Below are 144,179 nucleotides of genomic sequence, written 5' to 3' on the forward strand. Positions count from 1 at the left end.
CTACAACAATTTTGGCATTATTATGGTGGTCATGGATAAACTGGTGGAACTACAACAATTTTGGCATTATTATGGTGGTCAATGAAAACTGTATGTGAACTACAAAATTTGGCATATTATGGTGTCAATGGATAAACGGTATGGAACTAAACAATTTTGGCATATATGGTGGTCAATGGATAAACTGGTATGTGACTACAACAATTTTGGCATTATTATGGTGGTCAATGGATAAACCTGGTATGTGAACTATTTTGGCATTATTATGGTGGTCAATGGAATTTTGGCATTATTATGGTGGTCAATGGATAAACCTGGTATGTGAACTACAACAATTTTGGCATTATTATGGTGGTCAATGGATAACCTGGTATGTGAATACAACATTTTGGCTTATTATGGTGGGCATGATAACCTGGTATGTGACTACAACAATTTGGCATTTTATGGTGGTCATGGATAAACTGGTATGTGAACACAACTTTGACTATGCCAATTTACTTACAAATGTTGTGATAAATTAGAGGAAAAAAACCAATAAGAAAAATGTATTCAGGTCTGGTTCCACATTTTTCATCGGAGGAAGATACATAATTTGAGGACGAAGACCTTATCGAGGAAGTGCTGAGTAATGCTAGGTACGGAAGGGACACCCTCACTTTTCAGGGGTGTCAGAGGGTCACTTCCCCATAGATAGGTATGAAATGGTGGCATCAGGACACAACTTTATTATATAACTTTATATCAATGTAAAATCACCTTCCGTGTTGGATATTAGGTAATTTTTGACTCCTTGCGTGATAATTTTCAATTTTATTTTCATTTACAGCTAGTTACAAACTTTAAGTAAGGGAGGAGATAACTATGAATAGGTTACAACACACTAAATAGCTGTTCTTCTTTATTCTATATAAAACTGACAAATTTTCAATGACTGCAGCACACATCAGGATCAGCAAACCATTGGAAAGAAAATAAAGAAAATAGCTCTACGGAGCAAAAAAAACCCCTGAGGACTATTTGAATCCGCCAATAAGCTACTACCATTTCTTTTCGCGTCCTATTTGGTGTCTCTGTTTGCCTATGAAATAACTCTAATTGTAACTTCCATTTAATTCACTTTCACAGAAAGATTTTAAAGATTTCAACAGCACAATGAAAAAGTATTCATTCGAAGCGGTGTATCAACCGACTTATAAAATGACACCTAATTTATATAAAAACGCATGCCCATAGTTTCTGTTTTAATGAACTGTCTACAATTCAACACTAAATGTTTTTAGACTTAAGGTATTAGACCCGTAATAGAGTACTTCCTTTTGAAGAGTATTTAATTCCTACCATAAACCTACTTTGACTGAATTTTTCATGGGGGGGGGGGGGGGGGGGGCGTAGGTTCAAGCCCCACTGGGATCAAATTTTTCTCCCCTTATTTTCCCCTTTTCTAGACTAAGTAAGTTTTTACTTTGTTCAAGACTTATTATTGATCTATTGTACAAAAGTGGATTTTTTTCATTTGATAGGCGATTTCTTGCTGTTCAAAGTGGATTTACCTCTGAAATAGAAGTGGGCAGAGTTAGACATCTTTAAAAATACTGAGTTACATGCGGTAAAAGGTCTCTGTTACGCCTTTACACTTTAGATTACATATTGTGGAAGAAATGTAGGTAGGTTTTACTTCTGCCCCACGATTATTTTTGGATGAAGTGAGCAAAACAAGGCTCGACCGTAATTTTTCAATGTTGGAGTTAGAATTCTGTACCATTAAATCCGTTTACTTGAGGCACCCTAGAAAAAATGATATTGACAGGTTTTATTTTGTGTTTTATATGTGTTTACCAATAGTGTGATGTTTCATTTCTGAAAATTAATGGTATAATGAATTCTCTACATACGTTTTGAACAGTGGTCATCACTTTGAATTTTTTCACTACTTGAGCTTGAAGAAATGCCGTAAATCATACAAAATTTATAAAAAAAAACAAAACGGCACGGTAAAAGTTGTTTAAAAATTGCAACGGTCAACTTTAAGAATATTATACCAAGCAAATGCCATTTTTTAAATATTACTATTAGGGGTCCAATACCTTAAGTCAAAACTTGAAGAAAGAGACTTTTGATGTCATGTTATAAAACAGTTATTGAATGGCTTGCCTATCATTGTCCGTCGTTGACAGTTACCCTTCGGACCTCGAACAGTTACCCTTCGGACCTCGAACAAAAGTTAAGATGATTGACCGACAGGCCATTCTATATGTGCATAAAATTTGATCTCCAAGTTAAATGGATTCATTGAGAAATACAAATCGCTTTCATGATTCTGGGTGAATTTTCTAAGTATCCTTAAAAATGCCCATCACAAAATCATAATAAACTTTATGACATTTGAACTTTCGCTTGCCAATGAGGTCTAACAAGTGTGCAAAAAAGTTTCGAACAATTACCAGTGAATAAATTCCTACCTTTAATTCTGGAGTTTACTTTTCTCTCAAAACACAATGAAAATAACTTAATTTAAATGTTGACGTAATGACCTTTTATTTAGATTATCGTTATATTTGTTTCAGGGGCAAACATTCATGTAGAAGGAACACAGCAATGTACTTCCTTGGAAAAGTTAAAGTCAAAACCACTGCAAAAGTGAACTGGTGCTAAACCACACTCTAAAACCCTCACTATGTTCTTGCAGTGTATGTATGGATGTGAAAGCATGCACACAAAAATACATGAACAAAGTAAAACAAACAGAAAACAACAACACAAACATATAAATGAACACAGTGGTATACAGCCTTGAAACAGACAGTAACAATAACGCCAATGGGAAGATAAATCCTATTAAAACTACCAACATTAACAACTTGCTTCAGATTTAATAACTATTTTCAACGGAAATAATCAGTAGATAAAACTTAAGCATTAAGAAAATGGGTTGTGTGTATATATACTTTTTGTAAGCTATGTATATGAGAATTAAAGAATGGTATATGGTCAATTAAAACATGATCTCTTTTTCTACTGAAACTTCAATTATGGACAATGAATGATTTTCAAGTCTTTACAACATCAAAAAAAAGAGAGAATGAGAGTTTATTTTTGTTTTTATTCCAGGGGAGCAGAATCTATTCAATCAAAGATTGTTTTGCAAACTAATTCATAGTGTCGTATCAAGGAAACCAGTGTGACAAACAATGATAAGTTGTAATTATTTAAATATATCTTTGCAAATTCCTATGCTGCTGACAAAGGGTATGATGGTTTTAGCATCTTTTCACTGCGTTACACGGTTTATTTACTTAGTTTGCAATAGTACAATTTTACTATAAAGGTAGGTCAGAATGACAAGACAAAATGGACTTAGAGTTAAGTGACTGATCTGATAATGTCAATTAACATAATTTTAATAAGTTATACATTTCCACTAGGTCAGTTGGTCAGTTTAGATAAAGTATTTTAGTAAACCAGGTTAGGTTAATGATTTTTTTCTGTAACAGTTCTGAAACTCCAGTTCTGCACCATAAAAAACAGTAGCAACATTATTTTTAATTTTGTTATCATTGTTTTATAACTACTTATATTAAGCTAGAAATACACTGCCCCGAATGGGCTTGCAGATGAGTTCCGGATAGCATCCGTAACCCATCCGTAGAACTCCTAACTCATTCGTAAGTCATCCGGTGTATCCGTTGGTTCAAAGTTTTGAACACGCTCAAAATGTTGCCACGGATAATATATCCGTAAGGAATCCGTAATAAATCCGTAGCAGTTCTGTCCGAAGCAATCCGGAGATGGGAATCCGGAACTCATCAACAAGCCCATCCGGGGCAGTGTGATTCTAGTTTTATAAACAAGAGCTGCCACTAAATAGGATCATTACGCTTACTAATGCTTGTTTGAAAAGGTTATAAAACTCACCGTATCTTTTTGAATACTAATCAATGCAACTTCAATGTAAAACAATTTTATCTATATTCATGAAAGAGTTTGAGTGTCTTAAATCACAAATGTGAAAATTTAAGTACAAAATGTTGTTTAAAACAACAGAATCAAACAGAGTCATTCTTTAAGTTCATTGTCATTATTCACTATATAAAGTCACCCTTTATTGGAGTCAAAATAATACCTTAAAATTATTGAAGAGAAGTACACAATGGCTTATAACTGTGTCACTATTCAGAATAGATTTCTGGTAATTGTGTCTGCCAACTCCTCTTGATGACATGCATCACCGGAATTAATGCCATTCTCTTAAGTCTGAAATCTGAAAATAATAATAATTATTATTCTATTACAATGGGAAACAACGCTGTTTAAAATCAGATAATATTCCTATGTAGCTTGTTATGCTGTGTCAACCTCCTTCCAGGAAAGTAAGTCATTCTTGAAATTTAAAAAAGTGCAAGAAAGGAGAAGACTTATTGTGCATTTATGTTCCTCATCAATATTTATAGGGTATTAGCTTTGTAGGACCACATTTGTAACAGATCGCATTTGTAACAAATTTCGTACGTATGTGATCGCATTCGAAACAGGTAAAATGTGTTACGAATATGTTTGTCCAACATGGGGGTTGACATGAGAAGCACATATGTATCATGTTGAGTTTTATACTGCAAATGTTCAATGAGTTGGTTGTCATCGCAACATCATTACTACTGTTTGCAGATCAAATTGCCCCTCCAACTTTTATCAAATCGATAGAGTTGCACGTTTACGTCACAAAAAATGTGAAGCTGAAGCTATTTTTGGAGTAATCCTGACAGGTTAACCCCGCCTATTCATTCACCATGTCGTGAAAGTTTGTTTTTTTCTTTAATGATCTTGACGTCACACAAAGCGCGTGCTCTGACTCTGTCTTTGAAGTATTGCCGTACTTGCATACATTGTAAAGTGCAATGAGGTGATAATGGATATGTTTTAAAAGTAGAATATAGAATGTTTCAATTACGTTCAAATGAAAACAGCGTTTTTTGTTTGTTATAACAATTATTATCGACGAAATTTCCAACTACGCAAGGTATACAAGGTTTTACAGAAAGGTGTCATTGAACCTTCAAGCTACGCAACACTTGTAGATCTAATTGTCATATCCATAAAAACTGATTTATTTGATATTCAAATTTTTGCAGAGTCTTCCGTAGCTTAACTATCGCAAATCTAACTCCATTTTAGATCCAGTTCTTTTTTATTTTATCTTTTAAGTGGGTTTACATACAGTGTGAATTTATCTACTATTTATTTGAAGTCGTTTAAACACTATTTCAGTTATTCACATACAGGCAGTTGATAAGCCTTGTCTTCGTCCTTGGAAAGAACCATTTATAGGCTCACATAAGTCAAAATAATTCGACGTTTAGTTTGTTTAATATATTTGTGACGGTCACTCTAAAAGGACCAAAATACTAGTAACTGGGGTTAAATAACAGCACACCGTCATGTAAAGCTATTGGTTTTATCGCTTGCACTTTATGTGTAACCGTTCGTTAATCGTGTCAAGGGGAATTATGATAACTTTTACATAAATTAATGAGAAATTGAATCCCACGTTTGATTAGTCTAAATAATGAGACCTCGGGTAGACCGGCGTTTGCAATATGACTTCTTCTCGGGGCTATATGACCATTTTGTGTCGATTCGCTGTAAAACCCAACTCACTCACTCACTCACTCACTCGGGTAGACCGATTTTAGATTTTTGCATTTTGAAATTTTGCATTGTCTACCTAAAGGGGATATCGACCAGTCAAAAAATACTAGTATAACGATATTCAACTCTTGAGTACAACTATTTGGACTACCTTTTGATACATGTAAGTTTTATTTGAATTTATCTGTTTCCTAGGATCGCGCTAAATTAGTTAGACTAAGACTCACATATTCTATAAGAAATTGCCGACTTTTTTCAACTAAAGAGGCATGGTCGGTTCCGGGAATCAAACTTATGCCCTTCAATCAATGATGAGCGAATCCAACAACTCGAGTCAGTCACGTTTTATAATTATTGTGAAAACTAAACACGACATACATTATTTTAGAAAAGACTGCAGCAAAAGGTACTGAAATTTAGGCAGAAAATGGCCTGTAATGTAGTGTCTTTTTTCACATCCACGCTATATACCTAAATGTAAAGTGTGCATTGTGGCAAGATTCATTTAAATTTTAAATGAAGATTAGATCTAGTACATCTGTTACATTCCGGTTAAACACCCGTTCGAACAGTATTTAAATCATCATTTCTCGGTTATACAGCCAAAGTAAACAAGTTCATTCAGTATTTTTTTACTCGTATCGGAAAGGCGGAGTTACTTGTATAGACGAGATCCAAAAATAACTTCAGCATCGCTGCTTTTGTGACGTAAAGGTACAAGTCTATCGATTTAGGAAAAGGCGAAAGGGCAATTTGATCTGCAAACAGTAGTAAATGACTGCCATAAGCACTATATCACAAGTTAGCGTCGTCGTCGTCGAGGTCAATGACACCATAAAATTTTTTGAGCCGCATCATGAGAAAATGGGCCTTCGGGAATCTTCGAGGCTTTGCAACCAGTGTGGGCCCAGATCAGCCTGCGCATCCGCGCAGTCTGATCATAACCCACACCGTTCGCTGTTATTTCAAAGAAGGCTTATTCTACCTAAATATGAAATTTTCTGACCCTGATTCAGATGCATAAATGCACAGGTCAGCCTAAATATAGACTTTTCGGAAATTCACGAAAATGTCCGAATGCCAATTTTTCAGTGTCGTGGCTCATTTTTTTATAATCATTTCTGCATCCACAGCCACTACCACTTTAATATGATTACAACTTCAGCTACTTCTACTGTTACCTCGACTTGCTGAAATATAGACCCACATGCCCAGGTCACTGGTTCGAACCCGGTGGCGACATACATTTGTAGCTATCTTTCGTTATCCAGAGCTGTTTCAAGTTGGTTGACAAACAGGAAGCTGCTATGTCACGGGACAAATTATATACAGCTTGTCATGGACGGAGTCGTTAGCCTTAAGTCTAGGAGGGCCCTAGACCTTATTTTCTAATTACCCTCACCCCACCGAGTCCGTCTGTGAGGTACATGTAATATGCCTTCTTTTATTATAATCCCGCCGGGAAATAGAGGAGGCTGTGCGTTCGTGCAGTTATATATATACGTTCATGTCCTTGGTATAACTTGCCCATTCAAAGTCAGATTTTCAAATTATTTGGTACAAATGACCAGCATGGATAGGTGTGTTGAGATCATGATCCTTGTTGCTACATGTATATATCCAAGATCAAGTTTACAGCTTTGAACTTAGATTTGTTTTGTTATTTTGTTGTAATATATATGTTTGTGCCCGGATCATAACCCGCTTTAGTCAGATTTCCAAATACTTTGGTACAAATAACCACCATTTATTGACAATCTGTAGTGATCATATTACACCTATTACTGCAAACGTCTCAAATTTTGGGACCCTGTAGAATGTTTTTGATGAATATTATCTTTGTTTATTGGATTCAGAGCGCCTGTTTTCAACAGTATTTAGGTAATACAGTTTCGGGCAGTTAATCTTACCATTGATCCTAGAACGGACCAGTCCAAGATGATGATGATGATGATGATTATGATGATGCTGATAATGCTAATAAAAATGTCAGTAATATTAAAATCAGCACAACAGTATCTTTATATTAATAATCGACAACGTCCCAGCTTGAAACAGCACTGAGTGGCGAAAATAGCAATAGATATACGAGAAGTTTTCACCCGGTCTCGAACGTGTGTCCCTCGACACTCTAGTCGATGGTAAGTTCAATTGAAATTATATCCTGGCTCATATACGAGTTTACACTCGTATGTTCGTTTACAGGTCTGGTACCTATACACGTAAGGTATTAACTGGGTGGATGAGAGACACAATATCTCTGGAAATTCCGGCCCTGACTAGGAATTCAACCCGCTCCGCCGGTTTCGTAATTTGCAAAACTATCCACTGCACCAGCTACTCGTGCCGTTCCTATAGAGATACAAAATAAGAGTGTTTCCATAGGAATGCAGACACCAGGCCTGGCAAGAAATCTCACATAGTAAATATAATCTAATAAAGTTCACGTCAGGGTTTTAAGTTGGACATATTTCATTTGTCGTCAGTTTAAGTTTTTTTATGTTTAAAGTAATGCGAATTGACAAAGATAAACAAAATGAAAACGAAAAACCTATCTTGCAGCGAACCCGCGGACACCGACGACATCAGGATCAGAACAATAGCCATTGGCAGTCCTCGAATAGTCAAGCTAGTCACTATTTATAAGTATACGTAGATGTATATATACCCAGTGTTCAGCTTTAACAAGACTTTCTATGCTAGTTGAGACTGCCTTGATCTTGATTATTTGTTGCTGAAGCGATACAAGATATTAACCTAACCGTAAAATCCCTCTATCAACAAGAGGGTCGTCATGGCCCACTATCGCTCTCATGAGTAATACTACACTATACATGTTATTAAATCTGCGATTTTGCCATTTTAGGGGTCATAATTCTTAAGACAAATAGCGTGATATGGCTACTCTTCGAGGAAAAAAAGATATATAATTCCTACGATATATAATTTCTAGGCAAGCTTGGTCATAATCAAATCATAAATGTGATCTCTGTCATGTTCACAATGCTAAAATCAGCAAATTTTGTCATTTAAGGGACCATAACTCCAGCAAAAATGTTGCTATATAGCAGGTTTTCGTATGGAACCGAGATGTTATAGATATATTACTTCTCCGGTACTTCTCCAAAATATTGACGTTTCCGGTACTAGTGTAACTTAACGGGGAATAGAAACGAATATGTAATAAAACACATTATTACATACTCGTTTCTATTCCCCGTTTAATTATACTGGTACCGGAAACGTCAATATTTTTCCATACACTGACGTCTGAATTTCATATCGGGTGCATGACGTAATTCAGTGTGTGCTGTTGCACTATTTTTTTCTATTTTCTTCAGTATTGCCAATCCTACTCAGGCTATTGAACATGTTTATGATATTTACATTATATTTATACGTATAGATGCGTATGTAATAAAAAGGTTATTATCTTTGCATCGGAAAATATGCACTCGTTCTTCAGCGGAATAATATTGCGCTCCTAAAGTCGCGCAATATTTCCGCTGAAGAACTCGTGCATATTTCCCGATACAAAGCTAATAACCTATAACTATTATCATGATTATCTGACGTTCCCCACGCCGTGTGATTTATAAAATCAATAACGCTGAGTAGTGATTATTTTTTGAGCTATTTTTCATTTCGGCATCCCATTAAGATATTCTAGTGCATGCACACGTGTGAATGCATAAACGTATTATAAAAAAGAATTCGACTGTTATATATTGGACGTTTATTTGAAATGATGCAAAATATGACTTCAACGGCCCAGTTCAAAGTGTTTACAATAAACTTTGATCATTTGTACCTCACTTAATCAGTCTAGGTTGTATTTCTAATAATCTCTGACAAATTTTAGCGGTTTTTTGAAGTCAGTATTCGTCGGAATGTTTTTAATATAAGTCAGTGGGGAAAATTTTTGATGGCCTCTAACATATTTATATAAAAGAACTATAGTAATGACCTTTGTGACAAAATACATTGTATCTCAGCTAGTCTGTATAGTCGTATACAATGGTTGATAGTTAGGTGTGCAGTAATTTTTGAAAAGGCTATAGCCTATTACATATGGGCAACAACGTCAATTTTTGCCTAGTATTATGTTGAAGCAGAATGGCTTATTTTCTGGTCCTTTGGGATCATGGAGTCCATTCAATACATGTGTGATAGAGTTCCTCTTAGGGGCATTAGGGGTGTTGCACTTTCCATTACCTTTCGAAAACAGTCTCAATGAAACCGAGTATGCTATTATTTACTCGGTTGCATTTTATGCTTCTAAAGGATCTTCTTACAGATTTTATAAATATTGTTCTTAAATGCAACGATAGATACTTACTTTAGAAATCAGTCGTTCTTATTAGCATCAGAATGAATGATATGTCAATATTGATATTTATATAAGCAATATCTAATGAAACTTTGTTGTGACTGATATTGTTTCTGAACTAAATAAGCTTTATATATTTTGTATCAAAAGTTGTAATATAAGTTTGTGTTGTATTCATTAGAAATGTGGTTTAAAGAAAAGTCGTATTAGTCATTATTGTGTGCCTCGAGTAACCAATATCAAATAGACGTTGCTTGTGACTCTGAAATTAGAAAACAGGTAAGGTAATTGGACGTGGACTAAACGTCTTGCAGGCATATCTGGTTAATTACCTAAGTCACAGATGTATGGTTGATTGAATGAATGTGGAATGGTAGACAATTCGTCACTGTGGCTACATACTGTCTAGCTCCTAGCTACATATATCGTTGTTTTATGAATTAGATTTTCCTTTCCGTGTTAGCTTGACCCAAAGACTTACATATGTTCTATTTCGTGTACACGTTACTTTTTACATACTCGAAAGAAATATTGCATAAACGCACATATATTTTCTGTATTATGGAGACATGCATAGAATAAATGGCAAGGCAATATTGTTCTAATGATAATACTATCAGCTGTTCGCATTCATAACTCATGAAAATGAAAGAGTTTTCAAAAACGGCCTAGAGTTGAGACAGTGATTAATATTTCATCATTAGATGCAAATAACAGCCATTTTGTTCACGTACAACGTATAAGCAACATATGAAATTAATCTTCATAAAAGGCCACTATAATATCTGCATTTTTAGTTAATCATTTTATAATAATAGAATCTAAACGTAGTTAACCTGTAACGTTTTATTTAAACACAGAACAATATTTGTATTCACTTTTTGCGTGTTTGCTTCGGCCATGACAAGAAGAAAATGATGTTAATCAAATTACAGTCTTTATGAAGTATTTTAACTGAAAAGGGTCTGACCATTATCTGCTGACGTTAACAAGTTCTCGATACAATCATAAAGACAAGTATTTTGATCTTGCTGCAAAGGATGGGTTTTGGCTCTGTAATGATTCAGGGGGCATGTATGAAACACTATGAAAACATAATTGTTAGATTCCACGAATTTATATCCCAATTAATCTGCCGTTTTGCGCAAAACCACGAAATTTTGTGACTGATTTCACAGTAGATATGTTTCAGTAAGAAAAATAATTGATTTAAATGGTTTGTTACAATACAATGAATGAAATATAAACTTACAGGTACAATTGTACATGACACTGAATTTTGTTACAGCAGAGTACATACAAAATAATTACTGAGCTAATAAATTTATGAAGCTGTAAGGAATATGTGTACATGTACCGTTTATTTTATGTGCATTTATTTTAAAAATGCAAACAATTTTTTTCATGCCCGGGTATAAGATCAACTGTCCTAAAATATGCTTCCTGTACATAACTGGTGTCAGTTCAAGAAATAATGCCAATTCGGGAATTTGAAGGTATCGAAATACATTTACAAGGAGTTTGTCTTAAAAGTGAAATGGTGCCAGCACGGATGGTTACCTGGGGTATTTCTCCGTCAGAAAAAAAATCCTTGAAGTTTGTGCAAAGTTAAGTGACTTACAGCCCCACAAATACTGTAACGGTGAGTAAGGATATATGTCACCTTTCAGGTGTGACTGGTCACCTTTCAGGTGTGACTGTAACGGTGAGTAAGGATATATGTCACCTTTCAGGTGTGACTGTAACGGTGAGTAAGGATATATGTCACCTTTCAGGTGTGACTGTAACGGTGAGTAAGGATATATGTCACCTTTCAGGTGTGACTGTAACGTGAGTAAGGCTATAATGTCCTTTCAGGTGTGTACTGTAACGGTGAGTTAAGGTATATGTCCCCTTTCAGGGTTGTACTGTAAGTGTGAGTAAGGATATGTCACCTTCAGGTGTGATGTCACCCTCGAGGTACTGAACGTGTGAGTAAGTGATATATGTCACCTTTCAGGTGTGACTGTAACGGTGAGTAAGGATATATGTCACCTTTCAGGTGTGACTGTAACGGTGAGTAAGGATATATGTCACCTTTCAGGTGTGACTGTAACGGTGAGTAAGGCTATATGTCACCTTTCAGGTGTGACTGTAACGGTGAGTAAGGATATATGTCCCCTTTCAGGTGTGACTGTAACGATGAGTAAGGATATATGTCCCCTTTCAGGTGTGACTGTAACGGTGAGTAAGGTTTCTATCTTTATGAGTATTTGTCCGGATGTGGAGAAATCTATTTGATGTTATAACAACTGCCGTTCGCCATCAACCGCTATCTTGTGTTTGTTATTAAAGTTGTTTTCGCTGCACAAATTCAGAGCTCAAATGTGACGTAGAGTTATGGTTACGAAAATCTTTAGATTGTTTGTACCCTAAATAGATTAGTTTTATATCTATTTCCATCTATGTAATATATCGTTCTGTGAAACCGAATGAGTTAAACAATGTATGCGTGACGTGTAAAAAAAATATCCTTTATTTATAATGCATTTTATGTTGTTATTTTGTTTGTAGCATCATGTAGGAATATAGTTGTTGTTTGAAAGGTAAACCTTATTTCATGTTTAATATTTTATTACGTGCAGTTAGGCAAACATTAACCCAGTATTTACATAATGTAACTAAATATGATTATTCATGACATTTTAGGCCAAATACAGTTACATATCGTTATACGCATATTTATACCGTATTATACATGTATGTATTATTCCTTCCAATCACTATGAAAATTATTCAATTTTCATAAATATGTGTTTTTAGATAATCTTTTTGACACATTCCGTTTGAATACAACCATTAAAACCAGTTTCTATTAATGTTAACACTTTAGATATTTAACTATAGTTAAGTTATTCCAATTTGCGTAAGATAACGTATTGAGGAAAAAGGACTTGGGCGGAAGATTAAGTGCACGACAACGACCATGTATTCCTAACTACATCACATCAAGTACCTTGTTATACATTTATCATTCTTATTGGCAACTTCAGTTTTCCCTTTTTACAGGATGTAAATTACAATATTTGGGGTGTTCGTGTTAACAAGAAGTAAACAGGACAAGGACACACTTATTTTCGGACCAGACACCGAAACTAAAACATCGTGAGAAAGTCAAATCCTGGAATTAGAGGTAAGTTGTTTTTTTTTTGTCTATTATTATACAAAACATGCACGTTTTACTGCTCAGCCCAAATCATAAAAGTTAAGTATGTACACACCTATAAAATTGAGATACGTTATAAATGACTTCATCGCTGAGAACATATGACTCGACTGGGCGCAGAGCATATGACTCGGCCGGGTTCGGAACATATGACGGTCGGGTTCGGGATTCGGAACATATGACTCGGCCAGGTTCGGAACATATGACTAAGCGGGATTCGGAACATATGGCTTGGTCGCATTAACAACGTACGCCCTCATTAAATTATTTTTTATTATTGTGTGTTAACTAAGTGGATCAAAAGTTTTCTCAAAAGTACAGATATGATATACAATAATATACACTATTCAGTTAAAACTCAGTAAAACTTTTCATATGCAAAGGAGAGAGAGAGAGAGAGAGAGAGGGGGGGGGGGGGGGGGGGGAGAGACCAAGTGGTTAACGTCGCTGACTTAGAATCACTTGCTGCTTACGCTGTGGGTTCGAAAGGTACTTTCTCATTCCTGAAATTATGTCTGGAAGGGAAACTAGGGTCTTCTTCCACCATCAAAAGATAAAAAATTTGAATAGAGATCGGGTATCCAAAGAGTATGGAAGTATGTATAAAACAATCTGAGAGTATTTAAAAGAATAATGTGCTGAAGTTGAAACAACAACAAATATGATAAAATTATCATAATAGTAGATTGATCTTGGATGTTGTATTCGACCCAAGTGGATTTTGCTAGGTCGGATCAGACGAGGCGCTTGATCCGATCTGGCAAATCCACGAGAGCCGAATACAATATCCAAGATCAAGCAATGACCCTTTTACTTTTTTGTTGTTTTGTTAACGGACGAAATCTTCAATGTTTATCGATGTTAAAATAGAACTGAGTGTAGTTTTTGTGTTCTATTAACTGTGTCAGGATATCCCTATTTAATGAAAATAGTTCGGCAACATACAATACAAAAGGTACAATACGGTTTTTTTCTGCATTTTCGTATTTACTTGTGAATGTAAGTCGTATGTATTTTTGACAGAATTTATATACTAGGTATTCAATAAATTGTGATATTTCAACTGACATGTTAATGACAAATAAGTCAAAGACATCAAAAATGTGGACATAATATGCAGCAGTTACAAATCGTAAATGGTCACATGTTGGAATGTTACTTACAAAGTATAGAAAAGATTATTTATGCTGTGTTACACCTCAAAATGGTAGCAACGCATTTTGGTAGTCACTACCGAAATTCGGCCGAGTTTTGGTAGCGACAAAATGCATTGCAAGGATACATGTGATGTGTTAAGAATCATGGAATGGAACGTATTTTGGTAGTTTTTTTTTCTGCATCAGGGGTTGTGCTCATTTTTACATAACGCATAAAGGAGGGAATGTCTCCTATAAAAATGGTGGGGGAAAGGGTTCGGAGTTCCTCTCCCGGGATATAGTTTTCGTATAAAAACAACCAAAATCTAGATTCCTGAGCATGTGGTTCAATGGGCCTCAAACGACGCTTCCTATGCAACAACACTGTATTGTTTTGTTGTTTCAGTATGTTAGTGTTGTCGGAGGGATAGTCCACCGAGATTTTTTAAAGCACGAAAATGTTGAATTCTGTAGAACGAAGTATAAATGTGGGGATGGCACGTGGGTGCTCCACCTAGATAGTTTTTAAAACATCCAACATAAACATAAATGGCAAAAAAGATTTTTTCTCTTTAAAGGTGAGGGGTTTCGAGAGTCCACCACAGATATTTTTGAAACACAACGCAAAAGAATGGTAAAATGTGGGCGTAGGCTTACTCGAATAATTTTCGAAAAACTAAATTCTTCGTCGTTAGATATAGATTTTATTTTGGTGTATTCATGCGAGTGGTTGTTTAGGGTCCTCCCCGGACAACGCATGAAAATGGTGGTTCTGTGTGTGCATTGACCTCTCTCACGTGTGTTCCAATGGTCCTGCTAGACTGAATCTTGGACCGTTATATTTTCAAGGTCAAAAGGTCAAGGTCGGATGAGCGACTAAATGCCATCATGACTCTCTTTGAAATAATAGTGTCCATTCATCACAATCATGAGATTATTATTAATACCGTTTTGCGTTGGATATTTACATCTCCAACTCATTTTGGTACTACATTTTTGTAAACCACCAAATTGCGTTGAGTGTAACGCATTTTGGTAGTGGCTACCAAAATTCGGCCGCATTTTGGTGGTGACTACCGAAATGCGTTGCTACCATTTTGAGGTGCAACAATGCTGAAATTCCATTATTGTTAAATCTATGGAAAAAGTCATTTCCATTATTAAACTAAACATAATCACATGATCAGTGGTAAAAAGTTGTTTTGACTAGAAATTGGAGTATATAACACGTATTGACATCTAGCAGTGACGTCATAACATTCTTAAGTCATATTAAGGTGACATTACACAACTGAAGACCAATATTTGACAAATCACAAACCGCTGCAAATGTCTTTACTTTTCTCATATCAATTACTAGTAGTTTAACTTAACAGTAAAGTGATAAATGCCTTTTAAGTTCGGTCAAAATTGCTTTTTCCATGTCTATAAATCCTTACATCGACCTCTCTAAAAAGCAGTTATGATACAATATACTCACATTTTGTATATCTAATATGTTTTTGGTACTTTGCTGACAACTGGAAAAATTGTGAATTATCTATAGTGTCAGTTTTCACAATGATTAAACGATCTTAAAATACATATTGATCGAAACAGCTGACCAGCCTGTTTAATATTTGCATTACTAAGTATCTGAACCGAAAGTAAGACACATTACGTTGTGTTACTCTCTCCTGCCCCCACCTGGCCCGCATACATAACCATCGAAGCTAGGCTAAACAATTAATGGGTGTAATTTCATCATCAAGCTCCCGCCTATCCCAGGATCATCAATATTTTGTCAAGTATTACATTTTTCTGTTGGCATGGCGGAGGGACATTTTTCTTTATTTCCGGGTTTCTTTCTTGGTAGAAACACCTTAAGAACGTTCAAACTATGGCTCTAAGGTAGCCGTTTGTAAATTATGCTTTGTCCATAAAACACAAACCCAATGTGTATGCATTAAAACCCGCTAATTTGTGTTATTTAATTGGCGTTGACCGAGTTAGTAACATTATCAATAATTTGTTAAAAGAATAAATAAAGACTGGGTTATCAGACGTACATACAGTTATGCGACTAACAGTTTAAAACTATTAATCATTTGTAAAGCTAAGTAATGCAAATTGTTTGTCACTTTTGATGTCATTATGACCTAATATTTGTGCATTTACTTTTGTCATCAACAGAGGAACGCACGTAACACCTTCCGCCATCTTGTCGAGTCAGGTCGATAAGTAGACGGGTTCTCAACGAAATCCGCATCAAACTTCAAAAGAACACATTATCTTCTATTTACACAATGGTAAACCGTTCTGCAAGCGCTCAGGTTACCATGAACGGTGTTCTCCCAAAATATAACCACATTCCCGACACCTCAGAGAAGAAGGTGGATCCAGGTGTGGTAGCCAAGTTAAATGGATGTGTATCAAAGTCAGATAAGCCATCTGGGTTAACAGAAATTGCAAAACCATCGGCACAAAGGGAGAGGCGTGTGACGATTAATGACACCAATACGAGAACTAACCATCCTCCTGAGAGTTCGCCAAACAAAATAAAGAACTGGAAAAAATGGTAAGGTAACAAAGGCTAAAAGATGTCGTAGTATAAATAACGAATTCGTAACAAAGTAAGAAATTAATATGTGTTGTAGCATTATACCTACATAAGTTCAAGGTAAAAAATAGTTCAGACAAATAAGAAAGATGACAGAGAAGGAACTGTACAGATAAGAAATTGCTAGAAAACGTGACATGATCAACAATAAGGTCGTGTTCGCCGTCGTATTGGTAAAATTACGCCCCTTGAAAACGCCTGGCTAGGCGATATCGATTTTTATCTGGTTGATATTTTCCAATAGAAACAAAGAAGGAATTTTTTTTAAAAACATATATTGTTTTTATTAGAATTACGCACACTATTTATTATCCTACTGAAGTGTTTGTCATTCTTTTCTCTTTACAAAGATATAACAGTTATTTATTTAAAATGAAGAAGTAATGCTTAGTTATAAGAGTTATTTATTTAAAATGAAGAATTAATGCTTCCATTGGCGATTCAAAAACACCACTATCAGTCTCCTTTTACGGCATACAGTTACTGAACGAAATAAGTAAAAACCTATGATACATATCTTATTCTTTCGTCTGTAGTCATTATATTCATCTTTTGGGAATATTTATTATCCTATTGAAGTATTCTACAGACGATAATTTTTTTATTTGGAATTATTTCAATGTCTTCTTGCTTCCCTAGGCGTTTGAAAGTTGAATTTTTGTAAAAAAATTCTTCATCTGCTCGTGAGACCATGATTAAAACGAAATCGAGATAAGAATTATTTTTAAGGTAATGTACCAGTAAAGACAATTGGCTATTTCCGTGCGATAACTTATCCTTCGTAAGCGATTTCGTCCGCCCGCTTAGGTCAGTATCGAGTATGACGTACCGTTTGGGTCAAAAGTCTGAAATCGCTCGAGCGATACCATAATACACGGTTATCGTGTAAATTTACACGCTTACCGTGTAAATTTACACGATTACCGTGTATTTCAATCGAGGATCGCGAGTTCGATCCTCGGGCGGAGCGTTTGTTCTCCGTGACGATTTGATAAAATACATTGTGTCTGAAATCATTCGTTCTTCCCCTCTGATAATTCATGTGGGGAAGTTGGCATTTACTTGCGGAGAACAGTTTTGTACCGGTACAGAATCAAGGAACACTGGTTAGGTTAACTGCCCGCCGTTACATGACTGAAATAGTGTTGAAAAATGGCGTTAAACCCAAAACAAACAAACAAATCGTAAGCGATTTCGACAATTTTCGGACATAACAGAAACTCAGAAAATGCCGAAATCGCTTACGGAGAATACGAGAACGAACAAAAATTGCCGAATGTCATCATGGGTTCTCTACCTCGATCGAATTGGTAGAGCAACGCTAGTGCCAGAATCTTGATAATCCTTTTTACAGAATAAGACAACTTGTCAAACATCGATATATACTTAAAATTGTATAAGGTAACACGAATTTAAGCACTTTCAGCAGAAAAAAATGATCATTGGTTTTCCTCTAACGGTTGCTTAACATCATGTTGTAATACACCACTATTTCCCTTAGACATTTTCTTTGTATATAAAGTAAAGTACATCATGCAATTGATTGCTTGACAAATATCATTATTTATCTTATCCCTTGCTAAGTAAATAGATCGAATTTAAAATAAGGCAGGTGGTATTCAATGTCTAAGCATTGCCTGTGTTATGACGGAGCTCGCCTATAAAAGATTAGACAATACGATGACGCAGCGAATACAGATATTGCAGCGCAATCTTGGCATATCTTTCTCAGTTTCTCATGGCATTACAGGGAACACAAAATGGTGAAAGTCAAAGTTCTGATCATATTCAAGAATGACTAGTTCATTATGTACATGCATAAAATTACTTCAGAAGCACTAAATAAGCGTTTCCACGTTTGTAAACAATTCAAACAACACCAAAAACAGAAAGAAAAGGTTGTTTTACATAAAAATTGAACAGCCTATAAAACACGTATATACGGTGGCACAGAGGTGATATGGATGTTTTTTTATATTAATACGTGCGCATGTAATAACTAATACGTTATTACTTATTACTTGCGCACGTATAAATATAAAAACATCAGCGTACGTATTAGTTTAAAAACAACATCTCCGCACATATTGATATAAAAAAAAACATCTTCGTACGTATAAAGTAATACGTACGCACGTAATAGGTTTTACACGTAATAGGTTTTACGTGCGAAGATGTTTTATACTAGTTCGTGCGCACGTACTAGTATGTGCGCTGATGTGTTTTTTTTGTACTAGTACGTGCGCACGTATTAGTTATTACGTGCGCCCGTATTAATATAAAAAAAAAAACATCTGTGTCACCTCTGTGCCACTGTACGTATATTACTCGACAAAACGGTTGTAAATTTACTGTTATACGACTTGAACTGTGGAAAAGGGCTGCATAAAGGCGCAACATATTGGGACATTTCAACGCCTTTGAAACTTACCATTTTGAAAGAACTGTTTACGTATCTTCGTTTTGATGCATTTGCAATAATGTCCCAGTGCTGAAATTTCACATAGGTTTAACGTGGTTTTCATCAAATATCTATTTTTATTTCCTTTGAAACGGAAATGGGACAACTTTTACAGATAATTTTAAGTATTCATTTGTATGTGATAGGGCTGTGTAATGTTTTGCACAGATTGATTGTTGGTAGAGATGAATGGCAAAGTTTATCAGTTCATAATACGTTCTATGAACGACAGGAAACTTTTACTGTTTGAAAATCGGCCCATAGAGCGTACTATGATCTGAATATAATAATTTAGGTTTTTAGCCATTCTATGGAATTTAGAGCGAAGAAAAAATCAAATAAAGCATTTTTATTGGATGACGAAAAAAGCTGCACATTAAATAAATTTACCTTACTTGGTGGTTCATGCATGTTACAAATTAATTTTCAAACTAAACACACTTCCAGTTGTACATTTTCTTTTAACAGTGAAAAAGTGGCAAATGGTCAATAAATTTGGGTTTAAACAAAGATAGTACAAAGCCTAATTTATCTCTCTTGTCTTAATGTTAAGACAATCTCGCCCAGGTAATTTGGTCATTTTTGTTGCTTGGGTGAATCATTACCTTGTTATCTTTTACAACCAGTATTTTCACAGTTACCACGGCTCGCGACCATTACTTTCTCATATCAGAATCTTGCCTTTTACTTGTGTTGCACGGATATCTTTTTCTAATGGGTTTGCTGAAAGAGTATGTATTTTCAAAATGCGTTAATGTTTTGTATTTTTCAAAATGTATCTAAATTTTAAATTTGCAAATCTTTAAGAAAAATTCAAAAATATTTTAAGAAAAGTTGATTTTCTAAATTTGCCTCTACACTACTCATTGGCTGCTCTCAGACTATTTCAGAAGTTTATTTTATAAGCATTCCTCTTTTACCTTTGGAAATTATTTTGTCTATTTCTAACAATTTCATTGGTATGGCTGTTCATTAAGTTCCTGTTTTGTATATCATTTTTCGCCACAACCGTTAATCTAAATCGTTAACAACCTGTTTTTATTATTCCGAATACCATATTCTTGTAAATGTGTTTGCTGAACAAAATTATAACCTGCACTTTAAACAACTGCCAAATAGTTTTGAGTCTTTAGGCTGAGTTGCGCTGTTTGTATTTGAAACACGTAAATCACTTTCGCGTCTAGAAAACAAGTCCCTATGTATACTACGTTTAGCTCCCAGTATATGGTATGCAAGTGTCAAAATATTCTAATTTAAAGTATAATATACCATTATGTCAGAATCTTATGTAACTAGAGTAAACCCAAAACATTACCACAGATGTGTAGCATCATTATTAAACTTACATGTTTATCTTAAAACTGATGTTGGCGACAGCGAAATTTTTATTCCTGATTAGTATAACTACGGAATCTGAGGACTGTAAATGGTTAGTCTTGTGATAAAATCTGTCGCCCGCAATATTTATTAATTTGCACTTTGACTTAATTCAGTCTGTAAACTTCTGTACTGGTTGAGTTTTATATGTAGATAAAAAAAGAGAGTTTCAATCTGGTTTGTTTTTTTTTCATTTCATTATTTACTTTATATATTTTTATCAGTTTTCAGTTATCTTTTCGTTCATACATTGTCGACAAATTTTATAATGCTAATGAAATGACAATTTCTAACTTAAGACCTCGTTAAAATGTACGGTCACAAATAAAATGGACTAATTTTCAGTGAGGTAACCAGTATGTTTCATAGTTTAACCTTTAACCTGCTGGCGGCAAGTGATTGGTGCAGACCAAGTACACTGTTCGCTATTCAGTCAGTAAGTTTTCAGTGAACACCTCTTCGAAAAATAAATGGTACTGCCCAAACTGAATGATGGACCAGTCCATTTTAGAAATTTAGCAGGGTAAAGGTTAACAAGAATAATTTGAACCTCGTGTAAATACATTATTTGAGAATATGAGACTTGTATAATTAATTATGTAATATTCCACAAGCATGCGATACGTCACTATTGTTTTTCTGTTTCCAGGTTCGGTACCTTCAATGTTGTTTATAAGGTGAACGAGATGCAAGTTGAAAAATCAGACATGGTAAGTGACCTGCCTGCTAGTTAAAACAAAGAAATGGCTGTTAAGAAAACATTTTTCCTTTTTTGCAGACTAGAATATTTTTTATTTTGGTATCTGGAAAAGGTTTATTCGGGCGGGTTTGTACATTTCATAAATTCTCTGCTATCGAGTCTTAACCCTTTTTTCACATGTTTCTTTTTTTGTGGGGTGTGGTGGTTGTGTTGAGGGTGGGGGAAGATAAGGATAATTATGGATACATTACCCACGTACATAATCTTGAGCAATGAAACTGAGTGACTGTGTCTTAGACTGGCTGAAAATTGAGTTCGATGCCCTGTTTTAAAACTGCAAGGACTATGATACATTTATAAAATTGTAGCTAACATAACATAATGTAACATGGCCTAAATGATTACTTTACTAGGCGTTTATATGAAATGGTTGGTTATGGACAATGTAAACAACAGGAATCAATCTATCAAAAATTAACACTAAATCACTACATATTTTTTGTACAGGTAGGGATCAGAATTGATTTAAAAAGGGACTGTTTCGATCGTTGCTCAAAGGAAATATTTTTTTGTGATGAGCCTTTAACAGAAATAGATAATATCAAGATTTTGTCGTTGTATTATTAACAATGAACACCGTTTGGTACGCAGTAGCCTTTACACAAATCTTTAAATGGAACGTTGTAGCCTTTACACCAAACAGTACATGGTACATCGTAGCTTTAATACCAAACATTGCCTGGTGCGTCTCGGCCTTTACAACAAATATTGCCTGGTACGTCGTAGCCTTTACATAAGCCAAAGCCTGGTACGTCGTAGCTTTACACAAAACACTGCCTGCTGAGTTGCAGCCTTTACACCAAGCAGTAAATGGTGCGTTGTAGCCTTTACACTAAACATTACCTGGTACATCGTAGCATTTACACTAAACATTACCTGGTGCATCGCAGCCTTTACACTAAACATTACATGTGTGTCGTAGCCTTTACATTAAACATTACCTGTGTGTCGTAGCCTTTACACTAAACATTACCTGGTGCATCGTAGCCTATACACTAAACATTACCTGGTGCATCGTAGCCTTTACACTTAACATTAGCTGGTGTGTAGTAGCCTTTACACTAAACATTACCTGGTGCATCGTAGCCTTTACACTAATCATTACCTGGTGCATCGTAGCCTTTACACTTAACATTAGCTGGTGCATCGTAGCCTTTACACTAAACATTACCTGGTGTGTCGTAGCCTTTACACTAAACATTACCTGGTTCATCGTAGCCTTTACACTAAACATTACTTGGTGTGTCGTAGCCTTTACACTAAACATAACCTGCAGCGTCGTAGCCTTTACACTTAATATTAGCTGATGCGTAGTAGCCTTTACACTAAACATTACCTGTGTGTCGTAGCCTTTACACTAAACATAACCTGGAACGTCGTAGCCTTTACACTAAATATTACCTGGAGCATTGAGCCTTTACACTAAACATTACCTGGTTCATCGTAGCCTTTACACTAAACATAACCTGCAGCGTCGTAGCCTTTACACTAAACATTAGCTGGTGCGTAGTAGCCTTTACACTAAACATTACCTGGTGCGTAGTAGCCTTTACACTAAACATAACCTGGAGCGTCGTAGCCTTTACACTAAACATTACCAGGTGCGCTGTAGCCTTTGCACTAAGCATTATCTGGTGCGCCGTAGCCTTTACAAAAGACAAAGTCTAGTACGTGGTAGCCTTTACACAAAACACTGCTTGTCGCGTTGTAGCCGTTACACCAAACAGTGTCTGGTGCGTTTTAAAGAAGTACATGCATGTAAACCAAGTATAAATGTGTACAGTCAGTAATAGACTGGAAGTTTTCTTAACAATCGACTGCTACTGAAAGACATTTAACTATGACTGTAGCTCTACATACACAGTTTGCAATATTTAGTAAAGTTAAATAAATTTGATGAGAATATTGTTCAATTGAAGTTAATATATAAAGAAAATATTTTAGTGAAAGATACAGGTATTTGATACTGTCTTTCATATCAACAGTTGTTGTCTCGTGTGTTTTTTTTAATGTTCAAATATAAAAATAGAATATTCAAGTTTCCTTTAAGATGAATATGTTTTTTTCCATAACTTAAACTGAAAAAAACACACGGTCGTATAAAAAAATTGAATCGCTTTACCAGTTAATGAAACAATATTACAAGAAAAAATGAACCTTCTGTTTGAATTTACGAAAAATTATGATAACACTAAGCAGATTTGTACTAGATAAATTTAGTTTGCTAAGGGAGGTAATCAAATAGTCGTTCACGTTCAAAAGTATCTGCTGGAGTTACTTCCATTGTTTGAGAAAAGCCAAAAGAACAGATCATGGCCGGAGCCAAGTTATCAAAGCGAGGTGGTACTATTTTTATTATTGTTGGGATTAGTGTCACATCGACAATGCTTTGGTCATGTGGCGACTTTCAAGCTTTTGGTGTGTGGGAAGAAGACAGCATGTGCCCCTTCGAGCCCTGTTTCAAGCTTGAACGTGCATCTGGGTAAAACCACCGACCTTCCGTCAACCAGCCGAATAGATTCCTCACCTGGAGAATAAATCGCGATCATAGGATGGTAGGGTAGTAAGATGGCGGTGGTATGTTAGAAGGATGGTATGATGATGTTGGTAGGATAGTAAGATGGCGGTGGTATGTTAGAAGGATGGTATGATGATGTTGGTAGGATAGTAAGATGGCGGTGGTATGTTAGAAGGATGGTATGATGATGTTGGTAGGATAGTAAGATGGCGGTGGTATGTTAGAAGGATGGTATGATGATGTGGGTAGGATAGTAAGATGGCGGTGGTATGTTAGAAGGATGGTATGATGATGCTGGTAGGATAGTAAGATGGCGGTGGTATGTTAGAAGGATGGTATGATGATGTTGGTAGGATAGTAAGATGGCGGTGGTATGTTAGAAGGATGGTTTGATGATGTTGGTAGGATAGTAAGATGGCGGTGGTATGTTAGAAGGATGGTATGATGATGATGGTAGGATAGTAAGATGGCGGTGGTATGTTAGAAGGATGGTATGATGATGTTGGTAGGATAGTAAGATGGCGGTGGTATGTTAGAAGGATGGTAGGATGATGTTGGTAGGATAGTAGGATAATATCGGGCTTTGAGAACTGGACGATGGGAGATGGTAGGATATGAACTACACTAGATCATCCGTAGAGAGGATATTTGTTTGCTTCAGTGTAAAATTTAAATATCTTTCTCCAAGTGGACATCACTTTCAATATTTTCAGGAGTGGCATAGCCGCAAGTTGAAATGTAAGCTATGTTGTTCACGTAATATCTTACAAGTAAAACAAAATAATATCTTTATCTTGTTTTAACATCGATTTTATAAATTACCGTCAACAAAATACATTTTTGATTGTTCAATGTAAAAAACACTAGACATTTCACTCGTATATTCCAATAATTCACTAAAAGAAGATGTAACATAGTAGCAAATAACTTAGAGAATACAACATTTTATCTTTACCGCAATATCATGATACAATCTGTCATGCTGGTTGCATTTCAAATCTGGAATTTTTAAATATTTCTTACATTTTATATCACGTTAAATGAAACCATTGATCTGGTCCCTACCAATTTTAACGCAAAAATGAGATCTGAATGAAAACAATATACTTTTAAAAGCGTCATTCCTATGAAATTTTAGGGAGTTGATTAAATTTAAGAAGATCATTTACACATTTATCAAATAGTTTCACATCTTCTCTTATCAGCTAAGGATAGAAATTGAAAGTGTACTTATCACTTTTTTCAAGGGGCGTAGTATTTGAAATTACATAAACAAAGAATTATAAACATTCAAACAGGAGATAAATCTGTGTATGATGACTTAAGTATACAAGTAGGGAGTATTACTGAAGAATGTCGTGTCCAGTTTGATCGTTATATCTCGTTATATCTCGTGCAAACTGAGTTCTCACTTAAATACGGTTTGGCGAATAGACGCGCTTTTGTCATTTACGGGGCGGGTTTGTTCTCGGCTGAAAAAAAAATTGAAAATATAAAACCAGGCAAATCAAGTTTAAACGATATTAAAAATAACATATGCTATCCAACAATGACACAATTTAGACACGTATCCCAAGTATGGCCAGTTTAAGAGGAACTTATGCAAAAACAGTTGAAAAAAAGTTGAACGCTTGTAAATTTCAAAACTTCGACTCATTCTGTCAATTCAATGCACCGTTTCATTATATGTACTATATACTTAGGTTTAGGTCAGCATTTTGTAAAAATATGGCTTCTAGTTCACAAGGAAAGAAATCCTAATCCGTATTGCACTAAGTGGAAGTCTGATTCCGTATCATTCCAGTGTCTAGACTCGTTACCCAGTAAATAAATAGTTCTTCTTTTCAGAGGAATTTATAGTAAGATTTTGTTCAGATGAAAACAAAACAAATGTGAATGTTTATAATAGCAAAAAAATGTTATTATAGCTTGATTAGAGATTCTGTAATTGTGTCAGTGCGCCGTTAAACCCAACAAAACATTATTTTTTTTAAAAATGCAAAGAATTTCCAAATACAGGAAAATCGTGACGAAAATGTAATAACTTCATTATCCGAATATTCTTGAAACGAATTTAAATTTGGTTTGATATTTGACCGTATTTATGTAAAATTCAATGCCAACACATTTGCATCCTTATCATTGACAGCTGCTCGTTGAATAAAAACAGATTGCAACAGTTAACTGTATTTTTGTGACTTTCCAAAATGGATAGAATTCGTTAAATGATTGAAATGTAATGTGTTCACTATTTGATTCTTTTTTGTAAATTTTGTAATGTTTAAAAAGCAAGTTTGTCTATATGTCTGAGAACATTCATATCTATACTTTAGTATTATGAAAGTAATTGCCAAAATTATTGTATTAATGTACAAAATTTGAGTAATACTTCACTGTTAACATTATAAGCCAATGATCTCTTACAGTCTAAGATAGAAGTACTGTCTGTGATATATTGCTTTCCAGCTCTACAGCTCGAATTATAATCGTGATTAACATAAACTCTAAACAAATATACTGTATAGTCTGAAGTAGTCTGTGTTCAGACCGTATGTTTTGTTCAAAGGAGATAACTCCTGAGGCTATTCAGATTTTGTATAATTATGTCCCTTGTCTTCTCAAAACATAGATAATCAGAGCCAAGACTGATGAAGTCAGAATTTTTTACAGAATTATTTTTTTCTAAAATAAGAATGATTATCTAGTCGGTAGCCAGACTAGGTCTGAAGTTTCAATTAACAATCACGTGACAACATATAAGTATGGAGTAAGAAGTCCCCGTTACGCTTCTTTTAAAATAACTTATAAGGTACGTACGGGTTGACATTTGACGAGACTGGCTGCTTCAGTGAATGCAGATAAAGAATAATGTATGTAATTAACACTTTAAACACTCAATAGTACATGGCAAAAGCAAATATATTTAATAGTCTCTACTTTATATATACGTTTTAATACGAATAATTTCAGCTCTTTTGATATGTATTATCTTACAATATGTATACTTACATACTTAAAAATATAATTTCATAAGGAATCCTGGGTGGGAACAACTGTGTGACATAGTTGTTATCTGATAACAAACGGTAGTGGTTTTAATGCAGTTTAAAATCATGTAGGAAATATGAATAAAATTTAATGATACGATCATGTATCGTGCTTTTCGATTTAAACATAGTAACACTGATATTTGAGGTTTTTGGTAAAATGAGTATTATGGTGGTAAATACCTTATTCGACAAGATAAAAGAAAGTAAAAACAAATAATTCGAATTGTCATGATATAGGGATAATATCAGAAAAAAATGAAAGAGAACGATAAAAAATGCACGTGCATTCAAAAGAATGCCACTATCTGTGTTGGAATTCAATGTGGTATCACACAGTCATGTAACCGTACGTGATTGTCATCGGCCTAACCAATGTAAAAATATATTTTTAAAAAATAAACTTATTCTAAATACATGTACATAAATATTTTATTTGATATTTTGTATGGAAAGAATGTAAAACGTTTATTTCCACACACAGTATGTAGGACTCTTGACTTTATTTGCAGGAATGTTATAAACGTATTTTGTGCTATTGTATACTGCTATTTACGCAGTGTTTATCTATTTTATCTTATTTTGTTTTTATTTTCTGTCATACTTTTAAATTCATGTGAAGGAAAAGGCTACCTGACTGACACTTCGTAACTTCTTGTTCAAACTCTTGTTTTCCGAACTCCGTGAAACTTAACGCGCGATTTTGTTTAAATTTCAAAACATCAACTTGAATATATATACGAATTGGTGTCGTTCGGAAATTTCGTGCGGAATCGTTAAAGGTAATATTTCAAAGGGAGCATTCAATTTTAGCTTAAATTCATTCTTTTAAAGTTAATGACTAACGATTTTCATCTTTTAAATGTGGTTTAGACTAAGTATATTTTAAAATAAAATTAGGACTGTATTTTGCTGGAATTCTTGCAATTTGCGGTAGATTACAATTTACCGTGGGCGAGTTTAAAATGTAAAAATAAGGATTAATTTGTTATTGCATATTGGCTGGTATATTTACCAAATTTGATCTTCTAGTATTATCATATTAGGATTCATAGATTAGTTAGAAGTCCAAATAAGGTGTGTACACGTCTAAATTCAAAACAAAACAAAAACACACATCCAGTCATTAAACAGCAGTAAATCTCCGTAAATTATTATTATCTTGTCCAGACAGTGTGCGGAAAAGTATTGTCCCTTGATTGTTAAGCCAGATCGGAAAAATCGATTGTTTCCCTTGATAGTAGAAATGAAAAAAACACATTGATATCAGGGATGATTCAGAACTATGGTCTACATCAAGTGTACGCATGCATTGAATGTGCACTATCAAACCAACCCTAACTTGTACACACAATACGTGCGTGCATCCAAAAGAGGCGATTTAATGTTGCTGATAACTGCTGTTAAGTAGATTGTTCTGAAACAACAGTAGCGATTGCCAACGCAACACATGAATTACCGAGGAAGGGCAATTTTGTGATTCTGGTTCTGAACAAACCATACTTCCATGTGGCTATATAAACATATATGTCCTTGGCAAGGCTATGTACTATCCAGGAAATTGTCCAATAATCAAACGATCCTTAAAATGTAAAAATTTTGAAAGAAAGTTCGTCATCGAAATGACCCTGTGAAAATTTTCAAGAACGATGCTTACGATTTTCCGAAATATATCTATATATTTAGTTTTCAGGTAACTATATGAAATAAATTTATAGTTAAGAACAGAGATTTTTTTTGTTATTAGCATAAACGTTTGCCTATGTACATTTTTTTTTCCTCAAACAAAGTTCATAAAACTCAGTTTAAAATGCTAACAGGTATTAGGCTTAGCACTTCCAAATCAAATGTGAATATATGCAGGTCTGATTACAAGTAGTCAAAATATAAATAGTGCTTTCTTCCCTTACTCTTGCCCTTTCTCAATAGCATCGACTTTTCTTTTACTCTTCTGCATTTCACTATGTATCTGTATGATCCCATCGCACGCTAAATAAAAATTAGTCGAAAAAAGACACTGAAATTAACAATAAGGAGTTGTATTTAATGCATCGTAACTTTCTTTAATACTTACCATGTGTCGTCCATTAAAAAATATGTGAAGTTGGCGAGACATTCGACATTGAGCATTGGAACAATGAAAAACATAGGACATGCAAAGCGTGCAAATTAAACATACGAAACATATCCAATGTCATTCTGAATTCGAATAATCATTCTACTCTAGCATAAAACTGCTGTTTTTGTCACTTTTCGGGGGTGTTTTAACAGGAGAGAAAACGTGTGTTAACAGAGAGATTCTCGCGCTCGCGTGCTGTTATAACACGTTTTTATATATGCGCATTCCGTGGCAAAGCGTAAACGTCATTTGGCCCCAAAACGGATAATTCAAAACGAAATGACGTCAACGTAAAAAACAGCTCAGACATTCCCGCGCATTTCATGGAAATTTAATGACGTTGAGTGGCATTGTATTCTTTTATCAGTTTTTACGCGTTTTATGCTAGAATAGCGTTAGCGCATGTTCATTTCGTGTTATAACATTTTCAGAAGTAGATGTTGTAACACGAAAAATCATGCGTTATCCCTACATTCTTGCATACTACTTTTTTTACTTGATCCGCCCATGTAATAACGGGAGAAAAATCGTGTGCAAACAAGGCAATTCACGTGCTGTTAATAAATGATTTTTATTTTTGAAATGCTTTGTCAGGGATGTATATATGTATTTCTGCGCAGATTGACATCTGGTATCTACGTCTTGATTCTTCCATAATATTCTCTTCTTGTAGCATAAAAGATGCAAACTAATCCATAGAATGTTTTGCTGTATCAGTTACCAAAACCAAACGCACTACCCCCAAAAATGTACGTACTCGCTCCACCCTTGTTTACACCCCTTTTAGAAGTCGGAGTCGATTCATTTTTTGTTGATAAGCGTGAATGTATAAGAAATGCGTGTAACTTGCGCAATTGTTTGTTTTTAGGAATCATTTTAACGATTTTTGTAAGTATCAGTCGGATTGTTTTTATCTAATTTCGCGAAGAATTACGGGATAAAACATTTGAAAGCTTGTCACTACGTTCGTACTCATCCGTACTCCAAATGTGTTCGTACTCAAAATAATTCGATTGTAAAGTTATTACTTTTGAAATTGTGTTCCTGTTTACCAAATTTTTAAGTGATATGTAAAATATGGGTAATTTTATGTTTGTAATAATGACAGATTAAAAAAAACGGTTAAAAACCTTCATTACATGCTTTTGGATTTCTGGGCCCTGGTTATGGATATTTAAAACATGTTTACCGTTTCCAAGAACAACAGAATGGTAATTAAAAACTGTACCGGAATCGTAATGTCATCACATATGAAAACAATGCATTTAGTCGTCGTGTAATGTTTTTTATGCAAGAATAGCGACAATACACGTTTGTTTTTGTATTAACGTCTGCAGAAGCCCTTGGGATATGTTTGTGACCTCGACCTTTGGTCTCTGTCACAAACAATCCCGCGGGCTTCTGCAGATTTAATACACACACAAAAAAAACGTGTATTATCCCTACAATGTCGTTCTTGGTTTGAATGTCCAATATCGTTCTGAATTATATGTACAGTGTCGTTCTGGGTTTGAATGACCAATGTCGTTCTAGGTTTGAATGTACAATGTCGTCCTGGGTTTTAATTTTCAATGTAAGTTTCTGGATTCAAATGTCCAATGTCGTTCTGGGTTTGAATGTCCAATGTCGTTCCAATGTCGTTCTGGGGTTGAATGTCCAATGTCGTTCCGGGTTTGAATGTCCAATGTAGTTCTTGTTTCGAATGTTCAATGTCGAATGCTCAACTTTTCGCCAGCTTTACGCTTTGAATGTTCAATGTCATTCTCTATTCCAATGTCCAATGTCGAACTTCTTGTACAATTTTACATGAATATTTGTATTTGAGTAATGCTGTAACTGGCGAATAACAAATGCTTCGTTGCATAACATATAAGTAGGAACATTCAACTGATATAAGGGAAATCACAAATCAAGAAAACCTTCATTCCTAAATGCAAATCTTCAAGCAACTGAACTTATAAATTCAGACATAGTTCTTTGGGATCATTTAGTTCATTCAATGTGCATCTATGATAAAGGTCTGCTTGGTGGCCTGAAGGGTACTGAATTGTGTCATTACCATTCACGAACAGACACAGTTAAACCCAGCCTGTTATCATTTTACGTCTTTGCGTTCTTGCTTTCCACAGGATTTTTTAAAGACGTACTTAACCTTTCATTGCGTAGCATTAGTACTATTCAAGTTTTGAATCTGATTCTGTCACTTCCGGGTTTAAAATACTACTTGTAGATTTGAAACGTATTAGCCTGATCACCACCAAATTAAATATGAGCATATGCATGTCTAGCCACAAGTAGTCCAAATATAAATAGTCCTTTCTTCCATTATTCCTCGTGCCCTTTCTCAATAGCATCATATTTTCTTTTACTCTACTGCATTTCAGTATGTATTGATATCATTGTATCGATATCTTTATGATCCTGTTGCACGTTAAACAAAATTAATGGTGTAATCATTTTATGTCTAGAAAAGAGACATTAAAAAAGCGAAAAGGAGTCGTAACTTTCCTATATAAAAGTTAAAACTCCGTTTTCTTTTCTTTGTATGGTAGTGACATGTTTTTATTGGCATATGAGTCTCTGAAAATATGATATTCCAGAATTGTCGAAATAGCGTTATCAAGTAACTCAAAGATGGATATTATATGAAATAAAGAACAGTTAGATTAAGTGGTGTTCGACCATTTCAATACTTACAACTGTGTACAGTATAATACTTACCATCTGCGTCGTCCATTTTTATAAGGTATTAAAGGTCGTAACAATAATTGGAAATTCATTAGTTTGGAGATCATTCAATTCTCATAAATCTTACTGTTACTGCAAATTCAGTTACAAGGGGTCTTAGGTTATTCAATGTCCACTACTGGGGCCAATAATTTTTTTTTCAATTATTTTTCCTTTTTTATAGTTGGTTTGTTTTCACGTTTTTCAAAGGACTTAGCATTGATTGTTGGACAAAATGTAAATTTCTAATGTTGATTCTTATGAAGATACACAATTTAATGTGGTTTCAAAGAAGAATTTACTACTTAAAGGTCAGTGTAGTTATAAATCTTTAACAAAATTGTTGATGTTTACACAATAAATTCTTATTTCTAACAATTCACACTTTGATAAATTGGGGGAAAATATTTGAGTAGTTTTAAAGTTCTTCCAAGGATTGTGTCTTTTTAAATGGTCAGTATTGCAAAATTACAGAACAGTTAACAGATTATCTTCGTACACTATTTTTGTCAAATGTCACAGGTTATGACTTTGATTTCGAAAAATGCATATTAGTTGACAACCAAGAAAAATGAATACGTTTTTTTTTGTGTTTATTATATTGTTTTACCAAATATGTTTTGATGTTTCTTCGTCTTTTGAAAATGTTAGGTATATTAAAATATTTCTGACGTTATGGCATTTATCACTTTGCAATTTTGTTTTATTTTCGTTGAGTGAATCTTTAAGTTTTTCAAACTTATTCAAAACGGACGAAAAAGTTTTTAAATTTGCAATAGACAAAAACTACCTTCAATTTTACTAATCCCATTTTGTAAAATATAATAGTGACACAGCGTAATTACGCTTAAGATACTCGAATTAGAAGTATTTTAACTAAATCATTAGATGTTTTAAAGTTGCGTGCATTTCTTGCAAAATCAATTAATATGGGGATCACAGTTCAAAAAATCTTCTTTCCTTAATGAAAATCTTCAGGCAACTGAGCAACTTAACTGACAAATTCAGTTACCAAGTTCTTTGGGATCATTTAGTTCATTCAATGTCCATCTATGATAAAGTTCTGCTGGGTGGCCTGAAGGGTGTTGAATTTTTTCATTACCACTCACGAACAGGCTCAGTTAACCCAAGTCTATCATCATTTTCTTTAGTTGCGTTCTGTGTTTCCACAGATTTATTAAAGATGTACTTAGCATTTCATTACGTATGGGAGCATTAATACTGCTAATTTTCTAATCCGATTCTGCCACTTCCGGGTTAAGTGAACGATACACAATTAATAATGATGGTATTTTGTAAGAGATTGTCTAAGCACACGTGGTTCTACGTTATTAGTTCATGTGTACGCTATATGAAATCTTTTCCATACTGTCATCTATTTGTTTAGATGATTTCTACCATAAACAAATTACCTTTTCTCTAAACAAATCACCACCATTAGAAAATGAGTGGAAAATAATTATTGCCAAGTAATTTTAAAGCTATTTGTCAAGAATTTCGCATCCGTCGTCGGATGTTCATTATTGGTCAGTATTGCGAAACAAACACGTCCTTATCTTACCAGTTAACGAGGAGTTATCTTCAAAAAGTACACACTTTTTGGGGTCAATGAAAGGGTCACAGGGTTTAGTCGGACTTTAAGAGTTTCCGGACATAATGCATTATCTGTTGTTACAAATACCACATTATATAAATGAATACGGTATGTTGTTTTTGTTAATTATTCATGATTGTTTTTACATCGAAAACAATTTGTTTTAATATTTCGAATGTACGCTCATTTTTGAAAGACTCGTTAGGCTCCATATTATAATTTATTTTCTACTTATCGGCATTTATCACTTATGCTATCTGTTTTGTTGTTTTTTCGTGTGCATTCCTAATCTTTAATATCTAAACCTTATTCAAAAAGCGACGAAAAACCTTTTAAATATACACTGACAAAAATACCATATAATTTTTTGACTAAATACAATTTTCAAAATATAATGTGATCACAGCGTATACCTCTCAGCGCCTGTAGATATTAGAACTTCCAGAAAGTATTTATTTATCACTGAAACACGTCATTTACAGATGTTTTATTAATTTGCGTGCATTTTCCCCTTCCACAAACATACGTAATGCGGGAAGTGTTGAAGATTATATACAAATACTGGAATGTTTAACACTTGACGTAACAATGATAACGGTGTGTAAAAAGGGCGGGGATTGTTACTATGTTTGTCTACAAATTTTCTGAGCGAATGGGCGCCGGTCCTATTAGGTAGCCAAAATTGATTGGAACTTGTATCATGTTTTAAAAATAAATTTATAAAACTGCGCATGTCGCCCAAAAATAATGATACCTTTAACCTTGCTAAATTTCTAGAATGGACTGGTCCATCATTCAATTTAGGCAGTACCACTAATTATTCAAAGGGGTGTTCACTGAAAATTTACTGACTGAAAGCGAACAGTGCAGACCATGATCAGCATGCACGGATCTGCAGCCTGATTTTGGTCTGCACTGGTTGCAAAGGCTGAATCAATTGTCGCCAGCAGGCTAAAGGTTAAAAATATCTAATTTTACCGATTTAACCTTTAAAAGGGTTATGATATTTTCACTTTTTTAATGAAATCATTTGAATAATTTACATTATAAATAATAACACTGTGATGAGTCATTGAGTTTTATTTCTTGACTCCCTACCAAGACATTCTTTAATTGCTTAATCTGTATAGCTTTACAGCTTTAAGCCATTCCTCTACAAAATTCTCTTTGAAGTATAAATTACCCTTTCATCACCTCACAGTTTCTATTAATAATAATGAACATGATTATTTATTTGCATTGGAATAATTCTATGACATGACTATGTATATTACATACTTGAGGTCCCTATCTTCAAAAAATGTGGTGCCTATCTTATCCTCCTACGAATTCTACATCCTTTAGCCGCCCCATCCGAGTTTCCATCTAAGTTTTGATGAAATGTAAACAAAGGACCATTAGTTGTTACAGCGACGTAATTATTTCATCCTGTTAAACGCACACAACGATGCAAAACTCCGCGAGACCTTGCCCATTTTCTCCGCTTTGATGTAATGCGCTCTTGACTAATGGAATCTTTTAGTTTTGTTTTAAGGTCAACAGTAATTATATCTATAATGACTTCAATAATCAAAAGTGACTGTTATTTTTTTATCTGTGATATTGAACCATGCTTTTGGCTTCTGCTTTGTAATTATGGAGGTAGCACAGTTGGTTCCAACGCCTGATCGCCTTAGGAAAATATACGACGGACTACTTCACGTAAGATATTTTATATTACTACACCTTATTCGTTTTTCCGAGGAATATAAAAATATATGTAAACATTTTTTTTCTCTCTCTTGATAAATGTATTTCTTCCTTAACAGTAGAAATATTTTTTGTCATTTTATTTCCTTATATTTCTTTCTTCAATATTGTTGTGCCCGACGCTTTAAGATACTTTGGAAATGAAAAGTTTCACGATATTTGCGTCACACGGAAAACAGTGTTGTGGAGCGCAATAGCCAACAATATACTTCCTTTTATATGTTTTATTTAATAAAAATGCGGTACTTTTGCGTATATAAACGACATTGGGACTTCCAACTAAAAATAATAGCAAAGTATATCATTTGTAATAACTTTCTACATTCGATATGTATCATGATGTTCAGGTAGTCTAAAGTTTCTGGCGCATTGTGATATAAATTCATTTTCTCTGTAATAACCTGTTGCATAATTTACTAAATATCTTGAGCAACATAATTTTTGTTTTTAAAATTTTTCCTCCCATGCAAATATTCTTAGGCCTTATATGCATACCAAATTAAAGCAATGTTTGAGAATATTTAGCGAATATATTAACATTCATAAATGTGATCAAGTAAATACAATTTTTAGCAGTAGAAGTGTTCAGACCTAAGACCAAGACGCATCCAGTGAGATCCCGCATATGAGGCACCTTGACAAAATACTATGTGTCGGAATGTCACAAAAGCGCGCAAAACTGTTCCAAAGCTCTTTTTCTATAAAAGTGTGTGCAAAAATTAAGCACTTTTCTTGTCATAACTTGTGTTTCAATTAGAAATATTTCAGCTCATTTCATAGATTAATACATTCAAATTGTGAACGTAGCGGGGTTTTCAGGAAATGTACGAGCATACATGCATTAAATGACTGAAATGCCATTTAAAATGTTGTTTGTCTGATGTGACCTTATGTGTCAATTTGTTTTCCAAACATTAAACTAAAAAGAAGTAGAAAAGACTGTACAAAATTCTGTTGATGTGGATATTCTAATCCTGCAGTAAACACCAAATAAAGAACACAATAGATAAATTCCAGTTATTTTTTCCCCTGAAAAAACTACCACACCATGAAAAAAAAGGTTTGACTATGACCTTGTATAGCTAGGAACGGCATACACGAAATAACTGAGTGGTGATACAAGAATATGTGACTAAAGCATGAAACTATGGAAGGCCGGTGTACTGTGCTAATTGTCAAATGCTAATTGTCCAGTTAATTGTAATTGCCAAATACTTAATGCTGAGTAGAAAATACTTTACTTCATGCTGAGTGCCAAATACTAGATGTAATAAATTTAATACTACATACCAAAATGATATAATTAGGCTTATTTTCAAAACTTTGGGTTTTATGGATATGTATCTCTTAAACTAAGGTATTCAAAAGTGTAGAACGTTCTGTCAGTCAGGTCTGAAGTAATAGTATGTTATCCCGGTCATCTGAACATAGAATAGCAATTGTTTGGATTAAAATGTTAAGAAAAAAAAGTTTTTAAAAGAGGCAAAATTCTATTACGAAGACCCATGACAATCTAAAAAATGCAGTCATTTACAGAGGTATATTCAGCACGTTAAAACAATATGCATTTATTGTTTTACATTTCACAGTTAGTATTTATCATTTGTCGTTTTAACATTTAACAGTCGATATTCAACATAAAGCATTTTACAGTTAGTTCTATGGCATTAAATGTTTGGCATTAAGTATTTGACGAAACATTTTTTCTTTCTTCAAGTTATGTCACACGCGTTCATTCATGGTGGTGCATTTGTTTTGAGAACTTCTCCTGCCTAAAATACAGAACAGAACATAACATTCTATATCAAAACATGAAATTTCATCAACGGTCCCACTAATCTATTGAAATTTAAATTAAAATAGAGAAATTACAAGCAAACAAGTAGTGATTTGACGTAACAACAACTTTTTCACGAATTGTGCACAAAATCCTGTCACGAAATTTTGCACTTTACTTCAAAAATTGATTTATCATATTCGGTGTTTTCTGTCATATCAATCTAATTTAAGTTTTATGAATATATATGCTGAAATTAAAAAAGATAGAGTATAATTTTTAACACACTTAACATTGCTGAATATATTCAATGTTAACTTTAGGGCGTTTATGATTTAGAATGGAAACAAACATGTATGTTCTTATTTCCAAAACGATGCTGAGAGTAAAAAAATGAAAGTACAAATAGTTGGATGAAATGAGCGATATCTTTACCAGAAATTGATTGTGTATTCTATTTTCAGATCATAAAACTTAATTGTCTTTTTATAATATAAGAAAGTGTACCTCTTTACACAAAATTTAAGTAGAAAGACTGAAAAAGGGCCAGCAGGTCGTGCCGGCAAAAGTGAAATCTTTATATTTAAGATGCTATTGTAAACGGGCATGACAAAATGATATTGAGATTCTACTGTACGCGAGTTTAAATATAATTTTGCGGGAGTGTTAATATAATATTGAGATGCTACTGTTCCCGAGCGTGTCAATATAACGTTGAGACTGTGCGGACGTGTAAAAATAATACAGAAAAGGTATACTGTTTGTGGGCATGTAAAAATAACATTGAGAGTCTACTGTGCGTGGGCGTATAAATATACTTTTGCGGGCGTGTTAGTGTAATATTGAGATGTTACTGTGCGCGAGCGTGTAAATATTACAGGCGTATGAATACTAATAAAACATTGAGATCATTAGTGGCTACTGTACGCTTGTGTGTAAATATAATTTTGTCCTAATAATATTGAGGTGAAACTGTACGCGGGCAGGTCAACATGAAATTGAAATGCTACTGTACGCAAGCATGTCAATATAGAATAGTTGCATTTAGTGCTTATAGCATACATAATAAATCTAAATACATGCTTGTATCGCAATTTTCATTCCATATAAACTTAAGCGTTCATAAAAGCCATTTTTCCCATCAGATGGGTACCATTATGTGTAGCAAGTCACATTATGAACTTATCTAATGTTTACCAGCAGATGCTTATTATGCATAGTAACAACAGCACAGGTATACGGGTATGAAATCTCAGTCGCCCTTTTATTCACATGTTTACCTCTATAAACAATGTAACACAAACAAAATATATCAGAATTCTGCAAAAAGCAAAGGAAAACATATATACTGATAGTACTGTTTATCTTAAGTCTTTTTTTCCCTTTGATTAAACATAGACATTCCATTAGAGCTACACGGAAGAGTCTATGAGGCTGCATACATATAAACGTACGAGTACGTGTAGGTTTTGTTTTCAATATATTTGATAGGCGTTGAAGAGGTCAAGAACTTTTGCGTGGTTCTCACCGCAAACACGTTCTGACTCGATTTGCAACGCTTTCATCAAATAATAATCTGTTTTCACTTGATTTTTTTTTTCAAATATAATTGTGAATCAGTATTATAGATATCAGTGATCTTTGGAAGTTTGTATGAAATAGAATAGAATGAATTGATCGGTTCTTATTCATTTAAACACGATTACATCATTTTTGTGTATCAAAAATAAAAGATCTTCTCTACTAGAAATTTTACATTATTTCATTGACATCGATTAACATTAAAACATATAATTGACATTTGTTATCGGACTTGTTACCCAGCACTAAAACCGAACACTTTAATTTATTGATTGAATTTTTTAACCGGCTTGTACTTTTATATACTGGTATTTTAAACGAAAGTTTAAATACGTAACGACGCAGAATCACTCTTATTTACACAGGACATACCTATAACCATATTGCATAACTATGCGTGATTTCTAAAATATGTACGCCTTAATGACTTCATGACGTCATTGTACCAACATTAGTTACCCAGCTGATAAAAAAGGAACATATGGGGGCGTATAAGGAAAGTTATGAAAGTGATATATAAGCTGTTCAAAAATAAAAATTAATGGCAGAATAACTTTACAGGCCGGATAAAACGGTTATCTTTTTTACAACAAATTCACACGCTGAGATTAAAACAAATAAGTTACTACAGAAGTTTCTACGGATTTATGTTTTGTGTTAAATTATTCCTTTAAAATGGCGTTTGAAATGGAAATGGAAGATTTTTATTATAATGTAAGTTAATATTTTAAAGTTGTACGTAAGTTCTTCTTAAAAATAATTCTTACTTAATATATACTTGAGAAGTGTAATAAGTTTACATTTCAGTATTTACATTTGCTTTTTTAATATATCAGAATATATACATAACAAAAACAGGATACAATAGTAAATATGCTACTTGATTTTTTTACATATGTTTGGAAACAGGAAAACTGCTCTTCCCACATGTACGTGACACTGGGTCGATATTGGTTAAGTGCTATATATACATACATGTATGATTCGGGTATGATCAGCTGAAACTATTTTGACTTCCATTCAGGTTAAGCACTTCAGTAACAATTAATAAAAAAAATTCGGTATCTAAGTATTAGTTTAAAATGTTCGACTTCTTAATTGCATTGTTTAAAGTATAGGCGTGTTGGGAGATAAGTGTTCTGTCGCGATTTATCTCGTGACCCTACTTGTAACCCCCTTTAAACTCGCATCTTTATCAGACGCTGAAGTATTATAATTAGATTAGCGCACATTAATTAAGGGTAGAAACGTCGGAATTTACCCGCGAACAAAAATGTTGAACAAACAAGGAACGCTTTTTTCCGCCATAGAAAGTTGTAAGTAAAGAAAAAAATGCAGATCCAAAGTCCAACATGATGTCTAGACTAACTGTGATAAAATATGTTTAATCGGATGCAGCATCGATCATAAAAAGTAACTAAGTATGACATAGACGAAAATAAGACAGTCTTCTGCATTCTGACAAAGCCTTTAAAATGATTAGAAAGTCTAGGTAGTCAGATCTTATTTGAAAACTGTTTGACTGTAGGATATACTATATTTACTAAGTTGTGTAATTAATGTGTATGTATTTTACGAACGTTTTATTGAAACTGTTCATGCGCTTATCTAAACTGGAATAGGCCAGCAGCAATTCTTATTCATATGTTGGCTGGATTAGCATCTGAACCAAAACAATCCTTGTTTGTGTAAAAAGTCGCTAGTATGACCGATAGAAGCATATATAGAAGGAACTTAATAGCAAAGGCACGTCGACAGAGCCGACAAAAATATTTCCGGTTAGAAGCTTTAATATCTTATTATTTACTTTTTTTGTAATACAAAATATGTAGTTCAACTCGCCCGATCACAAATACAACACAGTACAAATATAGCACAACACAACTCAACACTCTGCAATTAAATATTTAGTATACTGATGTAACACAACAAAACACGGCTACAAGCATATACAATATGCGTAAGTAGGTTGCTTCTGGTGTAAACATTCACTTGAACAAGACATTCACTTGAACAAGTAAACATTCACTTGAACAAGACTGAGGTTCTTTCACTTAGACACGAGAGCGTAGATTAACAAGATATAGTCCAGTAAGTTGTAACACGCAAGACACCGCCATTTCTTGTTTGGTTTCAGGACAAACTACCGGATACGAACCTTTCGCCACCTACAGTAAAACGTATGATACCACTTCCGGTTATTAGTGTAGACGAGACGGACCCTATATTGAAAGAGAGATACAGAGACAGTATGGCCGTGAGTATTCATGTAATATAATTATATACATGTGGATTTCATACTTTTAGTAAAGTCATAATGTGTTAAGACAGGGGTTCCTTGGTTAGATAAAACTATCCTTCACAGATTTTTGGATATAGCTGTTGTTTTTGTACCATACCCGTGAAACGGATTGTAAACTTAAGGTGACATTATACATATAGGTTACACATTGTGACAGTATGTTGTGTAATACATGTAGTACATGTATTGACAAAAATATTTCATTAACCATTCATAGTACTTCTTCCATGTATGGTATATTGATTTTCAGTATTAATTTTGCTTTAAACAGAACATATTTCAAACAATTATGTTATATATGGACGAAATAGTACTTTGCATTAGCTTTTATTAATACAACAATTTTTGTTAACCAGATGGAAGAAGGTGTAACTAATCCGGCCTTTGACACACTAGACAGACTGCAAGTGAACGGAAACACGTGGAGTGAAACTAGCAGTGATAATAACAAAGATGACGCAATCAATTCCAGGAAAAGGAGTAGTTATGACATCACCGATAGCTTACCAAGATTGCCAAGAAAGCAGGATCGTGGCGACAGAAGGTTTATTGAAATTTTGTAAAAATAACCCTGAAAGCAAACACTATATTCACAAAACGATTTTATTATTAATGTTTTAACTTGTAGCAGCCTAAAGAAAACTCTTGTACTGACGGAATATTGTACAGTACACAGACGGAAGGATAGATATTTACTATCATATAACTCTATTTAATGCATGCTATATCTCTACAACATCATGAATATTTTGTTGCAAATGGCGAACCCCTTTTTAACCAGACTATGATGTAAATCAACCATTGCTTTGAAACCTTTCTTGTCTGTCATTAAAGTCTACATTGTCGAAAGAGGTTCTACATATCCTAGATCCCGTATACTGCCGTACATATCCTAGATCCCGTATACTGCAGTACATATCCTATATCCCGCATACTGCAGTACATATCCTAGATCCCGTATACTGCAGTAGTACTGCTCAGTAGTCATCCATTGTTGTTTTCATACGTCTTGAAAAAATGCTTTACAGTTGGAATCTTTATTATATCAATTAAATAATTGTAAATGTATGAAATTTGTCTTTATTGACAGCAATGTTCCATCAGACTCGGACAAGACAGCCACCCTGAAGTCCTGGGATGTATTCAGAGTTGTTAATAGAAGCAAGCAACGAGGAGTTGATGACGAATACTACAATGTCTGCTTGAAAGCAATTAAAGTGGTAGTGAGCATATTTCTGACTCTCTCAATCCTTGTGTTCACAATGCTCAGCAAAAGTACACTTTTCCTTATCACATCAAATGTGTATTCAAATGTGACTTTAGAGTGCGAGTTTATATCTGAAACGGGTGTGACGTCATGCAGGCGGGTACCTGCTGATCGTGTAAAGACAGACGCTTTCCACCCCTCGCCGAGCGTTCAGGCGAGATGGCTGTGGGCATTATTTTTAGTGGTATGTTCTCCACATCTTTTCACGTTTGGGAAATGCTTCTGGAGGATATGTTTCAAGAAAACTCGCAATCCTACGCCACGAGTCATGCTTCTGGTAAGAAAATGGTTTATTTACGTTTATCACGTCTATATTTCCTAAGTTTTGACTGTCAAGGGTAATAACTGATACCGTGGAACATCATCTTTTTATTGGAAATTTGCAAGTCTGAGTCTCGAGAATTTTACTAAAACAAATATTCACATGATATAAAATTAAATATTAAAAGTAAATTGCTTGCAAATATAATGACATCATTTATGACGTAACCTTAAGACGCAACCTTAAGATGATTTCTATTTTAGGTTCTTGCCATAGAAACACTGCACACGGCTGGAATGAGCATGTTTGCTTTCTATGTTCTGCCTTCAATGGACCCGTTACGTGGACTGGTTCTTACATTTGGCGTTGGCGTGATACCCGCATTGCTTAAAATGTTTGACACACAGAGGGAAGAAGGCCGCAAATTCTACGTTGTCGCCGCCGACATACTTGCGCTCGTAGTTCAGATTTCAATCCTTATACTTTGGCCTATAAAAAACTTAATCGATCATTCAAACACAGATCTTACTTGGACGATACCCGCCTCCCTGCTGCTGATATCGGTCGGATGGTGGGAAAATTATATTAACCGTTTTACAAAAATGGGAAAACTAGGAATTCGTTTGAAAGAATTCAAACACAATGTTCGACGCATGCGAACAAAGATTTACATCTTCGCTAGTATGTGGAAGATCATATTGACGCTCGGATTGATGACGGTGATGATGACGGCTGGAAATAAATCGTGTTTGAGTGTGCTGTACTTTGATATCGATTTTGCTCAAGATTGTCCACATCTTGTGAATCCCTCTGGGAATAACATTGACTCTGATTCATTCCACACAGACCCGTATTGGATCGCATTGATTCAAATTTTGTCGTGCCTAATGTGCTACCAATTTTCAAAAATAGCTTGCAAAGTGATGCTTCAAGTTGTTAGTTTTTCGCTTCCGCTGATGATTGCTGCTCCAATAATAGCTGGTCTATTTATAGCCAATTGCGAAGCTTGGAATGTTGATAAAATAACGAATCCTCTTTTGCCGCAATATTTGTATTGGACATGTGACATTAACGGGATCTCGCGAGGTTTCCTGGAGACGCTTTATTCGGATTACCTTCTTCCGGTTTCGCTATTATGGTGGCTTTCGTTTATGTGGGTAACATTCCACATATGGATGCCTCGTGTAGAAAGGCTTGTTCAGACTGAGAGGTTATTCGTTCAGCCTTTATACTGTGGAGTTATGCTGGAACAGTCCATGATGTTGAATAGGCGACGAGACGATCACGACAGGGGCGGAAGGCTTAGTTTAGATAAAGTAAGTGTGCTGCTGTCCTTTCAAACTAACATTTAACAGTTTTTTCCAGACATAATTATAATTCTTAAAGTTCCGAAATTATATTCATGTACATCAAATATTATTTTCAGTTCGGCGTTCATCACTGGTGGCATATATTTCTACGGCACGCGCTAAAAGCACGTTATCAAAACTTGTCTTAGCCTTAACAAAACTTATTTAACTAAGAAATATTACTAGTCCTAAAGTACTAAAGAAACGGATGCGTTCATACGGGGCAAAATGCAGAGTTTCTGTAGTGTTCTTTTATGTTTTCAGAAACGTAAAGCGGCTGAATTTGCAAAACTAAATGGCCCGTATCCCTCCCAGCTACCGATGACTCCACGTGACCCGGAGAGGCGGGAACCTGCTCCAATGATATATGTGTGCGCAACTATGTGGCACGAGACGGAAAAGGAAATGTTGCAGATGCTTACTTCTATTTTTAGGTATAGTTGAATTAAATAAAAACCATTCGAATAAAAGTGATAACTCGAATTTGATAGGCTGAGAATAAAAAATTGTCGTTTTAAGTGTTTTATTTTTTTTTATATTAGTTTCAGTGTTTACTGATTTTCAATCTCTTACATCTTACAAACTTACTAGCGAATTCACATCATGCGAAAAGAATGGTATATCTGAAGAGTAGCTGAAAACGTGTTTTTATTAGAAAATTGAAAAATGGAAATCTAGGTACATTCTGTATAATGTTTTGAAAAACAAATACCTCTTTTTTATATCACAAAACAGAATGGATGACGATCAGTGTGCAAGAAAGAATGCTCAAAGATTTTTCGACGTTGTGGACCCAGACTTCTACGAATTTGAGGGTAAAATATTAACCTTTAGCCTGCTGCCGGCAATGGATTATGCCTTTGCGACCAGTGCAGACCAAGATCAGCCTGCACATCCGTGCAGGCTGATCATGGTCTGCACCGTTCGCTATTCAGTCAGTAAATTTTCAGTGAACATCCCTTCGAATAATAAATGGTACTGCCCAAATTGAATGATGGATCAGTTCATTATAGAAATTAAGCAGGGTAAAGGTTAAAACGAGCAATAACTTACATTAGAGAATTATCATACAGCATAAAATTAGAAAATAGAAAAAAATGTGTAATACACGTCTGTCTAATTTGCAAATCTTACTTAGCTGACTTGTGTTTGCTAATCTCCATAAAAAGATTTAACGAATATTTTGCCATGCTAATCATCATTAGCATCATCATTTTCATCACAACCATGATTATCAGTATCAATACTATTAATGATATAATCAATATATATTTTAGCGCACGTGTTTTTCGACGACGCCTATGACCCTCACGACGATGAGACGTACGAGTATTATGTGAATAGTTTCGTCAGACAACTAGTGAGGACAATTGACAAAGCGGCAAGGTAAACATTTTTTAATTGTGACCATGTTTACAGAGGCACGTTAATCTTAGAATTATGACTGAATCTATGTTAAACAAAACTTCACAAATGCAAAAACAAATCTATACCTTAATTTCTGCAATCTACAATATGGCACTTTAGCAAGGTATAACGGATGACAAAGAATTATTCACACTTTTCCTCTAATTACATCAAATACCATGATAAACGCTACAATATGCATTTCAACCAATTATCCACCTGTCACAAAAAAGACATATTGCCATCCAACAAGAACGTTTGGTCGTCATAGGGTAAAGTAACTGCTGGACCTGAATCTATGTTAACTCATACCTTTACAAATTACTTTTACATTGTACAAATAAGAAAGATTTTTAAAAAATCGCAGAGAGGTATACTAATAAATATCAAAGTATCCTACTATAAAAAAGTCTGTTTGTTCTAACACAAGTAGCACTCATTACAGCAAGGTACATCGTGTCCCAATGCGGATTGCTCCACCAACACGGTACCCTACACCGTACGGAGGCCGGCTCGAATGGACCTTGCTTGGTGGTAATAAGCTAGTCGCCCATCTTAAGGACAAAACCAAGATTAGAATAAAGAAGCGATGGAGCCAGGTTTGAAATATTTGCCAACTATCTTGCATATTTCTGCTGACCACAAGTTGACTAACATTATTCTAACCAAGTATATACGATGCATATGACATTGTATATCTGCTATGAACTAGTAGCAGATTAATAACTGGAAATTTTGATGGTTTAAACATTAGCAGAAACTTTTTTAGACGGGCAGTCATTTTTTTGTTGAATGAATTTTATCCGATTTAAGGTTGTACTCTTTTAACATTCTACTGAATACAGCTCCTGCTTTACTAATAATTCCGATTCTACACGTTCTTCACGTGTATAATATTGTAACAACAATACATGCGGGGACATAGTGGGTGTTATTTGTCTGTATCATGTCTAAATATAACTATGTATCTCTCCTCAGGTTATGTACATGTACTATCTCCTCGGGCATAGGCTTGTGGGTCAGAATCTTGACGCCCGACGTAAGCAGGCACTGGCTGATAATACTTTTATCCTCACACTTGACGGTGACGTTGACTTTAAACCGTCGGCGGTGCAAATTCTTGTAGACAGAATGAAGAGAAATGACAAAGTGGGTGCAGCTTGCGGACGTATACATCCTATTGGAATGGGTGTGTGTTTTAATAAACATATGAGCCGCACCATGAAAAAACCAACATAGTGCGTTTGCGACCAGCATGGATCCAGACCAGCCTGCGCATCCACGCAGTCTGGTCAGGATCCATGCTGTTCGCTTTCAAAGCCTATTTTAATTAGAGAAACCGTTAGCGAACAGCATGGACCCTGACACGACTGCGCGGATGCGCAGGCTGGTCTTGATCCATGCTTGTCGCAAACACACTATGTTGGTTTTCTTATGGTGCGGCTCATATAATTAATATCCTCTTCCCTAACCCTAAACAAATACCACCAACAAGCACATAGTTCAAAAAAACAAAAACAAAAATACTATCAACCAGATATGTGCGAAGTCTGATTAGGTTCAAGTTTATTAACAAAGTGTAATCATACGATCAGGGTTTTTTTCTCGCAACTCGAATCTTACAAAAAAAAATCTCCATTAATGTATTTTGATTCGACATTAATTAAGAGATGATGACGTGTACAAGCTTATACTTTCGGAAATTAATAACATTGCAAATTATTTGTACTTGCAGTTCCGGTGTATCAGCTTTTGGGGTTTTTATACTGTAACTAATCTTTCAATTCAGAAACCCTTGCACTAAAAAATATAACTGCAGTTTGATATTTTATATCAATGTATTTTATAGGACCTATGATCTGGTACCAGAAATTTGAATACGCTATCAGCCATTGGTTACAAAAAGCAACGGAGCACATGATTGGCTGCGTACTCTGCAGTCCCGGATGTTTCAGTTTATTTCGAGGCTCGTCCCTCATGGACGACAATGTGATGGGAAAGTACGCGTCAATGTCCTCACAGGCAAAACATTACGTGCAGTATGATCAAGGTAATAAAAGCTCCTATTTTTAGAAATAAGGAATCACGAATAAAATTCATTATCTAAAATTTTGAATATTTAGAAATCACTTAATAATCTGTCTGTACAAAAATGCATTAAAGTTCAACACATTTATTTTATAGGTGAAGATAGATGGCTGTGTACTCTGCTCTTGCAACAGGGGTACCGTGTTGAATATTGTGCGGCCGCCGATGCGTTGACCTACGCCCCTGAAGGCTTCAAGGAGTTCTATAATCAAAGACGTCGTTGGTCACCGTCAACAATGGCCAACATAATGGACCTACTTGGTATGATTTTTAGTATCACGAACAAAGCTAAAAGAAAAGAAATTGAGCAATATAAAACCAGACAGAAAACATGCCAATTAGAGTTCAGACAGTTACATAACTGGCATTATCAAATGATAAGAAATGAAACGGAATCATAAGTTCTTACATGCTTACTCATTATATACTAATAATTTGCTACTTTACATGTAAACTTTAAAAGTTATTCACACAAACTTTACTTTATGTATATTTGTAGGGGACTGGAGGAACGTTGTGAAACTGAATGAAAATATTTCTTTATTGTACATCTCCTACCAGTTGTTGCTTTTCTGCTCTTCCTTACTGACGCCTGCCACCGTCTTTCTCCTTGTCACCGGGGCGCTTAACACAGCGTTCCCTGCTCTCGATCTGATGAAGTCTTTGTTGATAAACGCTATACCGATTGCTCTGTTTCTACTGGCCTGCTTCTTCTGCGATTCAAAATGGCAGGTATGTATGTGGATGGTTATAATTATAATTAGGATTGAAAAGAACTTCGCATACAAAGTTTTCTTTTAATAATATGAATTAAGGCACCGCCTAGCATGGGGATTTATCTTTTATATATCCGATTAGAAAGAAATATTCAACGATCAAGAAAGTGAAACTTCGTTCTAAACTGTAGTTTACATTTAGTGGCATCATATATCATACTGCAAAATTACGGGAAACCGTGACGGTGACGTCATTCAGCGTTCTCGCACTGGCTTTAGGATTGTTTTTGTTTGATTGCACTCCACGCAGAAACTTGACGGCCTTTACACTTCTTTACTGTTTTAAAAGTGTTTTTCATTTGCATGTACAGTTTTCATTACGAAAAAGAAGTAAAGTAATCATGTTAGCGCGGTTTACGAACTTCTATGACTGATTCGGGGTGCTCGGATGTTCATGCAGACAACCAGTCTGCGGTGTGTATATAAACCGGAACCGGAAAACATCGAAAAAATTACCTCAGTATATGCAGACAACAAAGACGAATAATTATATACGGACGTTACCGTCTCGGGGATTTTCATCCCCTAATATGAAAAAGGCAAAGCCTCTGAGCGAGCGTAGCTTAAACGGCAAAGAAACTATTCACTGCATAAAACAATTCCGAGAACATATTTACTTGAAAAGAAACAAAAATTTAGTGTCATTATACCTGTAACAGCGAATATCATACGTTGCAAAATTTATGGAAAGCCGGTGTCACGGTGACGTCATTACCTGTTTGTGGCGTTCTTATGGCTTTATGCTTATTTATGATATTTTATCCCATTTTCTGGCCAATGCTTGATCTTTTAAAAGAAAATCATATTTTTTTCTACCAACTGGAAATCTTTCTTGCATTATTTTTGAGTGATGGATAATATTCAGCAATCAAATGAAGTTCTGTATTCACTGCCAACAAAGCATTTCCTGTGAGCACCTGTCCTCTAGGGACACGCGCTTTGTAAAAGCAAAATTGAAATTATTTCCATAACATAACTTTTTTAAAAATAAAGACACCTAATGAACATAGAGATTGTAACTCAAATATAAAATTTAAAAAAACAAAACAATTTTCCCGTTTTTGACGGAAGTAGAACAAAATGGCGGCACCCAAAATGGCGGCGCCCAGACGAGAGGAAAATTTTTCAGCTACATCACTTTGTCCCATTCGGCACATTTTGTTATATTCGCGTACACATTGCCGTAAGGCGAGCTACGCGCTCGCAATTGCGCTTCGCGCAATTGCTCGCGAGCTACGCTCGCTATTAAGAGCTAACGCACGCTGCGTTCTGTTTACTCAGGGTGACTACTTTCCAGAATTTCTATATATAATTCTTTTTCATTTTCACTTTCGTTTCACATACATCGTGTTTGTACACTATTAAACGATAACCGTACATTTCATTAATGCAAAGATAAAAAATGTGATCTAATGTGAGACATAGATGCATAAAGAAATTAAATAAGAGCTTCACACGCTGAGTATTTCTATTTTTTATATAATATCGGAATTTTGAGGTTTACAAAGAAAATAAGTCTGTGTAAAATGTTGAGTTGATTTGATTTCAGTTGCGATTGGCAGAGATACTGTCCGCCGCCTACGCTCTCTGCATGATGATAGTCGTGGTTGGGCTTGGGCTCAACATGATCTTAGAGGGGATGTGCTCCCCCACTGCAATCTTCCTGTTTTTCTTATTGGGCGTATTCATTGTCTCCGCTATACTCCATCCGCAGGTACGGATATATGTTGTCTAAATTTGCGGTTTATTCTCTTTGCTTAATCAAAAATATACCTTGAAAATGTGTTAATCGCGAAATTGGAAATGCTTTAAATTTTTGAACCAGCCCAAATATGTAATTCAAACTGAATATCTTAAATAAAATCAAGTGCACATGAATGAAAAATAACAGCAAAAGTAAAACAAATCTGATTATATTCTTAACTAAAAACTTATCCTCTCCGCTAGCTTAAGATATCCGGTCCACAAATAAGCTAGTTCTATATAACAATACATCAAATATTGATGCCTGGAAAGCTCAGATCTTGATATCATTTGAAAGTGCATTGTCTACTGAAAAAGAAAATATAAATAACTTGGCAAAATATGTTATAGATTTTTTCTTTTTATTTTATAGTTTTCAATGATACTTCAACAGAAATCCAGTTATTACAGTGTAAGAGTCATCATTTCACAGCCAAAAACATGACTGTAGTGATTCGTGCATATTATTATTGTCATCTTATTTACTAATTCTCGTTCGGTAGACACATCTCTTTCAAATGATACCAAAAACATGGGGTCACCAGGCATCAAAATGTTACCTATTTGTGGTTCGGATACCTTAAAAAAATTGTTCAACCATACTCTTGTAAAATTCTTGTAAGAATAGAAGTGTTTACAATAGCATAAAACACCAAACCTACAAAAATGCTGATATATACTATCCTTTATTACAACAGGAGTTTTACTGCCTCCTGCACGGCGCCCTCTACTTCCTGGCTGTTCCAAGCATGTCAATGTTGCTGATGATATATTCAATTTGCAATATGCACGTGGTATCCTGGGGAACCAGAGAATCTGCGACAGCCGTCAACCCTAACGAGAAACCAGCGAAGAAACCTGATAGCAAGCTTCAGGTTGGCCACTACTAAATCTGAAATATTATCGAAATACTGGCTTTTTAAGTAGTTTTCTTATTATTTTTTTTGGAAAATTTAATTATTGCTATTTCAGCAACACAGAAATCACTAAAAGTGATTAAGAGATTATGCCTTCATAAGCCCTTTCAGAGAATACAGAAGGAATGTTTGTATTAGTGATATTTAATCGAAGAAAATGCATTAAAACAATTGTTTGATAACATAAATTATAATTATATGACTTTTGATGATATATTATAAAGATTTACCCGTATCTAATCATTTACAGTCCCTGCTTCAAAAGTTCTCCAGAGATGAGGAGTTGGATAGCGACTATGGATTTTCTTTTGGAAATCTGTTTCGATGTTTATGCTGTCCCAAACCTAAACAAGACAGTAGTGAGAAGAAATTTGAGATGGTTCTGGAAAAACTTGAAACGATCGAGCGGGCAGTCACAGGTAGGTGTATGCTTTTGTCTACAGATTCAGCCGCCGTAATTTGTTCGTCAGACCCCCGAGACATCATAGTTGATTCGACTTAAGGAAGTGGGGAAGGTGGAGTGTTATCAACACTTCTTATAGAATGGGCTTTAATGCCTCAGTCATGATCAGTTAAGAATTGCAAAAGCTTTGGCACACTGAATTTAGGTGTTTAATTGTATTCGGGGGATGATCGACTGCGCATGCTCATGCGTTTTGGTCGAATTTACTTGGTCTATAATAGGTAGAAATTTTGATGGTTCAGCAGGAAAAACACGTGTGTTTACATGTGTGTCTGTCCACATTGGACTTATTAAACTCGTTAAATAAAATTGATAAAATGCTCGGTAGAGCCTTGCGTTTTTTTTATTTTATTCAACTCGTTTAATAAATTAAATATGAAAAGACACTGATGTAAAATCCTCTATGTCCAGGATATTGAGGCTGAACATTTAGTTAAATGCAACGAATGAAATTGATGAATTCTGATTTCATTTAAATAGGACAACAAGATAATTTAGAAGTTAACACTGGAAGTGAAAGAGATGTGTCTGCGGACGAAGGAGTTAGTGTGACATTCGAGACAGTTAAGGAGGATAACAAAGATGGTCTGAGGAGAAGAAAAGAGAGCTCGAAGAGTGACAGTGAGACTGTGGTGGTGCAGAATGAGTATGAAGGTAAGGTTTTATACTACTTCAACTTATCAAGTTTTTTTTGTGGTGTACGTGTATATTTCACGAACGTCAAGTTGTATACTCGGGTCAGTGTAAACCAAAACGCCTCAAGATGAAACGGAAAGTCATGTTTAGAGGGAGTAACTTTTTACAGTTAAAAAAAACTAATGTTAGATTAAACTGAAATGCTAGTTAAGGAAAATTGCAGTTCTGAAACTAAACCTATTTTCAGAGTGAAAAAGAAACACACTTAAACTCAGTAAAAATCTCGTCAGTCGTAACCGAGCCAATAGTTGTGAATCAAATGAGCCGTGCCATGGGAAAACCAACATAGTGGGTTTGCGACCAGCATGGATCCAGACCAGCCTGCGCATCCGCGCAGTCTGGTCAGGATCCATGCTGTTCGCTTTCAAAGCCTATAGTAATTAGAGAAACTGTTAGCGAGCAGCATGGATCCTGACCAGACTGCGCGGATGCGCAGGCTGGTCTGGATCCATGCTGGTCGCATACCCACTATGTTGGTTTTCTCATGGCACGGCTCAAATCATACTTTAAAAAATTCATTTATTTCAATGTATCCATTTAATGCTTTCAGTCACAAATCCTTTGTACAAACCAACTTTGGTATCACATGAAGATGAAAACACACCCAAGTGGCTTGACGACGAAGACCTCGGGAAAGGTCGCACACGTTACATTGGGAATGACGAGAAAGCCTTCTGGAAGGACCTAATAAAGAAATACCTACTACCGCTAGAGAAGAACGAAGCGCAACAAAAGAAAGTACAACAAGATCTGATAGAACTAAGAAACAAAATGAGTCTGATGTTTTTCATGCTGAATGGATTGTTTATTGTGATAATTTTCACACTTCAGGTAGAATATGTTCTGTGTCATATTACATCATTTTGGATTATCATTATAGTTTATCATGTCCTGGGATATTTTTAGATTACAAATTTGTAACTCTAATATTTAACGGCAAACAAAGAGCGTTATCATGTTTTCATTTGCACATCTATCATAATGCTTTTTAGCGGATTTACAGAAGCAAGAATCACTAAGAATGACTTGTACTTTTACAAATGAAACTCATTTTTCAGTATACAAATGCTGTTAAAGAAGGACATGGTCTAAGCATACCGCTACCGTGCTATTCAACAAATGGTCGGCGACTTACTTTGGAACCGATTTCTCTGCTCTTCATGTTTGTCTATGGAATTGCCCTGGTCATTCAGTTTGTATCCATGTTCTTCCATCGACTAGGAACGGCACTACATATCATAAGCTCAACAGAAATCAACTGTATGAAGCCAAACACTAGTGAAATAAATTCGATGGATATCGCAAGTATGTATACATTGTGCTAACACGTCTATTTCGTCATATTTTAATGGAACATAGCGGTCCAGAGTCCACTAATTCTATTTCTGATTTCTTTCTAAACAAGTAATAAATAAAGACCCATTGCAAATAAATACCATTTTACAGAATTAATTTTGCCGTACGTTAAGCGTTCTGGTAAGTGCGCACTAATCCATGGACCAAAAAATCATGAGCTTATAATCAGTACTGTGTATTGAACCATTTCCAGCTTCATTGAGTCAAGTAGGAATAAAATAACTGGAACATAAATTAGTGATCCTTTACCTTTGGCACGCTGCTATGCTGTGCTTACACATAATTGTATTTATTGTATCGAATAGTATGTATTGTCCATTTTCCAGCTTACCACCATATATAAGTATAAATTATCATTTCTAATTATTGCATGATTTCTTATATAATCGCCGGTCAGTAGTTGATGCTATGGACCGGTCTATAGTTTAACAATAAATTTTACAGGGCTTATGTCAAAACTTGAAGACAAAATTATGAAACCTCATTTCTGATGTCATGTTTATGTTATAAAACACTTATTGAATGACTTGCTAGTCAAGAGTGAAAACTATCTGTCTTCTGTCCTTCGGACCTTGGGCAATAATTCTCACTGTTGACCGGCAAGCCATTAACAAGTGTACAGTATTCATATGCAACTAATTAAAAATTGATATTAGTGTAAATGATACTGCTGATACTAATGGCATTGACACTGATGTAGGTAAGATAGCACTGGTGAAAGAAATGCAGCAGATGGATGACGAGGATGACAAGATGTCAGTGACAACTACAGCTAGTAGTGATATAGATGAAGACAGCAGTATTACACAGGTGAACGTCTTTCTTATATACCAGTATTGAAAAGATAATCCGACATGTTGCATGCAGTCGTAAAAAGGTTTCCTAAAATAGGATGTAAAGTAGAAAAAATAATGTTATACGTTAAGGGCACTCGTAAAAGGGTTTGGGTAAAAATAAACCACTAATTGTAAAACTGCTTATATAGCTTACGAATCGTGGAACAGTTTCCAGAGACCTACTGACATTACATGTGACTGGAAGAAAGAAAATGTGAGCGCACAACTCGGGTGGGCTTAATTTGAAACGCATAAACTATTGAGTTAAATAATGTAATGCATGTCTCAGTCTGTCCAATTTAGAACTAACTTATTTACTTGATTCAACATTGTCATCAGCGGTTTTGTTACAAACGTAAATAAAAGTATAGTCAAGACGTTGTGTTATGACCCTAAGAAAATAATTTTTCAAACTATACAGGATGACTCACCGAAAATCAAACGACGTAAGACGGTGATTAGAATAACAAAGCGGAAGCGTCAGCAGCAGCAACAAGGGGAGGTAACAACTGGTGGTAACCTTGGAAGCAAATTTATGAAGAACTTTATGGATCTAGCAAATGACCTAAGAAAGGAGAGAGTCAGCGAAAGCAGTAGTCATTCTCAGGGTAAGTTTCTACACTATCTAGTATATTCGTATACTTTACAGAAACATATAAAACAAAGTCAAAGTCCTTTATTCTTCAACACGAAAAGCTAGGACGTATGGTAACATTATACAGCGAATACCAAATTTTATCATATTTCCAACTTGGTTTCGATACAAAGCACATTTTATTTGTACGAATATAGTTAAAATGTTGTCAGCTACAACCCTTGGTACTTATTTATCACCAACCAAATGCTGACTTTTTAAAACAAATACTTTGTAATGAATATAGATACCGAAGTTAGATGTGTCCTGTACTGGGTTCGAACAATAAGAGAACAACCCAACAGTCCGGTATTTTACTGTTAAACAACTATGCTAGCTTAAGCTATTTTATTGTTATTTTATCTTTATACACACTTACAATTATATGCATATAATTTACAATTTTATATATTATCTAAATGTCAAATTAAGAAATAATCTACTTGAGCGTTAAATGGTTTTAAGTGTAGTGTTTTCGTACGTGTGTGTTTTGCAGGGAGGCTAGGCAGACGACACGGAAGTAGCGGAAACAAACGAAAGAGCAAACGAGCTATGAGAGCAATGAATTCAATACAACATGATAAAGACCGAGTACTGAAGAAGGCCGAAGCCATAGAAACAAAATGGCAGAAAATTTCCCGTAATAATCGAAACAGTGGAGACAACTCTATGAATAAAGTTGACTCCTGGCTCCATCTGGTGAGGGATGTATTGACGCAGTCAAGGACCAGTCTAAATACTATTGGTGAGGAAGAAAAACGCAGTTCCCTACCTTGGAGGAATAGACTGAGCAGAGCCAGTTCATTGGAGACAATCAGCCAAGATGAAGCAAAAATTCGCAGTCTACCGAAAAGAGCTAGCTTTGCAGGAGCATCGCAACTAAATATAATAGCTGATAACGAAGAAGAAGATGAAATTGCTATTAACCCAAAGAAAAAGAATAATCATCACAGAAATGTTCATGTAGATGTTTATGATAATACAGTAGAGAGGCGTCCAAAAACAGACATGAGTAAAAATAATCTGTCACGCAGATCAGAACCTTTGTTGAAAATTCCAAAGGCCCAGGACAATACAAGACCTCATTCGTCTGTGACTCCTAGAATAAGCGAGGAGGACGCAAGAGCGAACTCAATAGAGTCCGAGTCTGATATTTCTGACCAATCAGAGACCGGGTCAACGTCTCGGACAGCTTCGGTTACCTTCAGTAACAATCATGAATACATTAGTTCAAATTATAGGGAAGCTGGGAGCAAAAGTGTGTCAGCACCGGATGATGTGTTTGAAGAAAGCGAGAGCAGTTGATAATGAATGAAATGAATTGTTTGCTTGAATGTGATGAACATCGTATAAAAATGAAAGACAATGACAGTATAAATGAATGATATTATGAATTAGGTGACTTTGTTGTGTTGATAGCAATTAAACGGGGTAATAGTATAAAAGCATGAAGTAAGAAACTAGGTAAGTGCAAAATGGTGCGGATAGTAAAGCATGTTTGGTTCCCGTTATGTAGTAGTTGATTGTCAGGAATATCGTGCGTTTGTTCCTCTCTTCTTTCAATAAAGAAAGAAAGGCATATTACATTGGTACGTTTCTGCGTGTATTTGAGAAAAAATAAATGAACGTGTAACAATGATGCCAGTAATGTAAATATTAGTGAAGTCATATGGAGCGATATATTTATTTCGATGCTTGCTTATTACGTTATTATGTTGTTGTTATTGTTGTTTATGTTGTTGTTTTTGTTGTTGTTATTAAACATGTAAATAATGCACAGGGTAGATAAATGTTTTGTTTACCACAATGCAACTAAGAAACATGCAAATCTTTTGATTTTTCTTGAAAATAATCATATTTCAGGCAGTAGGTAACAATCTGCTAGCTGAATGTGTTTTTTAGTTTCAAATAATTTATAATTTTTACTTCTTGCGAACGAACGGATAATTCTGACTTTGAGAAAATCATTCATGTCCGTAAATAGACATCTTGTGTATGCTACTTTTTTCATATTTGGTATACACATAGTTCTAAAAGAAATACTCTGTGATTCTAACTTGGTTCATAGGTTATGTCATATTTAACGAAGCGTTTTATTGTTCTGTTTAACTTCATAAAGTACTTTAATTTCTAGTTGTTTATTGATAATTTTAACACGACCCGATTCATTGTACTAGTAAACAAAGAAGGCTGAAAATTGTATGGCAAAAAGAATTCGATAGAAAACAGGCAAAATTTTTAATATCTATTGGATGTCGTCAATGATGTATTTAAAATCATTGGTAACGTGTTAGAATCGAAATAATATATCTCATTAAGAGATTTGCTCTTGAATAAAACAGTTGTTTTTCGGTCAGATGCGTGTTATTATATCACTCGGGCTGCGTCCTCGTGATATAATTCCTTCGCATCTGAACTCAAATAAAAATATTTTATTCCACGACAAATCACAAAATGAGTTATATTATTTTCTTAAATAATATTTTTAACAATTTTGTAGATAAATATCATTTTATAGAATTCATTACAATTCCAGGCCTATATTACCATTGTTATCATTTTCTTGAGTACCAATGGTTATCCGCACAAATTTTAAATAAGTAACTAATTATTCTGTAAAAAATGCAGGTAGACAAATTAGTCCATAGTAATAGTTAATATGATCGGGATGCTCTGATATTATTGTATAATAAGTGTTCATTTATTGTTCTTCTTTCTTTAATCTGTGATGGAACGTGTTTGTAATCTGTTAGCTGAACATATGTATAAAATGTAAATAAAAAACATTTTAAAATATATTTAATTATAATTTTAAATTTTCAGAAAATGTCTAAAGTTGAGTTTGACTAGTCTCTTTTGCGTTCTAGAATGCACGAAAATTTCGTGAAAATGATCGAATCTAGAACTGAATGAAATGTCAAATCGAAATCATTTTCTGAATAAAGATATGGTATAATTCACTGCTTTTGTTATCTAATTGTCATTTGGCGTTTCAGCTGCATATAGTATCGAACGATCACCCACTTTAATAATAGTATTACTTATAAAAGAAAAGATCTGGAACCACTGCCCTACCCTTGCCTGATCGTAAGAGGCGACAAATAGTGTCTGAAAGCTTGGTTTTCCTTTATCTCTACGGTTCCAACAGGTATAAAAGTTGTGATTCCATAAGTTTGACGGCTATCAATTAACCTGTAATATGTTGGTGCGCCGTAAACGTTTAATGAAATACAGTTTCATAAAATCTGTAATGAATTTTATAGCAAACCCAAATTTTACTCTTTTGACCGAGTTACTGAACTTAGCTTCCATTCAAATGTAAAAATAGCTGACCAACGACCCCGGCTTGACTTGCACCTGGTCAGAGCTACGATGACCTCTCATGAAACAAAAAATCTGTCATTCCAGCTTATTTAGAAAATGAACACACGATAGACTGTATCCTTATTAATCCACAAATAGATAAGAAAACAAATGAATTCGAATAAGCTAGCGATTGCCCTACTGCACGATTTTAAATCATTTCTATCATAATATTCGGCCTTTACTTATAAGATAAAATATAATTATAAAAATATTTAGGATAAACACGGATACAGATAAACTGCGGTTGCACGTATATTGGCAACGGTTAATAAGTAAGTGTGGGTACGTGCAACATGGACCATTGCAAGCTATACAGTCATGAAGCTACAATTATTCTAAAAGAAATGCAACATACCAGCTAGATAAATCTAACAACTGTAGCAAATTTGAACAGAAGAAAACAAAAGTCATATAATCTTTTTCTATAATCACCGAAAACGATCCAATTCATTTATCATTTAGGAGGAATCGACAATTGAGCAATTCAATATAAACATATATGTATCATTTAATGAACGGAACGGAACAGAACAGAAAATTTATTTAACGAGTACACTACAGGTACATTGTTAAATAAACATAAACATTTATACTTTTACATAATACGATTCTCACGGACATGCATACAAATGAAATTGACAAATATAACGGAATCTCATGAGAAAAATCGATTGCGTTACAAAAAGGAAGACATATTTCCATCAAAAAAATACACATGTGCTAAGCAAGTAGCTGACGTTTATAAACTTAATCCTTAATTCATCATACAAAGTTGAGAATTAACAGAAATAAAGAGCAAGTGAGATATGTCATTCAATTCAAACTCTGCGAGATACCTAAGTATCAGGAATCACAAAGTTCTGTTATGCTACAATCAATTTCTCAATCTGCTAACTGGTAATCTACAAATGTTTAGAAAGTATATTTCAGCTGTAATTTGCTTTTATAATATATTAAATTAGCATAGATTAAGTAAGATGGATTTGTTTTTGGACTGGAACAATAGCGTAAATTTAAACATACTAGGGTGGGCATAATAAGATCGTTTAATAAACTGATTTCGTATTTGCTCACATGCTTTACACTTCAAAATGAAATTTGAGTGAACCAGTTACTAAACAAGATAATATCAACATCTTATTAACTGACATATAATTATAAGACAGATCAATTATAAATAACAGATGTGCTCATCTGCCACATTCTCATAAATGATCTGTACATTTCACTTTTGGTTATCAAGTTCGATCGCAAATAATCAGAATGCAGATGGATATATGATTTATATCAATATATCAACAAAAAAAAAGTATGACTTCATCTTAGTGCAAGACAATCCACCAACTTTAATATAATTAAAGAAAAAGGTGACATGGATGTTTACTTTAGGATTAAAAGTACAAAATGATTTGTCTAAAAGAATGTCCACACGTTGCGAACAGGCAATATATTTCAAATTGTGATGTAAGATTTTAATTTAGGCAGTAGTTATCACTAGCTATATAATAATCAGTCTTATACAGGCCTTAATTGCTCCAGGAAACGCTGAAATGTTAAAGGCACACTGCCAATGGATAAAGAGACCAATGCAGTGATTGTTTTAAAACATGCATAAGATTTCGTAATGTTCCTTTTTAAGATGATCATGTCACACAATAATGCAAGCATATCCAATGCGTACCTCTCTCAATACATGTCGTGTTGTAGATATTAGATTAAGGGACTGGAAGATGAAATATCGTTTCAGTAAATATGTTGTTTAGTCATACGTTCTAAGATCTTAAATAGAGCTTGTACGGAGAAAACAACTGTGTCTTTTAGGGATATTGACACTAAATAGGCAAAAAAGTTGCAAACATTATAGTCCCATAATGGCGAATTGTTTAGACAAGGTCGTATGTCGTCCGTCGTTTTGGTAGACGCACGACAAGACGCTCGACAAGACACGCGACAAGACGTATGACAATGCGACATGACACACGACAATGTGACATGACGCGTAACAACATTATCGTATTGTGTGTCGGCCGACTATTTGTTTAGATCGATGCACGACATGCGATGCTTAGAGGTTATTATACAAGGTTGGATGGCATACTAGGAGAGGTATTGACCATTTCGACATTATAAGATAAATCCCGTTCTCCGGTATTTCCGTAAACCGGTATACAACGACCGTGTACAATATTAATTAGTGATTATTTTTGCCAGAAGATGAGGATTTAGGAAAATTCTCACTTTCTCACAATGAAAATACTATTTTACGACATAGGCAACAAAATCTTTGCACAAAAAAATTGTTTACCCTAAAAAGGGAGAATAACTTCACACCATCGGTATCGAGCTACGGAAGCGGCAGTTTAGAACAAAAGATAAGATTTAAAAAATAAAGTAAACTTTGGAGATACTTTTGCTACATCTTAATTACAACAATGTTTTATGATAATCTGCAATATTTTTTGTACATTTTCTTTTGTTTAAACCATGAAAAAAGTATATTCTTAAACACTATCGCTATATAGCGTAAAAGGGAAACTGGCCTCTTCTCTCATACCCTCGTGGCGATAGATTCCATCAGGAATGAGGTGTCGTGAGTGATTAATATATAAGTTGTAAAACTTCCTTCGCAATCGACCTAAAATAAATTATGTATAAACTATAGCGTAATGGCCGGTACCCACCTCACCGTAAAACCGCAAACGGGTTTTTATTGGTTGCTTATACCGGAAAATGGGATTTATCCTATAATGTCGATATGGAGAATCGGCTCCAGGGCTCGAGGGCCGATACCGGTCTAGTATGCCAATATCGCCCCCTATTTTATAACATCTTTATTGCATATTCTCCACTCAACTATTGAATTGAAAACAAGATTAAATCTTTTTATGTTTGACAACATCATTGAATGTTCATGTAATGCGCGGGAACGCTAACGTTGTCTGATGACGTTGACGGCATTTGTTATAAATTCATGCATTCTCGGGCCGTGGTTTCAAGCATTCCCGGGCCGTGGTTTCTTCAGTTAGCCTATTCTAACCACCTTAAAAGAAGAAGCTAGTGAAATGATGTTAATTTGACATGTTTTCTTTTGTAATATAAATGTTAATTTGTTGATACTTGTCATTCTGTCAGTGGACGCATAAAATTTGGATGTTTTGCGCACCCGAAAGTGTGCCTGATTTTGATATCAGGCACACCAGCTCACACGAACACTGATATCGGCGTGATGCTGCTCATACGTTTAAATTCAGTGCAAATTTGTTACCTAATTTAGTAACAAATTTGTTACCAAATTTAGTAACATATGCAATAATTGACGCGCGACAATACAAAACAATATCTAAACTGATATGTTTATATAATTACACTTATCGAATGATGATTTCATTTTATTTTTTACTATACTATATGGGTCCAAATAATATTGCGTTGTTTTCGTTAGTATTGATTAAACTCAGATTAAGTAACATGTATTTTACACGGTTGTTTATAAATATTAGGCTGAAGCTTCCGTAATTTTAAACAGATTGAAATGGATAGATTATATAAGGTTTGGTGTTATCATTATAAATTCTGTCTCACAGTTTAAGTATAAAAATATCAATGAATTTCTTTAAACACCGAAATGTAGTTAACTGGACTTTATTTCATTTAATTTTGACAAACAGTTGAATATTTCAAAACAAATAAATCGAATTTAGAACACAAACTTTTCAATATTTATCTTTACAAATGTAATCAAGTGGATAGCGTGTTTTTTATCAAACAGAATACATTAGTTCGACATTTAATAAAACATGTTGTTGTGGTAAAAAGACTCTAATCTTAACGCTTTTCATGTTGCCTCTCATTCTCTCTCTCTCATAAGAAATAAGAATACTTTAACTATAAACAATATTTACATACATGTATATTCTATCAAGTGAGTTTATTTGATGTAGCAAACTGGCTAATTTTCTTTCAAATAATAGTTTACGTTTTTTATTGGATGTTGACTGCTTAAATATATGACTCACCTGTCAATGCATGCTACTAATAAGCCTGAAAAGGAACAAAAGTGTATTCAATACGCGATAACAATTTCAAAATGAAAGAAAATAATCAGAAGTTTTAACCGCAAAATTTTATATTAAGAAGAAATTTGCTCTTCCTTGTTTAACATATTAAAAACTTGCTATCAGAAAGCGAAGTATTACTTAATTCTAGATGTTTACCTGATACAAAGTTTATACTACGTATCGGTAGAGTCATAATTTTATAATCAGAACAGAATTTAGATGTATTTGGTAAAACTTTTGAAGTTTCATAGAACAGAAGATTGTCGACTTTCTGAAAATCCGTGACGTGAAATTAGAGAAGACAGTTTTAATCAGGTGGTATTCAAACGTACGGTTCTTAGGAAGTTGTGCGTGTTAAATGCGTATACTGGGAATCCAATAAGACTTTTTTCTATCAAACGACCAAATAGAACAGAAATACTGCTGTTGGCGTTCAACCCAAATAAGCAATAGTGTCTAAGTAAATGACAAACTTCAAAAATTACAAGTACATTTTTTTTACAGACAACACGCTTCAAAATGCCATATCAGTTACTTGCAAGGCGATCTCCGAAATTCTGCTGTTTTCAACCGTTAACAGCAAAAACATTATACAGATGTTACCATAGAACCCACAATTCATTATTGAAAACAACCAAACCATTGAACAAAAATATCTTATTGAAGGACAAAAATATCGAATTGTGTCGGTCTTTTAGCAACAAACGGTTTCTGGAAGGAGTATGGGATAACGCTTTATCACCAGATGAGAGGATGCGCCAATTGCAGCAGGACTATGACAGGGTGGTAGAAGAAATAGAGAGAATTGATAAAAGCTTTGAGCAACATGACGTGAGTACCCTTCACATATGTATAAAGGTATTCTCTTTCACGGCCACAGTCACCCGCTATTGCTCCATTTTCAGTCGGCATCGTTAATTATGTATCCCACATGTAGTGGGGGAGACATATTGTTTCAGTAATATCCGTTGTTTGTAAATGTCAAACTGTCCGTCTGTATGTGAGTTAAGCAACTTTTCTGACACCACACGGTGGATTTACACCAAACTTCACTAAAGCGATCGATACCAAGCCTAAGTGTGTATATCGTCGGCATGTTTTGGTTCATTATTTTCAATGGGTGGAGTTACGGCCCTTGAATCGTCAAATTGTTTGATATGTCGGCCACTTTTCTTAAATTATTTTGCGGCTTTCCAACAGACATTCCAGGAGTGATCAGTGCCAAGCATCATTGTATATATTCTCGGCATGTTCCGGGTCATTGATTTTCGTTGGAGTTATGGCCCTTGAGTATTCGTATTTTACCTTGATCCGATACCATATAGACGAATTAAAGGTGGTCAATCACATTTAAGCAAAATTTAGTGACATTTTTTACTTTTTGTATATTCTGTTAGAGATTTATTTAAGAAACAAAAATACCAATCACTTAGAGTTAGATCCCTGTTAGAAATGTATACTTTATAGATTTTCATAAAAATTTGTAATTACTCCCCTTTAATATGAAAATATTTAAAATACTTGGTATTTCTTTTCATTTCCATATAATTCCGAGTTTTACATTCGCATTGGATAGATAAACCAAATATTTAATAATCTGAATCAAAAGGTGGGTTTTAAAATGCATGTAGCTTCTGAATTTTATTTTTTTCCATTCTATCTTGGTTGCGCAACCAAGATAGGCAAAGGGAGGTAATAATAATTTTTCAAACTTGCATTTCTAATGAATTCAATCTATATATGTAATTGTTAATGCAATTATTTTACGAATATAATACAATATATCGGTTAGTTATACATTTTCTTAGGTAAAGTATGATTATCACATTTATACTTATGATAAAATACCTCGATCTTGGTTGGGCAACTGCAATAGGAAAACCAATTATTAAAAATATCTCCAGTGAAAACCTAACTTGTATTAAGCGCTAACTGAACATTAGTGAGTGTAAATGATCAGATGTTAAAGTTTAAAACAAATCCGTTACTTAGCCAAAATCTGATTATCCACCTTTAAACCAAATTTCACAAAAGTGATCATTGCCCAGCTAAAGAGTGCATATCGTCGGCATATTCCAGTTTGGTGATTTTCAGCGGAGTAACTGACCTTGGTTCGTCGTTTTGTTTTGGCCACTTCTGTTATATTATTGGACGGATTTCCACCAAACATTACAGGAATGATCAAAGCCAAGCCTTATTGCGCATATTATCGGCTTGTTTCGGTTTAATGATTTTCAGCGGAGTTATGACCATTGATTTGTCAAATTCTATGTGATGTATGTGCTAATTTTCCTATACCACTGTTCGGATTTTTATCACCTAAGTTCCTTATCTGGTAAGCGACGGGCCAACTTAAGACACAAAAGCAATCAAGATATTCCAACTTTCACATTTTAACGGGGAGTAAATAAGTTCAACTTGATACCTGCAAGGGATAACACGTACAGTCGGGATTAGCTGTCACTTTAAGTGATAGCACAACAGGTAGATTACTGTTCCTCTTATTGCTCAATTTGCACAGCGCTTTCTGCTCAGCAATAAAGACGGTTGTAAATAATGATACTCGTAGGATGATATTTTAGCTTATATGTTAACAAGAATTTGATAACTCAGATACAGTTATCATACATGTACTCTAAATGACTTGTTTAAGACTTTAGAAGTGGTATACAGCACAACCATGCTTTAATATAATCCAGACAATATATAAAGGTTATACCCCTATATATAGGGAATAGTTTCACATATAATCAAACTAATTTAGCTAAGGAAAAAAGAGCACCGTCAACGTATTCTAACGTCAACGTTTTCAAATACGTCCGAGTTCAGTGTGTGTGGTCTGGTTTAGCGTCTTTTTCGTTTTTTTCAGTCATACGTCCATGATCTCTATCCATTTTATGATGATCAAAATTATACGTACAGAAAACAATATACTTAAGTCTGAGTATGTAGATGTTACGTGCACACCTGTACACTCAAAATCAGTACAGTATATGCGTTCTTGGCAGAGATAGGTGCAAGGCATGACTGCAAAAATGAGAAAGAGCCAAAATACATAATTATTTATTTTCTCACAGGAACTGAATCAGTGGATCATCATTACATACATCAGTTCAATACTTGCATTAACTACGAAAAACTGTTGGACAAACATACGTAAACAAATTCGGATAGACGGATGAACGTAGCAATAACATAATATGTCCCGTATACCGACACCAAAAAATTAAAATTGTGTAACAACTTACAAAAAAAAAAATGAAATAATTAAGAAATAAATATCATAAATGGTGCGAAACGAAGGTGTATCGAATACTCTGAAGTCGTATTCTCGTTAAAAATTGTTTCAAGTTAGCGAAAAAAATAATGAATGACTGATCTACGAATGATAATCGGCAGGTTAACGAATTTTTCTGGTTATTAACCTCAGTTAAGTACTTAACCACAACCTGTGTCAGTGAACTTTCCAATGAATGATTTTCTCGCAATTTTACACAAGCATTGTATAAATAAATATACGAGAAAATTTCCTATAGGACTGCAGTAGTTGTAAAGAATTCAGAAGTTAGGACGGCAGCCAGAGCAATTGTGATAACGTGTACACGTAAGCGTCTTTTTATCGTTGTTATGAAAGTATTGTTTTATTCACACGTGGAATGTCATACGGCATCCACTCCCTCCAGCTCCTATGCGTATGGATATGTACCTATAGTTTCTAAGCATATGTATAAAAGGGAAAGTACATTGTACGTATAAGCTATTCTGTCAGTAGCCTGGGAATCCAGTCTGACAATTTCTAACTTTTGCAAATTGATAATAGAAAGCCAATTAACACTAATTAACGCAAAACAAGTGGGGTCTTAAATGCATAAATATTAAGTATGGTTGCTTCTGGCAAACTACGAATATTATCAACGGCTTCCCAGGCTATTGTATCCGTAACGTATAATAGTTATTTCTAATATTAATGTATTTACCTTACAAATGTTTATAAGTTACAGCGCAGTTCTGAAATATGTCTATCACTTGCTGATGAGTAAATACTTTCTTAACTTCAATAAAGGTTAACAGGTTTTCTGTCTGTACACTTATAACACTTCAAAGGGTATGATAGGTTATAATCTTCGTATTAGGTACAGTATGTTGCCGGTGATGCTACAAACATTCTTAGAAAAATCTGTTTTTGGCGAATTCAAAGTCTTATATTAATGGCAAATGTAAAGAGAAATCTGTTAAATGGAAATTAAGCAACGGTAAGTTGTCTTTTTTTTCATTTTATTTGACTTTATATTTCAGTAAATTTTTATTGTCTACGGTATTTAAATAACTAAGATATGCTGAGCTTTACTAAATCATTGTTTAAAATTATGTTTTATATATTATACGTATCAATGGTTAGCATATAATTCATGTACCACTCGCAGCATAGGTAGCTTACTAATGTAAAAAAGTAATCGAATTACAATAAAAGACTTTACAAACACTTTATTATTCGATTCAAGAAGAATTCCAGGATGTATATTTTATCGAACATGCGTAATAGGGTGATATTAAGGCAGTAATTTTGCCGACTTATCTTGGCAAGACATTTTGATATGATAACTATCTATACCTCCGAACATTAAAAAAACAACAACACAAAACAGAGCAACAACACCAACAAAAAGAAAAACGAAAAGAAAAAAACAACAACAAAAAACAACAACAAAAATCAACAAAAATAAGCAATCACAGGAAGTGTGTGACATCCAGGTCTCCTTTCGTTTTAAAGTTATACTAGACCTAAAATTCATTTTTGAAATTATGAACAATTACTATATATATATATATAGTTCGTGTAAACATAAAATTAACAAGTTTATGTGAATTAATAGTATTCAAAAAGTACACACTTAATAGATGTATATCTAAATCATGGTTTAAATGATTGTGTTCTACTACTAAAAAACTGGAAGATTTTTTAACAAATGACAGTTACTGCTTGGCATTTAAATATGAACACATCTCTACATATACTATCACTATACACGTTCAGATTATCTACATTTGTAGCAAATATATAAAAATAAAATATTTTAGTGAATGAATGGCATTGTATATCTTTGAATATGAAGCAGTCAACGAGACAAGATGGATATGAAAAATTGACCAATGGAAATGTGTCTATTTTCCTTCATACTCGACCGCAATCATTAAGGTTATATACAAAAAAAAAAGAAAAAAGAAATTGCATTAGCTCATTTACATGAAAAGTTTTGACACTTATAAACCTTTTTTTCTGCTTGGATAAAGGATTATACAAATATTTTTATTATTTTAACTGTATAAGTATCAATACAGTCGGTATTTACATTTATTTACATTGCAAATCTTCAGCTGTTTTTGTTAAGTTTCTCATGCGAACAATTATATACTTTTAAGTAAACATAAAAGTGAGTGCGTTCAATTATAATGGATATACGTGATACATGTACAAGATACATCATTTTACAAACGTATGAATGAAAATCAGACGTGAGAAATACGGTTATTATTTTTGAAAAGAATTTATCTAATTTTGTTTTCACTTCATACATGTACATGTTATCTTTTCTTGTAGACTTTCGAAAGTCAAAAGCTGTATTTAGATGTGTTTTTTTTTTCTTCAAAATTGTAAATTTTCCTTACTCTGCGAAATGTTTGACGTACATGTATGCGATTAGTTTCTGGAAATTATAAGTGAATAATTCTGTAGGTATTAGAAGCTAAAGACACGGACATGGCAAAGGGGCTGGTAGAAATATGTGAAAATTATTCAAAAGCCCACGGCTCATATGTAGAATGGGACACAGATGTGAATCTTTCTCCGCCGAAATCGTGGGGGAAACCGGTACGTAAAATTTTGTTGTTGTTAGTAATACGTGTAGAAAATGTACCAAAGAAAGATAGAAATACACTGACATGGGAATGTAATTATCAGTTCCGTGAACATAAATTTAAAACGAAGTCTTAGATGAACAACAAAATATCAGGTAATAAAATCTCTTAAAGACTGGCTATAAACATTTTGTTTAGAACTATAACATTTGATTTGTGTATCAAATTGTGCTTGTTTGTAAGATTATATTCATTTTTCTGCTAATGTTTTAGCATTTCGACAAATATTGTTAATGTCCTTAATTTAAATAAAGTTTGTTTAAGAATTGAATCTGTAACTATAAATAAAAAAGCAGCATAAGCCCGGTGATTACGACTTTTGGCTTGAATGCACTTTATCGATACGCATTTCCTGTCTGTTTTTATTTCATGTAATGCTATAGGAGAGCATTTTCTCGAAATCATTCGTTTATTTCAAGATTTGCGTGAAATAATATCTTCGTTTTATCATTATTGGGAATTAATATCATTATATCCACCAATAGATACAGAAACTGAATTTAAATTAATGGAAATTTACGAAATAAGTATAAAACGCATGATTCTTATTTGAACGTTCTGTATCAGCGTGAACATTTTTTAATAATTTTCACCAATTTTATCAAACCGGACCTACGAATGTTAATAACTTATTATAAATGATATTCTAGCACAAGAATTGTAAATGACATGCTTTCCCCGTTACATATCATATTTATTCTATCATAACAAAATATCTTTTGTTTGTTTTTGGTTTAACGCCGTTTTTCAACAGTATTTCAGTTATGTAACGGCGGACAGTTAACCTAACCAGTGTTCCTGAATTCTGTACGAATTCTGCAAGTAACTGCCAACTTCCCCACATGAATAAGATGTGGAGGACGGATGATTTCAGACACAATGTCTTTTCTGAAATCGTCACGGAGAACATACGCCTCGCCCGGGGTTCGAACTCACGACCCCGCGATCCGTAAACCTGCGCTCTCCCTATTTAGCTAAGCGTGAGGATTCATAAAAAATATCTCCCATCGCCGTACCTGTCAAATATGTGTTCTGTTATTTTAATCTTTTGACTTGTTAGCATGGCCGGATGATCTATGGATCTGTGAAGAGTTAGGAAAAGGAACTAATAAAAGAAATTCTCAGAACAAGTTGGTAATCTGTGGAACATATCCATTTAAGAATGGTGTTTTACAGTTGATCTTATGCCTACAGAACCAAATCATTAACAAGTATGTTATCAGTGTACAGTTGCTAGTTGTTATCTGAGTAGCGTGTCATGTGATAGTTTTGCAGAGAACGCAAGCTTTTCCATTTTAGTAACGTTTTATAAGTAACGTATGTTACAATTCTTACTATTTAAGGCCCCTGAAAAGGACAAATATATTTGGGACTACTACACTTCTTTGCAATACACACTGTACGAAACAGGTCATCCGGAGACGGTCGACCGGACATTCAAGCCAAGAAGTCTTCCGAATAAAGAACATGTAAACGTTGTTTTGCTGTCGTCACCCGTTGAATGTATCGGTATCCTACTGGAAGGTAATTCATTAATAGAAGATTTATTAGTTCCATGGATGGGATAAGAAAGATATCATATTTACAGTGTCAAAACCATGGTATATTAAGTGGAAAGTGTATGCAAATCTTTAGTAGTGCCGCTTGACATTTAGTTAACCTTGCTACAGCACTTTTGCCTGAAAACTGATTTTCAAGTCATATTCTTTTGAACATGTCAAACGTTGCAAGGTTATCAACCAGTCCGAAGCAAAGTGGGCGAGCTGGTGCGTGTGTTGAGAGGTGGAGGGTTTTAATGGAGAAGTATATATTACATGTTTTTTTTTTTTTTTTTTTTTTTTTTTTTTTTTTTTTTTGTGGGGTATAGTTTATTCAGAAAAAATCAATTAAAATATTACAAACAAGCTCTATGGCTTTTTCAGTACTAAACTAACATTGGTATCTCACTACTTACTGCAAAGTTTAAACAAAATGAATCATTCAGACACACACAAAAAAGTAAAAAAGATTTAAAGCAGAGTTAATAATATAACTGTGAAACATTGATAATAATTTAACAATTTCATATAAATATTACTATTCAATTCTACATTACTGTTTATAGAAAGTTTTTATTCTACCCCATTTTTTTACATGTTAGTTCTAATATACGGAATTTGCCATCTTGAAAGATAGTTTTTTCAAGTTACGACACTTTGCCATACGTGGCGGTTCTTTTTTCAATCGTGTGCGACAATGAAAAGTATACAAATCCAAACTTTAAAGAGCTATTCCTTTTTATGACACTAACTTACGATGAATTGAAGTTAGTCTGAAGTAAATTCGAAACTATTTAGAAGATACAAATGTATACAAATGCTTTTTCATTCCAAAGAATATTCCTCTAGCCAATAATCGATAGTGGTAAGACGTTTCTGCACAGAAATAAGAAGGGCATGTTTACATTTTATTTAATAAAAGTACTAAAATTAAGAATCTTTAGGTGTAAAAGATTCACCGATTTTCAACATTTGATTCAGCTATTAAAACAAATTTTATCTTAAATTTTGATTGACCCTCTCCACGGTTTTTATTTTAATGAAAATTATGTGTTTTATGACTGTCACAATGCACTGATTATTATTCATTAATGCAAAAGGATATGTAAAATTTAAATCTGCATATATGTATCTACGTCGTCTCTTATATTGCAAAATTAGTAACCAACTAATATCTTATTACAGACGTTTTGTAGGTCAAAGTAATATGACAGAGATAAATTATACCTGCAAACAATATTCAAATCTGCATACATGTTCATATTCAACCTTCGTTTGTGAATATACGTCGATTACACTGTGATGTTTTGATAATATTTTACTTACTTTACAAAACTCAGCTGATAAACTGCTGAGCCAAAAACCACATTTTAACAAAAAACATGAATATAAGTTTGACTGCATTAAAAAAAAATCTCGTTTTACCAGGCATATGTAGGCGACAAATGATATGGTAAGATTATGTCAATTTTATTAATGTTGATATAAAAAAGAATGCGTAGGTTCAAGTTTTCCTGTATCTCACGATGCAGTATTTCTAAATGATTATGATATGTACGCGATAAATAAGTGAAAATAAAATAGACATCTGGTTATGAAAATGTAGTATCCTGCATTTGCATCAATGCGTACGTGTTCAGTATATGATTTTTGTATAGTCGTATTCTGAAACATGTATTTTCGAATCATTTGATGACTACATGTATCTCACTATCTTTGTCAATAGCGTGAAAGAACCATATGAGCCGTGCCATGGAAAAACCAACATAATGGCTTTGCGACCAGCATGGATCCAGACCAGACTGCGCATCCATACTGTTCGCTAATGGTTTCTCTAATTGCAATAGGCTTTGAAAGCGAACAGCATGGATCCTGACCAGACTGCGCGGATGCGCAGGCTGGTCTGGATCCATGCTGGTCGCAAAGCCACTATGTTGGTTTTCTCATGGCGCGGCTCATATCATATTTTGTATGTCAAAAATATGTATACTCTGTATTATCGAATTGATTAAAACACGACACTCAACAGGAGATTGCACACGATATTAAAATCTACATCACAACATGCACGTCAAAATTGATTATGCAAACATTCGAATGCACATACATGCAAAGAAAACTGAATTTGTTTGACATCCGTAACACTGCACAATAAGTCACTTTTTATCGTACGGCCTAGAGACCGTAATCTCCTGCGGGATAACTCACACTATTGTAAAACTCGCATCAGCATCAGTCGGACAAACGCTTATTTTATTGCCTAGCTGATAACTGCTAGCAACTAAGCAGTTAATGACTTACCACAGCTAAAAGTCATTAACAAACAAACTTTATATTCCGTATTGAACGAAAGCGCATGTCAACAAATGCGAAATAAGGCAAAATCTGAGGTAATCGACACCTCGTAAGTAATGCAGATCATTTGACCGTATGCTTGAATGTTTCATTAAACGATCCACACTGTCAGATAACTGGATTAAATCTCATATAATCTCAGATTACCCACCAGTGCAAATCTCAGATAATCCGCAAGACTAAGTCTCAGATAATCCGCTGGAGTTAATTTCAGATAACCCGCAGAAGTAAATCTAAAATAACCCGCAACAGTAAATCTCCGATAACCCGCATAAGTTAGTCTCAGATAACATGCAAGAGTAAATCTCAAATAATCCGCAGAAGTAAATCTCAGATAACCATCAGAAGTTAATATCAGATAACACACAGATGTAAATATGAAATAACCCATAAGAGTAAATCTCAGATAACACGTAAGAGTAAATCTCAGATAACCCGTAAGAGTAAATCACAGATAACCTGCAGAAGTAAATCACAGATAACCCGCAGAAGTAAATCTCAGATAAACCGCATAAGTTAAACTCAGAAAACCCGCAAGACTAAATCTCAGATAATACGCATAAGTTAATCTCAGATAACATGCACGAGTAAATCTCAGATAATCCGCAGAAGTAAATCTCAGATAACCCGCAGAAGTTAAATTCAGATAAACCACATAAGTTAATATCAGATAACCCGCAAGACTAAATCTCAGACAATCCGCAGGAGTAAATCTGTTACTGCTTAGTCATACAGTAAATTTGGGTAAAAGATGAAAAAATAGATGCATTTCTTTTTTTACATGTAGTAATAGTATCAAAATGTATCATTTCTTGTGCTTCAGTAAGTTTTCTGACTTTCACCACAATATTGATCGTACCAAGTGCGCTAGTTATGTATTAAAAGTTGGCGTTCGATGACATATGTGTCACGGTATAGGACTTATATTAAAAAGATGAGAAAACTGTACAGGCAGCCGGGTACCTCAGTCGGTAGAGCATTGGAACGGTATTCCAAGGCCTCTGGTTCGAGTCCAGGTTTGGCTGCACATTTTTCTCATTCGGAGGCCCCGGGTTCGAGTCCTGGTCTGGCTGCACATTTTTCTCCCCATTTTAATATAAGTCCTATACCGTGACATATGTAAGATCAAAATTATAGTGACAGTGTCACGCTACGTGCAGTTGTTACATACGTGTAGTATAGTTTCAGTTTTTACACAAGCCATTTATACATTTTTTTTCTAGGTGGAAAACAGTTGCCAGATGGTTTTCATCTTGTTCTTTCACCGTCCTGGCTATCAAAAGTTCCATCTGAAGAAGACACTTCTCTCAGCTCACTGTTGCTGCACAAATCTATATCGTTCCATTCGAACGGCGCTTCCTTCATTGACGAGTACAATCCTCCTAGAAGGGTGTCCTACTTCGTGAACTATTTTACGGACAACATCACAAGTGGCCACCGTAATGATGGTATAGAGATAGAGGTAAACAAGTTATTACACGGTATAATATGAAATAAACGTGAACAATTACAATGGATAATGGTATAATCGTTATTGAGAATTTTGGCATGGAAAATGGAAACGTGCGGGGTTTAACATGTTATATACGATTTAATTTCTATATAACAAAATACGATAGAAAAGTATAAGTATAAGGTGTCTTCTAGTCGAATATCTATTACAAATTAGACTTAAGTATTTTTATTTTTTGGTTTGTAATTAAATATTATACTGTATATGTAATTTCCTCACAAATTATATCCATCAATTTTCTGTTGCGCTTATTTTACTTAATTCACATATATTCAGACGTAAAAAAACAAGAAAGCACAACTGTAAAACTTCTGTGTTCGGATCCTTGGCCTTGGTAGCACACTTAACAGTTTTATCATACCTTTTGAATACGTGTTTAAGCTCTTGCCAGGTGATGTCAGTATTCCAATTTACTTCCTGTTGCAGAGTGGTCTTGACTGTCCAATGAGCAGTTCCATCAAACTTTGCGAGTTGGTTGACGACAAGGTTTGGACAAGAGATATAATGGCGGATGTTGGTATGAGCATACCGGAAACACTTGCAATCCGAAGAATGCCGATTAGAAAGCTGTCGTCTGCAAAAGAGGAAATGAAAACTATCGATTTCAAAAGTTATGATACCCTTGACATGACCACTGTTGAAAAGGAAATCTCAGCATTTGCTAAAAGACTTCAATTGTCACAAATCCAAAAGGTAAAATTCAAATTATCTTCAATATAATGTCATGATGTCCTAATCATAGTTCATGGGAAGATGGCAACACGACTCGAGTTCGCCTTCAAGTTGTCCTTACATATTAATATTTTCAGAAAACTGTCGATCTCAAAATTTACTCAAGCTTTAAATTCAAATTTAACAAAATTTCAGATTGTTGTAAAACCTTCGGGACCAAAATACCTCGGTAGCGTGGGAGTATCATTTCATAGTACGTCAGATATTGAACCAATCGTTCATGCCGCCAAAGAATTGCTTATGGAGATTGATGAAGGTTGCTCTGTCCTTGTAGAAGAATTTGTGGAATCAGTCGTTCCACTTGATGCAGGTAAAATAGATAAACAATGAAAGCTACTATACTGCAAAGAATTAGGTTAAAGATGAAAACATAGACAATAAATCATAATGATAACAAAGACATATTATTTCATATACCCAAAACAGAGAAATTGGTTTAAGAAGCGATGTCGTCTTGGAGAGACATACATGCATGTGATCATTTTGACCTACTTTTTTGTATATTTTGCTTTGTAAGCTATTATATTATGTCTTTGTAGACCGGAACACTTTAATTCACATTTTTACATAGAGTTTTCGTTATTTCCTTTGGAAAGTATTGTTAAGAATTGATTATGCATCTTAAAAGTGAAACGAATGCGACTTTCACAAATGACGAAACTTGAAATATGTCTGTTTATGACCCGTTCTAGCCTCATTTGTTTAGAAGAGATTTTTGATTGAATTGGCTACATTCTATTTGAACATTTTTCCTATTGGAATGGGCTACGTTCAATTATATCTCGAAAGTACTGTCGTTTCTCAAACATCAATGTATCTCTGTTTCAATTTTTTTAAGCAAGACCGAAATAGAACGGTGGTATGTTTAGGACATGCATTCTTTATGATTAAATTATCTTATGCGCACGACATCTTATCTCAAGCACTCGACATCTTATCTCGAGCGCACGACATCTTATCTATATATATTAGGGCCAATTCGTTTCATGCAACCCGGGACATGCCGGTCACGTGAGCGGAAAAAAATCTCGCCGGTTTATTAATAAACGAACTGTTCGCCGTACGCCGGCTACGTGAGCTGGAAATTAGAAAATTAAATTTCAGATTTATTATGATTTTCTATTGTGGCCTGTTCCAAATAAGTTAGCAAATATTTCTTGCAGTATGTTTCTACCTCTACTATTTGCAAATGTTTACCCGATTTTGTATCGCGAAAATACATGATTTGCCGCACTGTCTATCTCGCAAGACCGGCGTACATCGGCGTACGCCGGATAGACCAAGGCAGTGCCGGGAAGCCAAACAAACGCATAGCCGGTTGCACGCGGTGAAACGGCGTACGCCGCAAAAGTGAAACGAACTGGTCCTTAGGGCCCTTTGTGTGTATTCAGGTCATCAGTAAAAACAGACGACTCCCACCGTTTTTGCTTTTTGTTTCGTTTATACTTCTTACCGTTTCACGGGTTTGCAGGGTAGTAAGTTAAATACACAAGCTGGCAGAAAAAGTTCAGTGATGACGCAAAGGAATGAATTTAAGTCCTTGACAAAATAAAGATTTAGTATGTAGGCTTCGCCTATATATCAAAGAATTTCCCTGTTTCCCCTTAATTCATGCATACAATTTTAAAACATTTTTGACTATGTGAGAATTGATACTGTCAGTCGAACTGCGATTTGTTGCTATTCTAACATGCAGTAAGCATCATTATGTTCGTTTAATTTTTGAAGAAAGGATGCACTGCGCTCCAACAAAATGTGATAGATTTGTACTTCTGGGAAAATTAATTAACATCTTAATAGGCGGGACCCTAATAATCTACTCGTCCGTTTGTTTTTACCGATGACCTGAATACACACGAAAGGCCCTAATATATAATATATATATATAAGATGTCGTGCGCTCGAGATAAGATGTCGTGTGCGCGTGATAAGATGTCGGCGCTGGAGGTAAGATGTCGAGCGCACGAGATAAGATGTCGTGCACTCGAGATAAGATGTTGTGCGCACGAGATAAGATGTCGAGCGCACGGGATAATATTTCGAGCGCACGAGATAATTTTCGAGCGCACGATATAAGATATCGTACGCTATAGATAAGATGTCGTGTGCACGAGATAAGATGTCGTGCGCTCGAGATAAGATGTCGAGCGCATGAGATGACATTTCCAGCGCACGAGATAAGATGTCGTGCGGTCGAGATAAGATGTAGTGCTCACGAGATAATTAAATCATAAAAAAATAAATGCATGTCCTAAACATGCCACCGTAAAGTAGCACTATTATACATGTATATTGATACCAAGCACGTGTCAGGTAGATATAATACAGATCTTTTTGAACCAGTAAGTTAATATTATTCAGGTTCTGACCAAGCGCCACTGTGGTCGGCAAGTGAAGGACTAGGCTTTAGAGTTCGTTCTACCGTTTGCAGGGACCACGATGATACACCGGTCACAACTCTTGTAAATACTATTGTATATCTTAATCATGTATAACACAAAACAACCATATAAGATACCTTAGTCTTTGGTTTTCCGGTTGCATAAGTCTTTTCTCTTGGTTTAGTTACAGCTTTGTTATCTCAGTGAGATGTGGTTTTGGTATGAAGTAAAGTTAAATGACGTTCGTAAAGAAAGATGAATTGTTAAAACGTAAAGCTTTGTATGCGTTTCTCGGTTCAATGAAATGAACATCATGTCTCCTTTTATGGGACAAGAATAGTGTCAATATTCGGAAGAAATATAGCAGTCTCGAATTTCCGTAGATTTACAGTATTCACCTCAAGTTCACAGCATTTTCTGTGCAAAGTACTGAAATGAAATATCTTTATATCAAACCCAGTTTTATATATTCGTGGATAACAATGTTTAGCTATTTGTTTATAGTTTGCACTGGTACAGTATCAGTTTCATTATTTCATTTTGTAACTTTATTCAAATTCCTGCATGTACATTAAACTTTACCAGATTAACTGCGCTATAGCAGACAAGCATCTGCCAATAAACGGCGACAACACCGTCTGTCAGTCTCTCGACAGCACATTACTGGCATACAACGTATTTGATGAATCTGAGAGAAGAGAATTAGAAATGAAAATAAGAACGCAATCGGCTGATGTGTTGAAAATGATAATGGAAAGAGAGAAATTGCTTAGCGTTGAAGAAAGAGGTGCATTCAGGGGACAAACTGATGTAACAGGTGAGCATTTTGTTTTTGATAAGTCATTTTTGTAAACAAGAGGTTAGGAAATTCAGACAACAGGCACTCGCCTCTTCCAATACTTTACAGAAGAGGGTGTTTCATTTAGGTGTGTGCCGCTTAACCTGGAGGTCATAAATCTGAGCCACGTGCATCCTCGTATGGCGCCAGTACTTGTTATCAAGGAGGAAGCATATTTTAAATACGCTCCACTCTTTCTTTATTGTAAATAACCTCAAATATATATGCTCAATGTAATCATAAACTAAAATGCCAACTGATCACAGAATATTAATAATTATATTAATTAAACATCCTCTTGTAATGCTTCTTTATATTAGGAATAGACATGGTAGTGACAAAGAAAGCTGGAAAGTTAGTACCTGTAGGTATAGAGGTCAACAGTCATGACTGTACCATCAACACTCAGCTGTATGATTTTATGATGAGCCTTGGAGAGAACACTTTGATGAAGCGGAAAGAAAAGACCAGCACCAGTCCTATGGGAAATGTAAATAACACAAAAGATAAAGGTTACGTACCTAGTCAATTTCCTGACAATCGAGATTCAAAAGGGAGCGAGTTCACAGGCGGCAACGGAGCTGAATTTACAGACAAACAGGGAGGGATAGTTGCATCATTAAGCTCAACAATTCAAAAATCCAGATATTATTCCGGGAAAACGATGGGTCGAAGTGTCCGTCCATTTGTAAGGAATATGATATCAAGGTCTCAACGTTACATGATGAAAGGAAAACAAGTTGTTGTAATTGGTGGCGGTGGCTACAGCAAGAGAAATATATGGCCGGATGCTCAGGATTATGGCATTAAAGTAAGTCCAGCTATTTTTCAATATACGTTGATAGTTTGGCAAAACTCTAAGGTAGCGAATGACATAAAGGTATTACATGCCGGTATCGTATGAATGGCTTTTTCAACTCTCATCGACTTACCAACATCATATTCTACTATCTTATTTAAAAATTGTATTTAGTTTGTATAAGATATACAGCTTGGTAATTATTAAATATTTTGAAATAATACATTTAATACTGTATTCTTATCTAATACGACGGACACTTTATTTGGCGATTTTCAAAATGTAATTTATATACGCTGATTAATTTTGGGTTTCAAGATCAGAATCCGCCAAAATAACAATCCTTTAACACGACATTGAATATTACTGATAGAAAAATGAATATTTAGTGAACAACTGTGCATTACGGAAAAAAAAACTTCTATTCAAATATGCTTTGACGGTCGTATGTATATGTAGATGAATTATTCATAATTTATGTATGCAATATTTTGGCGATGGATTTAATTTATTGCTCTGAAACAAAACCACCAGTTTAGCCAAAATGAAACTTCTATAAAACTTAGTACATACACAGTATGTGTGTATTAATTTCAAATACTTAATTGTTACAAATATTTTAGAAGACTGAGTATGAGATAATAATTTGAATGTCAAAATTATTGTAATAGTTACAATCGATAAAAAGGTCGGCGATGTTATGGTTTCGTGAACTAAAAGCTTAATGTGTCGGTTTTAAACAGATTGTTCTAGTCGACTCGGACGCCAATCACCTGGCAAGAAACCAAGTCCACCGCTTCATACACTATGACTTTGATGATCACCAGGAAGACTTTGCGCATGCGTGTAATATCTTTAATTTGTTACATACCCAAGGGATAGATGTTGATGGCTGTCTCACGTTCTGGGAGGATTGTGTACCGCTAGCCGCTCTTGTCAAAGAAATGACGGGCACAAAAGGTTTCTTTTCTTATTTTTGGCTCATGTTTTTTTTTCTGATTTAACTGGAAATGTTTTACCAGACGGGTCCACTTCATGTTGGTGTTTTTTATCAATGGAAATATAATCTGTATAGATAGTCTTTGTGTGCTTTTTTAAAAACATTATGATAACGCAATACTCTAAATATCTTTAAATGACAGAAAATACACCTTTATACGGCTAATAATACAGTGACTATTATTTTGTCATATAAAATTAGCAGATTAAAAATATGAAATAATATGATGATATTCATTTTATGACCGCAACAAATGTTTTAATCACAAAAATGGCTTACCTTGATTTAAGAGCAAATTCCGTTATACGGTAGAAAATCTTAAACAAAAGCAAACGACGACTTCGTCTCATCATATCAAGAAAATGAAAGAAGTTAATACATAATGATTTATGTAGATCTATTTACTACAGGCTCAAGTCATAAGGCAGCACTTACAGGGAAAAAGAAAAGTAGAACTCAGAATGTTCTTAGCACTTGCACAGCTGATATTCCTCACTGGCCGAGAACATATTTGTATTCCTCAAAGTCCGTTCATATCAAATCTGAAAATGACAGTGTATTAGTGCCAAAAAGGTAAGGCAAATAATACAGTTTTATTTTATTAATTAAATTAAAAAATTTCAATTACAGGTTTACTTGAGAGAAAATAAGTTTATGCTTACTAGTAATCCGGCATTACTTAGTTAATCAAATGAATAAGTATGTTGTATAATTAAGCTGTAGTGTATTATTAGATGTAAAATAATATAAGTGCTGAAGACTTTATACATAACGGCCACTGTGACTTAAGTGTTAGGCACTCTATTACAATGAAAATAATAAGTTGTGTATCATTAAAGCTGAGAAAGTATTGTGTACCTCTATACAATGAATATAAGTATAAAGCTGTGTATACAGACATTAAGCCTGGTAAAATCCGGCACTGTGACTAAGTGTTAGGCCTCTATTACAATGAAAATATGTTGTTTTAAACTGTAGTCTTTATAGAGTCATTCCTGCTAAAATCAGTTGAGTTAAGCAGGATGACGGTCGCAATTTGGACAAAAATTAAAATTTTACCCAGGACGAATTGAGAAACTTAGCAATATCAGGAAACTGTGGCTTAAGTGTTTGCTACTCTATTACAATGAAAATATAGTAGTGTACTACAATATGAATTGCTCTAAGACTTAAGGATGAGCCTTGGCATATTTTAAGTTTTTTTATGGGAACCTTTTCAATATTTCATTACGCTCACAATTTGAAAACATTATGTAAAGAAAAGTATAGATCAATATCATGTGTTGGCACATGTAATGCCAATAAAGGACAATCTATGTCCGACCTCTGAACCATTTATGATGTTTAATATTTAACTTTAAAATTGCACTTTGCATCAGCTGTGTTTCGCTAGTTCTCAAAAAGTAAGGCAGATCGGACAATACTTTATTTTGAATGTTTAATTTGAGTAAAAACCTGTAAGCGGGCAGTGTTTCGAACAAAAACATTAAATGTCGGTTACATCTGAAGATTATGAGGAAAAGGCATATGTTGACGAGTTTAAATCAAAAACCATCATATCAAAGGAAACTGTTTTGAGAGAAAACAATCAGATTCTTTTATTTTCATTAATATCTACATGACAAAGTCACCTAAACATGAAGCTATTTGTCCATTCCTGCAGCATACAGTTCCCCGCGATACTCAAGCTGGAACATGGCTCTAGTGCAGTTGGTGTGTCGGTAGTCAAAGATGAAGAAGAGATTAGGAAGAAGTATCATCAAATATCCGAATGTTTACAGACGGAATCGGATTATCCCGGAATCGGACTTGGTCACGATAATACAATGGTGGCAATGGAATATCATAAAGGATCTGAACACGATGTCGATGTCATTTTATACGACAGAAAGCTTGTTGGTGCATTTATTTCTGATAATGGGCCGACCCGACGACCTTATTTCACAGGTATAGAATATTTTATTTCAGTTATCGCCTGTATTTCTTTGAAAAGCATTGCTATTAAAACAATTAGGTCACTCTTAATAATTAAAATCAGCATTTTCTGTCCCATTTTACTACAAATTATTCTCTCTTTTTATCGAAAATGATAACACGTGCCTATGTGTCATCATCAGTTCTGTCTTAAAAATCATGGTAGCATATTGTTTAACAAAAAACATTATATGTTAAAGTGATTTTGAATACGTCAATGACGTTTCTGTTCATAAAAGCATCCAGATAAATTTCCCAAAACTTACTCTATATCAAAGATAGTCGTTTTTTGAAGACATCTCCGGTTAGCACATTTCCTTCCACCCTATAGACTAAAGAGTTTAGATAACATTGTTCGAACCTTTCCTTTTCAGAGACAGCAGCGGTTATGCCTTCGTCGTTACCAGAAGATAAACAAGCGCAGCTTATTGTAGCAGCATATCAATGCTGTACTGAAATAGGTGAAGTCACTTTTCTGACCTTAGAACTGATACTTGATTATTATTCTCGCGTCATACTTTAGTTAACGTTCTTTATATATTATTTTATATTTATTCTTTCATATGATTCTACGAACGTAAATTACGTTATGCTGTACTGAAATAGGTAATGTCACTTCTCCGACGCTAGAACTAATACCTGATTAGTATCATATTGTCATGTTAATTTATGTTCCTGTCTTAACTGTTGAAATGATTTTGCAAACATAGATTATGTAAGCAGCATACCAGTGTTTTAAAGAAATATGAAAACGTACGTCATTCATTGTTACAGTAGTATACCAGTGTCAAACAAAAGGGTAATGCCCTCTATCTATGAATACTACGGTACATTTTTTTTAAAAAGTGCTGCCCTATAAATGTTATTTACTGTGTGAGAGATCCAGCAAGCAAAGATAATTGGAACACAATAACAGTGATATATTGAAGTAGGTTATATCCCTTGCGAATATATCATTGGAGAAACTTCATGAAATATTTGAACTAGGCACTTTATGTGGCATTGTTATCATGACAATATGCTAACTTTAGTAGCAATGTAAAAGTGCGTTTGCGTTAATGAAATAGTAAATGTTTTTTTTTTTTTTTTTTTTTTTTAATTTTACATGAAGAAAAACACTTGTTCTTATTATTTCCTAGAGATATAAACACGTCCGTTTAAGTATGCACATGATATAATCGTAATGCTGCATTTTATCTTTGCAGGGCTGTCAAGTGGTACATTTAATGTTGAACTACTTATGACCAGCACGGGACCCAAACTGATAGAAATCAATGCAAGAATGGGTGGTTTTTACCTTCGGGACTGGATCAAAGAAATTTACGGGGTGGATCTCATGCTGTGCTCGCTGATGATCTCTTGTGGTGTACAGCCCTATGTTCCCAAACATCCGACAGAATTGCTTTTTATGGGTATAATGCTCATACCTTCTGCGCACGCGCATATATTACACGACACGCATTTTAGAACCCAACTGAACGTAATGATAGAAAAGAATGAGATTTTATTTACGCAGTATAGTGAGTTAGATGAGATACAATCAACTGAATACGAAGAACCATTTGGCAACATTGCAGTGTCTGCGGAAACACCTGAAGAAGCGAAGACTAAACTATCAGCAATTTGCGAACAATTAGGAGTCAGTCTAAAAGAATACCCAGTAAAAACGTTTCTACAATACTTTTAGTATGGACCACCAGTTGTTTCAATTTACAGAAAATCGTCGTGAATGGTTTTTGTATATTGCAGTAATGTAGAAAATAAGACAAAAGAAAGAAATGGGTGACTGGACAATATTTATAATTTTGAAATGTATGTTATTTTACATATATGCATTTTATGAACTTTTCAATATACTCTTTTGCCAAATGTTTTGACTACAGTAGTGTAATATGTTTATATTATACATTTTTTATGCTAGATACCTATTTCTGTGTAATGCATTCTTAAGCTAGATAACTTTTACTATGTTATAGACTTCTAATGTTAAACATCTATATTTCTGTATTAAACATTTCTTACGTTGAGAAACATATATACTGATAATAAACTTGCATTATTTAAGACGTTTTTCAACGTTAACAGGTTTTCGTTCTTTTAAACTTGTCATGTATAAGATTGAAAAGGTGTTTTAAATGTATTTCTTACAGATTAACTATTTTAAAACGTAAACTCTTTATCGTAAAAACCATTTCGCAATTACATCATCATGCCTCGTTTCAGACTTATATTACATTCTATAAGAATAAATAATCTTTGCGATATCTGGATATTTCATTTTTCAAGTTACAAATGTTACATATATAGCGTGAACGGACTAGCTCAGGTTATGGAATATAATACAAGTTAAAGCATAGCAAAATTTCCTTCTAGGGCACATCTATATATATATATATATATATATATATATATATATATATAATGATCATCTTGTAAAATTTTGGTTGCAATTTCTGTTTTAAATATTTGTCATCAGTGTGTTGAACCCCAGGATCGGACACAAGGACAAGACCTTTCTATCTTATTGACATTAAGTATCCGCACGTTTAAGCGCTTGTTACATTTTGTACCAAGGGTGCGTTTATTTTTGTACCAAAATACAAAAAAAAAAAAAAAAAAAAATAAATGAAAATAAAATAGAATTTTCAAAAAGAACTATGTTGTTTTCTACTACCTAAATATGTCAAGTCCGCTATTTCCAAAGTATTTACGCTAACATGCATGTAAGTTGTTAAATCCTACAACGAAGTAAATCCGTTACCACTTTGAGTTGAGTAAAAACGCCGATTAAGAGTAAATACGACAATTAAGAAACACTGGCCGGTCAGTCAATGGCCACGTGTAGTTTACCATTCGATGCGTGAATTTGTTGTGCATAATTAGAGGGTCGCAATGAGGTTTGTTTCCACATATTGATCGTGTATTCGGAGGACACGACGTATGTTAACCTTTGTGACAAATAAGAGGTTTGGCATGTTTAAAAAAGCCACTTTTCCATCCTCGGGTTTAGTAATATTTAATCCGCGGAGCCCGTTCAGTCAGATAGTCGCCTCACTTAGGAAAGTATAATTCTAACGTTAGAGGTTATTTCTAAGGTAACGGAGTTTGATTGGCCAGCCTATAATTACTACAGCTTTCTAGATCATTTGATCAGTCAAGTGTGACTTACCAATTCAAAGTGTTCCCTCTCAAGAGAAGGAACAATAACAATTTCTATGGCTTCCTTGCCGTTCAAAATCTTTCTTCCAAGGCTGGATTGTTTTCTAGTATAGTTTCATTTTGGAGTAAGCACTTGTGACCAAGCACTATTTGATAAACACAGCTTCTGTGACGAATGAGGCGTCATTCAATAAAATTATTTGCGTTTTTATCTTCCATATTTGATACACACGGTACTGATAATTATAAAGTGTATGCTCATTATACATACACTGACTATTTCTGAATCAGTACATAATGTTTATGTTCATAATATTGTGTTTGTATTAAATGTGTGATTTCCATAAAATGAAGAAAGGTATTGTTTCATTCTAAAATATTATCCCCTGAGCCAGTTACAGCCAGAAATGATTCGATGAAGCATACAGAAAAGGATTGCAAAATAATTCTTTTAGTTACAAAAGTGACCAGGCTTTGTAGCAAATAATAGTGATAGATTCAAAACTTGAAATTCAGAGCTCGAATTAATCTCAAAACAAAATGCAACACTTGATTTAAGCAAAAAAGAAAAACAAACAGTAGCCTATCTCTTTTAATTTGGAAATGAAAATAGTCTGTTTTTCTTGTAGAATTCAAATGTGCTAATACGCTTCTTTATTAGAATATACATTACGTACCCTATGTTTAAAAAAAAAAAAAAAACGACCAAGGATACTGGTCCAATTATTGTTAATATAATAAGAATTATGCAAGTCTGTGTAGAATTTAGTTTGATAGCCGATCATGCCGATATTACAAAATGTGAACAATCACCTGGTTGTATATATCACCACTTTTCAAGTTCTAACATGATTAGCGTTCTTAGACTGGACAGATATAAACAAAAACATTTCTGAAAATGTTAAAACCAAATAAACAGTGTGGCTAAAACTGTCCATTTATATGTTTCAGTATGTCCGCCAAATCAATACCAAAGTGTTACAAAATGTACAATTCCTTAAAATTCAAATATAATTGCTAAACTTAGGATACACTGTCACGGATGGAAATTCTTTCAGATAGTAACAAAAAAAAACATTTTTGTTGTTGTTATTTCAACAATAGTTTTCACCTAGGTGATTATGAAGACACTAAGTATAGATCAATTTGGTATGATTTGTATCGTAACATACGAATGCAGACCCACTGCATATGAAATTTAAACCACTCTCTCAGTCCATTTTTTGTTTGGTAACACTGACACGATTCATGTCATATGAGGATTTTTCATGCTTTAGATGGTGGAGAAAGACCCAAGACTCCGGACATTAATTAGGCATGGATTGCACCACTAACCTTCCGTAAGACAGGTAGATGTCTCCCTAGCATGAAGAATTCAACACCAGTACGACAATTTGAAGTCAATTAATAAAGTCAGTATTAAATTACTTCTACTTAATCAACTGTATGATATTTATAATAAAGACTTTACTGTCTTCTAGTATTCAATTTTGACTTAAAGCTCAAAAGATGATACAAAGACATTTTATATACCCGAATGTAAATGCTGCCTTACTTTATGATCACGGCTTATTTCAAAAAAAAGAAATAGATTAGACTAATCTTATTATTAAACTTATCTTCTATGTTAAGAAAAAAAATCGCTGGAAACTGCCAGTTTTAAACTAGAACTGGATACTCTTCTAGAAACAAGTAAACGCAACAACCTGTTCAATATTACAGCACATAGCGCCACTTGATTCAAAACTAAATGCCTGTTAACTAAATTTGAATCCGCTAACCCGGACTATGTGAATTCAACTACAGTCCTTCCCATATCCAGCAGTTCAAATATAACGCCTTTGTTTGATGAATTAGCATGATAAATAGTAAATATTTGAAAATATCAGCATTTGATTTGCTAAATCATGTAATTGTAATGTGGTCGTCCAAGGCTGTCGAGGGAACGTTAATGCGAGTTAAATTGCTTTGATGAAACCGAAATTATACGGGTGATTTCATTAAAACACATTACAAACACTTATAATATTTAATGTGAGTGACCCAGTTGCATACTATGTGTACAGTTACATTTTATTTACTGACAGGTCGTTTTGGAAAAATATATTTGAACTTTTAAATTCATTTTTGGCATCTGATAGAGAAAACTATATTGAATTTATGTTAAATAAAAACAAAACATGTCCAAATAAATGTCAATTCACTCCTTAGTGTATCCTTAAGCAGAATTCAAATTACACACGAATTAATTGAACTGAACTTTACCATATTTGTCATCTGCATTGGTCAGCCTTTTGGACCCTTCTTTTGTTAGAAACTATGACCAAGCCTAAACCCAACAATGGAACAATTTAAGAAATGCAATATACGATGTAGCTATTTCGTTGGGAAGAAAACCGGATCCAGGACAGTATGACTGGTTTGACCACAACATCAAGAAGCTCACCCCTCTGATTGATGCCAAACGCTCTGCCTTACAAGCCCACAAGGACAAGCCATCCAAGGCGACTATCGGCTTTCTAAGATCTGCCTGTAATTCTGTCCAGAAAGAAGTCCGGACTAATGATAACGGCAACTGGTCTGACCTCTGCAACACAATTAGGCGATCCACAGACACTGGAAACATTAAGGGCATGCAAGACGGCGTCAAAAGCCAATTGGACCAAACAACAGCCACCGACAAGGCGAAACAACTTGACAGATAGGTGGAATTCTACTCTGAGGTGTATTCCAGAGAAAACGTTGTTCAAGAATCACCCATTAATGCTATAAACCAACTACCCATGATGTCAGAGCTTGACAATGAATCTTCAGCGGAAGAACTTGCCAAAACTATTGAACGGGTGCCATCAGAAAGGCTCCAGATAAGGATTGTATCCCATCTGAAGTCATTAGGACTGGAAAGCCTATTAGAACCACTGCTTCGACTCCTAGTTCAGTGTTGGAGAGAAGCTGCAGTTCTTCAAGATGAGAGACGCTAACATCGTAACTCTGTGCAAGAATAAGGGTGACCGCAGCGACTGCAACAACTATCGCGGCTAAGCACTGTCGAAATACTGTTCGTTTGCATTACCCAAACCAGACTACAACAACTGACCGAGATAATGTATCCATAGTATCAATGTGGTTTTTGTACCAAGAGGTCTACTGTAGACATGATGTTCTCCCTTCTCTAATTCCAGGAGAAAATACGAGCAAAAAAGCAACTCTTGTACATCGTTTGAATTGACCTAACAAGGGCGTTCGACCTTGTGAGTAGAGATGATCTCTTCAAAATGCTATCGAAGATAGGTTTCCTCCCAAGTTACTCAGCAGAGTGAGATCCTTCCATGACGCAATGATGGGCACTGTCTAGTTTGAGGTAGACATATCAGCCGAATATGGAGTAAAATGTGGAGTCAAACAAGGTTCATTCTTCTGGAATCTTTTTTTGCCCGTCTCTTCAAACACGCTTTTAATACATCCACAGTTTTAACGACCGACCGTCTTTTCAAACTATCTAGATATAAAGCCACGACAAAGATCAGAAAGATCCTCATCAGAAATATGCTTTTTTTGCAGACGACGCTGCAGTAGCTTCACACCAACACAAAGCGCTACAAAGGCTAATGAACAGGTTCTCAGAAGCATGAGATCTTTTTGGACTCACCATCAATTAAAAGAAACCCAAAGTTTGAGTCAAGGCACAACAGATATTCCCAGAATCTCCATCAACCAAGAGGGCTGGAATTAGTCCACCAATTCCAGTATCTAGGCTCTACCACCTCCAACACACTTTCACTTTCAACAAAAGAATATGCAAAGCATCCATAACCCTCTCAAAGCTCACCAAAAACCTACTCTATGGCAGTGAATCCTGGACAACGCATGCAGCACAAGAAAGAAAACTCCAGGTGTTTATTGTCTGCGCAGAGTACTAGGCATCACATGGAAAGACAAGGTAACCAGCAATGATGTCCTTAAAAGAGAAGAACTTCCTACTATATACAACATCCTCCGCCATCGCCGCCTACGTTGGCTTGGTCACGTTCAAAGAATGAATAATGGGCGCATACCAAATGACCTAATGTACGGGGAACTTGCCACAGAAGCGTTTAACATTTTTTTTTTCATCATGTATTATCTGATTGTATTTACAGCAGGTACATGTAAATTTTGATACAGTACTTACATGAACATATATATGCTGTGTATTTGGTTTGCTATTAATAACTGGAGGAAATTAAATAAGTAATTTAAAGCATACATGTTATACAGGTCTCTCTGCATCAGCTATACCTTTTACTTTTTAAAAGGAATGGTACAAGAGGTATTCAAATATGTATATAGGAGAAATACAAGCTATATTACTTCCTTTAACCCTGAAACACCGAGTATTTATCAATTTTCTTGTTGCACTGGCCGCAATTGCCGACCTTCTCTTTCCTTCACTTGACTGTAAGATACGTGTGAGGAACTCTAAAGTAATATAGAATGTGATTTTTCTAAGTGTAAAGAGACTACATTAAACCTAATTATAATTGAACCTAATTACAATTATATGGCATAATACATTCTTACGAATTTTGACGTGACCCTTTAGATTTCGTCTAAATCTCAACTAGGCGTGAACATTTAATAAATGCGTAAGTATTAAAAATTCAAATATGTTCCCTTGAACGAATCTGTTGTATTTTATCACTCCATTAATACGATTTTTAACATAGGGCAAGTCGTTATTTTACCGCATGTTGTAGGTTGGTACCGACAGCCGCCGTAAGTAGACTTTTTGTTACATCAGAAATTTATAACTTAATACGGTATGCAGCGCTGGATTAGTTAATTAATCAGAATGAATAAAAGGAGAAAAGAGAAAACGAAACTTAAAACCAGTCAATGATAGTGTTTAAAGTACACATGGATGCTACTTGTGTATTATGTTCTGGTCTTAAACACACTAATATCAGCCTCATGCTGCTCATATTCGTTTTAATTCAGTGCAAATTTGTTACCAAATTTAGTAACATCTGCAATAATTGACACCCAATACAGAACAATAATATCTAAACTGATATGTTTAAATAATTACACTGATCGAATGATTATTCATTTTTCATTTTTTACTATATAGTCCAAAAAATATTTCCTTGTTTCGTTAAACTCAGATTAAGTAACATTTATTTAAGGACTTGAATTATACACAATAAACCAGAATTCTTTGAAAAACCTGTTTTAATTATTTGAAACTGATTCACAAAAACATATTGTATAATACTTTGTTATCAATAACAAGATATTAATAAAGTCCCTTACACAAGTTTGGATGGTTTATGGCCGCATCTTTCTGACAATAATTGTTTTAGCCTGAATTTTGTCACACGCTGTGACACAGGCCAAGAAAATGTAATGAAAATTCTAACAACAGAGGACCAAAATTGCCGACACCCTCAAGTAAACTTAAAATTAGCTATGTTTCTGCCATGCACTAAATCAGTACAATAAATTAGCAAGACTATAATAATATTTCTGCCGTGCAAAATTAAACCTTCACAATGAAGGATAATACTTTAATTATAGCAAAAATTCGGTTGTGTACAATACACATGTCACCGTTTAATAACTGTTACATAATCATTCTTCCGCGCCCAATACGCGTAAAGTACTCGGACAACAATTTAGCAATATTTTTGCCATACAATATGGCACAGACAATAGCAAAACACAATGTATCTGTCATGCATAATATCCGGACAATAATTCATCAATATTTCGGCCATACAATATGGCACATACAATAGCAAAACACAATGCATAATATCCGGACAATAATTTAGCAATATTTGGGCCATACAATATGGCGCAGACAATAGCAAAACACAATGTATCTGTCTTGCATAATACTCGGACAATAATTTAGCAACATTTCGGTCGACAAAAACCAATTTCGTGCCAACACTATAGAATTATTCGGCAGTGACAAGCACCCAGCAATTAATCAGGCAATAGCAATTGGCCGGTGCATAATAGCAAAAATTTTAATGGCAATAGCTATATTTAGCACTGTGATGTCCTATCCATGTAAAAATTATAATGCCAAAGAGACACCTAGGAGATACCAAGTATAGCAACAACTTGTGGGCAAAACCCAGTGCTCACAGAAAAAACTAAATTTTGAAATGTAATCGAGCAAGTTCACCAGATCATTGGACATTCCGCCGAAGCGGACCAACAAGCCAGTAAATAATTGCTCAATTATACATCTAACCAAAAATAATGCATTTAATACTGTTTTTCCTTATACCTTACAAAAATGATCCCCGGCTGCCAGAATTTTCCGCCACAATAAATTTATTACAACTTCATCATTCACAAAATAAATTTATCCCCCAAAATTCAAAGCCGCGAAACTAGTTTGTTTTTTAAAGCGTCTAAAAAATATTCAAGTCTCACCAGAGATAAATGCACCCCATCTTCACGATAAAATCCGGGGGTATCAGTGTCAATGTCTATGGACAACATGTCGCCCTTGGGCAAAGCAAGGACTTTTTGGCGGCCAAACCTGTTAATACGCCGTCAATTGCCCTCTGCCATTTTATAAATTTGACTAGTACCCCAATTTAACCTTGGCAAGATGTCACACCAAATGATAACACACTCCGGAAAAGTTGATGCCACATAATTCAAACATTTGGATATTAAATTGAAAATACGACACAGAGAAAACTTGCTCACATCATTGCCACCCAAATGAATCATAAAAATACTAGGGGGCTTTTGAAAGGCTATCTTTAGCTGAAGGCTGTGAATGAACGAAGACCAAGACATTCCCCTTATACCATACCAGCCCACCTTTTTATCAAGTTTCAGATCTGGTTTGCCTGTCTTCACGGCCTGGACACCGGCCCAATGTACAATTGAATCACCGCACAACCAGATATCTGCAGAAGAAGATTTTTCGAAACATGAAAGCATTTGCCTTACACCTATTTTGATCTATAAACGTATGTAACGCCTATAGGCTCCAGAGTGCCAACGACCTAGCTTCATAATTGCATCTGTAGGGAGACCCATTGTTGCTAATTGAGTTGCTCTACCAATTCGAAAACTATGTGATCGAATTTTTTCACTGGCAAAACTCGAAGAACACAAACACTTAGATAATACACCAGAAAATTGACATCTGATAACTGGTTTCATATTGGCATGTATGAATAACGGACCAATATTTTTCGGTCTTACCACAATATAATCATTAAGTGCACATACAGGACACAACTTATCATTATTTTCACATTTAATCCTAATTGTTGTTGGCAAGTTAGAATGATTTGTTTTTGACATTTTCAGCACTGTAGTTAGTTGTGTGTTATCACTTTGGAATGTAACATCTTGATACTGCACAGGTCTATTAAGCTCCAACTGATTTGTCACAACTAATTCACTCACCCTGAACAGACCAAAATATGGTAGTACAAACACAGCCTTGAACAACTTGGACTCGAAAACATCATAACAAATTACTGGTAACAAGGAACAGATTTCGGTTAAAATTTTTAAAGTGACAGGGGCTCTAAGGTCCCTTCTTTTCCTAGACCTACGACAACCTTCCAACAGTTTCCTAATGATAAATACCTTGCCAAAATCTGACCCTTCATTCAACTTATTATAATAAGTTATACCTGCTACATACGTTGATATTGTATTTGGAGAGAGCCCTTTTTCGAAACAGAATGAAATGAACAATATTACTTGATTCTGAGTTATTGGCCATTGTAACTTTAATTTGTATATACGACAAAAGTCTTGAAATGTGACTAATGCTGTTCTATATGTACCCAATGTGTTAGCTGATAAACTGGCATTCAAAAGTTGCTTTGCTCTGGATTGAAGACATTCCACAGATGGGTTGGGACCGGACATGGTTCGAGTTCTGCTTCTGGAGCTAAGTCCCTGAACCTGTTGAGCTGTAAGCGACATAATGCATCACAAATGAGATTTTTCAAACCTTCAACATGTTGAGCTCTAATCAAAGTATTGTTATCCAAACATGCCAGAGTCAATAACCTTAAAATACACATAACATTATCTGACTTCGATGTCATTGTATTAATAATATGAACTACAGCCATGTTATCGCAGTTGAACTTAATCTTTTTGTTTTGAAACTGACGACCCCAAATGTGCTAAGACACCAATATTGGGAACAACTCCAGTGCCGTTATGTCTTAAGTTATGCCAGCACTATGCCAGTCAGCAGGCCAAAGTGCATATGACCACTGTCCCTGAAAATAAATACCAAATCCCAGGTTGGGACCACCAGCGCTATCGGTATACAAATTCATATCAACATTTGACAACCAATACCTGTCATGAAAAACAGAAATTCCATTGAAAGCTTTGAAAAATTTTAACCACATAGCAAGGTCGAATCTTACACCCTTACTAATGCGCAGATGATGATGTGGCATTGTTAGGCCGCAGATAGAATTAATAAGCCTTCTACAAAAAGGTCTGCCAACTGCTATAGCCCTACAACAAAAATTTAAAGAGCCAATCAAAGATTGCATTTCTCTCAGTGTAGTTTTCGCTTCCCCAATTAGATCTTCTATTTTCTTAACGACTTCTTCCACTTAACTTTGAGGAATACGCACCGCCATCTGCACTGTATCAATTTCTAAACCCAGAAATATAATGACCTCACAAGGACCTTCTGTTTTTTCTTGCGCTAATGGAACACACAGAGAATTAGCACAATCAAGAAAGATTTGCATGACAATCTTACATGATGCATATGACTTATCACCTCCCAAAAAATCATCTAAATAATGAATAAGTTTTCCAGACTTCTTTTTACTTTTAACGCAGAACTCTAAAAATGTTGAAAAATTTTCAAAAAGACTACACCTGATAGAGCAGCCGAATGGCAAGCATTTGTCAACATAGTATTTGCCATCATACTTGAAGTCAAGCAATTCAATATCGTCAATATTTATTGGCAACAACCTAAATGCATTTTTTATATCTAACTTAAACAATTTACAACTTGGACCCAAGTCCTGTACCATAAAAACCGTCTCGTCAAAGCTGGTATACTGAACAGAGCATAAGCCTGGGTCAATAAAATCATTAAGAGATTCAAAGGGGTACGTAGGATTTTGGCCAATTTTGGCCCCCACCGAAATGATGAATAAATATGTGCCGTTTTTTACCAAAATGCATGTATTTTCCAAAAATAAACATTAAAATCTGCAAGGACAATTGTTTATGGAAAATCTAATGTTCACCTTATGTGCTGTAGAAAGCATTAGCGTATCTTGGGTATACTTAAATAAATTGGAAAAAACAAAATAATAAATGATTACTGTTACAAATGTTCATTTAAATGATTATATATCAATGTAAACACATCAGGCTATTCAAACATACATAAACCGGTAACAGAATTGTCATAGAAACGGTTATAACTAAGGGAAATAACTCTTTGGACTCCTGAAACTAAAAATTTCTTAAAAAATCAATATTATTTTGTTTTAGTTTTGTTAACGTTTCAAAGTATGATTTAAAATCATGTACAGAGGTAGAATTCTTGGCCTGGTATATTTATGAGTATAAAACGTGTACTTTTACTGTTGGTTGTCATGGCAACAGGGCAAAAAATTAGCATTTTTTAACTTTTTGCATGTTATAGCTTAAATTTTTTGATGTTTGTACATTTAATGGACTTATCACTGTTACAACAGACATTTCATAATACTCCTGTAAAGAAAGCAGAAAAGAGCCTTTCAGTTGCCATGGCAACGAGGCTAAAATTTAGCATTTTTTAACTTTTTGCATGTTATGACTCCAGTATTTTGATGTTTGGATATTTAATGAACTTATCACGTTTACAATTGACAATTCATAATGCTCATGTAAAGAAAGCAGAAAGAGCCTTTCAGTTGCCATGGTAACAGGTCATTTGGTAATCTGTTCAATAATGTTTCCTTAGGATAAGTAAGTTTTCATTATTTGTTGTCACAACTTTCAAAATTATAAAGATAAATCAGTAACTGTAATGAAATGGGGTTAATTAACTCACTCTGTTTTGCATGCGAAAAAAAGTATAAAAATATTTCATTGCCATGGCAACAAAAGTGAAAATGTATGTTTCAAAGGTTAGAGTACTTTTACTGGAGAAAAATAAGTAGAGACTGCACAGTTTCGAAGAGGGCCAATTTAAGAGCTGGTCTTATAGCAATGGCAACAGAAACTAGATGTGTGTCCATAGGACACAGGTGCCCCCTCCTGTCACTGTAACATGGTTTAATGACTGGGTTAAACAATTTTTAAGATGTTTGCAACACAAACTTTTAAGAAACCTTATGTGTATTTTTCACTTAGTTGGCCATAACTCTGGCCTAGCTGAGTAAAATCCTAAAGAGAACATTTCATAGGCTATAAAACAATCCTCTAATGTTTTATGATTCTAGGTCAAGTACATTTTAACATACATGTTTCACAAACGTTTGTTTTTTAGTAAGTCTGGACAAGAAGTCTGGTCTTGTGTAGTGAAATAATGACTGTAGGTAAAACATTTTCGGAGGTACGCGCGACAAAACATTAAAATGACAATTTTTTCCTAGGTCAGGGGCCATAACTCCTACATGACTGAATGAATCCGGACGCGAAACCCCAGGTGCATAATTGCACATGTGACCAACATTCCTATAAACTTTGGTGACTCTAGGTCAAATACTTTGGAAGCTACGCGAGACGCAACATTAAATGACCATTTTTTAACTAAGTCAGGGGCCATAACTCCTACATGACTGAATGAATCCGGACGCGAAAGCCCAGGTGCATAACTGCACATACTGACCAACATTCCTGTAAAGTTTTGTGACTCTACGTCAAATACTTTTGGAGCTATGCGCGACACAACATTAAAATGACCAATTTTTTACTATGTCAGGGGCCATAACTCCTACACTACCGAATGAATCCGGACGCGAAACCCCAGGTGCACAACTACACATGCTGACCAACATTCCTGTAAAGTTTTGTGACTCTACGTCAAATACTTTTAGAGCTAGACGCGACACAACATTCTCGGAGGGACGGACAGACAAGAGCAAATCTATATGCCCCCACCACTCATGGGGGCGGGGGCACAAAAACGACAAAATTATGTCTACCATGATGGCCTGTCAGTGGTTACTGGGCATGTAACTTGCATTTATTTTCAGTATGGTTTGAATTTGAACTTTGACCTATTTGCCAAACACTATAGTGGTCATCTACTGAACATAGGCATTCATGCTATAATGCTGGATGATCATAATAAGTGAAAGTGTTCTCGAGCTTATATAACCTGAATCACTCTTTATCTAATTGACAGTGACCTTTAACTTTGATCTACTGACCCAAAATTATTCATCTGTTATGATTTAAAGCCTGATGACCATGGGCAAAATTATCATTCAGCTTTCCATAATAAAATATTTCAGTCTTAGGGTCACTGTGATATTGACATTTCACCTACCAGCCCCTTAAAGAAAGAGATCATCTACTAAACTACAATAAATTTTGACAATCATATTAAGCTAAAGCATTCTGCTATTATTTATCAGTTTCTCCCTATTTTGTGTATAATAATAAATTCCATTTGTTGCCTTCCCTTTCCAGTTATTGAAGGCCAAATATGAGATATGACCAAATGCTAACTATTACTTTAGAAAATGAATGCAATGCATTTTCAGTTGTTTACACAACTGACATTAGAATTCATATAATTGTGATACTTGGCGATTTTATTATGAAGTTAAAGAAAGGAAATATGGAGCTAGTTCCAGTCATAATTATGCAGCTTACTAGAAGACTCTAGACTGTATATATCAGCTTTTTTTTCTCATAACAAATCACCATTCAAAAATATATATTTATCATATAGCTACATCATACCTAATCAATATTATTGCAGTAAGTATTTATTGATTTATATTTGTATGGCCATACTATATTAATTGTTAGATTATCATCCACTCCCACTATATTTATGCCTCCCCTTACTATTTTTAGTTTCCAAGATCATCTATGGAATATTTCTATAAAGAATGTTATAAATTATCAACTTTCAGTTATTATTGCTTATAATCAAATCCATTTGACAAAAATAACTATTATAATTATGTCAGTTTTTCTCTTTAAATCCTCATTAAAGCAAAAATAAAATATCTGAAATAAAAAATGAATTAAAAAAAACTTCCTTTCCCTTGTGAAGAAAAATTACCCTAGCAATTAATTTATGATGACCCCAGATACAGGTAAGGAAAACTATACAATGTTATGGATAGTATGCTATTCCATGAACTTGTGAAAAATTAACTTTTCATCAGTTTTGAGGCATTTATAATAACTTTTTGACCGATGATGGCCACTGAATGTATCATTTTCATTTTTCAAAAAGCAAGATATTTACACAGGAACAAAATTTATTACCATTTAACCTGACATATATTATATAACTACAAGCATTTTATATAAAATAATGATGTAGGAATGTGATAAATTAAACAGTTTGATAAATAATTAGTATTCATAAGTTATTAAAAACACTTGATTATCAAGAATTTAGAATTAGCATCCACACTGTAACTTAGATTGAAATGTAACACTGGTAGTCTCTTTCAACATTGTAACTATTACCCCCAAGTAAATGTTACAAATATGGATATTGCACTTTAACATAAACATTAGTCATTTCTCAGTAAATGTGTATTGTGCAATTATTCATTCCAAGTATGTAATTTCTGATGCTCCAGCATGCACCTCCAAATTCATTGTCTGTGGCTGTTTTCAACCTAGATAGTATACCTAGAATGAAAGAAGTAAAAAATATCTTTCTGTGTAAACAAAATGTGTAAACATGTTGAAATGTAGATGCAAATTACTAGAAAAAGTGTCATGACTAATTGAAATGAAATATTCAATCATAAGGTTAAAAGAAAGAGAAATCAAACATTCAAAATACTTACAAGTCCATAGAACAAGAGGGCCAAGATGGCCCTAGGTCGCTCACCTAAGAAACACACCATAACAGTGTAAAACATGTTTGACCTAGTGATTTCATGGAAACAAATATTCTGACCAATTTTCATTAAGATTGGACCAAAAAATTGGTCTCTTGTGATAAAACAAGCATTTTCTTAGATATGACCTAGTTTTTGACCTAGATGACCCATGTTCAAACTCGACCTAGATTTTATCAAGGCAATCATTCTGACCAAAATTCATGAAGATCAATTGAAAAATACAGCCTCTATCACATACACAAGTTTTTTCTTTGATTTGACCAAGTGGCCTAGTTTTTGACCTCAGATGACCCATATTCAAATTCGACCTAGATTTCATTATGGCAATCATCCTGACCAAATTTCATAAAAATCAATTGAAAAAAAAACAGTCTCTATCTCATACACAAGATTTTTCTTTAATTTGACCTAGTGACCTAGTTTTTGACCTCAGATAACTATATTCAAACTCGACCTAGATTTCATCAAGGCAATTATTCTGACCAAATTTTATGAAGATCAATTGAAAAATACAGCCTCTATTGCATACACAAGGTTTTTCTTCGATTTGACCTAGTGATCTAGTTCTTGACCCCAGATGACCCATTTTCGAACTCGGCCTAGATTTTATCAAGGTAATTATTCTGGCTAAATTTCATGAAGATCAGTTGAAAAATACAGCCTCTATTGCATACACAAGGTTTTTCTTTGATTTGACCTAGTAACCTAGTTTTTGACCCCAGATGACCCATTTTTGAACTTGGTCTAAATTTCATCAAGGTTATCATTCCGACTAAAATTCATGAAGATCAATTGAAAAATACAGCCTCTATCGCATACACAAGGTTTTTCCTTGATTTGACCTAGTGACCTAGTTTTTGACCCCAGATAACCCATTTTCGAATTCGGCCTAGATTTCATCAAGGTAATCATTCTGACTAAAATTCATGAAGATCAATTGAAAAATACAGCCTCTATCGCATACACAAGGGTTTTCTTTGATTTGACCTAGTGACCTAGTTTTTGACCCCAGATGACCCATTTTTGAACTCGGCCTAGATTTCATCAAGGCAATCATTCTGACCAAAATTCATGAAGATCAATTGAAAAATACAGCCTCTATCGCATACACAAGGTTTTTCTTTGATTTGACCTAGTGACCTAGTTTTTGACCCGAGATGACCCATTTTCGAACTCGGTCTAGATTTCATCAAGGTTATCATTCTGACCAATAGTCATGAAGAATAATTGAAAAATACAGCCTCTATCGCATACACAAGGTTTTTCTTTGATTTGACCTAGTGACCTAGTTTTTGACCCGAGATGACCCATTTTCGAACTCGGACTAGATTTTATCAAGGCAATCATTCTGACCAATATTCATGAAGATAATTGAAAAATACAGCCTCTATCGCATACACAAGGTTTTTCATTGATTTGACCTAGTGACCTAGTTTTTGACCCGAGATGACCCATTTTCGAACTCAGCCTAGATTTCATCAAGGTTATCATTCTGACCAATATTCATGAAGATTAATTAAAAAATACAGCCTCTATCGCATACACAAGGTTTTTCTTTGATTTAACCTAGTGACCTAGTTTTTGATCCGAGATGACCCATTTTCGAACTCGGCCTAGATTTCATCAAGGTTATCATTCTGACCAATATTCATGAAGATTAATTGAAAAATACAGCCTCTATCGCATACACAAGCTAAATGTTGACAGACGACAGACGACGGACGACGGACATCGAGCGATCAGAAAAACTCACCTGAGCATTGCTCAGGTGAGCTAAAAACAGCTTAGTCTTTCAACATTTTGGGAAGCTGTATACTCTGGTCTGTAATGTAATATAAAGCAACTTGATAAATTTTTAATATATCCTTTTGAAATGAAGTTCCTGAAATATTGAATTTTGTTATGACATATATTGAAATCTGTCTGCTTTTGTCATAGCTGATAGAAAATTGATTCTGAATCCTGTGCAGAAAAAATATATACAATCATGAACTATCTTCTCATCTTTATAAAAATAAAAATGCAAGGAACAATCTGTGTGTAAATCAGGGCATAATTAGTGTTTTGAAGTTTTATTTATCAGATCTTCCTTAGGTAATTCAATTCCTCAGGTTTTGTAATTTTATGAAAGGCATGTTCTAAATTACCTTCTTATCATACTGGTTGTTTTGGGGCATTCAATGCTTCAAGGCACACAGAAATACTCCCTAAAATAAAAAAAGTCAAATAATATTTTATGACATAACCAATATGCATAATTTAATTACAGAGGATATATTCATAATGTTTCTCATATTTTAAATAAGAAAATATTTCATCTTCAGGTCTCTAACAAAATATTGAATATCTTAGATGAAAATATTCTTAGAAGCTTTATGAATATGACCTCAGGTCTATAGATATAAAGCCACAAAACTGATCTAAAAGCAACTTTCTTGAATTAAAAGGTAATGTTCTGGCAGGTACATGTGTATGACTGGCATTCCACAGCAGCTGATCTTTCATTATGTCATGAGAACAAGTAAGTCACACACCACAACTATATTTTGGGTCTCAGTTGATCTGGTCTTACTCTTGCATAAATATGACAAACATTTTCTTTTGACTCTAGAAAATATAGGTCACAGAAATTTCAAAAAGAGCATGTGATACACTGCAATCCTGGATATATACAGAATATAGAATAGTTATTTTAAAGTGTTTATACTTTCAGTAGAAACAAAGTAGATAGATGGTAAGAACTGTGGATATTAACTTGGGAGGCCTATAATTATCATAAGAAAAAGTGTGTAAGGAAAATTTTACAATTATCAAAAAGACATACCTTTTGGCCACTGACCAGTTGAAGGTAACTAAATAATCATCTCAATATTCATACTTTTATATCTGAAATATGATACAAAACAAACACTGATTAGTGCAAGACATCATAATATGTCAATAATAATGATAATAAGAAACTACATTACTAGCCTTTATAATTTCAGTCATATTCTGTTGACCTTGAAGCATTCTTTTATATCTCAAGGATTAATTGTCTAATTTGTGAAGGACACCAGAAAAATATTCCATATTTTAATCAATGAACAATGTCTCATTGCTTGTATTTGTCAAATTACTGCTTCATTAATTTCATATACAGTACATGTATTCAATGAGTACACACCATTCATCAGGTTGAATCAAATAAATAATGCAAAATGTATCACTTTCACTGTGTCAGTAGCTTATTTGTCTTCCTACTGTGAGTGTCACAGATACCATTAACAGTCTGCACCGTTGTGCCACTTGTTTTAATTCTGCTCCATTTCCATTGAAATAGAATTGAATGAATACTTCCCTAAAGTGTTATTTAACACAACAAAATAGCATTTTATCTATTTACCTTAAAAATTCAACGTAGAAGGGTAAAATGTTGTAATAATTCCTAGATAAACAATCTACTTTCGTTTTCACATGCACATGTTGACAGCGGCGCCACCTATAATATTGCCTGGCAACGAGCACCTGGCTTCAAGGGAGGCCACTCTTATACGTGAGAAAGGCCAGACAAATAATATCATTTTTTCCAAAATTCATTTATTAGCAACCCTTGCTTCAGTTTCTGGTTAGGAAAATATTAAAATGAATTAACAAATGAAATAGCTGTTATAAATTGTTACTTGAAGCAAGGGTTGCGAATAAGCGAATTTTGAGTCTGAAATGGCCGAATTCAGCAATTTTAACGCAAAATGCATGTACCGGTCCGTATTTTAAATTCATTTTACATCAATACTGAGAATGTGTTATTATTAAAAACGACACAGTTCGGTAGTTTAAAGTTTATTTTAGTGAAAACTGTCGATTTTCAACACTGTCATCGATATTATTATTTTTCAAAAATTGGGGGCCATCTGCCTATATAAATCCTACGTAGGCCTTTAGGATAGGACAGATGATGTATAAGCCTAAACTCATCAGGCGTTTTCTTAGGCACCAGACCTATAGGAGAAACTTGTAAATTTGAAAGCGGTCTGTCAGTGAAAGGGACCGCAACTCTATCAGCTGTAATTTCTTTTTCAATTTTCTTTTGAACAACAGACGGATTATCATATACTGAACTTAAATTTTTTGATTCTCTTGCTGCACGTGGACCTGAATAATGTATGTTAAAGCCACGAGTAAAGCCATTTAGAAGTATGACTGCATCTTCAGATCGATAGTTTAAGAGTTCATCACGTAAAACTGAAATGTCAATTGAGGACTTAGCTATTTTCTGTAAATCAAGATTACTTATTGGATTGTCCTCTGAAGGATCCTCTTCTAAAGGATCCCCTGTTTGACCTATTGTACTGCATATATTGGTTGCGAAAAGATCCTTGATTCGAACCTAGTGTTTGTGTATTTGCAAAGGCAGCAGTCTGTGCATTTTTATAAACACGGCAATAAGAAGCACCATGGCGACTACTCCCACATGTTCTACATAAATGACTATAACGGCAGGACCTACGGAAACATGAACCTGCATTGAAATAATTGCAAAGCAATTGTCCAGACACGTTATTATTTGACATGTGTTGCCTCTCTAAAGTACAACGCCACCACAAATCTTGATTTATGTGAGACCAATTGATCTTGGTCGTAGCCTGACGCATCCTAAACTGTTCATCATAAATACGCCAAGCCAGACTGCCATATTTAGCAGCTGCTTCCCTAATATTGAACATATAATGCAATAGACCAGCAGTTTCATCAGCATGGGCTGTTAAGTAGATGGACATAAAATCAAAAATGTATCAGTCCATTTATCTATAGAGGGAATAACTTCTTTGTTTGCCTTTGGCCTAGACTCAAGTTTGCCCCCTTCAGCTAAATGTAATGAGGCACCAGTACAAATTTCATGCAGCTCAACATTACCCTTTAACAGCAAAGCAATATTGATATAATCACCCTTGCAAATTTGTTGCTTCAACGAACACGGCACGTGGGCCGATATATCATCATCACTACATCGTGCGCTAGGCAAATTTTGAACATTAACCTGCTGCTGCTGTTTATCAGCTACACCACACCCTTCACTTTCATTTAATAAATTTGACGCCCGAATTATTTCGTCAAAATCAGTGACAGACTGTTGGCTTCGGGAAGCCACATTGACATTTTCAGCAACAACGTTACCTGTATTTTCTTCAGATTCCGGCGCATCTTGCAGCTCAATACATTGCCTCTTAGCAGTTGTAGGGTTTGTTGCTTTCCTACGAACGCCTCTCCCACGGCCAGGCATTGTAACTTTATCGGATGAAATTAGATAAACTAATTATAATTTCGTGTCTATTACACCAGCTGATCGAAACATGTGAACTGCCCGAATGACTCCGAATAATGTTGAGACGTCACTGACAAAAATGTGCGGTTAAAACCGAAAGATTCCAAATAGACATCGATTATACTTTGTTACTTCCCTTGATCTAAGGCTAATTTGCTTACGAATGACGTAAGCGTCTATTATTGTTGTCAACGTGACAAAAAAAATAATTCTTGCCTAAATAAACGCGAGTTATTTCTATTCAGAAAATAATCGGTAGTATTTTACACGGTGCTTTATAAATATCAAGCTGAAGCTTCCGTAGTTTAAAACAGATTGAAATGGATAAATTATATAAGGTTTGGTGTTATCATTATAAATTCTGTCTTACAGTTTAAGTATAAAGATATTAATGAATTTCTTTAAACACCGAAAGTTAGTTAACTGGACTTGATTTCATTCAAATCGGATAAACAGTTGAATAATTTAAAACATATAAATCTAATTTAGAACACAAGTTTTTCAATATTTATCTTTAAAAATGTAATCAAATGGATTACGTAGTTCTATCAAACAGAATAAATTAGTTCGACATTTAATAAATTTTAAACATGTTGTTGTAGTAAAAGACTCTAATCTTAACGCTTTTCATGTTGGCACTCTTGTCCTCTCTTTCTCTCGTACTCTCTCTTATAAAAAATAAGAAATACTTTAACTTTAAACAATATGTACATAAATGTATATTCTATCAAGTCAGTTTTATTATGTAGCAAACTGGTTAATTTTCTTTTAAATAATAGTTTACGTTTTTAATTGGATATTGCAACTGACTGCTTAAATATATGACTCACCTGTCAATGCATGTTACTAATAAGCCTGAAAAGGAACAAAAGTGTATTCAATACGCGATAACAATTTCAAAATGAAAGAAAATAATCAAAACTTTTAACCGCAAACTTTTATAGTAAGAAGAAATTTGCTCTTCCTTGTTTAACATATCAAAAACTTGCTATGAGAAAGCGAAGTATTACTTAATTCTAGATATTTACCTGATACAAAGTTTATACTACGTATCGGTAGAGTCATAATTTTATAATCAAAACAGAATTTAGATGTATTTGGTAAAACTTTTGAAGTTCAAAGGTACAGAAGAATTCTCAAGTATCGACTTTCTGAAAATTCGTGACGTGAAATTAGAGAAAACTGCTATTTGAAGGCTATTTTATATCAGGAGGTATTCAGACGTACTGTTCTTGGGACGTTGTTCGTGTAACTTGCGTATACTGGGAATCCAAGACCAGTTCGATTATACGACCAAATAGAACCGAAAAACTGTTGAAAAACGGCGTTAAACCCAAACAAATAGGCATTATTGTCTACGTACCATAGCACCCACAATTCATTTTTGAAAAGAACCAAACAATTGGACAAAAATGTGTTGTGGAAGGACAAAAATATCGAATTGTATCGGTCTTTTAGCAACAAACGGTTTCTGGAAGGAGTATTGGATGACGCCTTATCACCAGAAGAGAGGATACGCCAAACGCAGCAGGACTATGACAGGGTGGTAGAAGAAATGGAGAGAATTGATAAAAGCTTTGAGCAATATGACGTGATTCTTGCATACCAGACGAGGATTTCCGGTATTTTTACCGGTGCTGTAAAAATCCATCTGTAAGATGACTCTCGTGCTGTAAATGACGTATTACGAACTACATATATGTAGAAGATTTATGTAGTAATTTATATTTTATTTAAAAAAACGGAATAAAAATTCAATACCTTGCCGGTCCCTATTGGTTCCTGATAGTATATTTCTCGATTCAAATCACGTTATTTTATCAAAAACCCATAACGTTACGCTGCAACTGATAAAACAAAACCGGAACTAAACACTGTTCATTGTTTTGAAACGTCATGACGTCTTTCCTGTTTACGGGCGTTGGTTTCCCGCGCTTTGTTTAAATACACTGCTATAAGAAATAGTTATAAGAGAAAGCCGTTAGATTGATTTTATTTTTATCATTATTTCTTGAAATCGGTATGCAAGAAAAAGATTCTGTCACTGGTTGTAGGTGCAGATGGAAATATCCGGCTCTCGGGTAACTGTTTAGGCGGTAACTCGGCATGGAGCCTCGTTACCGCCTCAACAGTTACCCTCGAGGCCGGATATTCCCATCTGCATCTACAACCAGTGAAAGAATCTTATAGTATCCTTCAAATATGTATTATATTGAAAATTCTTAAACCAACACAGTTTTGTCAAGACATGTTTCACTTTAATAATCTTCTTCCGTTGACAATAACATACACAATGATACATGAAATACGGAAATGACGTCGACGCGCCAAATGGACTTCGAAGTTTAGACGCCACAAATGGCTGATAAAAGTGCATCACGAAATAATACGTCTATGTGTGTTAAATACTAGACATTATTATACTATTTTTCAATGTAATAGTTGTAGACGTTATAATTGAGATAATACACATAAACTCATCTTTAATTAACTGGATCAAATGATACACAAATTTCCACAAAGACTCGGCCAGTAAATAACATTCAAAGAAGTGGAAATAACAGTTAATTATTGAACTTTGTGCCTGGGGCTGGTAAGTTTTTTTAAGTGTCTTCAGTGTTAACAGTCGATGAAATTTTGTTAACATATCAAAAACTTGCTATCAGAAAGCAAGGTATTACTTAATTCTAGATATTTAGAGGATACAGAGGATCAAACGGGGGAAAGAAACGGTATTATATTTATCTAATAGAAAACTTACCGATAATGACTTTATTCTCTTATACCCCAGTCACACATACGGCGCGGATAGCTACGTCTAGCCACGGATAGAAACGTAGTAATCCGTTTCGATCCGTACCTGAGTCGTACCTTAAAGTAGTAATCCGTATCAATTCGTACCAATCCGTACGGCTCAGGTACGGATCGATACGGATAACTACGTTTCTATCCGTAGCTGGACGTAGCTATCCGCGCCGTATGTGTGACTGGGGTATTAGGAAAAGGATTAAAATTTTGTCCTAAACCAAAGTCACATGATAAAATCAAACTTGCAGAAGAAACGTTTAATTATACAAGAAGACTCAGACTTAAAGAATATTTCTATGATAAGTGTGACAGTAGTTCTAATAACAATGATGAATCCACCGAATTTAAAAAAAAATGCCATTCTTCAATAAAAGAAAATCTACATTTATTCCCCCTAACGGCCGTGATATTTATCTAGATTTTTATATAGAAGCTGTGACACAAGAAATTCTTAAAGCTAGTCCCAAAAGCGTAACTACAGTAACATCTCTAAAGATAAAATGAACTCATTACGTTCACTCAGCGAAGATGACTCTATCGTGATTAAAAAAGCAGACAATTCTAATATGATTGTTATAATGAATAAAGCTGACTATATTCTGGAAGTTGAACGTCAATTAAACGACGAAAATTATTACACTAAACTAGACCATAACCCGGCAGAAGAAATTATTATAAACTGAATATTCAGAATTGTATAAGTAAGATCAGTGAATCAAACAGTGTCATAAGTGAGGAATTTGACACATTTCCAGAAAACATACGAACACCACAGTTTTATGTTTTACCAAAAATACCTAAAGACTACAATGAAAAACTACCCATCGGATACCCAGGTAGACCAATAGTTTCCGCATGCAACAGTTACACAGATAATGTTTCAAAATATGTTGATTTTATACTGCAACCACATATGAAATCCCTACCTTCTTATGTTATATTATAAAGAAACTTCTGACTTTTTGCGAAAATTGAAATTTGTGCCAAAATGGTCGAAAAAATCATTGCTTTTAACTTTGGATGTCACTTCACTGTATACAAATATACCACATGTTGATGGAAGAGACGCGTGTCGACACTACCTAGATAAAGAAAATAATAATAGTAAACTATCGACGGATGAAATATGTAGCCTCATTAAATTAACACTCGAGAACGATCATTTTTAATTTCATGGTGAAAACTATATCCAAACTTTAGGAACGGCCGTTGGTAGTTCCATGGCACCTGCGTATGCCTCTTTATGGGTAAATTAGACACCGATTTCCTTGAATGTGATCATCTTAAACCTACTGCTTGGCTCCGTTTCTTAGATGACATTTTTATGATATTTGATCACTCTCTCGCAGACTTAAATGATTTTATAAATAAGCTGAATGCATATCATCCAACAATAAAGTTTACTTACAATGTATCTGAAAAGAAACTGTCATCCCTAGACGTAACAGTGTTGTAAAATAAAAATAATACCATATCTACGGACATTCACATCAAGTCACAGATGTTCATCAATACCTGGAATACAGTTCATGTCACCCAAATAAATGTAAAGAAGGCATACCATTCAGTCAGGCGAAGCGATATCGACGCATCATATCAGAGTACGGTAAATTTCAAGAATCTCTTGACAACTTAGAACAGTATTTCCAGAACCGGAATTATCCCGACAACATTATTAAGGCCGCATTTGAAAGAGTATCGAGTTTTACACAAGATGAGGCTCTAATCAACAAAGATACAGGCATAAACAATAGCCAATTAATACCATTTGTGATCCCATATAACCCGTCCCTTCCGCATCTTAGGCTTACAATAAACAAATACTGGGATCTTTTGAAATTGTCCAACAATAACAGTGTACGACATTTATAAAAGTATAAACCTGTTTTAGCTTACGAACGACCCCAAAACCTACCGGATTATCTTACTCATTCGTCGCTAAACAAAAAAAATCTTTGGATTATAAAACAAGTAGATGTAACAGACGCAGATGTACACATTGTGACAGTATTATTGAAAGTGATACATTTACGAGTACAAATACAGGGTAAACTTTCAAATATGTATTAAAATATGTCTATTTCACGGCCACATTTTCAGTGAGCATGGCTAATTATGTCTCCCACAGGTATGGGTGGAATGTTTAGGTATCGTTGTCTGTCATATGTTGTCTGTATGTAATATGTAGCAGTTCTGACACTACGTGTTTACACAACTTCAAAAGTGATACCCAGCTAGTATCGTGCAATTTGTCGGGATTTTCATGAGTTACGGCTGATGATTTGTATTTCGGGCACTTCTTAAATATTGGCGGATTCACCAATATTACAGAAGTGATCAGTGCAACAATGAATTTTGGGCATGTTACGGGTTTAATTGAGTTACGGCCCTTGATTTTTGTATTTACTGGCAAATATCTGAATCCACTAGAGGAATTAAACCAAATTTCACAAAGTGACCACTGCCAAGTTTAAGTGTGCATATCGTCGGCATATTCCGTTGGTGATTTCAGGAGTATGGCCCTTAGTTCGTCATTTTTATTTATTGCTTTCTATAATATGAGGATTTCACCAAATTTCAACAAGCCATTGGTTTATGTGCATGTCGGTTATGATTTCAGTGTTTGATTTTCAGCGATGTAAGTGCCTTTCGTCATTTGTTATGTTTTGGCCATTTCTCTTATATTATTGGACGGATTTCCACCAAACATTACAGTAGTGATCAAAGCCAAGCCTTATTGTGCATATTATCGGCATGTTCCGGTTTAATGATTTTCAGCGTAGTTATGACCCTTGATTTGTCAAATTCTATGTGATGTATGTGCTATTTTCCTAAACCACTGTTTGGAATTCCACCAAACTTCACAGAATGGATCAGTGCCAAGCTTACTTGAGCATAACATTGGAATGTTATGGTTCAATGATTTTCACTGCAGTTATGGTCCTTACCATTTGGCATTTTACAAAGTATGCGTAGTAAGTGTTGGACGTGAAAAAAAAATCTCCAGTTATTGCATAAAATAGGAAGATTTTATTTTTTAACACAGTATAGCCGATTAAACCTGATAATATAACAAGCACGATTTTCTTTCTGGATCAAGTTTAGCAAAAATCTCCAGCAAATAAAGTTAATATTATTCTTTTAATTAAAAACTATTACTATTATATATAACATATTTAATGACAACACTTAAAAAAATACCTAATTTAAATATCATAAAAGTGAGGATTTTTATCCTGTAAGTTCGTTTTCTGTTAAAATTCAATTTAAGGTAGAACGCGACACTTTGCGAACTTTCGACTAGCGTCTTGAAATTTTGCATGATTGTGTAAAGTTGACCATATTTCAAACAAGATGCAGTTTATTTTATACTAATAGAGCCAACCAGTTTTTGTACACGAGACGTCAAAGTTAACCACCAAAGCCCGTTTTTGAAACTGACGTTGCCGCGTATCCTTGGCAACTCCTACTGGTACTCCAACGGCACCAGCCAAATTTTTTTCTTAAATTATACATTATTCGACGAGAATTATGTTTTTCTTTATGTTGATGTAAAATCATTGTTTTACACCGAGAAATATTTGAAAAATTGAAAGAAAATCGCCGTTTTTGACTAAAAATTGACGTTCAGTTTCGCAGCATTTTTCGGCTTTAAATTAGCATGTTACAAAATCCCTGAATTAAATTTTTGAATTTTTTCAATAAACGGTGTTTAAAATGTATACCAAGTCCAAATGACAAATAAAACTGGTGGGGGGGGGGGGGGGGGGGGGTCACCGACTTAGTTTTTTCGGTACATGTGATTTTATTTCCCCTACCCCCATGCGTAAATTTTGTACCATAATTCGACGTCTGCAGATACGTTCGAGACATCATAATTCAGCCATTTTGAAAATCGCTTCAAAGTACCAGTTTAACAAGTTTTCCGTTGTAATACACTGCTAAAATGAAGAATTCATACGTATGCAATTGTGTAGATAGTTCGCAGATTTCACATTTGAAACAAAAAGTTAAAGCATAATTATTGTAAAATATCATAGATCAGTATAATACAGCATTTCATATATTTGTAAGTTTGCCCTCCACGAGAGTAAAGCTTAATTGTTCCGTGTTTTTCTTGATATTATCCCTTTTCCTCCATAAGCACACACGCACGCACGCCCGCACATCCCAGTGTCATACATTTTTACTATTTCGTTTCTTACCTCTCCAGCCTAGTAACATATGACAATAAGATTAGTATCTATGGTCTCTTCCGGTTAATTATCAGCTCCACGCAAATGTTCACATATTTTGACGGTGGGATTTGGTTTTACTAGTCAGAGTATTTTGAAATTTTATAGCAGAGGGCAGTATTTGAGATATGAGTTCCAGGACAACCATGATATGAGCCGTGCCATGAGAAAACCAACATACTTGCGTTTGCAACCAGCATGGATCCAGACCAGCATGCGCATCCGCGCAGTCTGGTCAGGATCCGTGCTGTTCGCTTTCAAAGCCTATTGTAATTAGAGAAATCGTTAGTGAACAGCATGGATTTTGACCAGACTGCGCGTATGCTCAGGCTGGTCTGGATCCATGCTGGTCGCAAATGCACTATGTTGGTTTTCCCATGGCACGGCTCAATAAGAGGTAACGCTTTGAAATCTATCCTAAAGTTACATTAACGCATAAGCGTAGCTTTATAAAATTCTGATGAGTTAACCGCTAAATTGTTTGAAAATTATTACATTTTGAATGTTGACACCTCAGACGCTTATTAAAATAAAAATAAATAAAAAATAAAATCTTACACATATACATATACTGGTACAAATCCTAGTATCTCGTAAATTCTGTTTCCTCGTGGCTGCACTTAATTTGGAATCGGGGTGTCTAACTACTCTCGAAACAATCGAAATATTTCCAAAACGTAAAATTTACAATAAAGTTAAATAAATTTATGATGTTTATTCCAACATGATGACAAAACGATATTTGGGCTTTTAATTTTTTTTATTATTTTTGTAAATGTTTACAATGTCGTGTGTATCAATCATGTATAATCATGAACTTAAGAGGTAATTCAAGAAATCCTTGCAAAGCTGTAAAGGACTCTTTTGACTAAATTCTTCTTAAAATAGGTAAAAAGTGATCACAAGACATACGAGAACCCGTTTAATTACGTATTTTTATCTGGGGTAGAGGTAGAGTAATGTAATTCAGCGTAATAATTTTGCCCACGGTAACAGAGTTTTAAAGGCTATTTTGATCTGAAAGTAGAGTTTATCTTAAAATGAAGATTTACAGAAACAAATACTCATTGCGATTAAATAAAATTTTCATCATCATATTACTTTTTAGTCAAATTATATTGCTTGGGTTTTACATTAGACAAGATTAAAGCATATTTTTTATTCAAAACTATACGTCATATTTGTCGCTCTGACGTAACTTTAACGTAAATGTCGAGTCTAAGGTTAAGTGATCACCACAAATTATATATACCATTTTAAATGCAGATACTTGTTGACTGAACAGAACGATTTACGAAAACAGTCCGACGGACGTGAAATCACGGTTCATCAAAAATGTACGTCTAAGGTTTGCGGAGAAAAATGTTACAGAAATATCAAAAATGTAAAATACGCATTATATGAAGAATATGCTGGATTTTAAATTAAACAAAATGTCGAAACGGAACCCAATAACTTCTGAATTTAGGCGCATTCCACCTTAATTGTAGCAAATTGTGTCCATTTTAAACACCGTTTATTTAAAAAAAAATCAAAAATTTAATTAAGGGATTTTGTAATATGCTAATTTAAAGCCGAAAAATGCTGCGAAACTGAACGTCAATTTTTGGCGATTTTCTTTCCATTTTTCAAATATTTGTCGGTGTAAAACAATGATTTTTACATCAACATAAAGGAAAAAATAATTCATTAAGAATTTTTTTTGGCTGGTGCCTTTGGAGTATCCGTAACAGTTGCCATGGATACGCGGCAACGTCAGTTTCAAAAACGGGCTTTGGTGGTCAACTTTGACGTCTCGTGTACAAAAACTGGTTGGCTCTATTAGTATAAAATAAACTGCATCTTGTTTGAAATATGGTCAACTTTACACAATCATGCAAAATTTCAAGACGCTAGTCGAAAGTTCGCAAAGTGTCGCGTTCTACCTATTCCAACTTTCATATTTAACGGGAAGTTAATAATAACAACTGGGGATTAGCTGTCACTTTAGGTGATAGCGCAACAGGTAGGTAACTGTTCCTCTTATTGCTCAATTTGCTCAGCGCTTACTGCTCAGCAATTAAGGTTGAACAGTTACCTATACTAAAATGACAAGTATTACATACGGTTTTAAACATTTTTTTCTGTACGTCTGCTTTGTTTACATTTTATGAATGAAAGTCACGGTATAAGAAGAAAATGTCCCAAGGCCAAACCCAAAAATAATGAGTTAAAGTCCTTTGAGTCCTTAGCAAAAACAATCAGAAACTTTGATTTTTTTAGGCTAGACCCCAACAAGTAATGCCTAACTACAGATAATATTCTGCAACTGCTTTGACTGCTGCATACCAGCAAAGTGTTGAAAATGAAATGCCAGTGAAGAGGGCAGCTAGAACATACAATGTGCCAGTTTCAACCCTCAGAGATAGAGTTCTGGAAAAGGTTGCCCGGACACTGTTGCCAATGGTAACGCCCACTATTAACCACGTTTGAGGAGGCAAAGCTTGCAGAACATTTCAAGACAATGGCGAGTTATGGCTATGGCTATACGCGCCAGGAATCTGTTGACCTATCTTCAGATTTTGCTTTTCAACTTGGCAAGAGGGCCAAAGATCAATCCTTAACACTGAAATGGATGAGAGGCTTTTTGAAACGTTGGCCTGAACTTATGGTTCTTGAACCTAGGGGTTTAGAGTATTTTAGAGCTAAAATGACTTCAGAAACAACAGTTACATCATATTTTGAGAATTTAAAGCAGACTCTTGAATTACACGGACTCACTAACAAATCACATCTCATATTCAATCTTGACGAGAAAGGTGTAACAACTAATCATACACCAGCATATGTTGTTGGAAGTTCCGCTTATTGTCCGCAAGCTGTAACATCTGGTAAGGGAAAGACGGTCACTGTTCTAGGCTGTGGTAGCGCTAGTGGGGTTTTATTGCCTTCTTTCTTTGTTTTTCCCGGCAAGCGGATAAATTCGGACCTACTCCATGGTAAATCAGTTGGTGCTTCTGGTGTTGTAAGTGAGACAGGCTGGTCTAACCAAGCAGTTTTCAGAGAATACCTGTCATCTCATTTTCTGAAATATATACCAGGACGAGACGGTTCTTTTAATTGTTGATGGACACAAGTCACATATTTCTGTTGGTACTTGTGAATGGGCTTTGGACAGAGGTATTGTTCATTTCATTCTGCCAGTCCATTAAAGTCATATTCTCCAGCCATTGGATGTTTCTTGCTTTGGGCCATTCAAACGAATGTACAATGCTGAGTGCCACAAGCTTATGCGGCAGACCCAAGCGACAATCACCCGTTACAATATTTGTGAACTGGCTTGTCGTGTTTATGTCAAAGCTTTATCTGTCAGTAGAAAACATAAGTCAGCTTTTAAACGTACAGGTATTTATCCGTTCGATCCTACTGCAGTACCAAAGGAGTATTTACTGCCTGCTGAGGTGTACCATGAGGATAACTCATTTCTGAGCCAGGACAGTCAGTCAACGGTTGAAGGTGGCATAGTCATGAATGCTGAAGAAAGTGCCCTTGAAATACTTGTATCTAGGGAAAACAACTGAAAGTCATTAAAACTGAAAATACAAAGAAACCAAGAAAAGTTATGAGAAAGATTGTGGCAGGTAAAGAAATAAACAAAGAGGTCATTGAACATGAAGAGACAATCAAGCAGAAAAAGTCTACATGTAAACATAAAGTATCAGTTAAAAAAAAGCCAAAAGAGTAAGGTCACCAAGGAAAATGTTAACTCTGGCCTGTCTTGTTCAAAAACTGTAAATGTTGACCTAGATCAACAACCTGGGCTATCCCACATCATTTTTGTCTCTGAGGGTGAGACATATGAAAGTGACATTGATGATGATGATGATGATGTGTGTTGTGTTTGCAACCTTTTCACACCAGCATCCATTTCTAAAAGTGATACAGTGTTGTTTACTAAATGGGCTCAGTGTGATGGCACCAGAAATAACATGCCCCGCAAACACTGGGTACATCTCATTTACTGTTCACAAGTCAGAGTTATCAGTCTAGGTGACAAGTTGTTCTGTCCACACTGTAAGTCTGAGGAGTAAAAATGTTTAAAGTGAAAGAAATACTGTTCAACTGTTCTAGTTTTAACAAAGTTGCATTTTCCAGGGTTCTTGTTAATTTTTATTCTAGGACGTTAAACCTAATATGAATAGTGTGGCCTGATTTTTGTAACACGCGCCTAGTGACATAATACGGACCATAAGAAGTGGCGGATATAAACTGTCAGTGATATAACAATTTTTCATTTTTGTTGTGATTTGTGATGTGTTCAGGAGAAAATTCGTTGCGGATAAAGGGAAAAGGATTTATTGATCAAGTAACTTTTATCATCCTGCCCTTTTATAAATCTTTCTCTTGTAATAAACGCTTAGGGTGTCTCTCGAGGATACTACTCATACTAAAATTGAGTTTTGCTTCACCAAACATAACCTCCTCTCCCATTTGTTTTACCAAAATATGAAATTTAAACAGAAACCAGATTTATTTTAAACCTCTGTGGCCATGCCAAGTGAAACACTGTAGTGTTCAAAAACCTGTCCGCCATTACGCGACTAGACCAAATGGCCCACGCTGGTTCCTTTACTATAGTTAGGCCGTGTCCAGTATGTGTATTCGGGTTTAGCGTCTTTTTCAACATTTGTTTTTTCAGTCGTGATCAAACTTATATGTACAGGAAACAATATACTAAATTCTGAGTATGTAGAGTTTCCGTGCATGTGCATTCTTGGACAGAGATAGGCGCAAGGAAAGAACGCAAAAATGTGAAAGAGCCAAAATACATAATTATGAATTTTCTCACAGAAACTGAAGCAAATCAGTAGATTATCATTACATACATCAGTTCAATATTTGCATTAACTACGAAAAAATGTTGGATAAACATACGTAAATAGTTTCGGATTGATGGATTTTGGTAGCAGTAACATAATATGTCCCGTATACCGACACCTAAAGATTAAAATGATGTAACCATTTACAATAACAAAATGAAATAATTAAAAAATATAAATATCATAAATGGAGCAAAACGAAGGTCTATCGAATACTCCGAAGTCATTGTCTCATGAAAAATTGCTTCAAGTTAGCGCTTTAAAATTGTTTCAAGTTAGCGAAAAACTAATGAATGAGTGATCTACGAATGATAATCGGCAGGTTAACGAATGTTTCTGGTTATTAGACATTTGCAAATTAAGACGAAGTGGAGTGTGAACACCTAGGACGATCGATTTTTCAAGTGGGGCATCTCAATATAATTTGATTATATTATGTGAGTAGGAAAAACATGCGTATAACGGTGAAAAGGTCTAATTTAAAATACCACCACCATGAGGTTGTTATATAGATTTCGCTTTTATTATCTGTCCGTCCAAGAACATCTGTGTTACTCATATCGCCAAAAGAATTATTAAACGACCGTTATCAAATTGTATGGGAATGTTATTTAACCTCACCTACCGGCTACCTCGTTTGGAAATGGTCTATTAATATAACTTACAGACCGCTTAATTGGTCTATGATAATTACCAGACACGTCCTTCTTCTGTTGGTTACACTATAGAATATAATACGATATTTCAATGTTAAACAGACCCACTCAGTAACATTTTCATGAGACAACCTCCGTCTAAGCACTGGCTTTGTCAGAAGAAAAAATCGTGAAATATGAAAACTTACAGAAATAACAAAGCTGTCGGAGGATAGCAACGCGCGACTATTCAACAGCCTTGTCAATTGAATGAATATACATGTCGAGAAAGAGGCAACATTTTGTAAAAATGCAAAAGAGGGTTATGGAACCTAAACTGTGCATATCAGCTTATGACAGTGGACAAGTGTGTGAAGTTTTCCCATTAGTGGGTACTGAGATACCAGCTTACGTACAAAAATTAACATATTTTTGTGAAAAAGCAAAGTAGAGTTATGGAACCTATGGACTGCATGTCAGATCATGGCAGTGAACACGCGTGTGAAGTTTCAATCAATTCCCATTAGTGGATAAGAGATACCAGCTTACATACAGAAGATTAACCAAAAACTGCTAAGTCGAAAAAGGGGCATAATTTTGTAAAAATGCAAAGTAGAGTTATAGAACCTGTACACTGCATGTCAAATCATGACAGTGAGTAAGTGTGTGATGTTTCAAACCATTCCCCATCAGTGGGTACTGAGATACCAGCTTACATACAAAACATTAACCAAATATTTTTAAGTCGAAAAAAAGTAGAATAATTTTGTAAAAAAAGCAAAATAGAGTTTTAAGCATTTGTAATGTAAGTCAGTTTATCACAGTGTATAAGTGTGTGAAGTTTCAATCCATTCCCACAAGTGTTTGCTAAGATAACAGCTTACATACAAAAGCCAAATCGGGACACCGACGCACGTGTGATCTACCTATTCTTTGAATAGACGAGCTAAGAATGACAAATTATAAACTCGCAAAATTTGCAAACATCAAAAATTTGCCCTGAGTGCATTATTAATCTAAAGATGAAATCTTGACGATTCTTTATGCAATTTGCATGGAACATATCTGTCAAACGTGTATTTTAGAAAAAAAAAACTTTTAACTATTCAGAACATACTTTTATAACGTTTCCGGGCTTGTCAGATACTGTTTAGAATGTTTTTAATGTTTGGAGGCTGGTGATTCAGAAGTGTTTTTGAAATAGTACATACCTCGTTTTCTAAACAAAAATCTCCATGATTTTGCCGAATATAGTTAAGTTATATAAAATTATTATAAAGAACACATTTCCCATGTCATTGAAAACAACATAGGGTATAGTAAAGTCCAAAAAAATCTTTTTCAGATGTTATATACAAGGCTTTAATTTACATAACCATTTGGTAGACCTACCCAGTAACTTTTCCATGAGACAACCTCAATGGTACAGCTCCAGTATATCTGAGGGAAAAGTTTGTACCTTCTCGACAACGGTACAGACTTCGCTCACAAAGTGACATTAACTTTAACATCCCTAGACGGCGAACAAAATTAGCAGACTGATTTATGGCCGTCGTTGGTCCCAAATAGTGGAATTATCTACCTAGCTATCTGAAAGACATTCAGTCTGAAGTCAGCTATAGATAAAAACTGAAAACACATTTGTTTAGTCAGTTTCATGAACAATGAGTGTAGTCTTGTTAAAATACAAAATATCAGTAGTGGTGTGAAATAGTTTTTATACATGTCCAAATCTCTAAATCTAAGTTCTAGAATCCTGTTCATATTTTGAATGTATATATTTTAAATGTGTGTTATGTAATTGTAAAGCGCAATAGAATATTTTATAATTTTTGCGCTATATAAATGCCACGTATTTGTATTTGTATTTGTGGACATTGTACCAACAATTTTGAATTATTAACCTTTTTAAACATAGCGTGATTGTTGATATATATCTGAACGACATTTAAAACCAAGTATAATATTGAAATCATGATTTGGTAATCTTTAAGAATGTTGTTTAAGGTCTATTGATTGAAATATAATACATGTAATTTAGTTACCTATTATGTCATTGCAAAATATGTAATCACCAGTTGTAAAGAAAGAACATAATTATCTCACTGTAAATTGGTTTTCAAATACTCTTTGTAGCGGTGTCATACCTGTGCATTACTCTTAGGATTTAATTTGGTGTAATCATTTGATATCTTTTGTACTTTATTTTCTACAACCTCGCGACATTGAAAATAATGTAATAATCATTATGCGGGAAAAATTACGTCTGCAGTATTATTAATCTCGGCAAAATGTCCTATTCAAAAGCTTTTTGGCTTTGCTGATTTTCTCAACCAACACTTTATTAATGTTTGACATTGTATTATAATTGCGTTATAGAAATTTCCCTTTGAAACCATCAGAATAGACGGCGTATGATTTCAATGTATACATGTTCAGGAGATTTAATAAATAACAATTTAATAGTAGGATAGTGAAATAAATTGCAAAAGTTGTATCTTTTATAAAACTAAAAAGAAAGCTGGTTACTTTCAATGCTTGTTAAATCAACTTATTAATATCTAAGTCAGTTGGGTTTACAAAAATGTTCATAAGGACATCAGAATGTTTGTCTTTATAAAGTCTACATTAAGTCTGAATCTGGATTATGTAGGGTCAAAAATCTCAGGTTGTGATATTGCACAAACACACTAGAGGCCATGATTTATGTTCCATCTTTCTAAAACCTTGTAAGAATATTTGAATTTATAAAATCTAGAAGTAGATTAAAAATGGATTATTTGGGCTTAAAAACTGGATTAGGACTAAAAGAAATATTTTCTACTTGATTTTATAAAATCAGGTTAGAAAGTTTGCCTTTATCAAATGTAGGTTAACTTTGAAACTTGTTCTAAACCTTGACAATAAAGCAAAGTAATTCAAAAACCTTGTTAACACTCTAGAGACTAAATTGTTTACCTGATCTACATGAAACATAGTCGTAATGCTTATCTTAATCAAATCTAGGTAAAGTTTGAAAATTGGTCATCTGGCTTTAAAGGGTAGGTCAGTAAAATAAATCATAGAAAAAACATTTTTAACACTTTAAATGACATATTTTCTATCGAAACTTTATCTTTATAAATTGTTTAACAAATTTAAAGTAAGGTTATCTGGGATATACAGCTAGGTCACTAGGTCATATCACAGAAGAACATTCTTAACGCTCTTAATGCCTATTTTCTACCTGATCTACATAAAAATTGATTAGAAAGTTCGTCATACTATAAAATCTTGGTCAAGTTTAAAACTCTACAATCTTTGGTAAATTACTATGTTACTAAGGTAGATTCCATCTTAGAACTATAGATGCAATTGTTTTTGTTTGATCTATATGCAATTTAGTCACAATATTTGTCTCAATGCATTCTATTTCAGTTTAAATACTGCGTTATCAGGGAGTAAAAACTGGGTCACTATGTTAAATCATAAAAAAGAGACTCAATAGCCTACTTTTGACCCTGTTTCAAAAAAGTCCGACAGTTTGTTAAAAAACATTTTGACAAAGTCGCAATACAACTTGACCAGAGTTATGATCTCTGGAGTGTTCAAAGCAAAACTATTTACGTCGGACAACGACGGCGGACAACACGACTATTTTGTTTTCACATGCAAAACGTCTAATGTTGAAGAACATTTCTGTAAAGTGTAATGACGGTATGTCAAATACTTTTGTCATTACGTGAAACACAAATTTTCTATGATAGAAAGACGGACTGACGGACGGCCGGCCAGACAGACAAAGCCAAATCTATATTCGCCACAGCAATGTGGTGGCATTATCACCATTATGGACACGTTTTTCCTGCCAAACAATATTATTGAATCATGTTGAGATGGTCCCCTTTAAATATTGATCGTCCTAGGTGTCCACAGTCCACTTCGTCTTAATTCGCAAATGTCTGTTAACCCCGGGTAAGTATTTAACCAACCACAACCTGTGTCAGTGAACATTCGAATGAATGATTTTCTCGCAGTTTTACACAAGATTTGTATACTAGTATATAAATATATGAGACTATTTCCTATATGACTTCAATAGTTGTAAAGAATTCAGAAGTTAGGACGGCAGCCAGAGCAATTGTGATAACGCGTACACGTAAACGTCTTTTTATCGTTTTTATCGTTGTTATGAAAGTATTCTTTTATTCACACGTGGAATGCCATACGGCATCTACTCCCTCCAGCTCCTATGCGTATGGATATGTACCTATAGTTTCTAAGCATATGTATAAAAGGGAGAGTACATTGTACGTATAAGCTATTCTGTCAGTAGCCCGGGAATCCAGTCTGACAATTTCTAACTTTTTTTCTACCTGCAAATTGATAATATCAGAAACTAGACGAGTGCAAATTAACACTGATTAACGCAAATTAAGTGGGATCTTAAATACATAGATATTAGGTATGGTTGCTTCTGGCAAAGGACAAATATTATCAACGGATTACCAGGCTATAATATCAGTAACGTATAATAACTATTTCTGATATTTATGTATTTATCTTGTCCTTTTACCTTACAAATGTTTATAAGTTATTCTGAATTTGTTCATGGACAGATACTTCCTAAACTTCAATACAGGTTAATAGGTTTTCTGTCTGCACACTTATAACACTTCAAAGGGTATGATAGGTTATAATCTTGATGAGCATTAGGTACTGTAACAGTTTGATGCCGGTGATGCTACAAACATTTTTACTAGAAAAATGTGTTTTTGGTGAATTTAAAGTCTTATATTAATGTCAAAGGTTAACAAAATCTGTTAAATGGAAATTAAGCAACGGTAAGTTGTCTTCTTAGCTCACCTGAACTGAAGAGTCAGGGTGAGCTATTAGTATAGGGTGGATGGTCCGGCGTCCGTCGTCTGTCGTCCGTCGTCCACATTTTTACTTAATAAAAGTCTTATCCTCTGAAACTACTGGTCAGAATAACACAAAAATTGGTAGCATTCTGGTGAGGTCCTCTATCAATTGTGTTCAAATGGGGGCATTTGGCCCCTTTTAGGGGCCGCTAGAGCTAAAAATAGAAAAACCTTTAAACGACTTCTTCTCATGAACGGCTTGATGGATCTTCATCAAACTTGGACAGTAGCATCATTATAAGGTCCTCTTTCAAGTTTGTTCAAATAGGGGCTCTTGGCCCCTTTTAAGGGCCGCAAGAGCTAAAAATAGAAAAACCTTTAAACGACTTATTATTATTACAGTCAGTATTTGCATTTATTGACTTTGAAAATCTTCAACTGTTTTCGCTCAGTTTCTCGTGCGAAAAATCATATACTTTTTAAGTATACAAAATAAAGGTGAATGCGTTCAATTTTAATGGATATACGTGATACATACACAAGATACATCATTCACAAACGTATGAACATGATGAATAAAAATCAGACGTGAGAAAGACGGTTACTATTTTTAAAAGTGTTTATCTAATTTTGTTTTCACTTCATACATGTACATGTTATCTTTTCTAGTAGACTTACGAAGATCAAAAGCTACATATTAAGCTGACTTCTTTTCAAAGCTGATTTTTCTTTACTCTGCAAAATGTTTGACGTACATGTGTGCGATTAGTTTTGGAATTATTACAAATAAAGTGTTATGTAGGTGTTAGAAGCTGAAGACACGGACATGGCAAAGAGACTGGTAGAAAAATGTGAAAATTATTCAAAAGCTCACGGCTCATATGTAGAGTGGGACACGGATGTGAATCTTTCTCCGCCGAAATCGTGGGGGAAACCGGTACATAAAATTTTGTTGTTAGTAATATGTGTAGAAAATGTAGTTAACTGAACGAATTTTAACGTTGGTCGTTTACTTCAATTCTTAAGTATCTACCGTTCATTCATTTAATGGTTAATACATGTATGTTCGCTCTTGTCATACATGTATCATTCAACGTGAACATTGTAACAATATTCAATCTGTTCACATTTATGTTTACTCTTTAATCTAAGTTTAAGAAGGCTGTTTCAAAGTTAACGACGCATGATTCTTACTTGAACGTTCTGTATCACGCTAAGCGTGAACATTTATTTTTACAATTTTCATCGATTTTATCAACCCGGGTCTACAAATGTTAATAACTTATTATAAATGATGTCGTAAAAATGACATGCTTTCTCCGTTACATATCATATTTATTCTATCATAACAAAATATCGTTTGTTTGTTTTGGATTTAACGCCGCTTTTCAACAGTATTTCAGTTATGTAACGGCGGGCAGTTAACTTCACCAGTGTTGTTGGATTCTGTACCAGTACAAATCTGTTCTCCGCAAGTAACTGCCAACTTCCCCACATGAATAAGAGGTGGAGGACGAATTATTTCAAATAGAATGTATTTTATCAAATCGTCACGGAGAACATACGCCTCGCCCGTGGATCTAACTCACGGCCCCGCGATCCGTAGATCTGCGCTCTCTCTGTTGAGCTAAGCGGGCGGGTTCATAATAAAATATCATTCAATCACTGCACCGATTCTTTGAAACTTTTGACTTGTAAGCATGACTGGATGATCCAAGTGTCTGTTAAGAGTGGTAAAGAACGTTCTCCAAACAAGTTGGTAATCTGTGAAAAATATATTTCATTAATCAAACTTTTTACCGTTTAAAGCAATGGTCACATTTACGTTCACGCACGTAGTTGGTCGTAGTTCATTTTCAACGTAGTTTCTCGTACGTTGAAGTACGTGTAAGTACGAACAACTACGTTCAACTACGAGTAAATCGGGTAGGGTTAACTAGGGTATCACTACGTCTTACCACGAGTTACTACGTTACACTACGTATATACTACGATCGAAGTACGAACAACTACGACAAATTACGATCAACTACGTTGAGCTACGGAAAAGCGTTTAGCCGTAGTGGAACCCTTGTTTAGTTTAGCCGTAGTGGAGCACTAGTTGATCGTAGCTGAACCGTACTGTCGATGTGTTTTTCTTGTACTACGATCAAGAACTATACACACTACTGTTAAGTACGATCAAGTACGTTTAACTAAGATCAACTACGTTCTAACTACGGTCACAGTAGGGTCAAAATATCGTAGTTAATCGTAGTCAGATTTTGAACATGTCGAAAAATTATTTGCTTACTACGGACAAATCATAAGTTCGAACTACGATCATTACTACGTTTGACTACGATTATCTACGTGTTACTACGCTTAGTACGATCAATTACGATCAACTACGATCATTCCTTACTACGTTTAACCACGTGTAGTGTGACCACGCCATAAGTATAGTGATTCATAACTGACAGAACCCCATCATTAATAAGTATGTTAATCAGTGTACATTTGCTTGTTGTTACCTGATTGCGTGTCATGTGACATATGTTGCAGAGAAAACATGCTTTTCCTATTTAGTAACGTTTTATAAGTAACGTATGTTACAATTCTTACTATTTAAGGTCCCAGAAAAGGACAAATATCTTTGGGACTACTACACTTCTTTGCAATACACACTGTACGAAACAGGTCATCCGGAGACGGTCGACCGGACATTCAGGCCAAGAAGTCATCCGAATAAAGAACATGTAAACGTTGTTTTGCTGTCGTCACCCGTTGAATGTATTGGTATCCTGCTGGAAGGTAATTCATCAATTGAAAATATATTAGTGTCATAGATGGGATGAGAAAGATAACATATTTACAGTGTTAAAAATATGGTATATTAAGCGGAAAGTTTATGCAAATCTTTAGTACCAACCGCTTGGCATTTAGTTAATCTTGCTTGAAAACTGATTTTCAAGTCACATTCTTTTGAACATGTCAAACGTTGCAAGGTAATCAACCAATCCGAAGCAAAGTGGGAGAGCTGGTGTGTGTGTGTGTGGAGCGGTGGAGGGCTTTAATGGAGAACTATATTTCATGTTAGTTTGATATATGGAATTTGTCGTCTTGAAAGATGAAGTTTTTTTTTCACGTTACGACACTTTGCCATACGTGACGGTTCTGTTTTCGGTCGCATGCGACAATGAAAAGTATTCAAATCCAAAATCGTAAAGAGTTATTCCTTTTTATGACACCTACTAACGATGAATTGAAGTTAGTCTGAAGGAAATTCTAAACTATTTAGAAGATACAAATGCATATGTTACTGCTTTTTCATTCCAAAGAATATTCCTCCAGATAGCCAATACTCGAAGCGTAGAAATAAGAAGGGCCTGTTTACATTTGTTTAATAGCGAGCTCGAAAATCGAGCTTTACGGTAACGCATGTATACTTTCATACTTGGTGATGAATTTTAAATGTTTCGTCGGAAGTTGTTAAAAAGCACACCCTAGCGGAAAGATCTTGACAGGAAGTACTTCTCTCCGCAGTAAATACAGAACTTCATCGCTGAAAATTATTCATCGATCAAGCATAATGCAAAAAAAGATTTCCATTTGATTGCAATATATATTATTCTCTTTTAAAAGATAAAAAAAATTGCCAGAAAATGGAAAAAAATCATTAATAATAAAATGGCAAATATGTAATGACGTCACCGTGACACCGGCTTTAATAATTTTTGCAACGTATGATATATTCGCTGTTACAGGTATGATGACACTAAATGTAGACTTTCTTTTGTAGTGAATAGGTTCTCGCGAATTCTTTTGAGTAGTGAATAGTTTCTTTGTTAGATTAAAATTATGTTTATATATTTTAGCTAAACCTCATTTCTTTGAGCTTGCTCTGAGGCTTTGCCTTATTTCATATTAGGGAATCGACCCTAAAATCGGATCGATCCCTCTACGGTAACATGCGATATATACCGAATGAGATATACTATCGAACTAAAAATGTGGTCTTCCGGCACGCGCACAGAGCGTCTGACTTCGGATTTTTTAGAAGAATACGATCTTTCCTTGTGCGTAATCATGAAGCATCCACATAACTTGTCCTAACCGCAATGTCTTGAACATCAGTTCAAATATGGGCAGTGTTGTTTTTTATTCCACAATCTACCTTTAAATTGACACAAATGCATATTTCTAGGCAAGATGATGACCTGTACTGATTCCCGATTGAGACATTGTCCTATTTCATATTAAAAGTACTAAAATTAAGAATGTTTAGGGGTAAAAGATTCATCGATTTTCAACATTTGATTCTTCCCGTGCTATCAAAACAAATTTTATCTTCAATTTTGATTGACACTCTCCACTGTTTTTTATTTTAATGTAAATTACGTGTTTTATAACAGTGCACTCATTGTCAGACGTTGTCTGTGTGGGTTCACTACTTAAGGTGACTATGTCTTAATAACTTGAAAGGGACTTGCTACATTCGGTGGACTTGCTACGTTTCTCGGACTTGCTGCGCTAGCTTGACTTGCTGCGCTTCTTAGACTTGCTGCGCTTCCTGGACTTGCTGCGCTTCTTGGACTTGCTGCGCTTCCTGGACTTGCTGCTCTTCCTAGACTTGCTGCGCTTCTTGGACTTGCTGCGCGTCTTGGACTTGCTGCGCTTCCTGGACTTGCTGCGCTTCTTAGACTTGCTGCGCTTTCTGGACTTGCTGCGCTTCCTGGACTTGCTGCTTTTCCTAGACTTGCTGCGCTTCCTAGACTTGCTGCGCTTCCTCGACTTGCTGCGCTTCCTAGACTTGCTGCGCTTCCTTAACTTGCTACGCTTCCTAGACTTGCTGCACTCCTAGACTTGCTGCACTCCCTGGACTTGTTATGCTCCCTGGACTTGCTGCACTGCTTGGACTTGTTATGCTCTCTGGACTTGCTGCTATGCTTGGACTTGCTACTCGATGTGAAGACTTGCCCCACACTAGGAGACTTACTTTGCAAATAATGCAAAGCTTCTGACAATACTGAGGATATATCTTTTTCGGGAACAACTTTGTTTTGTTTTCCCGATATTCTTTATTTCTCTCAAAATATATATATAGCAACGGCACGAACCGGATAGAAAACAATTGACGTTACGTCACAATACAAACGACGTCAAAGTAAATTAAAACAAAAGTGTGCTTCTTTTAGTGCCCAAAAATACTTATAACTTGGTTTGGAAAATCATATCGACATGAAATAACCTGCAAATAAAAGCTGAGCCAAATTTCTATTAATTGACAAAAATAGTTTTATCTGGTTCGTGCTGCCAAAACAAAATTACAATAAAAATACAATAAAACAATGAGGTGAAAGTAATCTTGACAACAGCCCCTCTTTCAAGGGAATATACATATTTCCATATTTCTGCATGTCTTGTCTGCTCAGGTAATCGGCAAAGAAGTTTTGCGAACCTTTGATCGCCTCAATACGAAAACGGTAGTTCTGTAGGAATAAGGCCCACCGCATCAATCGTCCGTTCTCCAACTTGCTTTTCTGTATGTAAGACAGGGCACTGTGATCGGTTTGAATCACGAACTCTTTGCCGTAAAGATATTTCTGGTACTTCTTGATTCCAAAAACAATGGCGAGACATTCTCTTTCTGTAACTGCGTAGTTTCTTTCCCGAGGTTGCAGCTTCTTACTGGCGAAGGCCACAGGGAAGAGTCCATCTTCGTACTGCTGAAGCAAGGCAACTCCTACTCCAACATTTGAAGCATCTGCTTGAAGAATGAACTCCCGATTGAAGTCCAGCAGTCGTAAAATCGGAGCCTTGGTAAGCTGTTTCTTAAGGCTGCTAAATGCTCTATTCTGAGCATCTCCCCAAGTCACATTGTTCGGATGTCCCTTCTTGGTCAGGTCTGTCAAAGGTGAGGCGACTTCTGCAAACGATGGTATAAACTTTCGGTAGTATCCGGCCAGTCCCAAGAAAGCTCGAACTTGACGCTTTGTCTTTGGAATCTCGGCTTGTCTGATGCGTTCGGTCTTGTCTTGTTCCATCTGTAGCACTCCATTTCCAACCACGTGTCCAATGAAACCAATGTTCTTGAAACCAATCATACATTTCGAAGGTCGAATGGTGAGCCCTGCTTCTCTCACTCTCTGGAAGACATCTTTAATCATCTGCAGATGGCTGTCCCAAGTGACTGTATGTCCAAGAATATCGTCGACATAACTATCTGCACCACCGCAGCCATTCAGTAATCGTCTCATCATTCGGTTGAATGTGGCACCCGAGTTAACCATTCCAAATGGCATCTTCCGGAATTGGTAAGTCCCCTTGTCAGTTGAGAATGCGGTCAGATGTCGACATTCCTTTTTAATCGGAATCTACCAGTACCCTTTAGCCAAGTCTATTTTCGTAAAGAAGACATCGTCCTTGAGTTTTGCCATGATGTCATCTACGTTTGGCATCGGTTCATTATCGAATTTCGTGATGGCGTTAAGTTTTCTGAAGTCTATACAGAATCTATTACTGCCATCTGGTTTCCGGACTAACACTATTAGTGAGTTGTACTCCGAAACGGCCGGCTCTATTATTCTTGTGTTCAACATTGATTCAACTTCAGACTCTACGTCTTTTCTTTTGGCATATGGCATTGTGTATTGCTTCTGTCTGATGGGAGTATTCGTTGTTAATTCTACTCCGTGTTCGGTAAGTGTGGTGTTCCCCGGCTGATCTGTGAAGATATCTGCATACTCTTTCACCAGATCAAAGATCTGCTTTCTCTGGGTTGATGACAGCTCTTTGGAAACTTTGACGTCTTTGAAGCTTTCTTTCCTGACCACTGTTACTAGATCCAGTAGGTCTTCGTGATTTACTGCTCCTGTATGATCCTCATTTTCTGTTTCCACAATGGCCATACTTGCAGCGGCGGTTTCTGTCCTTTCTTCGTACTTCTTCAGTAAATTTATATGGTATGTGGCACTCCTTTCACCAACTCTAACCTTATAGTCGATCTGATTGATCTTCTCAACGACTTCAAATGGTCCTATCCATTGTAGCATCATTTTGTTCTTGTCTGTGGGCAGTAGCACCAACACTTTGTCTCCGACTTTAAGGGACCTTCTCCTTGTCTTCCTGTCATAATGGTGTTTGTACGTCGCTTGAGCTTTTCTGACACTTTCAGCTGCAACCATACAGGTTTCTTCTAGCCGGTTTTTCAAGTCTAACACATACTGGTATGTGTTACGGGTCTCAGGAACGTCTTCGTCAGTCCACATCTCCTTCAGAATTTGCATCGGTCCTCTTACTGTCCTTCCATAAAGGAGCTCAAAGGGTGAAAATCCGGTACTTGCTTGTTGCACTTCACGGTATGCAAACAAGACCGCTGCCAGGTATCTGTCTCAGTCCTTTGGTCTCTCCTGGCACATCTTCTTCAGCATGTCTTTGAGGACCCCGTTTATCCGTTCACACAATCCATTACACCGCGGATTGTACGGCGTCGTGAAGAGTTGCTTCATGGATATCAAGCGACTCACTCTGCCCATCAATTCTGATGTAAACTGGCTACCTCGGTCGCTGAGAACTTCACTTGGAAAACCCACTCTTGAAAATACCACCAGCATTGCTTCTGCCACTCTTTCAGTGTCGATCCTAGGTAAGGCAATGGCTGCCTGATATCGTGTGGCATAGTCTACTATTGTTAGTATATATCTATTGCCACTTTCTGATGCTGGTATTATGGGACCATTAAATCTACAGCAACTCTGTGAAATGGCTCATCTATTATAGGCGTTTTCCCTAAAGGAACTCTTCTAACACGTCCTTTTGGAATTGTCCTTTGACATATATCACAAGAACGGCAAAATCTTGTCACATCACTACATATGCCTGGCCAGTAGAAACTTGTCATGACCCTATCACTCGTTTTCTGTGAAGAGAGATGTCCTCCTACAATGGACTCGTGTGCAAGCTCCATAACTCTCCGTCGATATGGAACTGGCACAACCACTTGCTTTATCTCCCGATCGCTCGGTCCATTGGTCTTCTTGAATATCCGATACAAGACATCCTTCTGAACTTCATATCTGTATTCAGCTCCGCTCGCCGTCTTTAACTTCTCTCCTGCCACTGCAATGCTCCAAAACTTTTCTAGGGCCTTATCTTCTTTCTGTGCTTTCTTAAGATTGTCCACATTGACCTCTTTATCACAGGATGGTTCTGGGACTTGTAGTGCTTTCATCGGTCTCTCTGCTTTCTTGGTCTGCGCTCTTGTCATCACTGCAGCAGTAGCTTCTGATTTATCTCTGATACTCGTCCACTCTGGATCTGCTACATCCCTAACGCCTGGTATGTTTCCTATGATTAGGTCACAGATGAGAGTCTTTGGAACCATGACTTCAATCTCATCCTCGAAGTACGGTGTATCCACGTCAATCTTCGCCAACGAGACAACTTTAGCCTGTCCATCTACAGTAATCATAACTATCTCCTTTTTCTAGCTAAAAAGTATCTTAACATAGCTCAAGAAACACCCTGGCAGTAACAAAAGTTATTATATTAAGAACTCTATGACATCTTCAGAGTTATAACCTGAACTCCGTAACATTTGAAAAATCGGGCATAAAATTGTTAGATAGTGGTTTATGTTTGCAACTTTGCACTAAAATTAGGCTATTGCGTCAGGTGAGGATGAAGAACGTGAATGAGTAGATTAATATGTATGAATAAGCAATATATTTCGATATTTTACTCAAAATGTCTTGATTTCAAAGAAGTGGCGCTGATTATTAGACTAAACATTTTTTTCTGACGCATACTGCACAAAACATTAGGCAACTTGATCATCAAACTTTAGTTTTACACCCCATTCTCTCTTTTTAAAGATAAATAATTACCATTTTGTCGACCGATTCCATTTTTGGCATTACAGATATCAGAAGTGCTCTGTAACGTTTTCCAGGAACTCCGTAACAGATATCAGAAGAAAACATAACAGGTTATCAGAAGAACTCCACCCTTCGTGTAACACTTCCTCCCCCGTGATCTTTGTCAATAGCCTGAACGAACCATATCATATTTTGTATGTCAAAACTATGTATACTCTGATTGATACAAATTGATTAAAACACGAAAACCAACAGGAGAAGTCGTATATCGTGACATAGGTAAGATCAAAATTATAGTGACAGTGTCATGCTACGTGCAGTTGTTATAATCGTGTAGTATAGTTTCAGTTTTCACACGGGCCATTTATACATATATTTCTAGGTGGAAAACAGTTGCCAGATGGTTTTCATATAGTTCTTTCGCCGTCCTGGCTATCAAAAGTTCCATCTGAAGAAGACACTTCTCTCAGCTCACTGTTGCTGCACAAATCTATATCGTTCCATTCGAACGGCGCTTCCTTTGTTGACGAGTACAAACCTCCTAGAAGGGTGTCCTACTTTGTGGACTATTTTACGGACAACGTCACAAGCGGTCAACGTAATGATGGTATAGAGATAGAGGTAAACAAGTTGTCTCTCGTTCAGATATTAAGGTAAAGTTGTAATTCAGAATTATGGCATGGGAACGTGCAGGGTTTAACATGTTATATACGGTTAAATATATATTTATGAAAATTATATAATAATACTAGTACAAGAAAAGTATACGGTCATATACTAATATATTACGGGTGTATCCTAGTTCAATACCTATCATGATGAAGAAATTATAAGAGATTTTATATCTGTTACAAAATTGATAATCATATTGGCTTGTTTTTAGCAAATGTTTGGTGGACTAGACTAAACATGTATATTGAATGACAATTGAGACTTAAGTATGATTTGTTTTTTAATTTAAATATTTACACTGCATATGTGATTTCCTCACGAATTATATTATAGATGGTCCATAAAATTTCAAACTGCATCTGATATTATTTTCTGTTGAAAACTTAATACCAGAGTACCTCAATTATATAATGGTTTAACTTTCATACATCATTTTTCATGCTGAAAGGCAAAATATTTAATCCGAAAAATTTGGTCCTACTTGGAAAAGTGAAGCCAGTGACAGATAACTCTTCTAGGACTATTTAGTTATGTGAACAAAGTACGCATAGATTCGGATGTGTTTCCCAAAATATAGTTTACTTCAAGATATATGAATAATAATTCAAACAAAATAGTTGGGCACTATCTTTCATTTTCGAACGAAATAATTCAAAGACAATTATTTTTATTTATTACTGCTGATAATTAACAGGTACTGTATGATCATAGGAAAGAAAACATTATTCATGAGAAAAAATATAAATGGACTATAAGAATTTTACGATATCGAATCCCTCATCATTTTACAAAATTCGTTTGCCAAGAATAATCAAGTCCTCAATATGTATGAGTTAAAAACAGAGCGATATAAAAATCATGTCAAACCAAAACCATACCAAAAACTGTGCCGAAAGAAGTTATTTCACTTTTTATGATACGCACCTTGTGTTTACAAATGTACCTAATTTGCATATTGACCGAGGCGTGCGGAATCGCATTTACCTTGTGGAATCTGCCGTTACAGAAACTTCTGTTAATATAATGCTGACGTTCTTTAGAATAAATAGAATGGTTGTGTTAGTTAAAAAGAAATGACAATTCACCTTTTTTTTTTAGCTAATTCATCAAAATAACGAAGCCGGTTTTGCTGTCAAAAGTTCCCGTATTTACTATACGGTGCTATGTTAAAATATTGCTAGCATGAGATAAGCGATATGCGATTCAGTTTTGCACTTGATTTGTTGTTGTTGTCGTTGAATACTGCATATGTAGTTTTCTCACGAATTATATCCATCAATTTTCCATGGCGCTTATTTTACCTAATTCACATATATTCAGACGTAAACAGACAAGAAACCACAACTGTAAAACTTCTGATTTCGGATCCTTGGGCTTGGTAGCACACTAACAGTTTTATTATATCTTTTGAATACGTGATTAGGCTTTTGCCAGATAATGTCATTATTCTATTTCACTTCCCGTTTCAGAGTGGTCTTGACTGTCCAATGAGCAGTTCCATCAAACTTTGCGAGTTGGTTGACGACAAAGTTTGGACAAGAGATGTAATGGCGGATGTTGGTATGAGCATACCGGAAACACTTGCAATCCGAAGAATGCCGATTAGAAAGCTGTCGTCTGCAAAAGAGGAAATGAAAACTATCGATTTCAAAAGTTATGTTACCCTTGACATGACCACTGTTGAAAAGGAAATCTCAGCATTTGCTAAAAGACTCCAAATGTCACAAATTCAAAAGGTAAAATTCAAATGTCACGATGTCATATTTCATGGGAAGATGGTATACGACTGGAGTTCGCATTCAAGATGTCCTTACATATTAATATTTTCAGAAAACTGTCGAGCTCAAAATTTACCTAAGCTTTAAATTCAAATCTAACAAAATTTCAGATTGTTGTAAAACCTTCGGGATCAAAATACTTCGGTAGCGTGGGAGTATCATTTCATAGTACGTCAGATATTGAACCTATCGTTCATGCCGCCAAGGAATTGCTTATGGAGATTGATGAAGGTTGCTCTGTCCTTGTGGAAGAATTTGTGGAACCAGCCGTACCACTGGATGCAGGTAAAATAGTAAAATAATGAATACTGAAAAGAATCGGCTAAAGATGAAAACATACACAAAAATCATAATGATGACAAAGACATATTATTTCATTTACCCAAAACAGAGAAATTGGTTTAAGAAACTGTAGTCTTGGAGAGACATATGTGGTCATTTTGACCTATTTGTTTGAATATTTTGCTTTAGAAGCTGTTTTATTATGTCTTTGTAGACCGGAACACTTTATTTCACATTTTTACGTATAGTTACCGTTATGTTCTTTGAAAATTATTGTTTAATACTAGTATTTGATTATGCATCTTAAAAGTACGAAACGAATGCGACTTTCACAAATGACGAAACTTGAAATATGTCTGTTTACACCCCATCATGCTAGACTCATTTGTTTTGAACAGATTTTCTGATGGAATTGGCTACATTCTATTTAAACATTTTTCCTGTTGGAATGGGCTACGTTACATTATACATACTTCCTGTTTGAAAATGACCACCCACACTCTGTTTGAAATCTCGAAAGCATTGTCGTTTCTCAACCATCAATGTATTTATGTTTCAATTATTTGAAGCACAACAGAAGAAAACTCTTTTAAATATATGTTTATACCAAACACGAGTCAAGTAAATGTAATACAGGTATTTTTGAACAACCTAGTTAACATATTATTCAGGTTCTAACAAAGTGCCACTGTGGTTGGCAAGTGAAGGACTAGGATTTAGAGTGCGTTCTACCGTTTGCAGGGACCATGATGATACGCCAGTAACAACTCTTGTAAATAGTGTTATCTATATCTTAATCACATTTTATTATTATGACAACATTATATAGCAATTGCAAAACATGGTTATATAAGAAATACTTCAATTTTTCGCTTTCTGGTTGCAAATTTCTTTTCTCTTATATATATTTACTGCCTCGTAGTCTTAGTGTAATGTGGTTTTGGTTGAGTATGAAGGAAAGTTTAATAACTTTCGTAAAGAAAGATAAAACACTTTTTATCTAGTATACATTTTTCTATATAATATATTGAATATCACGTTGCACCTTTTTTTGGACAATTCAGACGAACTATAGCTATATCGATTCCATCTCAATTCACAGTATTTACCTTTCAAAGTTCATAACATTTACTGTGCTAGTCAAAAGAATAGGATATTTATATACATGTATAAAAAGCTGTTTTATTAAGTAGTAGACAGCAATATTTAGCTTACACTGTCAACTAATTTCATATATTTTCGTGACTTCAATCAAACCACATGCATTTTTAACGAAATCAGATTAACTGCGCAATAGCAGACAAGCATCTGCCAATAAACGGCGACAACACCGTTTGCCAGTCTCTCGATAGTACGTTACTGGCATACAACGTATTTGATGAATCTGAGAGAAGAGAATTAGAAATGAAAATCAGAAGGCAATCAGCTGATGTGTTGAAAATCATAATGGAAAGGGAGAAATTGCTTAGTGTTGAAGAAAGAGGTGCATTCAGGGGACAAACTGATGTAATAGGTGAGCATTTCGTTTCTGTCATTGTCTTTTTTGTGAACAAGAGGTTAAGAAATTCAGACAGCAGGCACTATCCCCTTCCAATACTTTACAGAAGAGGGGGTTTCATTTAGATGTGCCCGCTTAACCTGAAGGGCATAAGTCTGAGCCATGTGCATCCTCGTATGGCTCCAGTACTGGTTATCAAGGATATATCATATTTTTAATACACTCCACCATTTCTTTATTATAAAAGACCTCAAATATCAATGTAATTATAAACAAAAATGCCAACTGGTCACAGAATATTAATAAATATATTGATTAAACATCCTCATGTAATGCTTTTTTAGGAATAGACATTGTAGTGACAAAGAAAGCTGGAAAGTTAGTTCCTGTAGGAATAGAGGTCAACAGTCATGACTGTACCATCAACACTCAGTTTTATGATTTCATGATGAGCCTTGGAGAGAGCACTTTGATGAGGCGGAAAGAAAAGACCAGCACCAGTCCTATGGGAAATGTAAATAACACAAAAGATAAAGGTTACGTACCTAGTCAGTTTCCTGACAATCGAGATTCAAGAGGGAGCGAGTTCACAGGCGGCAACGGAGCTAAATTTACTGACAAACAGGGAGGGATAGTTGCATCATTAAGCTCAACAATTCAAGAATCAAGATATTATTGCGGGAAAACGATGGGTCGAAGTGTGCGTCCATTGGTAAGGAATATGATATCAAGGTCTCAACGTTACATGATGAAAGGAAAACAAGTTGTTGTAATTGGTGGCGGTGGCTACAGCAAGAGAAATATATGGCCGGATGCTCAGGATTATGGCATTAAAGTAAGTCCAGTTATTTTTCAATTTACATTGATAGTTTGGCAAAACTCTAAGGTAGCGAATGGCATAAAGGTATTACATGCCGGTATCGTATGAATGGCTTTTTCAACTCTCATCGACTTACCAACATCATATTCTACTATCTTATTTAAAAATTGTCTTTAGTTTGTATAAAATATACAGCTTGGTAATTATTTAAGAAATAATAAATATGTGCCTATATTTTATAAGTTAAAAAAATATGGGCAGGAGTTCGGATGCGTAATAATTAAATCACGAGTTCGTAGCACGAGTGATTTAATATTCGCATCCGAACGACTGCCCATATTCTGATCAAATTATTGGAACATATTTATTATTTCGATTCTAACCACGCAAATTCTTCGCATTTAACAGCACTACATTTTAGCTCGATATGTCATTCGGCTGGCCATATGCTATTGTAAAAACCTCCCCACGAATAGAAAGCGTTGCATAAAACGGAATTTTTCGATATTCAGCAAATTTTAATTAAAGTATTAAGTAGTTACTGCTGTAAAATTGTTATTTTCAATAACATCTAAGGTCGGATATAGAGATCAGAAGTAAATACTTCATTCAAAGTTTATATATGCAGTTTCTAAATATAGTGCACGTCACCTACATGATGGCACTGAAACATACACGCCAGAACATTGCGGCGGCATATAAACACGTAAACACTTGAGTCTGGAAGATTGGAACATGAATTATAATTTATTTACTGTCAAAGTAGAATCTAGTTGACATTTGTGGTGCCTAAAACGCAGAAATTATAAACTACACACACGACCAGACATAGATGCACTGGTGTTGAAGTTGAAACTTACAGGGCTGAAACATTTTCTTACGGTAAAAATATAAATAAGTAAATTCATCAGTTAGAAATTGTTTGTTTCAGAAAATTTGATGTACTTTTTATTACTACTACATAGCACTGAAAAAGTCGAGTATTTAGTCGGTATATAACAGAAGCAGAGTAGAATCTCACAGTCGTGTTACAATCGTAGGGTGGAATGGAAGAGCTATATTTTATCGTAGATTCATGTATAGGCGATTTGGTATATGTTTATATAGCAACTGCTGCGGATCGTGTTAGAATAAATATTTTTTAAAATGATACATTTAAGACTGTATTCTTATCTAATTCCACGGACACTTTATTTGGCGATTTTCAAAATGTAATTTATATACGCCGATTAATTTTGGGTTTCAAGATCAGAATCCGCCAAAGTAAAAATCCTTTATACGGCACTGAATATTACTGCTAGAAAAAATGAATATCTAGTGAACAACTGTGCATTACGGAAAAACAAACCTATTCAAATATGCTTTAACGGTCGTATGTATATGTAGATGAATTATTCATAATTTATGTATGTAATTTTGGCGATGGATTTAATTTATTGCTCTGAAACAAAACCACCAGTTTAGCCAAAATGAAACTTCCATAAAACTTAGTACATACACAGTAGTACTTTATTGTTGCAAATATTTTAGTAGACTTAGTATGAGATAATAATTTGAATGTCAAAATTATTGTAATAGTTACAATTGATAAAAAGGTCGGCGATGTTATGGTTTCGTGAACTAAAAGCTTAATGTGTCGGTTTTAAACAGGTTGTTCTAGTTGACTCGGACGCCAATCACCTGGCAAGAGAACAAGTCCACCGCTTCATACACTATGACTTTGATGATCACCAGGAAGACTTTGCACATGCGTGTAATATCTTTAAATTGTTACATACCCAAGGGATAGATGTTGATGGCTGTCTCACGTTCTGGGAGGATTGTGTACCGCTAGCAGCCTTTGTCAAAGAAATGACGGGCACAAAAGGTTTCTTTTCGTATTTTTCGCTCATGTTTTTTTTTTCTGATTTAACTGGAAATGTTTTACCAGACGAGTTCACTTCATGTTGGTGTTTTTTATCAATGGAAATATAATCTGTATAGATAGTCTTTGTGTGCTTATTTTAAAAACAATTTGATAACGCAATACTCTAAAATATCTTTAAATGACAGAAAATACACTTTAAATGGCTAATAATAGAGTGACTATTACTTTGTCATATAAAATTAGCAGATTAAAAATATGAAATAATATGATGATATTCATTTTATGACCGCAACAAATGTTTTAATCACAAAAATGGCTTACTTTGATTTAAGAGCAAATTCAGTTATAGGGTAGAAAATCTTAAACAAAAGCAAACGACGACTGCGTCTCATCATATCAAGAAAATGAAAGAAGTTAATACTTAATGATTTATGTAGAACTATGTACTGCAGGCTCAAGTCATAAGGCAGCACTTACAGGGAAAAAGAAAAGTAGAACTCAGAATGTTCTTAGCACGTGCACAGCTGCTATTCCTCACTGGCCGAGAACATATTTGTATTCCTCAAAGTCTGTTCATATCAAATCTGAAAATGACAGTGTATTAGTGCCAAAAAGGTAAGACAAATAATACAGTTTTATTTTATTAATTAAATTAAAAAATTTCAATTACAGGCTTGAGAGTTTGTTACTCTAGAGGAATGAAAATATAAGTATGTATAAAGCTTGTGTATAAAGACATTATAAGCCTGAGTAAAATCCGGCCACTGTGACTTAAGTGTTAGGCACTCTATTACAATGAAAATAATTTGTGTATTAAACTTGTAGTCTTTAATTAGAGATCATTCGCTGCCAAAATCTGTTCAGAGTTTAAGGCAGGATGACGGTCGCAATTTGGACAAAAATTAAAATTTTACCCAGGACGAATTGAGATATAGCAATATCAGGCAACTGTGGCTTAAGTGTTTGTTACTCTATTACAATGAAAATATTGTAGAGTACTACAATATCAGTTGCTTTAAGACTTATGGATGAGCTTTGGCATATTTTAAGTTTTTTTATGAGAACCTTTTCAATATTTCATTACGCTCACAATTTGAAAACATTATGTAAAGGAAAGTATAGATCAATATCATGTGTTGGCACATGTAATGCCAATAAAGGACAATCTATGTCCGACCTCTGAACCATTTATGATGTTTAATATTTAACTTTAAAATTGCACTTTGCATCAGCTGTGTTTCGCTAGTTCTAAAAAAGTAAGGCAGATCGGACAATATTTTATTTTGAATGTTTAATTTGAGAATAAACCTGTAAGCGGGCAGTGTTTCGAACAAAAGCATAACGTCCTTATGTCGGTTACATCTGGAGATTATGAGGAAAGGGCATATGTTGACGAGTTTAAATAAAAAACAATCATATCAAAGGAAACTGATTTTAGAGAAAATAATCAGATTATTTTATTTTCATTAATATCTACATGACAAAGTCACCTAAACATGAAACTATTTCTCCATTCCTGCAGCATACAGTTCCCCGCGATACTCAAGCTGGAACATGGCTCTAGTGCAGTTGGTGTGTCGGTAGTCAACGATGAAGAAGAGATTAGGAAGAAGTATCATCAAATATCCGAATGTTTACGGACGGAATCGGATTATCCCGGAATCGGACTTGGTCACGATAATACAATGGTGGCAATGGAATATCATAAAGGATCTGAGCACGATGTCGATGTCATTTTATACGACAGAAAGCTTGTTGGTGCATTTATTTCTGATAATGGGCCGACTCGACGACCTTATTTCACAGGTATAGAATATTTCATTTCAGTTATCGCCTGTATTTCTTTGAAAAGCATTGCTATTAAAACAGTTAGTTCACTCTTAATTATTAAAATCAGCGTTTTCTGACCCATTTTACTACAAATTATTCTCTCTTTTTATCGAAAATGATAACTCGTGTCTATGTGTTATCATCAGTTCTGTCTTAAAAATCATGGTGGCATACTGTTTAACAAAAAACATTATATGTTAAAGTGATTTTGAATACGTCTATGACGTTTCTGTTCATAAAAACATCCAGATAAATTTCCCAAAACTTACTCTATGTCGAAGATAGCCGTTTATTGAAGACATCTCCGGTTAGCACATTTCCTTCCACCCTATAGACTAAAGAGTTTAGATAACATTGTTCGAACCTTTCCTTTTCAGAGACAGCAGCGGTTATGCCATCGTCGTTACCAGAAGATAAACAAGCGCAGCTTATTGTAGCAGCATATCAATGCTGTACTGAAATAGGTGATGTCACTTTTCTGACCTTAGAACTGATACTTGATTATTATTCTCGCGTCATACTTTAGTTAACGTTCTTCTTGTTTTAACTTTTCTTATGATTCTACGAACGTAAATTATTTTATGCTGTACTGAAATAGGTAATGTCACTTCTCCGACGCTAGAACTAATTCCTGATTAGTATCATATTGTCATGTTAGTTTATGTTCTTGTCTTAACTGTTGAAATGATTTTGCAAACATAGATTATGTAAGCAGCATACCAGTGTTTTAAAGAAATATGAAAACGTACGTCATTCATTATTACAGTTCTATACCAGTGTCAAACAAAAGGGTTATGCCCTCTATCTATGAATATTACGATACATTTTTTTTAAAAGTGCTGCCCTATAAATGTTATTTACTGTGTGAGAGATCCAGCAACCAAAGATTATTGGGACACAGTAACAGTGATATATTGAAGTAGGTTATATCCCTTGCGAATATATTATTGGAGAAACTTCATGTAATATTTGAACTATGCACTTTATGTGGCATTGTTATCATGACAATATGCTAACTTTAGTAGCAATGTAAAAGTGCGTTTGCGTTAATGAAATAGTAAATGTTCTTTTTTTTTTTTTTAATTTTACATGAAGAAAAACACTTGTTTTTAGAGATATAAACACGTCCGTTTAAGTATGCACATGATATAATTGTAATGCTGCATCTTATTCTTGCAGGGCTGTCAAGTGGTACATTTAATGTTGAACTACTTATGACCAGCACGGGACCCAAACTGATAGAAATCAATGCAAGAATGGGTGGTTTTTACCTTCGGGACTGGATCAAAGAAATTTACGGGGTGGATCTCATGCTGTGCTCGCTGATGATCTCTTGTGGTGTACAGCCCTATGTACCCAAACATCCGGCAGACTTGCTTTTTATGGGTATAATGCTCATACCTTCTGCGCATGCGCATATATTACACGACACGGATTTTAGAACCCAACTGAACGAAATGATAGAAAAGAATGAGATTTTATTTACGCAGTATAGTGAGTCAGATGAGATACAATCAACTGAATATGAAGAACCATTTGGCAACATTGCAGTGTCTGCGGAAACACCCGAAGAAGCGAAGACTAAACTATTAGCAATTTGCGAACAATTAGGAGTCAGTCTAAAAGAATACCCAGTAAAAACGTTTCTACAATACTTTTAGTATGGACCACCAGTTGTTTCAATTTACAGAAAATCTTCGTGAATGGTTTTTGTATATTGCAGTAATGCAGAAAATAAAACAAAAGAAAGAAATGGGTGACTGGACAATATTTATAATTTTGAAATGTATGTTATTTTACATATATGCATGTCATGAACTTTTTAATATACTGTTTTGCCAAATGTTATGACTACAGTAGTGTAATATGTTTATATTATACATTTTTTATGCTAGATACCTATTTCTATGTAATAAATTCTTAAGCTAGATAACTATTACTATGTTATAGACTTCAAATATTAAATACCTATATTTCTGTATTAAACATTTCTTACGTTGAGAAACATATATATGGATAATAAACTTGTATTATTTAAGACTTTGCGATATCTGGATATTTCATTTTTCAAGTTACAAGTGTTACATATATAGCGTGCAAGGGCTAGCTCAGGTTATACAAGTTAAAGCATAGCAAAAGTTCCTTCTTTGGCACATCTATATATATAATGATCATCTTGTAAAATTTTGGTTGCAATGTCTGTTTTAAATATTGGTCATCAGTGTGTTGAACCCCAGGATCGGACACAAGGACAAGATCTTTCTATCTTATTGACATTACGTATCCGCACGTGTAAGCGCTTGTTACATTTTGTACCAAGGTTGCGTTTATTTCTGAACCAAAATAAAAAGAAAAAAAAAAGAAATAGAATTTTTAAAAAGAACTATGTAGTTTTCTTCTACCTAAATATGTCAAGTCCGTTATTTCCAAAGTATTTACGCTAACATACATGTAAGTTGTTAAATCCTACAACAAAGTAAATCCGTTACCACTTTCAGTTGAGTATATACGGCAATTAAGAGTAAATACGACAATTAAGAAACACTGGCCGGTCAGCCAATGGCCACGTGTAGTGTACTATTCGATGCGTGAATTTGTTGCGCACAATGAGAGGGTCGCAATGGGGTTTGTTTTCACATATTGATCGTGCATTCGGAGGTAACGACGTATGTTAACCTTTGTGACAAATAGGATGGTTGTCATGTTTCATTTTCCATCCTCGGGATTAGTAATATGTAATCCGCGGAGCGCGTTCAGTCAGAGAGTCGCCTCAATTAGGAAAGACTAATTTTAACGTCAGAGGTTATTTCTAAGGTCACGGAGTTTGACTGGCCAGCCTAATTACAACAGCTTTCTAGATCAGTTGATCAGTCAAGTGTGACTTACCAATTCAAAGTGTTCATTCTCAAGAGAAGGAACAATAACAATTTCTATGGGCTTCCTTGCCGTTCTAAATCTTTCTTCCAAGGCTGGATTGTTTTCTAGTATAGTTTCATTTTGGAATAAGCACTTGTGACCAAGCACTATTTGATAAACACAGCTTCCGTGACGAATGAGGTGCCATTCAATAAAATTATTTGCGTTTTTATCTTCCATATTTGATACACACGGTACTGATAATTATAAAGTGTATGCTCATTATACAAACACTGACTAGTTCAGTACATAATGTTTATGTACATAATATTTTGTTTGTATTAAATGTGTGATTTCTATAAAGTGAAGAAAGGTATTGTTTCATTCTAAAATATTATCCCCTGAGCCAGTTACAACCAGAAATGATTCGTTGAAACATACAGAAAAGGATTGCAAATTAATTCTTTTAGTTACAAAAGTGACCAGGCTTTGTAGCAAATAATAGTGATAGATTTAAGAAAAACAAACAGTAGCCTCTCTCTTTTAACTTGGGAATGGAAATAGTCTGTTTTGTTTTTTTGTAGAGTTCAAATGTGTTAATACCTTCTTTATTAGAATATACATTACGTACTCTATGGGTTTTTTTTAAAAAAAACGACCAAGGGTACTGGTCCGATTATTGTTACTATAATAATAATTATGCAAGTCTGTGTAAAATTTAGTTTGATAGCCAATCATGCCGATATTACAAAATGTGAGCAATCGCCGGGTTGCATATATCACAGTTTTCCAGTTCTAACATGATTAGCGTTCTTAGGCTGGACAGATGTAAACAAAAACATTTCTAAAAAAGTTAAAACCTAACAAACAGCGTGGCTAAAACTGTCTGTTTATATGTTTAAGTATGTCCGCCAAATCAATACCAAAGTGTTACAAAATGTACAATTCCTTAAAATTTAAATATAATTGCTAAACTTAGGATACGCTGTCACGGATGGAAATTCTTTCAGGTAGTAACAAAAAAAGTAATGTTGTTGTTATTTCAACAAAAGTTTTCACCTAGGTGATTATGAAGACGCTAAGTATAGATCAATTTGGTATGATTTGTATCGTAACATACGAATGCAGACCCACTGCATAGGCATAGATTGCACAACTAACCTTCCGTAAGACAGATAGATGTCTCCCTAGCATGAAGAATTCAACACCAGTACGACAATTGAAGTCAATTAATAAAGTCAGTATTAAATTACTTCTACTTAATCAACTGTATGGTATTTATAATAACGACTTTACTGTCTTCTAGTATTCAATTTTTGACTTGAAGCTTAAAAGATGATACAAAGACATTTCATATACCCGAATGTAAATGCTGCCTTACTTTATGACCACGGCTTATTTCAAAGAAAAGAAGTAGATTAGACTAATCTTATTATTTAACTTATCTTCTATGTTAATAAAAAAATCGCTGCAAACTGCCAGTTTCAAACTAGAACTGGATACTCTTCTAGAAACAAGTAAATGTAATAACCTGTTCAATATTACAGCACATAGCGCCACTTGATTCAAATGCTTGTTATCTAAATTTGAATCCGCTAACCGGCACTATGTGAAATCAACTACAGTCATTTTCATATCCAGCAGTTCAAATATAAAGCCTTTGTTTGATGAATTAGCATGATAAATAGGAAATATTTGAAAATATCAGCATTTGATTTGCTACGGCCTGTAATTATAATGTGGTCGTCCAAAGCTGTCGAGGGAACGTTAATGCGAGTTAAATTGCTTTGATGAAACCGAAATTATACGGATGATTTCATTAAAACACATTACAAACACTTATAATATTTAATGTGAATGACCCAGTTTCATACCATGTGTACAGTTACATTTTATTTACAGACAAGTCGTTTTGGAAAAATATATTTGAACTTTTAAATTCATTTTTGGCATCTGGTAGAGGAAACTATGGTGAATTTATGTAAAATAAAAACAAAACATGTCCAAATAAATGCCAATCCACTCCTTACTGTATCCTTAAGCAGAATTCAAATTACAGACGCATTAATTGAACTGAACTTTGCCATATTTGTCATCTGCATTGGTCAGCCTTTTGGACCCTTCTTTTGTTAGAAACTATGACCAAGCCTAAACCCAACAATGGAACAATTTAAAAAATGCAATATACGATGCAGCTATTACTTTGGCAAGAAAACTGGATCCAGGACAGTATGACTGGTTCGACCACAACATCAAGAATTTCACCCCTCTGATTGATGCCAAACGCTCTGCCTTACAAGCACACAAGGACAAGCCATCCAAGGCGACTATCGGCTTTCTAAGATCTGTCTGTAATTTTGTCCAGAAAGAAGTCCGGACTAATGATAACGGCAACTGGCCTGACCTCTGCAACACAATTAGGCGATCCACAGACACTGGTAACATTAAGGGCATGCACGATGGCGTCAAAAGCCAATTGGACCAGGCAACAGCCACCGACAATGCGAAACAACTTGACAGATAGGTGGAATTCTACTCTGAGCTGTAAGCGTTGTTCAACAATCACCCATTAATGCTATAAACCAACTACCCATGATGTCAGAGATTGACAATGAATCTTCAGCGGAAGAACTTGCCAAAGCTATTGAACGGGTGCCATCAGAAAGGCTCCAGATAAGGATTGCATCCCAGCAGAAGTCATAAGGACTGGAAGCCTATTAGAACCACTGCTTCGACTCCTAGTTCAGTGTTGGAGAGAAGCTGCAGTTCTTGAATATATGAGAGACGTTAACATCGTAACTCTGTACAAGAATAAGGGTGACCGCAGCGACTGCAACAACTATCGCGGCTAAGCACTGTCGAAAAACTGTTCGTTCGCATTACCCAAACCAGACTACAGCGATTAACCGAGAGAATATATCCATAGTATCAATGTGTTTTTTGTACCAAGAGGTCTACTGTAGGCATGATGTTTTTCCTTCGCTACTTCCGGGAGAAAATACGAGCAAAAAGCAACTCTTGTACATGGTTTGAATTGACCTAACAAAGGCGTTCGATCCTGTGAGTAGAGATGATCTCTTCAAAATGATCCCGAAGATAGGTTTCCTCCCAAGTTACTCAGCAGAGTGAGATCCTTCCATGACGCAATGATGGGCACTGTCTAGTTTAAGGTAGACATATCAGCCGAATATGGAGTAAAATGTGGAGTCAAACAAGGTACATTCTTCTGGAATCTTTTTTTTGCCCTTCTCTTCAAACACGCTTTTAATACATCCACAGATGGTGTTTACCTCCATCCCAGTTCTGACGACTGACCATCTTTTCAAACTATCTAGATATAAAGCCACGACAAAGATCAGAAAGATCCTCATTAGAAATATGCTTTTTTGCAGACGACGCTGCAGTATCTTCACACCAACACAAAGCGCTACAAAGGCTAATGAACAGGTTCTCAGAAGCATGCAATCTTTTTGGACTCACTATCAGGTAAAATTAACCCAAAGTTTGAGTCAAGGCACAACAGATATCCTAGAATCTCCATCAACCAAGAGGGCTGGAATTAGTCCACCAATTCCAGTATCTAGGCTCTACCACCTCCAACACACTTTCACTTTCAACAAAAGAATATGCACAGC

General features: G+C 34.9%; 3 protein-coding genes and 1 long non-coding RNA gene across 9 annotated transcripts; 3 read left to right on the forward strand and 1 right to left on the reverse strand.

The window, feature by feature from the left end:
- Positions 1-13,009: 13,009 nt before the first annotated feature.
- Positions 13,010-57,663, forward strand: LOC128550657 (chitin synthase chs-2-like). Of its 4 annotated transcripts, XM_053530119.1 has the most exons (24): positions 13,010-13,148; positions 16,490-16,874; positions 21,404-21,464; positions 40,764-40,883; positions 41,285-41,472; positions 42,019-42,472; positions 42,721-43,773; positions 44,071-44,240; positions 44,542-44,621; positions 45,084-45,192; positions 45,659-45,812; positions 46,192-46,402; positions 47,063-47,263; positions 47,398-47,562; positions 47,801-48,033; positions 49,627-49,791; positions 50,519-50,695; positions 50,988-51,156; positions 51,681-51,854; positions 52,447-52,727; positions 52,955-53,201; positions 53,953-54,062; positions 54,510-54,696; positions 55,219-57,663. In XM_053530119.1, the coding sequence occupies exons 2-24, from the start codon at positions 16,603-16,605 to the stop codon at positions 56,025-56,027; spliced, it is 5,790 nt and encodes a 1,929-aa protein (XP_053386094.1). In that variant the 5' UTR covers positions 13,010-13,148; positions 16,490-16,602; the 3' UTR covers positions 56,028-57,663. The 4 variants fall into 4 exon arrangements, with proteins under 4 accessions (XP_053386094.1, XP_053386095.1, XP_053386096.1 ...); XM_053530120.1 differs by lacking the exons at positions 13,010-13,148; positions 16,490-16,874 and adding an exon at positions 20,025-20,108; XM_053530121.1 differs by lacking the exons at positions 13,010-13,148; positions 16,490-16,874; positions 21,404-21,464 and adding an exon at positions 35,004-35,220.
- Positions 57,664-61,506: 3,843 nt separating this feature from the next.
- LOC128550427 (carnosine synthase 1-like) lies at positions 61,507-83,262 on the forward strand. Of its 3 annotated transcripts, none has more exons than XM_053529408.1 (15): positions 61,507-61,638; positions 62,651-62,977; positions 67,881-68,015; positions 69,406-69,586; positions 73,179-73,417; positions 73,895-74,161; positions 74,336-74,510; positions 76,562-76,662; positions 77,167-77,398; positions 77,740-78,230; positions 78,962-79,178; positions 79,614-79,791; positions 80,882-81,165; positions 81,567-81,653; positions 82,398-83,262. In XM_053529408.1, exons 1-15 carry the CDS (start codon positions 61,621-61,623, stop codon positions 82,877-82,879), a joined length of 3,414 nt encoding a protein of 1,137 aa, XP_053385383.1. In that variant the 5' UTR covers positions 61,507-61,620; the 3' UTR covers positions 82,880-83,262. The 3 variants fall into 3 exon arrangements, with proteins under 3 accessions (XP_053385383.1, XP_053385384.1, XP_053385385.1); XM_053529409.1 differs by having other exon boundaries at positions 79,629-79,791; XM_053529410.1 differs by lacking the exons at positions 61,507-61,638; positions 62,651-62,977 and adding an exon at positions 66,274-66,399.
- Positions 83,263-96,782: 13,520 nt separating this feature from the next.
- On the reverse strand, positions 96,783-101,039 carry LOC123555074 (uncharacterized). Its single transcript, XR_008368305.1, has 4 exons — positions 100,786-101,039; positions 100,225-100,286; positions 99,548-99,607; positions 96,783-99,222 (listed from the first exon to the last, which is right to left on the reverse strand). It is a non-coding gene; the product is annotated as an uncharacterized LOC123555074 (long non-coding RNA).
- A 19,852-nt stretch (positions 101,040-120,891) lies between these two features.
- LOC128550726 (carnosine synthase 1-like) lies at positions 120,892-139,685 on the forward strand. The gene is made up of 13 exons (XM_053530350.1): positions 120,892-121,020; positions 122,696-122,876; positions 129,324-129,562; positions 131,083-131,349; positions 131,502-131,676; positions 132,345-132,445; positions 132,955-133,186; positions 133,516-134,006; positions 135,642-135,858; positions 136,311-136,473; positions 137,381-137,664; positions 138,066-138,152; positions 138,868-139,685. The coding sequence occupies exons 1-13, from the start codon at positions 120,910-120,912 to the stop codon at positions 139,347-139,349; spliced, it is 3,030 nt and encodes a 1,009-aa protein (XP_053386325.1). The 5' UTR covers positions 120,892-120,909; the 3' UTR covers positions 139,350-139,685.
- Positions 139,686-144,179: the final 4,494 nt, after the last annotated feature.

Source organism: Mercenaria mercenaria, chromosome 18, assembly GCF_021730395.1.
Source record: "Mercenaria mercenaria strain notata chromosome 18, MADL_Memer_1, whole genome shotgun sequence".
Taxonomy (NCBI): Eukaryota; Metazoa; Mollusca; class Bivalvia; order Venerida; family Veneridae; genus Mercenaria; species Mercenaria mercenaria.

Excerpts from the sequence above, each read along its gene's own strand:
- LOC128550726 (XM_053530350.1), top strand. The coding sequence starts at position 120,910 with ATGGCAAAGAGACTGGTAGAAAAATGTGAAAATTATTCAAAAGCTCAC. Across the intron at positions 136,474-137,380 it reads AGTGTATTAGTGCCAAAAAG|CATACAGTTCCCCGCGATAC; the intron begins GTAAGACAAATA and ends CCATTCCTGCAG. Across the intron at positions 137,665-138,065 it reads TCGACGACCTTATTTCACAG|AGACAGCAGCGGTTATGCCA; the intron begins GTATAGAATATT and ends TTTCCTTTTCAG.
- LOC128550427 (XM_053529408.1), top strand. Across the intron at positions 62,978-67,880 it reads AAAGCTTTGAGCAACATGAC|GTATTAGAAGCTAAAGACAC; the intron begins GTGAGTACCCTT and ends ATAATTCTGTAG. Across the intron at positions 74,511-76,561 it reads AGTCGTTCCACTTGATGCAG|GTTCTGACCAAGCGCCACTG; the intron begins GTAAAATAGATA and ends AATATTATTCAG.
- LOC128550657 (XM_053530119.1), top strand. The coding sequence starts at position 16,603 with ATGGTAAACCGTTCTGCAAGCGCTCAGGTTACCATGAACGGTGTTCTC. Across the intron at positions 47,563-47,800 it reads CAACATAATGGACCTACTTG|GGGACTGGAGGAACGTTGTG; the intron begins GTATGATTTTTA and ends GTATATTTGTAG. Across the intron at positions 49,792-50,518 it reads CCGCTATACTCCATCCGCAG|GAGTTTTACTGCCTCCTGCA; the intron begins GTACGGATATAT and ends TTATTACAACAG.